Source organism: Falco punctatus (assembly GCF_963210335.1).
Source record: "Falco punctatus genome assembly, chromosome: 6".
Taxonomy (NCBI): Eukaryota; Metazoa; Chordata; class Aves; order Falconiformes; family Falconidae; genus Falco; species Falco punctatus.
In genome coordinates, this window is record NC_137585.1 from 59,403,089 (window position 1) to 59,532,319 (window position 129,231).

The window sequence follows — 129,231 nt, forward strand, 5'->3', positions numbered from 1 at the left end:
CAGTTTTGTTGATACTGCTTCATAATGACGTGACTGGGGAGCAGCACCATGTATGGCTCATTTGGGCTCTTTGTTCTGTCCTGCCAAGTGCCACGCTCTCCTGTCAACCCTCCTGCCACTATACGGTGGGCAAACACCATGTGCTTTCATAGTACTCACTGAACTGCTTTCATCAGCAAAGTTCAGTTCCTTAGATTGAAAGTGTGCTCCTAATCCTACACGGCAAGAAGAAATGCCTTCCCTAAAAAAAGGATGGGCTATGATGTGAATAGAACATAGGAGACATTTGGTATTCGTGTCAATTAGAAGTGTTTGAACAGTGTTTATACCAGTTAGGGCTGTTTGAATATTTTAATGGCTACTGGGGCGGAGGGGGTTTTCAAAAATATTTGTGCATGCCACACATTTGCAGCAGAAGAGCTCACCTTTGCAGCAGTCATTGCCTGCTCGGTTTCAGCCCGTGCAGAGCTGGCGTGACAAGCAGGAGCATGTAACCTCTGCATGGTTACAGCAGGACCGATGCATGGGGGGCTGTGCTGTTCCTCTTCAGAACACAGGTACACATGTTCCAACTGATGAGTCAAGGCTACCATGTTGGAAACAGCTTATCCAGAAGCTAAAACAGATTTAGCAAATGTTTAGTGATTAATGTCAGCTGAATGCAGTCTCAATGGAAAGGGTTAATACATATGGCATCTGAAAATGACTTTGTTGAAATGGAAGTTTGATGAAGATCTTTTATGCAATGTACTGCTTTCAGTTTGCCATCATTATTTGTTAAAAACAGTTCATGTTAATATCACCTTATAATGGCTTTCACTAAGTGTTTGATACACGAGGGAGGAAACCAAAAAGGTTAAGAACCCTTAACTCCGAACGCCACCCACACAACACGGTTGCTACCATAGCCTCTTTCATTATTGCCCAGTAATACACCATGTTCTCGTTTCCTTACATACTAGCAGTTAAACAGCCGTGTTGGGAAAATCTGTATCTCTCCAGCATACAGCAGTCTCTGTACTCCACAAAAGACAGACATATATTTTGACAGTGTCAAATATTAAAAGAGAGTAAAACATAATTCTTTTTCCAGTGTTTATTTAGACAGGGAAAATATTAACTCTGTGTGATCAAGATGACAAAAATACAGTGTCAGGCATTTGGGATGGTTACTGAAATGGCTTAGTTTTGTTATTATTGTGGTTTGATTCTTTATAAACATTAGATAGTAATCTATACCTATAGGAATCTATAAATAGGAAAGACTCAGGAGGCAAAAACCAAGGAAGTGCACTAATGGACATCCATTAGATCACATGACATTTGCTTCCTTAAAATATTTTTTCTGAGATTTCCTTGTCAACATAATTTTTGGACATTCACTGTATTAAACAGTGTTCCAAAACTATACAGTACTGCTTTGCAAGTATAGCTTTTCATCACCCTTGCTCCTTTTTCTCCAGAAAAAAATAAAGTGATGGTAAATTCATTTGTAATCCAGGTTCACAGAGGAGGTCTTCCAAAGGCAGAAGAATAAATTTGTCCAAATTAAAGCTGGTGGCAGGTTGTGAAGTGCCCATATGCCAAGGGAATGGAGTCTGTGTGGACCTGCCCAAGGGCCAACACATTGAGAGAGCATGTCCTGAACTGCAAACACCTTTCCCCAGGGAGGGAGGATGTCTCCTCCCATGGCTTCTCTGGCCTAGGGCACCAAGCAGTCTAATCCAGTGGTGCCAGCTGCCAGGCAGAGTTGTGGCTTCCCTGTACTTGCCAGGCAGCTGTGTATGACGCAATGGAAAACTGGCACAACAAGCTAGCCAAGACAGCTCTAAAAATCTAGTGCTAAGCTCTGAAATGCACAGTCCATTGGCATACGTATTGCTCACTGCATTCACAGTCACAAGCACTACTTGCTGCATTGTCTGGTGAGAAGGATAAAATTCCCTTTTTGCAGGGGAGAGTTCTGTTTTATTGCATGCTAGCGCAGCATGACGGAGGAATTCGAGATCTCTGGAGCTCCCAAGCCCTGACAGTGCCTCAATGCTCATGGTCCCTCTGCAGCCTTCTCATCTGCAGCTTGGAGTGTGGCAACATTGGCGAGGTTATCAGCCACCCTCCCAAGTGACTGTGACCAAAGAGACCAACAGCTTCCCACACCAGTCGTGTTTGTCGTACATACATATGAGGGTGGGCTTCTCAAACTACATCTTTCCCTCTTTTACCCCCAGTGTCAGTGCCAGGCAGAGTACCATTTACCTGAGTCCCAGCTTCCCCCTGCAGAGTACTTTATACACAAAGCACCTTCCAGAAGTGGATAAGTAGTATTTTCCCCATTTGTTTTGTTTTGGGTTTTTTGGGTTTTTTTGTTTTGTTTTGTTTTGGTTTTTTTAAGAAGAAAACAGAAGCCCAGTCACCCAGCATTTAAGCTAAGACAATGCAATAATTTAATGATCAAGGTTGGACTAAGAGAGCTCATTCCCATGTCTGGAGCAGATACATTCAGTCTTTCAGATCCAGAAGCATTTAGAGGCCTATAGCCCATTGAAGTCAGTGAACCCCGGGGTCCTAAATACTAGCCTCTTGGTTTTTACCCATTGGTCCCTGCTGTTTCTTTTTCCCTGGCTAAAGAACAGAATAGCCTGATATTTTTACCCAAGTGAGCTTGTGTGGCCCAGCAATGGGGCAGAAGCTTGTAGGACCAGAGCACCCATGCTCAAGACCACATTATAGCCAGGAACCACCTTTCTCTGGGGAGCCAGGACTTCTGAGGCAGAGGAAACATGAAGTCAAACACTGGCAGGAGGGAGAGCTCCTGGGATCCTTTCTTGCACGTTTGACAATAACTCTATTGTCCATAAATCCCATTACTGGAGATCCACAGTGCCAATGAAAGGACAGAATTTCTCCCTTATTTATTTTTTGTTTGAATCCTTTAAGGGGGTAGGTGGACACTTTTATTATTTTAGTATTGTAACCCATTTGAAGTTATGCAACATTAATTCAGAAACACTGGTGGCCTTGTAATCCTGATGAGGTTAAAGACCACATGCAGCTGTGAAACTGTGAGCCAGCATTTGCATTTCAACGTCGGCTGCTATGCTTTTGATGTCTCCTTGAAAATGCCTCAAGTTGGTCTTGAAAGAGAAAATAGTGTTGCAAAATAAGGGAAAAAAGGAATTGCCTATGTAAAAGCTAAATTAAATATTTAAGCCTGAGTAATTTGAGGCAAAAACATCTAAGCAAACAAACAAGCCCTGTTATCACCTTAAACACAACCAAAAGCAGGTTGTGGGAGAATATTTAAAAGTGGAAAAACTCATGGTTTGAGATAACAACAGTTTAATAAGTAAAATAAAAATTAACAAAGTAGCAAAACAAACTCCCAAAAACAAAGTGGTGAAAAAAAAATCACCAAAATTTCTCACTACCAGCTGACCGATGCCTAGCCAGTCCCCAAGCAAGAGCAGCCCTGGCAAATTCTGCCCGCCCCCTGCAAACTTTTGCTGCTTAGTATGATGTCATATGGCAGTCTGGGACATCCCTTTGGTCAGCTGGGGTCAGCTGTCCCAGCTGTGTGCCCTCACAACTTCTTGTGTACCCCCAGCCTGCTCGCTGCTGGGGCAGCCTGAGGAAGCAGAAAAGGCACTGACCCTCCATAAGCATCATTCAGCAATAGCTAAAACACGGGGGTCTTAATCACAGGGTTGGAAGGGACCTCTGGAGATCATCTAGTCTGACCCCCTGCTACAGCAGGGTCATCTACATCAGGCTGCACAATCGTGTCCAGGCAGGGTTTGAATGTCTCCAGAGAAAGAGAGATCAACACTGTTTTTTTCACAGATGCAAAAAATAACCCATATGAGCTGCTGTGAAGAAAATTAACTCTATCCCAGTCAAAAGCAGTACAATCCCCTGTGCAAAATGCATAACTGCATTGTAAGGGGTCTAGAGTCCACACCTAGGCTATTTAACAAACCTTGCCTTATGTTTGACCACATTATTTTGAGCTGCTTGTGGTGACAAATGTACTGGGTGACACCTTCATGGTAACACTGCGCTACATGCAGAAGCAGGGAAGGAAGAAAGAACCTCATTAGAGCCAGAAGTGCACTGTGGTTTCTCATTTTCCAGCTGTTGGGGACAGACAGGGGGCAAGATGAGACAGGAAGGAGAGAAGCTGGTGGCTGCAGTGATGCCTGGGAGAGGAGGGTCTCCCCATAACCAGGGCAGCCAAGGAGCAAATGTTGCTCTGTGTCCCCATCCTGGGGCATGCACTGTGCTTTCCCTTGGTCTGTAGAAGCCAAATCAAACCCTAAAAGAGAAAACAAGGGTACTGGGGAGGAGGGAGGTACAGCTTTGTGGCAAAGGGCCCAATGCCTCTGGCTGTGAGCAGGAGGGGACATGCAGTGGGCAATGATGCTACACCCTCCTGGGCCACCCCATACCTGTGCCCAGGTCCTGGCAGCAGCTCTCCACCCGACCTAGCTCCTTGTGCAGCACAGCTTGCTCACCTCCTGCCCACACCCAGAGTGCCGGTGGATGGGGACCACCAGGATTTGGTCACTGAGACTGATTTGGGATGTACTGTCTCTAGCCCTCACAGCCTAGTCCACATCCAACAGATTGCTTGGATCTTGATGCAGGCAGGCCAGCTTGTAGACACAGGGACCATTCATTGCATATCTGTTCCCCTCTCAGGCCCACCTACCCAATGGGAAAGAACACAAACTTCTTCTCCATCTCTGGAAAAAAAACCTTACAGCTGAATTCCCGAAGGTGTACTCCTGGCAGAGAGATTTGGAGAAGATCCCCTGCCTCCTACTGCCTTGTGCCATGTGGTACAGTTTACAGTTTATACCAAGCACATGATATTGTAAAACACCAAGATGTGGCATTATTCAAACATTTTTGTGATGATGTGACTAGTCTGTGAAACCGTGGAGGCAAAGGGGAAGTGGAAGAGGGCTGCAACGTGTTCCGCGCTCGCCACACAGCTCTGCTGCGCTGCCAGCAGCTCCGCAAATGAAGACCACTGCACAGGGGAAAACACCCTTGTTAAATCCTCAGGACAAGAGGACACAGACACATGCTGCAGCAGCATTGTTGCTGTCACAAAACACTGCTTCTTGGGCAGACAGCACGTTTCAGCTGACTGGCCAAAACTTCTGCCAGGAGCTGCAGTTTAGTGTTACGATTTGAATGCCATTACACCTACCCCACGCACCAATGCGATGGGTCCCAAACAAAGCAGACGGCTGCAGGGGTGCAATCAGATCCAGGACTCGAAGGGCTGTTGGCAATGCGGGTAACACCAGAGCTCTGCCCTGCAGAGGATGTCCATGCTGCCCAGTGGTTGGGACAGGCTTTTTAGGACAACAGGGAATTAAATCCCACTGCCAGTCATAGTCAGACCCTGGCACCGCTCAGCTCTGCACGCGAAACCTTTATGGGGAGTCAGACAGCTGCAGTCCCAGCCCCTTCCCTTAGCCTACACATGGTACCAAGAGCCCCGCTGAGGCAAAGCCAGCCCCAAAAATCACGCCGAGGACCTCCTGTGAACTACAGACTATTAATCTGGAGCATCTCTGTTGCTAATCTTATGTCTGCCTGCCCTGCCAGTTGTTACAAAACATCTCACCTGAAAATTTGTGGAAGCACATGACACAGTCTGTCTAGTATTTTTAAATAGACGCAGGCAATGCAGGAATGACTGAATCAAAAACTTACCAGCTACTGCCTACAGATTCACAGAGAAGTGAAACAGGCTTCCCAGTAATAAGGACAGTAGAAATCTAGAAATGATGCCCTACTTGAAGGGTACTGAGGACTATGAATAAAACTTAATGAACAGCTTTCGTCTAGGACTATAATATAAAAACAATTCTTAAAGTAAAGTCTTAAAGTTACCTTTGAGGGATGTTTATTCCCTGACATTAATTTAGCTAATGCACTTATTTTCATTGTATTTATCTTTGGGTCTGAAAGAAATTCAGTATTACAGTAAGCCTTAAAAAAGGACAGAAAGAACCATGTCAGTATTTGTCATTACTTTTGATAAATTATGATATATTCAGCACTCCAATCATTCTGCTCAGTACTATTACATTGATTGGTAAATCAATAGTTCAGTGAATATGTGGTTGGAAAATCTAATTTCTGAATTTGGTTTCTAAGCAATCGTCTCTATGTTTTTTGGCATGTCCTTCTGCAATGTCCCTGGCACTGGCCATATTCTAGTTGCAAACTTCTCTTCACTGACAGCTGTGGTTCCAAAATTTAATGTTCCCAACCGTGGTGGCCATACAAAAGGATCTGCAGAGAATTGCAAATCCATTCCAAGGTGGGCTGGACCAAACTGCATAAGGCGACATCTCCAACAAGTTTTAGTCATCTTCACAAGGAGACTCAGTCCTGTACTCCTCTACCCTTGTGATTAAGGTCCAAATTCACTTACCTTTTTCCTTTCCAGGAGCTCTCATTCAGGCTACAGCTGCGCTGTAATAAGCAGACAGGCAAAAGAGGCACGTGGTTAAGTCCTGAATACAGGATGAGCAAAGTTAAAGCTAGGAAAGCTGCAGGAGGCAGAAAGCAGTGAAGGCATGTGCAAAGAAAACAAGGGAATAATCTACATAGTGGGTTCAGGAGACTGCAGAAGGGAAAAAACGCAAACAAGTACCATGGACTCTGCTTAAAGCTGCTCAAATAGCCAGATGCTCTTCTAAGAAGTGTTTTGAAGTACACCTGGAGCTCACGTGATAGGATGGTTTCAGCCAGAGACGTATTTCTTGCAACAGAAGAAAAGAGAAGAAAGCTTGGGAGTCGGCATGGGGACATGTCAGTCCCATGCACGCCTGAGCATAAGCCACCTCCTGGACAGGCTCTGGTTGCACACTCCCTTCCTCTTCTGAGAAGAATGCAAGTGCTGAAGAAGAAACTATTTCTGCAGCAGTGGAAGGGAAATGTTCATGAAGTGGCCTTGGCACCACACGTCTGCAAGAGTGGGCAAAGCACTGGAAGGAGCAGGCACTGGACGGAGCAGGAGCACATTGCCTCTGCACTGAGCCTCTGCACAGATCCCTGTGCACTCGCAGAGATCAATTTGACACATACTGAAAGAGGTACCTGAGATATGCATAAAATCACTTTCTGGACATGCTTGGTCCATCTTCTTTAGCTCTGGAGAAGCCAGGCAGCTTGTCTGGAGTAGGCACCAGGCATGCACAGGACAGAGGTATTGCCACACACCCTGTGGGTGAGTTAGGTGCAGAGGTGACAATTGCCCTCTCCTCCTCACCCCTGCCCCAGCGGTGCGGAGACTGGACCTTCCAGCTGGAGTGTGAAGCCCTGGGCACTCGCACAGGGTGTTCCGCTGCTGCAGCTGCAGCTGGTGGAGGATGGAGAAAAGGGGAATGGGGCACAAATAAAAGCTGCAGCTGCATATCCTTGTGGCTGCTTGTACTCAAACCAGAATCGGTGACCACATTAAATCACACCATGATAAATAACATTTTGATTTATTATTATTGTTTATTATTATTGTTGTTGTTGTTATCATCACTATTATCATTTCAGCTGAAATATGCTTGAATACTAGGATGCTAGTGATAAATGTCTTGGAAATGTCCATGACATAAACCTGTTGCTTCCCAAGACTTTGTCTGGCTTAAGTAAACCAACAGCTTTGCCATTCATTTCAGTGAGGCCATTTCACACTCAGGACTTGTTCAGATAACGCCCTGAACTGAGGAAACTCTTCAATAACTACAGATGGACCTATTAAGTTTGTGCATAAGTTCTTCTCTGAGCTCAGTTCTAGTACCATGAATCATTAAGTACTATAATTGCTCCATTATTCACAGATTCAAAGCAAACTTGCCAAGGGTTAAGTAGAGGTTATAAACAGTATATATAGTAAATAAATAAATTTTGTTGTTGGGATTTCCAACCAAAACTAAGAGAAGGAGTTTCAGAACTGGAAAAGTTACAGTCAATGTCAAGACACTGACATAGGGAAAGCTGCATATTTTGACTTCTGTGTGGTCGCAGCTACATACAGCAGGTTCCCTGATATTTCAAGAAAACCATGTCCTGCAGCACTCCCTCTACCCCCCTTTCCAGTGTTCCAGTTGAGAAGAAACCTGATTTTTCATGCTGGTAAAATGCAAAAAGTACTACTAAACAATGGCATCATTTTAAGACTTTCAGAGTGACAAACACTGCACTGTACCAAAAATATTTTTAGGCATAAAGATAATAAGATTTTCATAAAACCTTGGTGCTGCATTTAGTCACAAAGCAAGGAAATCCCTGTACAAAACTGAAAATCCATTCTATATTTAGCATCAGCCTAATAGGATAACGTGGCTACGGTTTACTATTCTTCAGATTGATGGAGTTTTGCATTGTTTCACTGCAAAGGCCAAGCTTCTTAAATAAGTGTGATCTTGCTGCTTCTGCAAATAAGCTGTCTTAAGGTCAAGGGAAACAACTTCCACTTTATTCTTTCGGTAGTTCATTATCTTATACAGGTCTAATGCTGCTCTCAGGACACTGACACAAAATCATCTGCTTTCTGTGTTTTAAAGAAAGGGTGCCTGTACTATTCTGCAAGACAAAGATGGATTACAGCCATCTATTGCAGCCTCAGTATTTCCCAAGCAGTATCTTTTTCTTTGTATTACAGTTCATGTTGGCAGTCCTACAGGAGTCACAACCATTCTTTAGAGAAAACATTTTACTTAAAATAGTACTAGCATCTTATCTCCAAATCCCATTTGGGGAGAAAACTGGGAGCTCCATATAACAGTAAAATGCAGCAATGCTCTAACCTGCAGCATATAAAATGAACACATTCTGAAAGTTTCAGTATGGCCTAACTGGCCCTGGTTTTAAACTGATCTCCAATCTTCCACCTGCAAATAATACAGGAGATGTTAAATAAAATGCATAACATTTTGGTGCCAAATTTTCAAAAAGTGTCCACCTCCAATGTCTTTTTTTTTAAATATGCTAGAATATCACCATCTGTGAATATGAAGCTGTGAAAGTATGAATCTGAAATCTGTCAGCTGTGCATCAACATGCTTATGAGAAAAAAAAATGCAAGCAACAGAAGGCTGAGTTTTGGGGAGGAGGTTGCAGAGGGTGGGGGAAGCACGCATATTTTGCCAAAAGGGAATGCGAAGTTGCACGTGGACCATGGCTTGGGGTGCTCCCACAGGCTGTGCTACAGAGCAGGGAGCTCTGTGCTGCTCACACCTGGCTGGAGCGCGCCCCGGCGCTCCCACAGAGCCGGCGTGTAACTGGTCCCATCTCTGGGGACAGGAATCAAGACACCTCTGCAATTTCAACATGTCCCAGGGTTATTCAGTAAAGTAGGAAGAAAATGCTGGTAATGGCACGCTGGCTAGGTACCCAAGACCCAACACTAACATCTCAGGATTTGCTCATGCGCCAACTCTCAACTTCAAAACCCACCATTTATTAAATAACTTGTCTCTTTAGAAATTAAATAAAGAACAAGTATTTCCAAGGGGAAAATAATGTATTATAAAAATATTAATATTTCTGATAACTTTAGCCTTACAGAAACCTTTGCTTTTTTTGTAATTTCTTCTCACTTAGTATTCAAAGGTTCTATTATGGAATCGTTCAAACCACTGCTTGTAATACAGCATAATAATATATTAATTTTCTCTTTCTAGTAGGAGTTTTCCATTCCAATTTCCTTTATCTGACTTCTGCATGATTTATTCTGATGATAAAATGCCCTCCTCTTTCATATAGTTAATTCATTCATGATTTTTAAAATTCATATCTTCACATTAAATATGCTTGCAAGTTTGTTCATGTCAGATTAGTCCCTTCCCCCTCTAGTTTTCAGTAACCCATCTGAACAGAGGCTTCTTTAAATTTTTTTCTCTTTTAACAGTTTTAATTTAATCTAGACCTTTTTGTATGAGAACTTTTAGGAACAGTAATTGGTTCACAGATTAAAAAGGCCCCTGACACAGAGCATTATATTAATTATCATTAGCTGCATACATCTTAGCAATTCTGGCACCAGTTTACAGCACACACCTACAACATTTGTAATAGTGTCTCAAAATCTGCTGGAACAGCAACATTTTTTCAGTGCTGAATGGGGCCCCATAAAGAAAATAACTGCGTTCTAAGTCTGAAGGTCTTATAATCTGCTCATCTCCACAGTACATCACAGCTTTTGATCTCTGCACCAACCTTGCTGTTGCACTAGTTTACCTTTCAGAAAGATGGTCATTTTTGAAATTTTGACTTTACAGCTTTGAAAGGCAAAGAAGGAACAGCGTTTGGTAAATTGTCTTAATGGATGCATTCTAAATTCATTGCTTGTTTATCTAGTTTTGAATTCTAACCCTCAAGTCTTATTTATACAAGGATTAAATAGGGTTTTTTTACTTTTAAAGCAGGCCCAGAAATGCCCACAACTGCCCCTTGGTGAGTAATTGATCCCCAGGATACCCACACTCACACAGCATCTTCCTGCTTCATCCAAACCTCCTTCCTCCAGGTGCAGTTTTCTTCTGCAGGGCTGAAGGCTTCTGGGGGAGGTCAGAGAGATCTGTTTGGCGTAAGCACATCACACTGTGAGAACCCCCTTTACAAAAGATCACTGTACCCACTCATTTTTAAGGGATGGCCAAAAGAGGAAGTGAATGTACATGTGCTGCCCATCCTTTACACAGTATCTGAGACACAACAACTGCATTACCCTGAAGAGTGAAATCTAGGTTCGAAGGCTTCCTCAGTCTAGGAAAGTTAAACCTTGGTGGCCTGCCTCCCATGAAAATGCACTTGCAGCCCTTCTTGGGCCAGAAGCAGAGGAAGAACAGGAGGGAGCTAGTCTTTGAGGCTGGTGGTTAAGCCAACTCTTCCTCTTAGAACAGTCAGATTTGGGTTGTAGTCTCAAGACACTTGAATAGTTAATGGGCTCACCTAGAGCTTATGCTCCAGGTGTGTTTTAAAAGACAGCATTTCAACACAGGTTTGGTTCTCTACGGGAAAAATAAGTAGCTGCAATCAGGATATTCTGGACTTAAGGTCCTGTGTCGGTGGAGGTCCATCCAGGTTTACACTCCTTACCATCCAAAGACAGTAGGTGTCAGACATCATCTGTCCATCAGTGGTTTCTACAGTCTTGCCCAAAATGACACACCACCTTTTCTGCATCACATCTGGGGCTCTTCATTGTCCCCATGCAGCACTGAGGAAAGCCAGATACCTCTCTCTGGGTGCTTAGGGGCAGACATCAGACCTGTGTGACTGGAGCCGGCTGTAAGCCTTGTCCTGGCTAACCACTACCCCTCTTCTTCATGTGGGTACTCCTCACAGGTCACAGTAAAAGCAACTTTTAACCTTTGGGCAAACTGAACACATCGAGCTTTTGTGGTATATCACTATAACACATATTCCAAAACTTGAACGCTTCTTGATCATGTTTGCTGGAATCTTTCCTACACTCCAGTACCTTTTCCAAAATACTGTGGTAACAGTCTCTCAGATCAGGTGTACAGCTGTACTAGCTCCCTCACCCCTCTAAGACACTCTGCTCATGTATACAGGGATTTCACTGGTTGCCCCAAATACAGTACTGGACTAGGAGTTTTAGGCAACCATTTGCCACCTCTTTTTAGGTTGCCTTCACACCAGGATACAATAAACCTGCCTTGAGTCTGACAGTATCTAGCCCAGCTACAACTTCCACAGGAGGCATGGGGTCATTAACAAGCAGAAAGATTTTAAATTGTTTTAGAAGCCAGGTCATGCTAGCTTTTGAATAAGCTCCTTATGTACCCCAGGAAACTGGTTTGAGAATTGGCATGGCCAGTGGCAGGCAGGGGACTGATACAGCTAAAGAAAGCGCATGAGCCACTTCAGAAGATATGTTCCAAGTTTCTCCCCAGGTCTTTTGCCTTTTATTCTCCAATTCAGGTTATTACATTTCCACTGGTTTCCACCAGGGTTGTGCATGCACCTTGACATGTTCACAGAAGTTCCACAATACAGAGTTTCACAACTGGGACAGGTCCCTACAATCGGGACACCAGGGTGACAAAACAGATTCTGGAGAATTTCCCACTGAATAGGATGGAGAGAACATAATTACCACATCGTAGCACTACAATGCCTCATAAACATAGAATAGACTAGATCCATTTACCACAAAAATCACAGAAAGTAACTCATCAAAGAATATATCTTTTATGTAAAATATACATTTGTAGGATATAATTTTAATACATCTTTTATACTTACTGATATTGGGTTTGCAACACTTTGAGTTACAAAAAACAAACTAACAAACAAACCCAAAATAATCTTGCTGCCAGAATTTTTTTTCCCATAATACTTATAGTTTGAGGTAACAATGAAAGAAGACTGTGTGCTGTGAACAAAGTCAGTGATGTTTGCCTGCAGTCACATTTCTGTTATCAAAGTGAAAAGTAAACTTAAGACTTGGCATGTACACTAGAATTCATACAAATATAGGTCATGGCAAACTGAGAAAGCAAGGACTTATGCAAACCTACTCTGTTCATATTTATGTTTGCAAAATATACCATTATTATGACAGAAGTCAAGACAGATGTAGTTTACACCACTATCATTATTAAGTGTGTGTCTGTTTATGATCCACAGCACAGCTTACTGCAGGAACCAGGAATACACACAGGGGTGAGGGTCTTTGCATGGAGCCTTAGCAGTGATGACTTGAATTCAGCTTTCCTTGCTATAGATAAAAACTGATATTCCATGCACACGTTTTATTTACAGCTGACTCATCAACAATGACTAGTCACCCCTTCCTCTGGCAGCAGTGATCATAAGCATTCTTTAATCTTCTTTAGCAAGCTCTACTTCGCATGTAAAGTCTCAGTGACCTCCTCAAGGCGTGAGTTGTTTATCAGGGCCCATTCAGCAGCAGCAGTCTTTTTCCAGTACAGTCCTTGGTATGGCTAAATTCCATTGTCCCTTTTTCAGCAGTCAAAAATCCATGATAAATTCTGTACAACACTGTAGTTAATATAACAGCAGCACCAGATATTATATTAATTCTTTTGCTAAAAGCTGTTTGCAATTATCTCTCTATTGACAACGTTTTACCAAAACTAAATTAATGTACATCTCTAAATATCAGAAATGTATACTTTGATAAATACATTATTGTACAAGAATTCTGACATGCAGATCATGCTGTTGGGCTAGGCTATATACAGAAGAACATGTTACATGGTCAACAGTAAGTTGCATTTCTTTTCCTAACAAAAAATAAAACATGACAATTGGGTATTATTCAACAATCTCAAGGATCTCTTAAGATTTCAGTTGTTATGTTCTTCCCCATGTAGTTCTAAAACTCTATGGTTTAGGGAAATTTTTCCTCACCAGCCCAGAACATCAAATCTGCCATTGCATTTGTCCTGTCACATAAACAGAGGTTAATATTGAATGAAAAAGCCACTAGAGGAAATACAGTTTCCGAACTGTAATGAATGTTGGTTGCTAAGAAGATTGATGCAATAGGCAACAGGTCAGGACTGTAAAGCCACTACGAAAACCCACTTGAAAAATCTTCAGAGTGCTCACATGAGTTAGTCTAGATGATACTAACTTGCACTTGAAAAATATATGTACTTGTATCTATACACATAAGTATAGTCCATATGAAAAAAAAGAGAAAAGGAGAAAAATATCCTTAGTTAAGCTTAAAAGAGGGGGCATTTTAACAGTATCTCTGTGCTTTATGGAGACAGATGGAGAATACAGTAGACAGGTTGCAAAACAGACAGACAAACAACATATAGGACAAAGCACCTCAAAAAACATTGACTGAAGAAATTTTTGAAGCTCATGAGCCAGAGGTATAAGGCTGGTCAAAAACCCGACTTGAGAACTACTACCCTCTTACAGTGGTAAAAAAAGCCCCCAATAATCTTCTCAATTTTACTTGGTACTCAGCCTTTGAAAATGTGGAAGAACCCTGGAGTAGAGAAATTACTACAGTACCAAGCAGCACTTGCTAGCTTAAAATTGCAAGTCTGGATGGCGTTTACCTTTCTTGCATGTTTTGTGCCTTCCCCAAGCCATTAAGAAAGAGATCTGGCTTCTGCTTGCGTGTAACCAGTAATGACAACCTCTTTGCAGTTATCTGTGTGCAAACAACCGGAGACATTCAGAACTCTGATACAGCAATCCAGTACCAAAGTAAGTTAATCACAAAATAAAACCATTTATAAACAAGTAGATCATTAAAAATAAAGGAAAAGGTTAAACAAAGGAAAACAATCCCACATGCAGACCAGTTTATCAGTGCTTTCATTTCAGCAGGATGGTACAATGTGAAAACACACATCCAGAGCCCTCTGTGGTCTCCGTGATCAGCAACACTGCTTGTCAGGTGATGGAGACAGGATGGTCCATGCAAATGAGCAGACCCTTCAGAGCAGACATCTTCAGAATGGATTAGAGTCACAAGAAATGGAGGTTCAATGGAGTGACTGACAATTAGTTGGAAGCACGTTATTTTAAGTAAATCTCCCTGAAAATATGCTTATTTATTGAATATACTGGCCAACGGCATCCACTGTCCTTTTATTGCCACAGGAAAGTAGGACAATATAGTAGATAAAAGGAGAAGCACTACCTTAGGTAATCTTTGAAAGCTACCCAAGTGGCATTTCTTACTACTGACAGTTATATCATGCAAGAGTTATACCATATTTGTGGAGCCTATGGTTAATGCTACATTTATTTCCAGTATGTGGTAAACAATATTTGAATTAATACTATGTAGCCGATTGATGCCATCTGGTTTACAAGATGGAAGGGATGGGAGACCGAGAGCGCCTTAGAGGACAAGGTGAGCTGTAGGGTGATGTTACTGGAGACAGTCGCAGAGCATTGCCTGTCAAGCCAGCTATGTTGTTTAAGCTTCGAGATTTTTCATAGCCTTGTATGAGAAAATGCACAGACATCAGTTGAATTCAGCCAAAAAATAGACAAAGACAAACAGTACAATGTAATGTAATCCAGGGAGCTATCTGGGACTCAGAGGGAAACTGCCTGCAAAAGAACTCAATGCTGAGACATATTACTACCAAAAGATACTAATAAATAAAATTATTTAGAAATTAATGCAGCTATTCTTTCCCAGAAAATTAAATAGACCATCACAGAAGAGGTCTGACCTGCTCTTCCAGATCCCATCTTGTAGCCCATGCTGCTCTGCTGGCTTCAGCAGAGTTGCACAGATTGCAAGATAAAGGATCCCAACAAGGTTACTGGGTGAGCTACCTGGTTAAGCATAATCAAAATCTCATTAAGACAGACTATAAATACTTTTAGAATTATATAATCTCTGCTAAACCCAATTCCTAATAAAGGATGCTTTTTCTTTAAAAATAAATGAAGCCAAACCCAGATACATTGCATACAAAATATGTGCAAATCATTTCTGCAGAGGACTGAATGACAATATGGGAAAGAAGCTCCATCATCAGAAATATTAACCCTAAGACTTTGTGTCTAATATTAAAGTATAATAAGATAGCAGAGTCTGACATATTTTCAAATGTCTACTGATTGGCAAATTTAAAACACCGTATTTGTGCTCTTTCTCCAGCTGACTCAAATGAAATAAATGGTACTAATCCACATAAGCAAGCAGCAAATAATCAATCATTAAACAAGGCAATCACATTATGCTTTACAATTTGGAGAGAACATTGCACTTGCAGACATTTCTGTTCACACACACTGTAGGGTCTAGCTACCTACCTTTTGCTACATATAGGTTGTTCTCACCTTGTAGGGGCTATGGTGTAAAGCAACGGAAAAGCACTGCTATTCATTATACCACTATCTTCATACTCAAGTATTTTCAATAGCACCTGAATAAGACCACTTATGAGGAAAAGGATCAGCCCATCAGTCTAGAGGGAGATATCAGCAAGGAAATACAACAGAGATGAAGCCAGACAGGACCTCACTCCTCAAGTGCATGGATACACGCTTCACTGCAAGCATAAGAAGTCCCATTGACTTCACTGGCACTATCTATTTCCTTGAAGACAAGCATGCATGTAAGCATTTGTCAGGTTAAGACATTCAGGTACAAATCGCTTACAGTGAAATACTGAGTCTTTTCCCACAGAAACCGTAAAACGTCAGTGACAATACACCTAAACATTACATGGGATGTCAGCAGACTTTTTTTTTTTTTCTTATTGAAATAGTTACTGGCTCAAATTCCAGATCTCCAGATAACAATCATTTGTTAGCATCTTCAGGAAAAATCGTATCTTAGGTTATCTCCTAATGACAACTAACATACTTCTTACTTACTGAGAACTGCATACAGTAAAACTATACTTAAAGCAAATGTATAACCACGTCTGCTAAAACATTGTGCAATGTTCTCTCCAGATTGCAAGGGCAGGCTAGACTGTGATGCTTCACAGACTTCTGATACATTTCATAAACAGCCTCCAGTTTCTGAGTTTTTATCGATATTTACACAGATTAGAAAGAATCATGTTTGAAAGAAGAATTGAGGGGAAGCACAATGCTAGTGTCTATACTTCACCTCCCCTATAAACATAAAGCTTAGCCCAAAACACCCCCCCACCCCCTACAAAGCAGGTAGCTTTTTTACACAGAAACTAGGAAAGTATTTTTAAAAAATATGTTTCCTGCTACTTTTCTAATGATAAAAGCAAAGAACTGTTAGAGGAAGATGATAAAGATGCTAAAGAAAACAGGAACTCCTAAAAAATGAAAACCAGATACACAAGATGAATAGATATAGAAGCACGATCCAAAATTGGTACCTTCCAGCTATTTTAGTGGGGTTTGGATCAGCGCTGAATCAATAACATCTTAGAGATGGAGATAAGGTGTTAATGCAAAAAAGCTCAGAATAAATGATCATTGAACACAACCAAAATAACCAGTCCAGGAACCAACCAAACAAGAAGGATGTACCAAAAGAAAGGAAAAAAATAAAATGAAAGAGCAGTAGACTTGATGTGTGAATTAAGTTCAAGTATTCAAAACCATTTGGATGCTACTTGAAGATGTTTTCTGCTTATGAGCTAAATTCCCCACACTGTATAAAAAAAATTTGAAATCCAGTGGCTAAAACATTTTAGCCTAGACTAAGGTTATCACCACAGCCAGTCAAAGAGCACATTCCTCACTGAGAAACAGTCAATTCTGAACTCTGAAGCCCCATTTCCCTAGTAAAAACTATGAAACAATTTTCTTTTGAATCTAGATTTTGAAATCAAAATGTTCACATGGTTCCAGTATAAAATGTGGGTTTTATTAACTAAATATATGTGATCTGCTCTAATTATGGTCATGGCCAAGCAAACAGCACTGAAATATTTATACTAACATTCCTAAAAGAAGTCAAGAAGCTTATCTTACAAGATGCCACGGCAATCTGCCTTATTCAGGTGTTACTGACCTCCTCAAAAAGGAGGACTCTTACCATTAAAGATATTTTAAATGATCCTAGTTGTGGAGAAGGGAGCGTGAGATATATGCTCAGTGGAAAGTGTCATAAATCTGTGCAAAAACATGTTTGCAGTGAAGTCCCATTTAATCTAAATTTTATATATGGGAATACAGGAGCATAGAGACAATAATATTTTTTACAAATACTATATACATTGAACTCTGGTTGTGTATTTGCATTCACAGGTTTTACCTACCGAGCTCATGCTCCTGAAATGTGGAAAAAAAAAAAAAAAGAAAAAGGAGGGGGGGGCGGGCAGGGGGCACAGAAAAATCTCAGCCAAAATTGTTCAGTTCTACATGGGTACTGCACATAAACTCCGAGATGAATGACTGCACATCAGCACTCAGGAACGTGAAACCTGTTGGAATGACACAATTTGCCAAGAAACCAAAGCAATTCTTATCTGAGGAAATCGCAAGACTACCACTGGCACTGCTATTTTGGGGCTATGCCTTGAGGTTAGTTTTGCAGCCACAGCCAGCTGTAGCCTGATGTGGTAGCCGCACTATCCGTCACTTTGGTGATACGTATAGCGACAGAAGGTTTTGCAGACTTCGCCTGGGGAACCCAATCCTACTGAACAGTGAGTGAGTAATCAGATTTGAAGAGGCTGAATAACTAGAAAGGCATTTTTAGCGCCTCGCAAACATTGTTTACTGTGGCTGAATTCTGGTTGGGGTAGACAGGCACCTTTTAGCAGCAGTGGTGTATATCAATGAGGAAACATTTTGTGGCACTATAAACTCAAACTTTTCTTTGAATGAAATTAAATAGCTCCTCATATGATATGCTTTGTTGCGTTCAGAACAAAAACGTTGCTTACTTCTGACATTTCAACCTTTTCAGTGTAATTTATTCAGCTGTAATTTTTACTGTTAAGTGCAGACCAAAGTTATTAAATTATTTTGGTTTTATTTGTCTTTTAGACAAATTTGTCTTTTAGAATGACAAGTGGTATTGACTGATGAGTGGTTGAATGAGCAAGGTCTGAATTGCAGACTTTTCTGTTAAAGGCAACAGACAAATGAAGACACAAGTGAAATGAGGGTCCAACATCAAGCACATTTTGTGAAGACTAAAGGAGGTAGGTGTTTCTAAAAGGAAAGCAGGAAAAGAATGACTACGCATAAAGAAAAAAGATACATTGTGAGTACAGTCTTTCTCCTAAGAGCATTGTGCACATCATCTTGCTTTAAGATTGCTTTTCACAAGCACATTGCTGAGTAACCTTTTATGATCTAATGAAAGAAGTCCATACCTTTCCTGATCCCTCCATCAGTAGCACACGTGTAATCACCTGTTGTCAGTAGGAAACATGTTCCCCCTCTTCTGTTTTTGTCTCTTGTACTAGAGCGTCTGATGGGAGGGAGCCTTTCACCAGGTGAGAGTGGCTGCTCACTTCCTGCACTGTCTTCACCTGATAACACTGGTTAAAGCACCATGCCCATTTACAGACAATAATGAATGAGGAAATGAGACATCACAAAGAGCTTATGCTGAATGCCGGATATTCCCATCACTCAAAAAATAGTTATAAGGTAAATCATTAGAAGAAAACAAGATTGCAATGCACCATTAATCAGTACAAAATAGCAAAGAGTATATCTTTTATTCAAGAACAAATGATCTTTTGACTTTCCTCTTCTCCTTTTAAATCTCATATAAAGTTATACTAAACTAACACAAAATCAGAAATAATCAAATCAAGGCTCAGTTAGTAGCCTATTATGGACTGTAATTTTTCAGAGCACAGTCAGCCTTGGATATTTCAAACAAGTATTTACTTTTTTCACTACCCTTTTTGCTAAACAAGAGGTCATGTTAGTAATTTTTACTTAGAATATGTTTTTTAGCATATTTTAAAGACAACCCCTCCCCCATGAGGGTTAAACTTTCAACATTTGGCACTAAAACCTGTTTAATAACACACTTAGCGTTCATTTCTATACTTAACACACACTGCTTGTCATCATAAGTATCCAACGTTAAATGCTGTCTTTGGTCTCTGTAGCTCATTTTGTCAAACAGCAAAACTCTTACCTCTCCTGATTTGGCACTCCTAAAGGACTCTTTTAAAATTATGTACTATTTCAGATTCAGGCCACACTTCAAGAAAAAAATCTCTGCTCGGTACAGCACATAACAGGTAATGGCATATTATTGACTACAGCTTTACCTTTGCATTTAAACCCGAGCATGTGTTTTTCTGAACTGGTAATGCAAGGAGCTATATTCAGCCTTGAAGTTTTGCACAGAATTCCTAGTGGCTCTAAGAACATTCTCTACCAGAAATAAAGCTACAGTGCACGATATGAATGCAGTGGCACTACTGAAGAGAAAGTTAACACTTTAAAATGGCTCCTTTTTGCATATCTGCTTTCTCCCTAACTTCAAGGATTATAACACCTTGTAAGTAAAGCTGCGGACACAGAAAAGTGTCTCTTTGGTCTGATCACACTGAGTCTCCACGATTCTGGAATACCTTTAGTAGAACCTGATGGCATGAAAAAGCTGTTATCATTAACACTTTAAAGATGTCTGAAAGTGTGTATCAGCCAAAGCACTATAAAACTAACTGTATTCCACCCTCAATGTGAGTCCTTTCAAGGGTTTCCATCCTCTTAAATATATTTAGGATGTTCAAAAAGCTGTGTCAACTTTGTCTGTGAACACTCACCCAGAGACTGAACCCGAGCTGCTTTGAACATAAATGCTATTCAGTAACAGAGCAACAGACCAAGATGGATAGTGTTCAGAGACTGATTTTCCAGAGTCTTCTTTTTACAAAAACAGATTTCAATTACTGAATGACACCAGTCATGGGTGGTTTTGCTCTTATTATTCTTTAGCAGCTTTCCAACAGGAGTCTAATGACTAGTATGGGCACTTTGTAATCAGATTGTGCTTGGCCTAAGAATAAATACATTCAAGGAACAAACAAAAAAAAATCCTTTCTGCTAAAAAATTTGTTTTAACTATACTAAGATAAAATTTACTCTTTAATGTGAAGATATATGGAATATGGGGCAGTGGCTTGGAGGGGCAGAGGCTGCTATTTGATATGCATTTTCACAGCGATTAGCACAAAATATTCCTTATCCATCATTTGGAACTCTAACAAATAAGTTAATATAAATCACAAAACCCAACACTAATAACGATGATATTGCTAGGGGCTGTCATTTTCATTTTTTGTGAGATATTTTACATCAGCTATGCTATTATCATTCAATTAATAGTAAATATCATGCAATGTCTCATCTAGCACAGATGAAGGAGGTTCTTCTAGCCAGGGAAGCAGAATGCCAAATGGAAAGAAAGCTAGAAAGATAATTTCTTATTTCCTTTGAGTGCTGGGCTTTTGATGTAAAGCACCTGCTCCTTTTAAATGACTGCTTCTTTGGAGGATCTTGCTTAACAGGCCACGATGTGGCACAGGCAAAGCTGACACCAGAGACAGACACTGAGGCAAAACACCATGGAGTCCAACAGGGTGGGACACGGTGGCTACTCAAATAGTCACAGTCATGCAGAAAAACAAGAAACATCCATACAACGCAACAAACAACAGGCAAAAGAAAAGGTTGATATCATCAGCAGGAAAGCATTCTCAACGGAGCAAGCAAAACTGTATAGACCAGCTACATAGAGGTTTGGGAACATTGCTATACCTATTTTGTCCTCTATGAGACTGACACACGCAAACACTGGAGGGGAGAAGGGTGGGAGCTACGTCTCCTCCTGGCAGAAAGACTGACTGCTTTCTGACCCCTACCAAACATACTGGTCTATAAAGTGTTTTCAGAGGACATGCATTTCCAGTGGGGTCTTACCTGATGATCTGTTGTGCTCCATCAGCTGGTTGTCCTTGCCCAAGCAGATGTCACCCTGTGTGCTATTGCAGGCCATGTTCAAGTCTGTCTTGCAGAAGGTGGGCGAGCTGGCTTGAGGAGCAGGAGGGATGTGCTTCTTCCGCTTCCTCGGGAGCTTCTGCTTTGCCATGGCCAGGGAGTAGTACATCCCAAAATTGTTAACTATCACAGGCACGGGCATGGCTATGGTGAGCACCCCCGCCAGCGCGCACAGGGCTCCCACCAGCATGCCCGACCAAGTCCGTGGATACATATCCCCGTATCCCAGGGTGGTCATGGTGACCACAGCCCACCAGAAGCCGATAGGGATATTTTTGAACTGTGTGTGCTCACTCGCTGATGGGTCGTTAGGCTGGGCTCCCACCCGCTCTGCGTAGTAAATCATGGTGGCAAATATCAAAACACCGAGTGCCAGGAATATTATCAGCAGCAAAAACTCATTGGTGCTGGCTCGCAGAGTGTGGCCCAGCACCCTGAGGCCCACAAAATGCCGGGTGAGCTTGAAGATTCGTAGGATCCTCACGAACCTTACCACCCTGAGGAAACCAAGCACGTCCTTAGCAGCTTTAGAGGAGAGCCCGCTCAGGCCCACTTCTAGGTAAAAGGGCAGGATGGCCACAAAGTCAATGATATTCAAGAGGTTTTTGATAAATTCAAGTTTGTTGGGGGAAAAAACAACACGTACTAAAAATTCAAATGTAAACCATACCACACAGACTCCTTCCACATACGTCAGGGCAGGATCTGTCTCAATTTCATACTGTGGCCCAGTTTCTGTCCCGTTGACAACCTGCTCGGTTTTGTTTATAATAGTATTGAAAGCCTCATGTGTTTCCAGGCAAAAGGTCGTGATTGAAACTAGGATGAAGAATAAAGAGGCAAAGGCGATGAACTGAAACAAGAAGAGGGAAAAGAGACATCAGAACTGCACAGCTCTTCACATTAATACTAATAATGTCAGTGATCTTTACAAATCTTTTACTGATTCATCCCCAAATGATTCACAAATTTGTATGCATAAAACTTTGCATCTAGGCCAGAGGAGAGCAGCAGACAGCTCTGGCACGTGGGCCGGGAGTCCAGGAGCAGGGAAAGTCTTGGTGATGGACACCAGGACAGGCTACAACTTGTTAAGAAAGTGTCAACAAATTCTTTAATCTGTGCTGAATCATCTGAATTCCATTCAGCTGTCAAGATACCTTACACACAGCCGCCATCCACACCCACTACAGCAAGATTTAAGGCTGCCTGCTTCTCACATAGTGGTAAAGAGGGTTGACCCCAATGGTCTTGAGATTACAGATCAGGAATGCACACCTGGCCTGAAGGGCACCTCAGAGGGTCCTAGGAACAGATCCAAACACTGGGTTTCCTTTGGATGTTCAATGACTCACAATTACAGGATATTTACTGATAGAACATGCCTTCTGTGTTACAGGTAGACTTGGTTGCACAGCCTGTTATCTTCAGAGTCATCCATCACTCACACTCTCGGGCAGGACTAAGAGTAAACCTGGCAGAACCTCTCTCACTGTGGTGGCAGAGCTTTGCCAGTGTGTTGGAATCCACAATCCTGCTATGAAATTACAAATCCAGGACAATCTGAACAAATAGGGAAATACAAATTTAGTTCTAGTGAAGGCACATGAATAGATAAAATACAGTTAAATAACCTGGAGGCAGCCCTCACAGAGGATTGTTAAGGACTTAAAACACATTTACAGCCTGATCTTCAACTCAGTCACCACAGTCAAGCACTGAAGAAAAGAGAATGTCCAGGACAGGGTCTCAAAAACACTAACACTAAGCCAAACAGCTGGAGTGGGAGATAAATTTTCTTCCACCTAGTAAAACACACCAAATGTAAAGGTGTTTTGAGGGCAGTTGTTCCTTTGGTGCAAAGGTTAACTTCTTTTAAGGGACAATACATTACCACCATATTGGCACTCCAGCAGCAATAGTGTGGTACATGAATACATGATGTGTTTAAATTGCTCCCTGAGCCAGGATTTATAACATGTTATCAATGTGTTTGTTATTCTGGATTTTCAGCTTAATAGACATTTTATAGCCAGTATTATCCTGAAAAAAAACTCTCTAAAGACTTGAAGATTTTCAAAGGTGTTAGGGGCCCAAAGAGACAAAAAGATACCTAAACAAGTTTTTGAAAATACCTAGTGCTTATGTGCTTCCTCACATATCTAGCAGCTTGAAAGTTGATCATTGTGTAGTATCAAGAAAGAAATACCTTTCTTTCAAAATGGCAGCAAATGACTAACCCTTTTGGCTTTGGATTTTTATAATTTTAAACTGTTACTTGCTAGTAAAACAAAAATATATGATAGGGATCCCAGAACTTCAGGCAGGCTCTTCATCCTTTTTAGTATTATTTATTTTAGTAAATAAATTATGTATTTTATGTTTCCCTTAATACTACTTACAGACCACACAGGGTATCACTCTTTCAATCCATTAATTCCCAGCCTGAAATTGAGCATCTTAAAGAAGCCCAGCAAGTAGAAACAAATATCATATCCGCTGCTACCACCCCACTGGAAAAGGCAGCTCACAGTCTGGGTTTGAGTGGTACAGGCAAGAGAAAATACGGCAGCAGGATGCTGCTATGTTACCACACCAAAATCTTGAATCTCATTGAAAAAATCTGGTTGCAGGGAAGACAGAACAGCACTCATACGCAAGAATGCCTCTGTTATGTCACTTTAATCCAGGCTGCAACATTGCAGCAAAAGTGATTTTGTGTACTTCGGGTATCTTGGTACTAAATCACCAAATTCAGTATTAGCACTCAGATTTAGTATTATGTGGAGTTCATTTGGGCTGGTACAATACTGAATGGTTGTGTTTTTCTAACAGACCATTTGTGAGACAACAAAATGTTTTCTCCGCAACAGTTAGACAGAATTGCTTTTATTCTGAGAAATAAGTTTAAATTTGCAATGCAGGTCTGGCAAATTTATTATATTCAGAGTCACAGGATATATCTATCTATCAATCAAAAACCCCCATATGTCTACCTATATCAGAGATTTGCAGCTTGTTTATGGCTTTCTTTCCTCCATGAAACAAAGTTATTACCCCAAGCCCCTCAATTACAAACACCCTAAATCTGCTATCTTTCAGAAAAGACTGACTCAGGGACCAAGCTGAACACTCATCATCCAGTGTGAACTTCTAGTCACAAGTTAAGCAAACAATCCTACGCTGCCTGGCTTATTTTTACCAAAAAGGCTTTTCTGCCTTTGCCTTAACAACAAAACTGCACGTTCATAGCTCATTGAGTCCAAACAACAGACACCAACATATATAAAAAACCCACAATCTTGTGTGAGACAACTAGAGTCAGCAAATACAACCAGATTTATATAACCTAAGTGATTTAATCTCAGCAGATCTTTGCAAAACCTCTCCATAAAACGGATATTTATCACACTAAGCCACTGGTGGGCTAAGAATGACCCTTGGGAGGCTCCTAGAGCATCCTCCAGCATCCTTCTACACAGTGAAGGAGGGAAAAAGCAAACAAATCTCTGAAGACTGAGGATCACTGAAGCAAAGTCAGCACTGTAGTTTGCAATGTGGGTGGGAACTTGTAATAGATAAAATATTGGGCAACCTCTTCAACAGCAACACTTTGGGGATTTCAGACAACTGTGAACATTTTTTTGTCTGAAAAGAACAGGAAATTACATTCAACCTGGCCAAACTAAAATTTACCAACAATTCTGCTATAATAAGGACTGAGCGTGTATTCAATAATGCCCTTAATCTAACAGTAGGTAAATAATTAGCACCTGTTTCTGGGCTGTGTTTCAGAAAGAGAGTCCATTCTGTTCAGATCCTTTCTGAAAAAATGCCAAATACCAAGGGATTAACTACAGGTAGAACTGTCTGACAAGCTATTTATTACTATTTTGCTCAACACTGACATTGTGAAAGGCCACACTGCACTTGGCATGCAGCAGCTGGCAAAGATGAAAGTTTTTAACTGTGCTCCTACATTCAACGGTGCTTTGTTATCCCCTAAAGGAGAAAGCCATTCAATCATTTCCAAAAGCCGCTGAGTATCCTACTCTGTTATCCTAAAGGCAATCATTTCTCAAAGGTTAAAGCAAAGGCAAGAAAAAACTATTAATCTGGTGACAGATTTCTTGATAATCCTGTAATTTCCTTTCAGAGCAATGTAAAACAATGAAATGTATATCTTGCCATGCACGTGAGAGCATATACATCACTGATTTTGAGCAAAGACTCTCATTCCTTTATGTCTTGTTGCATTTTTAAACTGTAAATTCCTTGGATCAGGACATTCTGGACAGAGCTTACACAGCACCTAGGCATGATGAAACCTCATACACAAGAAGACCTACGAAGTTACTGCAACAGTCAGAGGGTTCAGAGAACATGCAAGAAGAAAATGAATGGCCAATGCAAGAAGGAACATTTTATCAGTCAAAGAAAAACGCTTAGGAATTTACATTAACACAGATACTTCTTTAGTATTACACTACATAATACTAGGCAATGAGTTGAAAAGAGAGCAGTTGTAATGATAAAAATGAAATTAAGTCATGTGCTATCGTCACTCAGTGCTTTCTTTCTGCTTCATCCTAATTCCGTCTCTCTCAATTTGAAGGTAATGAGCCTCTGAAAACACATCCATTTCTGTTCATGTGGGCAAGCACTACATTTCAGACAGTCGGTACAGATCCAAACTCCCACATTCTCTGGTGGATGGCACCAACCAAGTTCTATTCCTCAGTCCTGCTAATGTCGACAATAACTGGGGTACCACACGCAACTTTATGGTTTTAGTTTCTTTTTTCTTTTTCTGAAGCACACAAATATAAAAGGAGTTAGCTTGATCAGCATTTCAGAAAGGTCACAGCAAGGGACAATTTTTCATTTGAATCATTAGCAATCTTTCTTTCACTGTGAAGTTCTGCAAACTCAGGGTTTGATTAGTTACAAGACAAATTCAGCCTTGGTATACAGCGAAACAGCTTAATTGAATCCCTTTTTTCACACAAAGATTGTGGCCCAAGCACACGGCTTCAAACTCTTTGGAAAAAAAGTTGAAGAAAAATTTTCAAGTAAGATACAAATAATCACAATCCCTTTCTCATTTCTTAAAATTCTTCAAAACTAGTTGTTTCTTGTTTGCTTCAATGGAAGAGATACAATTATCTTTCTTCATTTAGGTTTTCTTTTTTCCCCTCAGGGACAACAATTTTGTAAGTGTGAGAATGGTTGTTCAGACACTCCAGGGCCACCAGGCCAGCCTTTTTCAAAATGGGAATTAATACAAATTGAATTAAAATGTTCTGACCATTTTTGCCAGAACAGAGCAGTTAAAAGTTACAAAAAGTTCAGTATGCAATAGGCAGCATGCAGAATGTTCCTCATTAAGTAGTTAAAGCTCTCACTAGGCTGCTGATTCCCTCTGCTCACATTTTGAAGACAGTGTGCACCCCATTTTGTTCATGTGTGTCAGCATCACATTTCAGTCAATTTCGGTACAGATTCTAGCTCCCTAGTTGATGGGATCACCAGCCAAGCTCTGTTGCTGAGTCCTGCTAATGTTCACGGTAAGTGGATTAATCATCTACAACCTCAGTTTTAATGAAGCACATAAATCTAAAGCAAGTGTCAGATGCCTGCATATAACTCACTGGAAGTAGGAAACATTATGGTTCCTATTTTGAATTCAGTGTCCCATGGGGAACTGAGTTGCTCAGAGTTTAAAGCAATTTCAAAAATTACAACCAATTCTAGGACTGTAAATCGAACAGTCTGTGGATGATCAGAACTTCTGTGTGTCCAATGTTATGTTTTAACTTGCACATAGCTCCTATAGTGCCTTGAAGAAATTGTCCCTTTAAAAATTGTGGCTGTAAATGACCTGACAACAGTCTTGTAGGCCATGTCTGGATTTCACGGTACGAAAAGGCACCTGGTCAGAAGATGCTGTGGCTCACCTCTAACCAACCTGCCCAAATTTCCTTTCCAACACAGACCAAGACATGGGACTGATTGCATGACTTGCTGTCCTGTGATGGAGTCAATTCTAAGGTTTATCAGTTTAGACACAGCCCAAATAAAAGAGCATCAGAGCTAGAAATCAATCCTCAGGCTCAGGTGTATTACTCATATTCACAAAATCAGACTCACACTACTCTGCATTCAAGATATGCTTTATCTGTTGATCCCGCACCCTTAAAACAGGCTATTTCTACACATTATTTAGTATTCCAAGATGGATGAGTCATAGTGAGGAAGTTAATACACAGTTAACTGTTGGTAGTCACAGTCACCCTTACTTCTTGTTTCATAGTTAAGTTTTGAATAAAATCTCTCGCAATATTTCAGTATTTTCCCAGAAAGAATCTGTATCCCGTCTGGATACAACTTGTTCTGGGGCTGGATCTCAACACCTCCTCCTTCAACTCCCCTCACTGTGCAATGCATATTTTTTAACATGAGTATTCAATAGCAGCTTTTAAGGTTCAGTTAGTTCATTTGACTCTCGTTCCAGTACTTAGAAGGTTTGCCCTTGACACACTTGACTACAGAAAAAGAAAACTACTGAATATTTAATAAGCCCTTGGAAATACAACATTTAATATTCTTTAAAGCAGGTACAGAATCGCCTTTAAAGAAAAAAAGATTACAATGTTACTTTAAATAAATATCTTCACAGGCACATTACGAGACTTGATACATGCATGTGGCTGGAATTTAAAACAATTTAAAACACCCAATAATCTTCCCCACCACACTTTGTAGACTAAAAATACAACTATAGGGAGATGGTCACAGAAAAGAGATTGTGTTTTATTTCTTAAACAAATCAGCTTTGGAAGCTTGCTCAGTATTGAAACCAAAATACTTCTTTCATTACGAAAGATGAGGTTACTGAATGACTTAACTCTTCCTGACCAAAACAGCAGTAGGGGAGTTTCCACAGTCATCAGCTCTTTGCTTGCCCAACAGATCATTCATGCTGAACACAACCCTCAAAACAGAGCAACTTTTCTGTTGGATAACAACATACTTAAAAGGAAAGATGTATTTTTTTTTAATACTATACTTATTTTGAAAAATCAAAAATAAATTTCCATATTTTCAAGATTTAAAAATTATTTCCAGTGATGTCGGTCCACATCTGTTAGCTTAAGCCTCATCTTTTCATAGTTCAGAATATGGTACAAATTATTTGAAAAAATTATTGATTCAGTTTCTTCCTCTTACTAGCCCTCTCACCACTAGAGGCAAGCTGATCTATGCATTAAACACATCTAATCTCACTGACTACAAATATTTAGTCAGATATATTCATTAAAAGACTCTATTTTACACTTTTTCTTCATATGTACTCTAAAGACTCAGTGATCAATGCTGGTTTTTAGAATAAGACAGTTATAAGGGGTTATACCAAATTAAATATTCCCACCATAAACCTTATACTCTGACTTTTTTTTTCTCTCAAGGTTCAGCAAAGAAAAGTCTTTGTTCCTGTAAATCTTCCATATATTTGTTCCATAATACTCTCCACAAGCCTTTTTTATTCTTCCAGAAAGTCAAACCCCCGTTACTTTGTGGAAACCCCTAGTCTTCTCGGAGTGAGATGCAGCCAAACAGGGAACAAAGCCAATGTCACGTCCTGTTTCCAGTCATAACTAACTTGCGATGCTGATCTTTAAATCTAGTTTTATAGTTGCTTAGTCATATAAAACAAAAAAAACCTAAAAATTCAATGTAAAAGATTTGGGTGTTCAATGGAAATATGATTCAACTATGGATGTTACTTAAGCAGAAAAAGAAACTGCATTTGTAAACTACACGGCATACTTCACTCTAATGAGCGTCAACTAACACTGGAATGAAATCACAGATTTGGGCATCACTTCCAGCTTTAAGGAGAGTTGTGTCTGGGTTTAGATTTGACAATTGTCCTCTTTTCTGATTTTAACACAATAGATTTTTTTCCCTCTGCTTAATTTCATCTAGCTATCAGAAGATTACCAACATTATAATGTGATTTCAGAATGAGCTCTTGTGATGACCCTAACTCTCTATATGGTTTAACGTTCTGTGCGGTGAAATTTAAATTATCTCACCAAACAGATCATCTGTTTCTTCACGACTCAAAGTTGCTATTCTTCCTTAGCTATAAGCTCCCCTTGGAACATTTCATTTCATGAAGAAAAAAAACCCCAAAAAACGTCACATGTGTTTTTTTGGTGTGAAGCATTTTCAGTGCATTGCATCTGGGTATACTGAGTAAGGAAACCAAATACTGCCAGTAGCTACTAACCAAACTACCGGCATTTAAAATGTAAACTCAAGGCAAATATGCTATCAGTTTGCTTCATCACTCATAAATCATAATCTCTCACATTATCACTCTCCAAAGATTAAGGGATGGATACAGACACAGCGTTTTACATAAATCTTCAAAGGAAAAACAAAAACATGATACATGAGGTATCAGGCACTGAGACCAATTTAATGACTCTCAAAATCTGTCACTCATTCTCTTTCGGGGGGATAAGGCGGAATGTCAGCATTAAGCTGTTTTTTAAATGTCTACATAAAGATTTAACAGCCCAGCCTTAGCATCCTAATTGGGAAGCTCTGGACATTATAATTTCTCAACCAACATCAAGCCACAGTTGGTAGAATGTGTTTTTGTTTTCATCCTGTGAAAGTTGTCTACTCTTTTCAAAACCCCAGTACAGTTCTTCCTCATTTGTACTCTCTCCTGCTAACATTACTTGGCATTCAATTTAACAGTTAACATTCTGCTGCTACAGTTCTACACATAATCATAGTTGAATGAAAAAAATCTATATATCAATACAATTTTATTGATATATTGTTTAAGAACAGCCTATAAGTAATATACTATGCATAGATTTATAGTGGGAAAGTATTTACAGCTCAGACTGGCTACCATCTGTACGTAGTAGTGGGAACACAAATGTTCTCTTGCTTGCTCATTCTTTTCCCATTTGTTACAGTTTTACAAAGCAGTTGTCTTTCATTACCAGCTGGAGCACAAATAAAAAGGTTATGAATGCTTCTTTTCATATTCAGAAATCCAGGTCTACAATTAAGTCACTCTAATTCAGCTGTCAGGTAAATCAGCAGCCTGACACCAGCCTGACCCAGATACATACTCAACCCAACAAATCTTAGGCATGTCTACATTTAAAGCAGATCATAAAAAAAAAAAAAAAGTTAAAAATTATGCTGCATTTTAATTGCATTTAAGTGACATATATCTTCTCAAAGGACTCAAAACTGATTTACAAACCTACCCTGATATAGACACATGTCCTGCTGTTTAGCAGGGAAAACTTTTTCACTGCTGAGGAACTGGAAAGAAGATGTGACAATGTGTTCCAGCGGCAGGGCCACACTTCATGCACTGGGAGTCCCCAGGACAGGACTGACCTGCTGCCCAGGACATTCCCTGATACTCTATCCCTGGTTGCCTCACATCCAAGGAAACTACTAATTTCCTAAATGACCAGTGCCATTTCCCACTAGACAAATCATAATCATCTGACTTTGTTGTCCCATTGAGCTGCTAAGTCAAACCATCATACCGACACACAATATATATCCCACTGTCTGGTTTTTTTCCTCCTGAAGACTCAGCAGAACTGCTTGAAAAGCAATTATGCTGCCTCCAGAAGCTTCCTTTTCCCATCCCCTTGAATTTATCAAGCTTGTTTCACTTGTGATCTTTCTGAGCAGTGACTATCGCAGCAATATTTTAGGTTTTACAGCCAGTTGTGCTGATTTTTTTTAACTATACTTGGCATCTATATTCTAGCAATCATTTTTTTAAAAAGGCATCAGCAAGGCTTGCTTTGACCTTGCCTTATTGAAAAGGTCTGCATGGTTACACGGCCTGATAAGCAAACCGCTGACACTCATTCATTAAACACTGCTATAAATCAAACAGGCAAAATATTTCCAGCGGCTGAAAAAAATGCAATGAATGTTCTTCTTGGCATCAAGGCAAAGGGGAGAAAAAGAATTCCCAGTCCATATTCTGGGTCTGCTATCAGACATTCAGAGGCTTCTTGTAACTAAAAGAGCATCTTCCAAAAAGAAGCCTCTGAAAGGCTGAAGAAAAGCATATTCTGAATGACCTATTTAAGCCAATCCCAAATTTACATGCTGTGCCAAATTAGCGCCTCTGTGTGCTTTGTTTTCTTTCCCTAGACTACCCACTGTTCACACCATTACAGCAGAGATTAAGCTCTGGGACCTGGCAACTTGAAATACTACACAGGCAGCAACCGTCTTTCTGCACTTCATTTATCATGAGAAGGTTTCATTTGGCTCAACGGGTCAAAACCGGTAAAAAAAAACCCTTCAGTATAATACTATTTACTATTAATAGACTTTCACACCCATGCAGACAAATGGAGAAAAGAGAGGAATTCTTAAGACAAATTCATGAAAATTCTATTATAATGTAGTTTGCCTAGTACATAAATCTCATGTCCATTAAAATTACAGAAACATTTTCAGCCCTATCATCTCTGTCTCACTTAAGCACTCAGGCTCATTTATGTCTACTTTTTCTCTCACTCAAAACAAGTCTGATGGCCTAATTTAAAATTACACTTGGGTGATTTAGAAAACTAAGATTTTGAGGCTTGATAACCATTAAGATTTGTAAAAGAGCCCATCTCAGCTTTCATCAGAGAAGCCTTATAACCAAACCATGTAAATTTTTTTGGGCCATTCCAAACCTAATCAAAACATGCTGGAATTATTTATGAGTTTTCCAGACCTGTGACTTCCCACTACTTCTCAAAAATGGAAGGGACAGAGCCATTTCCAGGATACTCCAAAAACATGTGTATGCAGAGCCTTCAAATAGCTGACTACCAGGTCTCTTTTGACTGGAAGCTCTTTCTTCCTTACACTAATAAAGCAGCATTGGTTTAATTTTTCATACCTACACCACAGTAACACAATACAGTTGATATTAACTGGTAACCTTGTTTCATGATTGCAAATCAGTTGGGGGAAAGCAAAAACATAATGAATAGGCTACCTAGACTATGGCATTACCTAAATCATAGTTGCTTGGTATGGTAGTCTTGATGACGAGCTTCCACAGCAGCAGGTTTTGTGGAGTAATCTAAATTCAATAAAAGCAAATGATGAACACAGAAACTTCAGCCTATGGATTCTTACAGGAACTGTCACAGTTACAATCCAGTAGATGAAACTCCTCTGCCATTTGCACTAGCAGGGTTGCCAGCAACAAGGAGAAGTTTAACTGACACATGGTAGAGCACACAGTGCTGAGATTCAGCAGTCTCAAGCTCTTTGGTTCTGACAGGAACATCCTCTAGGGAGTACAGATTTTATTCCCCATGTGTCCATAGCTTGCTCCTTACTGCATTTCAGACTCCAGTGTGCTCCTGCCCTGGTACTGTCTCTTCCCTGTCCTTCACTCCCTTTCTCAGCTCCAGCTCTATTCCTCAGGTTTACAACTGGATCCCAAACTTTCCTCTTCTCCTGAGCAACTTGTTCTTATCTTTTTTTGTAATCCAGGTCCTATACCTCCAGTCATTCCTTATTTTCATACACAGCTCTCTCTCCTGAGCTGATGCACTTCCCCTCTTTCAGAGGTCCTCCTCCTGCCTCAGCCTTCACTTCACATGCTACCCTGGCTCTTTGTCCAGGCTGTTTGCTCAGACAACCCTGTTTTCTTCCTAGTCTCAATCTGTATCTTTCTACCTCTCTCCACATTTGTGGAGGATCTTCAAGCCCTTCTTCTCTGACATACATCACAACCACCTTCCTGATTCCCATCTCCAAAAGCAACTTCATTTTCCTTCTGCTCCAGCACTGATACCACCCCATGGTCTCCTGGTCCAGCCACTCTCAGGTATCTTTTCTGCTTCCGCTGACAACCTCATCAGGATTTTTATGCCAGTATACTCTCCCTGTGTGGTTTCTGTGACTTCTTAATATATAAATCTGAAGGACACATGTGCCTGCAAATTCATCTGCTTTTTCCAACCAAATTACTGGTTTAATGAAAGGTATTACTTCTTCCTCCAAACCTGGCCTCACTTTGAGGCTGAAGGCTTCCTCCCCCACATCAGCTACATGCCAGGAAAGCAGAAGGGAGCATAGGATAAATGCTGACCTTAAACAGATCTACTATCTGACAAAATTAAAATAGTTCCTCTTCAGAGGAAGATTTATGCTTTTCTAGTTAAATCACTGGACGGTCTATAAAATAAAACAGTATCTCAGCTTTAACCTTTTCCTAGGCCAGACAAGACAGTGTCCTTGGAACCCCTCCATGATCTCAGAGGAGCCTCTGAAAAGATTTTTTTAAAAATCTTTGAGATAACTAACTGAATTGATGAACTGTGCACCCTAACATTCTGGTACAGCTGAGAGAGTGATGGACTTTGAGAAGAGTTTGAGGTCAGAAGGGCATTTTTATGAGAGGGGGAAGGTTAAAGCTCCTATGCATGGTGTATATGAATATGTTTCAAGCTCACAACACAATCACATAGATCAAAGCTAAATTTAGAGACAGTGAATTATTCATTGCAACAGTAGTCAGCTAGGCTTATCCAGACCCTCAGGAACTGAGCACATCACTCCAGACAACACTAGTTCATATATACACATTGTTTTTTCAGATCTATCTTTTAGCTCCATGGTGCTAAAAAATGCATTGGTCAACCAGTTGTCCAGAATCTTGTTGGTTTTCATAAAAATAATTAAAAACATATGCAGCTTACTTGCGGTTTTAAACACATTGCAATTCTATTTACCCTTGTCTCCAGGAATGCAGAAGTGACAGTTCAATTGGATTGAGAAAGGAAAGAAAGAGAAAAGCCACTAGTAAAACAGTTATTAGGCTACTCAGACAGCTGTGACGTTCAGGTTTCATTCCTGCCTTATTCAAAGCAGACACTTGAACTGAGATGAAAGATAGTTCAAGTCCCTCCTCTAGATCCTGGGAGAAGCACGTTTAAGCATATGAAAATATTACACAAGTTTATGAGAGGGATTATATGACACTGGGCCTGATAGCAGAGACTTGGACTTAGACCCAAGAGGCTCCTCCAACCCTCTGTCCCCATGAATATTTCCAAATCCAATTTACACATTTATTTAATACATAGATTATGTTCTGAGCTATTGCCATTGCAAGCATTAGCATTGAAGCCACGTACCGCACCATTTCAAATGTATTCTTATTATTTGATAGCATCCGCATTGCCAACGTTATTTAGCTTAAACATTCTCTTAGAGCTTTATCACCAGTTTGCCCTGGGGACTGACACTAATCCGTATACTCGGAGCTGGACTAATTAGCACAATGACAAATACCAGTGATGTTGCACACAGACTATCATCCTGCTGAAGACTTCTTTATCCAAGACCTTGTTATTGATGAGTGGGAGCTTGCTAGTGCCAGAGAGGAGAACCATATGGGACTTACCTTGGGACCTCAGGAAAACTGAGGAAGGAATTCCTGTGTCAAACCTGCCAATCCACATAGTATATATTTCCTCAGAGCCAGGTGCTGAGATGGACAAGAGCATTCATCCTAATCCAGCAGCTTCAGAAGCAGCCTTCCCAACTTGCCAGGGAAAGCTACTGTCTGCTGCACTGTTCTTTTTATGACCACTCATCTCTTTCAGAGGTATAACAGTTATTCAGAAAATAAACATCTTTATCTTTTTTCTTGTGATTCTAAGCCCCATTTATTTAACTTACTTTAATAGCTTACTTATGAAAAATCAATAGTAGAATATACACAATGGACTCATTCCAGGATCTTTTTTATTACATTCTCCAAACAAAGTGATGTGGGAAGAAATATAAACTTAGTATAAACATTTGGATGTCCTGGATGGCTAAACTTCATCTGCAGTAAAGCAGGCAGCACTATCAATATTTATGCACTGGAGTCAACATGCCATTCAGTTGGCTGGGGCAGTTCTTTCTCCATTCAACCAGGATTTCAGGCTATCTGAAGGAAAATAACTCTTCACTGCTTGCACTTTGGGCTGGTATCTTTACACAGCAATGAAAGGCAATGTTTGCAGCATGCAGTGGAAACTTTGCATTAAGGGAACACAATTCTCTAGAGAGAGTTTCTGTGGTGAAGACCAGAGTCAGAAAATCATGCAGTAAAAGGGGTCCTTGACAAGAGTTGAGATCTTGCTGCTGATTACGCAGTGTGGGATCACTGGGAAAATGAATTGCCACCGCTGCCACTACCAGGCAGACTATGCTCCCTAGAGACAGTGAATGTAATCTGCAAAAGGAGTAGTACACAATGCTGCACGGAGGCGCAATTCGCAGTTTCCATTTCCAGTTTAAGGTCCACATGTATATTAACTGCTGGCACATTCAAGACTGGTATGTCTGTCTGCATACTTCTCTTCAATAAGGAGCAGGTTACTTGTACATGGGATTACATGTATTGTCACTGCTGAAATATGCATGTGACATAGCAGCAGAGGTCGGTCACTGGTGGTGCTTATGAAGTAGCAAACTGGGCTTTGGGGAACTCTGTGGTTTTTATTTAGGGTTTTCCAGTCCTGATTTGAAGGCTAATAAATTCCCTTTGTTTACATATCACTGACAGTCATACAACAACTTGACAAAATGATGCATGCCAAGAAAAACAATTTTATTTAACAGCATACAAGCAGAGGAGTCTAGTGGCAGGCTCAGCCTTCATTTTCACTTTGTTTCTTCAGTTCCTTCCCATCAGTTCACCTACACACTCTTCTCTTACCATTCTGCAGTTCAAGATGTAGAATATGAAGATAAGCCATTTCATAACGAATTTTCCAGATGGTTTGCCTCTTCACGATTTGAATTAAAGCCCATTTCCCTGGTGTCTGATGAAATTTGCCCTGGTAACTCTTGGGGAAACTGAAAACAAAACCAAAAAATTAGCAGGATGCTAGTGGCAACTGTGTTCTTTACAGCCTACTAATTCCTAACAAAAACAGTTACTCACAAGTGATTCTTAACCGTTAAGACTCTCTGTACCTTAGGATGTCAAGAATTATGACGACTGCATTAAAATATCAAAGTTTATTCAAACAGGGGTTGGTGGGGTGTTGTTTCGGTGTTGGGGATATTTTTTTTTTGAGGGGTTGGGTTTTGGACTGAAGCTACTAGGAGACATTATGCTTACTAAAACAGTCTAATATAAAGTTATCACTTGCAGTGTGCAGGACTACTTTGCCAAGCAAGAGCAGAGACACATTAAGAGACTGTATGTGACAAACCTGGAAGACTGGGGAAACAGAAGCAGATTTAAATGTACCAGAGGGTTCCTTATGATTTGCAGCACACAGCAGAGAAAGAACATCTTTCTGCTCTATTTTAGGAATAAAAGGCTGCTTCTTCCTTTAGTAAAGGATATGGTGTAATGTAAATGTTATCCCAGCCAGTCAAGTATTTCCCCTGCCCTCAACACATGAACAGCTAAAAAAAAAATAAATCATTCCTTTACCACGTATGTTTATAAATATGTTTAAATTGTATGCTGTTTCCAGTTCAAATACAGGCTGCTTAAACATCATAATGTTTGACCTGCAGTTTTAGAACAGTCACTTTTTGGTGCATGTCTCTCAGTGTAATTGTGAGTTTGGCCCCTGGGGAGAGACAAAGAGTGAGCGCTGTCAGGTGAGTGTGATTTAGGACTCGCACAAGGTACCAAGGTTGAGAGCAGCGTGTCCATTCAACAAATGGAATATTGTTGCTACATTGCAAAAAGCTACAGTCATCTCACAACAGCGGTAGTGACTACTGTCTGCAAATCCAGTCCCCCTCTTCTCTAGAGGAAAACAATGAAAACAGATGTTACTTGCTAAATTAAAATTAATAATAAAGGTAAACTCACCTGTACAGAATATTTTTCTTCCACCCAGCTCAAGCACTCCAGAATGATCCGTGATACCATCTGTACTGTGTGGGCTGGGATTTTGGATCCCAGGTGCCTCTAGTGCTTCCTGATCCTGAGCTCAGTTCCATCTCACCATGGGAAGGGCAGGCAGCTCCCAGGCCACAACACTGCTCCAGATGTCCCAGTGCCAAAAAAGGACTGGCTTCCTTGTACACAACAGAGATGAAAATCGTTGACGTTCAGATAGAAGTAACATGTCTCCCACGAGTCACAGGGAGTCTGGTTGCTTCCCACACCTTCTGACCTCTCATTTCTCTGTCACTGCTAGATGAAATGAAAAATTCCTATTCAGTGAATGACATCCAATTATCGGTTAGGGTGTTTGGGTAAGTCTGTTGTGCTTTGGTTTATTTTTTTCTCTTGGTCCAAATATGCCCACTTGCACCTGCTCCACTCATGCGAAGCTGAACCCTCGATGCCAGGGCACGCTTTCTGCACTGGTACCACACACAGCAGTACACAAAAGCAACGCCCGATAACAGCCATTAGCAACTCCAGCACATTTGCACATTACTGAGAGCATTTGGAAGGATGGCACAGTGCATGGCATGCAGGGTCTTCCCCTGACAAATTCTTGCGTGGAGACAAAGCTCCTGTCTCAGGCCACATGACAGATGCCCTCCAAACCTACACACTTGTATATGTATAACACATTTCTAATAATATCTTCCTTTATGCTGAACGTGGACATTGATATGTTGCCCTGCTTATCCAAGATAGTCTTAATACCGGAATAAGGCACTTAGGTCTTTTAAAACTTTCTGTAGTGGTGGATCTTCCAAGAACACTGAAAATTGTCAAACTTCTTCCTCCCATAAGTCTCAATATATTTTTGGGTGGGAGGACATAACGAGGTGTTATACAACCCCTGGAAATGTTCCAGTTTAAAAAATCACAATGTCTGGTCAACTCTTTTAGTTCTAGCACATCATTTACATGCTGCTACTTTAATTTCTAAAATAATGCAATCCAAAAGGTGAAAAGCTGCAGTTACTCACAGAAAAACTGTTTCTGGATTTTCCATTGGGAATTCCAGTCTCTCCACCAGAGAATTTAATTTCTGCTCTCCCCTTGTCCCTCCCACAAAAAAGGATTCCCATCAAAACAGCCTTGGGGTTAGGATGCTCACAGGGGAGGTGAAAGACCATGTTAAAGTCTAAGGAGTAAATCCATGCCCCAAACTACAGGCTTGGACTGATGGGGAGTCCACCCTTCCTTGCCTTCCAAAGGGCTACACAACAGACTTCAAACCTACAAAATTTATTAAACAAAATTTTTGTTTTCCAGTCAGCCATAACCAGGATTTTATCCCAGTTCCTAGTGGGTAAAGAGTTTCTAACTGTAACATCCCAACATGCTCACTCTCTCTCTCTCCTTTCCTCTCCATCTCTTCTCTTTGCATCAAGCACCATCTGAACTGACAGACAGGCAGACAATGCACCAGCCTTTTCAAATCCTACTGTGAAACGCACTGGAAAGAAAAGTATCAAAACCATCCAAAACCACACACAAAATATAAAGGCATGCAATTAATTAACCTGTCAAGAGAGAAGCAGACATTGTTCTGATGAGCTTTTTAGATTGTGGGTTGCTTCCTCTTGCCAGGTGCAGCTGCAGTGATAGCAGGGGGGAAGCTCACAGAAATACCATACTGCCAACCCAGAACAAAAACTGGCCTTCAAACAAATGGCCTGGCCACACACTTACTGAATACAACAGCTTCTCTCCAGAAGAAATCAGACATAGATTGAGACAAAGCAACGGCGGGGTGTCCATTTTGTACAGCTGGCACCAATACTACTTCTATTATTAAAAAAAAAAAAAAAAAAAAAAAAAAAAGAGTGGCTGGAGCTCAACCAAAGCCAAATATATGAAGCTTTTCAGGCTCAGTCCTGTGAAATACTGAGCACCTCCTGCGGTGGGAGCTGAGGATACTTGATAGAGGGAACGGTAAGTAGAACATAGGACTGGTCCAGTGAGGGCTGTTTGCCCAGGCTCCCTGTAGGAAACATGTGAATGTGGGAATCTGACAAAGCTCTTCAGCTTCACGGAAAATAAAATCAGTAGAAATCTCAGTTTGTACACACAGTTTCATCCAACACTCCTGGGCTTTTATCTCCATTTCTGTACGGGATTTATAGCAAACTATGTTAGTTCTTCCAGAGCTCACACCTCGCTGTCACAGCTTTCTGGATTTTTTTTTCACTTGATTAACATTTCTTCATCTACTGTTTCTTGATATATATTATGTCCTAGTGTGGCCCTTACAGTTACCCACACTGTCAGTTACAGCTTTCTGGTTTGGCCCAATCTTTAAAAATTTTCTGGGATTCAGAAAATTCTCTATGTTACATAGGGTTAAATTACTACCAAGATTAAGAAGGCTTGTTGAACAGTTGCATTACACAAGTCTCCTTATTCTGGGGCCTTTCTTGTTTGTAAGCTCATTGTAGTTTATTCATAAGGTAAAAGAGTAGGAAACAGATAATTAATCCTTCACATACAGATAACTGCAGTGTCATGATGGGAGGTTCTCTGAAATAAAAAATAGTTATTTATGTATTATTCACCTTTTTTTTTCAGATTTCAGCCATGAAATCTCAGCTGAATCTCAACAGGCATCCTGGGGAACAGATAAACATTATAGCCTGGGAACATGTTTTAATAGCTAGGTTCACAAATTATGGATAGAAAGAAGTTGGGAAGCAAGAAGTATTGTTTCTCTTAGAAGACTACCTCTATGGAACAGGTTTTGAGAGTACTTTTGTAAAAAACAGGGTTATGGCCACTTATGTCCCCACCTGAAGTATGCACCAGGCCTACTGAGATGAATTTTGCTCACTAACTGTAGGTCTATGTTTAAAAGATAAAGGAAGTTTTATTCCCCATGTCACTTGCATAGATTTAATTAAACATTTCAACTACTAGCACACTATCAAGTGATACAATGCTTCATCTATGAAGTGATGAGCAACAGTGTGAAAATCTAAGTTTCACAGCTTCATATTCATTAACAGTTTATTTCAAATGTATGAAAAATTGCGCTCTATATGACCAGGAAAAGTACTAAAAAGTCTGTTAATAAAATCCTTTTTTATCTACCACTGGCTAACGATCCAAATGCTTAGATGTTAAAAACTGAGGATGAAGAAAGGTTGGAAGGGTTTTGTGGATTTTTAGATAGACCTGTGCCCACCCTAGAAGGACTGCCTGCTGATATATTACATTACGCATCACCACAAATCCATGACAGCATTGGATAACCACAACAGGAAAACAGAAAGTCACTACCTGTACTTGTTGAGTTGAAGTATATTTATTTTTTTATTTAACTTATCTGATAATAGTGCTATGTGAAAACATCACTATATTTGTTTTCTGCAGTTCTGTGTCATTGAAATATGCACACTGCAAGAGGCTACAGAGGCTAAAAAGGCCACAATGTGATATTGCCATAATTGGTTTGACATGACGTTCTTATACCTTCAAAGGAAACAACATAGAGTAGGTGAAAAACTTCCCTTATGAAAGCAAAGTGAGCCAAAATTCTGTGGAAATAGAGCCAGATATTAAGACATTTTGGGTTTGGTTTTTTTGCTGTAGAAATGAAAATGTATAAAATTGGCTCACACAAGATATGGCCATTTAAGATTTACATATTTCAATGGATGCACATGGAGACCAGAAGCAGCCCATTTGAAAATTTAGGTCCATGAAAGATAATAGAAGGAAATAAGGCAAATCACATGCAAGAGCAAAAGAAGAACATTTATCAGTTGAATGTGCATTTACAAGGTGCATTAGGGAGGCAGCAGACCATTAGATAAGACTTAGTGTGGTACACATGCATCCATCTACGTGACAGAGCAGCAACAGCCTGCACAGATCCCTCATTTCGTTCAGATCCAGGCTGCCTGCAATGCTAGCTAGTATCAATGACACTCTTCAAAACCATAAGCTGATTCAGGCTTGTTTCCTCCAGTGGCTCATCATCACCATACAAGACCTGATTATGAATGCAGCTGCACTGGTATAGTAACAGAATAACTTAGCACAATGCAATAGTTTATGCCATTAGAATTGAGACCAGAAACACTCAGTGTCATAGAACTGGGGAAAGGAGAGAGCAAGCCAAAAAGAGTAACCTAGCCTGGCAATGACAGACCATCTAAGATGGTGATTGTGCAATACTTTTGCAGTCAATGCGACAACACAGAGGTTTCAATGGGGCACATGCTTAAGAATCTTGCTGACCCAGGAATAAACACATCGATTTTGGTAATGTGATGCTGACTCTGTGTCCCCTGCATGTGTGTAAGCTCATTCAATGGGCACAGACTGCTGCTGTATTGTTCTGCAGCTACTAGGTGTAGTAATTTATAAAGTAATAAAACAAACTCTGAAATCCACTGTTACACAGTCCAAGATTCAGCTCTTAACAGGGACCTTAAGATCCTTCTTTTATTCAAAGTAAATCTGGCAAGGTTGACATAATTTAAAAGTGCCCAAAAAATATATTCAGTGCAGGCTTGCAAGACACGCAGACATGCAGCAAGATGCTGGTCTATGACTCGTTAATTAATATTCTCTCACATGCTTACTTCAGAAGTATGCTTCAAATGAAGCTCAAAATGGTGACAATGTATGAAAGTTCCATTTCTCCCAGGTCCCTGATAAATTTCTCCACAAAGTTATTTGCATGACAAAAGTGTTTATTAAACTAAATCTGGAAGACATATATGCATCGAGTCACTGGAAACTCTTCATATACCAAACCAGACAAACTGAAAGTACTCAGTTGTCACTGTAAGCCAGACATGTGTGGACAGGCTGGAGTAACAGAGAAGGCTAGTAACATAAAATTTACCCAGCTCTTCCCAAGTCACTTTTAGGACTATGACAATGCCAATTTTAAGATTACCAGCTGGAATGAGTTATTGTTTGTTGCTATTTCCAAACTTAAGTTGTTGCTATTTCCAAACTTAAGTTTCATAAAGAGACTCCTAATTTCTAAGAATAGTACTAATAATTACACCAAATAATGTGGCTGAGTACAAAAGAAGAAGTAAACATGGCCTTATTCAACCTCTGGTAATAGTCTTATCTTAGATGCAGCCCAAGTCAATGGCATTTGCCAGCAGAAATGGTTTAAATTTGTGGCATTCATCTGATTAGAAGCTTCATTTTGATCTTCACCATGAAATTACTCTAAACCTCAGGCTAGATTTGAGAGCTGCTTATCATATGTGTGCTAACTAGCTGACGGAGGACACAGGAGGAATTCCCAAGTTAAGAAGGAAAGGGAGGCTTACATACTTGATAAGGAAAAAATTTTTTTTTTCAGTTCAGTGTTGTATTAATTTATTTTTTAAAGTTACCTGCAAATAGGGCAGTTTGATTTAGTTCAGAGGCTTGCTGCCACCATGCAGTATTGAAGGAGCACTTCTTCAGAATTTCCTGTTTCTCTGACACATGTAATTGGGACAGTTGGTCTAAGGCATCAATAAAAACATTGTGAGGCAGAGGTTTAACTTTTCTGAAGTACTTCCTGTCCTGGGTGTGTAAGTGTTCTTGTTTGTGTTTGTACCTTCTGTGCAGTTTTTGCATTTTCAGCCCACATTGTTAACAAGGAGAAAACTCAAGAGAAAGTACAATAACCCATTCCATGTTTCGACTACCGTAACAGACATTTCTCTGCAGTCATTGATAGAGGAAATAAATTCCAGGCTTCAAAAGTTTACTTATTTTCTCAACTTGGTAGACTGAGAAAGAACTAAAGAAGAACAACCCATCAAGGCCTTCAAAAGCAACACTAGATACTGAAATGAAACAGAAGAAAAGGATTCAGTCTACCTGAGGGAACGTGTCTACAAGTGGGAGTCACTTTAAATGAGCTGTTCTTAGCCCAGCAGTGTAGAAACACACCACAAATAACTGTAATTCATTTTCTTAGAGCTGACCTTCAGTCAGATGGTTATTTCTGGTGTTTGCTGGGAAGAGCATCCTGATTCCTCAAGCAGACAGCCTAGCTGGGGAAAAATGGGGCATGGGCAGAATTTTTACTCTGATCATCAGTACCTATTTAACATAATAGCCATTCACACATGCTTTGACAGCCACTTGTGCCACAGTCAAAAGTAAGTTTTCCATAAACATCCACCACTTCCCACAGAAAGACCAGGATGGAACACATAGTTTAGATTCAGACCACCAACCATATATACATCAGATTAGAGGCTTGTACCACTGCACAGGCATGTCCACAGGTGGTGAGCTAATACTGAAAATTTATGAGGAAGACGCTTATCACTATTACTATAGCTGGAAAACAAGAAATGAAACACGTGCCTCCTTCTGTTAGCACAACAGCTTTGGGAATTTCTCTTGTACACTCAGCAACAAAGGACAGAGAGAAAGAGCTGCTGTTTAGAAGACTGGATCCCTCCCTGCCAAATATATATAGCTGAAAATATGCCACTGCTGCTGGCTACCCTGCAGCTTCCACAGCATGCTAGTTCCTCTTTTTAGGATGTCTTCAGTGTACATCTAGAGAGGACCATATTTTCAGTAGGAACAATAAAAACATACATCATCTTATCTTTAACCTGACCATGCCATAGGCAATTAATTTGTTTGCTTTCCTAATGAAAAGGTAAATAAACACACCATAAATATTTAATCTGTAATGTTTCCCTCTTGCCAATATGTGGCTGGTTTCTCATAGCAACAACAGCCGTGTTATTGTCAACAACAGGCCACTTGAGTTACTGCAAGCCTGGACTAATTCCACTGAATGTAGCAGTCCTACATCTGTCCTTCATCATAGCTGTTCCCCTGCTGCCAGCTGGAAAGGCTTGCTCATGGTGGTTCTGCAAGCCAAGGGTCAGCAAACAGTCCTAGTCACAATCCCTCCCACCTCCCCCGGCTCATCTCCCTTGGATGCTTCTCCTACAGGGATGCAGGGACAAGTGGCAATAAACACGGATAGCTATGTGCCTTCCAGAAACCGCTGAGCAGAAATAGCTCCGCGACAGTGAAAAAAAGGGGGAACAAAACCACAAGCTGGTTCAGCAATTTCAGAGTTAGTCCAGATTCCAAGTGGCGTGTCAGAAGCAGCATCTGACCCATAATCATCTCACTGTGATGACATTAAAACTGTTTGCTTCTAGCCCCTACTGCATTCTCCCTTTTGGCAATCAGTCATGCAAAGTCCCCGATTTCATTCTGCAGACGATCATGCCATTTATCAGTGAACCAATTTTCCGCACGTGACCTTCTCCTTAATATCTAGTTAGCCTTGGTCAAACTCCCAATTAAAGACTCTTCCTTCATTAGTACACTGTTTATATACCACTTTTTTAGTATAATAGCACATCAGTCAAGACACCAGCAGTCACTAAAAGCAGGTTTCACGCTCCATGCTAGGTAGCTGCTTGTCTCTCAAGCTGAGTTTCATAGCTCAACTAATAATGCATGAAAGCAGCTAAATGTGAGGAAAATTATAACAAGCTGAACTATAATAGCTTTTTATTGCAGTTTATGTTGCCGGTGTCTGGAATCCTGGAAAGATTACTGATCAAATCACTATTATTCCAAATAATTGCACATAACACAGTGAATTACTCCCTCTTAATATTTGACTGCAAAAGAAATGATCTTGATAAATTATCTGGAGCATTCCAGAAGACAGGGATTTAATCAGATATCAATCAGCATATATGCACTTTGAATTTAGTAATAAGGAACTGTCAATGCAGGTAGAAAATCTCTCAAGTTAGATTTCACCATAGTTACTAGACTGTTAGAAGAATATGAAATATGATCTTAAATATTCCTGTAACCTATTGACTACATGTGTCAACTTGCCTTGAAAGATTAACTTAATTATGTAGAAAGGGGAAAACAGAGCTAGTAGGATTGGCAGGATTTAAAACTCTTTGATGTATGTTTCCTAAGTGCTGAGATAAGGCAGTTGAAACCACATATAATACTATGGAAATGTGCTTTGAAAATATACAGTGCTACATAGCTCCTATTACAATTGCTGTATCTAAAATGTGCATGCACACATCATCTTTGAATGGGAAGTGTTATGAAATCCTTGACCAGGCTGAAAGTTATCTCAAAGAGGTCTTATTAAAGGATGTTTTCTTACATCTTGTAAGTTCCTGTTATTGTAGGTCTAATAAATCTCATCAAAGTTAGTGTGAAATAAGCTTGTGTTGAAAATCTAGCCCTTGCTTATTTTCCTGAATTGGCATCTCTGTGTTTTCTATTTCTTATCAGCTAATAAACACCACTTTTCTTGGGTTCCTAGGTTCACAAGGCCAAATTAAGAGGTCTAAGACACCACATGTGACTTACAGTCCCAAAATGCACCAAAACTGTGATCTGAAAGAGCCTCCTCATCTGTCACCAGAGCTTGGATATGCCCAAAATTACCAGCTGTCTTCTCACTGTGTCTTTTGTAGTTTCCTGGGCATCAGGAGATGTGCATAACCTCCTTACCAAGGAGCTCCAGAAAATATTCTCTCACACTATAGCATATCCTTACAGAATTCCTACCTTCTAGCCTCCTTTCATACTCCACAGAGAGAGTCAGGCAATTTTAAGCTACCACTCATCTGAGCCATAAAGATGTTTGCTTTAAAACTGAACCACAGGACATGAAAGTGGGCATTTGCCTCTGCTGATTGTAAAAGAAGACCAGCATGACTCAATGATCTGTGTGGACAGCAACATTCAAGCAGATGCCTCCCATCTTCGTACCTAATGCACTCAGAATACTAATACCATTGAAACAACTTGTAGATACTTCATACACAGAGAGTAGACTTCTTAACACAGTATATTTGACAGTGACAGAAATTCTGGTTAAATCTGTTCAGCTTCAGTTAACCTAATTTTGAGGAGAGGGAGAAAGGAAGTACAGATGTAAAATTCACATAATGTGAGGAAAGTCTGAAATGCTGAATATGAGATTTTACATTTGAGAGAAAATGCAAAAATTTTGATTGTTTATGGCATTCTACAATTTCACTCAAAAAAAAAAAAAAAAGAAAGAAAATTGAAGTGAAAAGATTATTTTCCCCCTCCCCCTCTGAAATATTTCATTATGGCTAGACTGCACCACATTCTTCAGGTGTCCTTCAATGTCCATTATTTTTTTTTACTTTCAAATCAAAATGTTTGTCTCAGACCCTGACACACAACAGAACAGTTTCTGCTTGTTGCATCTCAGTCCTTGTGTAGCTGTAAAACCAAAAATTCAAAAAAGGGAATTCTTCTAAGTCAGGCATTAAAGGGAATTGTAATATAAGGGCAGGTTTTAAAATATTTTTTCCAATTTATGGTTAAAGCCAGAAGAAATTTTTATCAAAAGAATACCACTGCAATTTTATCAGGTCATGAAACAAATGTTCCATCGTAATTTGACCTTGAGATACACTCTATCTGGTTGAATGAGTGGCTGCTTACTTCTTTCTATTTAAAACGCAGATATACAACCTGGGATAGAAGAGCAACCAGCTGACAGAATGCCTACAAATGTATTTCTATACTGGAGTGACGAAGCACTGTAATGAACAAAACCTCTTATTTTAAATACAAATTCAGAAATATTTTGCTCTAGAGAAACAGTAGAAAGAAAAGTTTAAGACAAAAACATCTTTGACATAGCATGATTTAGAGAGTGCCTATAACCCCAAGGGCCAGAGGTACTTCCCTGTTACACTACTACAATTGTATTTAATGGAGGCAAACCTGGATTTGCTTGCTACTGTTTAAGCTATACGTCATGATTCAGAGAACATGAGTTTTGAAGGTCTCCCCAGAGACTTACCGAGACCGGCTTTTCAGGGAACGATCACTTCATTGGAAACACAGAAGGTGTCTTAATGCGCCCACTCACATGAGAAGCCTTTCAGAAGACCTTGGGGCTGCCTGGGATCCTTCAGAGGTACAACGCGCTGCCAAGAGCGAGTGACTGCAACATAACAAAGTTTCTTCTCGGGCCACACTATGTTTTTTACATTACAACAGCAAATCATCACAGCACACCTCTCCATCTTTGCACGTTTTAAAAATTAAGAAAATTACATGTAATGCCATCAAATGAGTTTACTTAGAGGAGGTCAGAGTAATAGTTTCCCTCCATACCCAAGCCTGTGGCTCCACAGCTAAGTGCAGTATCCTCACTAGTCATTTATGTTACTTTTCAGCAGAACACCTCTAACTTACTAATACTGCCATCACATTTTCGGGTTTACCCAAATACAGTTTAATCTGGTTACTTCCCACTTGGACTACTGGACTACTAACAAAGCCTAATCCTCCCCTGTTTTCCCCAGATAAAATGCTACTGAATTCAAAGATAAGAAAAGGAGCTACAGATCATGCAATTACTCTTGGGGACGGGGAGCTAAAACCACTCTCTTTTTCAAAAAGCTTCTTTATGTTTTCTCCATCATACCAATGCTTTGAAAATATACAGTGCTACACAGCTGCTATTACCATCACAGTATCTAAAAACAAGCTATTCACATTATCATAGAAAAATTCATCCAGAAAAGACATAAATCACAATACTCTAGTCCTACAAAAAACACATTCTTGAATGTTTTTATGAACTGGTTTCACAAAATAAATACACATAACTGTGATGTACAGAGGCCAACTATGGCAGCACATTAATATTCCCCTTCATAATATTTGATGTGTCAATAATAATATTGACAAACCTCTTATTTCCTAGATGTGCTACCATCGCTATATTTTTCTAAGCTAGATGTATTTTGCTGTGATATATTTTGCATCTTTTGTTTCAGTTAAGTAGGACTCTATATGGATCTAACAATGGCAAAAAAAACCCAGATCAGTGGAAAAGCATCACCTCTTTAATACATCCACAGCAATTAGATGATTATTTTGTTGCTTGGTGAACTCTTCCTATGTAAGAAATAGCAGACCAGTATAACTTAACATGAGCAGATTTATAACCACTGGATATAGGCATTAGGTGAAATATCACCCCTATGGAGTGAAAAATTAATTTTTCAAACTGCTGACCTTCATAATTGCTGATACTAACATCTATTTATACCTCTAGGTTTACAGCACATGAAAGAGAACTTTGACTTGTTGCCTGACACATGCAACTTTAGACTATATTCTCATTTTCATCCTGGAACAAATGAAAGAAAATTTTAATAATGAAAGTTCAAAAAAAGCAAATATTGCATTGAGATAGGTCTTTAAGTCTTCAAAGCCAAAATATTATTAGGCATTAGAAGCATTTAAATAATGAAGTTCAAGTTCAAATCATGTATTTTTGCCAGCCTTTAAAGGCATTAGTTAACTTAATTCTCTAATATTTAAATATGTTTTTCATATAATTATAAAGGATCTGTGATACTTTCCATTTTATTTTTACATACTCAGTCTACACATACATAGACTGCATTTCCCTGTGGAGTTACCAATGAAAGACAAAGCAAAGCAAAGAAAAACAAAAATACAATAAATACTGCCTGCCTTGAAAGAGGAAAACCAAAGCAAAATTCAGTACCTGATTAACTCCCTTCTCTATTCCTCTAAAAGTAAGAGCACACTGTGGAAGACAGCAGTCTCTTTTCTCATTTAATTCAGTCGGTAAGCCTCCCAAGGGGAAAGGAGGTCTGACTTACGAACTAGCGCCTTGGGAGTTCTCAGAATTCTTAACGTATTTAGTTGCTTTATTCTGCTTGTCCTTCAGCCCTGAACGTCACGTAATAAGGTTAAAAAACAGCCCGAGTCTTGACAGGTAGGTTTATCTGCATGTTAAACTGCTTTGGCTTTCATTTTTTGCTTTTCACATGGCAAAAGGGGATTAATTATCTATATCTTTAATGGTGCTAAAATGTGCTTAGAAAAAATATCTTAAAAAGTCAGGCAGAAGATAACAGCAAGAATGCTTCTGTTCAGTGTTTTCCTTTTGCAGTGTAAGAATGTTTGCTGTAGAGACCTAGAAGCGACTTCATTTGCGGGGGGGGATATTTTTATAGTGCAGTAGTGCGACATTGGTTTGACTTTAAAATTTCCTTTCAGATACTGAAAAGCTCTCAAGTTCAGTGGCATTACTTTTCATTTTAACTCTAAAGTAAAATTCCCATATGTTTATCATAATGCCATGAAATTTCTTTCTCTTTCTAGGGAGGCATTTCTTTACCTCCCTTGTATAGATCGTCTACACCTGCCTCCAAATATTTAACAGCAATCAATAGACATTAGAAGGCCAGGTGCCTTCCTTTCTGCTGAACAGAAAATATGCAAAACATGTTCTTGCCCTTTGAGACACTATACACCAAAAAAGGCTTTTTGAGCATGCTAAATGAAGTAAGAAGACCAGAAACGTTCAGCTCATATTTCCCATGAAGAACTACTACATTTGCAACAACCTTTATTATCCCAGTCTCATCTTTTTCAGGGTTTGTGGGGTTGAAGGTGGCATTCCTGACTGACCGCAGAAACCAGGAGGGAGCCAATGGAAAGGAATCCATCAAGCCACTTATATACATCATACAATGCTAAACCAGCATTCCTTCCTTTGTTTCATCTGCCACCACTCAATAAGAGGGCTGAGAAGTCTCTGTACTTCATTGTTCAAAGTTATGATGATGAAAGCCCTCCCTGAACCTTCTCAGTCCTTTTCACCTCTGCAAGTCAAAAAGGAAAATTTATTTGTTGTCAGACAGGCTATTTCTCCTCACCTTCAGGTGCCATCTCCTTAAAATAAGGGGGTGGGGGGTGGGGGGGTGGGGAGCGGTGCGGGGAGGTCACTGTTTTCCTGAAATTCAGAAAATCCCTGTTTTTTACATGGTCCTCTCCAGAACCGTGTTCTCCTTGCAGGTCTTCTCAATGAAACAGAGATGGCTGGTAGGTTGGGGAGCTGCAAAGAGTGAAAGAAGGTCACTGAAACCAGAAACAAGGAAAACCTTCTTGGTCACAGAGCAGGAGGCTCTAACTAACAGTACAAGCTGTCCATGAGTGACTGTCGTTTAGAAAGTTCATGCAATGAGCACTCTGCAGGCATGGGGAGTGAAAAGCACATCCCATGAAATAAGTACACCAGATACGGGGCACACTTCAGCCTGTATAACATCTACACGAATGCCCATGACGTGTTAGCAACTGGCCCTCAGAGTACATTAATACAGTTGAATCAGATAATTCAGTATTAAGGTTTATACTCCACAGTGGGTACTTCACAGCATAGACATGACATGAGCATGACACCGTGTCACCAACCGGAATCCCTTACACAGGAGAACACAGAGGCAAGGAGATTGCCATTCTGGGAGCGTACACTTCAGTAAGGGGCTGAAACTGAAGATGTTAGATGGACAACATAAATACAAGAAAAATGTAAAAGGAGGCTGGGAAACATTTCTGCCATTGGCTATGAAGGTTACATACAAGATACCATTTAAGGAGAGCTTAAAATGACAACAGATGGTGTTTACACAATTTCAATTCAACTTGACTCTTTTATGGATGTTTCACTTATCTATTGCTCCATTTGCTATGTAAACAAAGAATAAAGGAAAAAGTTTAAATACGTGCTTTGATTGTGCATTTTCTTTTTGGCATTGAAATGGTTGCTTTTCATAATTTCATACTTCAGTTGACTCACTATGATACTCATTATGAAACAACAGAACTATGAAATAATGAGTTATACAAAACATACATTTTTGCAATGGTCCATTAAGACACATGCTTGGGACTTGACATAAAATAAAACCACCTTTCTGTTTAGAAGATTTTGGCAGAATTACATTTAAAGTTGAATTACTTCTTCTAAATTATTAATGCCTTGTTACACACAAAACCACAAGGGTTAAAAGGGTCTATCTCTATTCTTTTCCCATACTCTCTCTGCAGAAAATTCTGTAACATGTATATGAAGTGACAGTATGTATACCGTCATATACTAAACAATTCCAAATTACCACGTACACATGTATATTTCACACTTCCAAGAAAACTGTTATATATGTTCTGGTATAATAATATTTGTAATCCTAAAATAGTTTCCTTTTCTAAATGAAACAATTTTCTCTTTGTCTCTACTCTATTAGGACAGATCCCATGGTTAAAAGAAGAGAAAGAAAAGACAGAAGAAATGCTGCTGGCTGATTTGAAGTTACTGAAGAACATTGACTAGGATAGACCTACACTTTCACCTACTAGGGAGTTCCTATGTACCTGCTACAATGCATACAGACAAAAGCAGTCTTTCTTCCTAGCAACTGCTATCATAACATGTCAAAAAGTCTGATAATTGATTATGAGGAAGAAAAGGGACAGGAAACTGCACAGCTTTCTTCACCTGCTTCTGACAATGTGGGAAGAGCTGAATCCGTTGGCTCTCCAGCGGGGAAGGACATATTCGTCATCCCCTCACCTTGGACAGTGTCTCAAAGCCACAGTTTATTTTTAAACACCTTAAAAATAGAAGTCTGAAATAACCTTCTGAGGTCTGAATGGGTCAGATCCAGCGTACACATGTGACAGCATGATAACTAACAGTCCCTGTGCAGCTAGTAATATCAGAGATACTTTGAAGTAAACTTGATTGAAGTACACCAAGCCAAGGGCTAGGTGCATTTTGAAGGTAACCCCTCATGCTGTGGGTTCTCACTCCTCTTCTGCCCAAAGCACCAGCTCAGTGAGCAGCCTCTGGAGCAGCTGCAGCAGAAGCATGATGACTATTAATTGTGGATAGAATAAGCCATTACAAGTGCCAGGGGAAGAGAAAAATCTCTGAAGACTAAGGCATGGGCAGCTGCTAAAGGAGAAACACAAATTAGCTGTAAGTCAAATTATTTCCTCTTGTAAAGCACAAAGAGAGCAGGCACTGCTGAATGTAAAATGAGTAACTGCAAGGAGAAAAAAAATCCAGTCTGTGCTCATGCCATTGATAACAACTTGGTTTGCCCAAAGTACATGACCCTACATATTCTGTAAGCATAGGAAGGCTTGCTAAAACAAAATCCATATTTAAATCTACAAAGAAGGGCAATTCAGACTTAGGGCTCCTCTGAAAATGTCATTTTCAAACCAGCCTGCTTCCAGCCAGTTCCCTTTGTAGTGAAAGGAGCACTATCAAGGCATCCCTCTTTCTCTCCAGTTACTACATAAAGTTCCTCAGAAGACTACCCTCCAAATGTGGCTGTGCTTTCATGAGAAGCACTGTCGTTATGACTTAAAAATTTCCCAGCTCATATGCTTTTTAATTCATCCACTTCCAAATCCAATTCACAACACAGCTGCACAAAGCTTTGTGGCAAAACTGCAAAGACAGCAATGCAGGAGGGAAAATAATGAGTTGGTGACAAAGCAGGACTACCAGAGGCCAGTATCACTCATATAGCTGTCGGATAAAATCTTGGCTGTGGCTGGCTAATGCCTGAATTTGGGTGATGAAATGTCTTTTCTCCCTCCACCCCACACCTTAGCGGTTAGGGGTGGCAAATAACACAGCAGCCTCAGGAGCTGCTGCATTAGGAACCAGTCCCTCTCTCACTTCAGCCAACCTATACAATCGCTATGGCTTTCCACAGCAACACACATCCCGAAATACCCAGTGAAAAAAAAACCAACACAAAAAAACAACGAAACACCCCAGTCATATTTCTGCAATCTTTACTAGAATGATCGATCCACCACAGAACGGTTAGTACTCCTTGTGCAAAACATTGAGCAAGTTATGTTCCCTATTCTGACAGGGATGCTAAACACTGTGTTTGCCCCTACAACAAGCACCTACGGCCAGTGAGAAATAATAATTGTCAAATGGAATATGATAGAAGAGGTTTCATGAAAAAACAAATGTAACAAGACTCTTCTTCCCTCCAGGACAAACCAGATATGATTGTGATTAGGAGTCACAGAGGTCTCAGTCCTGATTTAACACAGTGAAAGCACCGTCATATTGCCAGCCTCTAAGCAGAAGAGATAGAAGGACATAAAGGCACAAAGAAAAAAAAAATTTCTCTGAAAACCATAGAGGAAGTCACACCATTATTTACAAAAGACAATTATCTTTCCCACTGTTTCATCCAAGGTATCTTTCCTCTAGGTCTAGATGTGGCAAGATAATGAACACTCACACAGCTCCTTCGGGTTTCATTGCTAGCTGCCAACACTCAACACATTCAAATTGGAGGCCTTCAAATCAGAAATGGACAGATAAAGCTGCACCTTTTTCATTTTACATCACATCACTTCCAGCATCTAAGGTATCACCTTAGAGGTTCTTGGGTACCCTTAGCTGTACAACCGGAGATGGGACAGAGGAAAGAAAGATTATATTTTTTCCTTGATAATTAAATTTATTAAGGCCTTATTTTGCATCAAAACAACTTTTCATTGATGAATAAAAAGGGACTATTTAAACACAGAAACAATCCAGCTCAAACTGCTTATTCCAGCAATGGAAGTGACAGCATATGCACACATATTATCACGTGGGAAATAATATTAGTATGTCCCAGTGCACTGCGTAGCATAAGAAAGCCAACTGCCCAAGGGATATGTCAAGAATGATTTATTTGTGTACAGGGTTTTCTTTTCATGTGTCACCGCCCGATTTCTATAATGGAATCTCCAAAACCTCAGTTGAAAAATAGCTATAGATTTTTTCCCTCACCTTACCTTTTGTCATTTGAAAATAACTTAAATAGTCCTTTAAAAGAAATATAGGATCTTTCTCAGTAGTTGAAAAATTGGAAGAAGCTGTTAAAAATACTTTGCTTCTAACTTACACTCACACACACATAAGCAGATAAAATATTTAGATTCTACTGCAAATATCAGTATTTTGAATTGAAAAACACATTGCTAATTCACAAACCGATTGATGGCTTTTCTTGTCACTTCCTATGTTATCTCATATAACCTTCTGTCTCAGTATTGTCAAATGTTTGCAGTGTGATTGTTTTGTTTCTGTATATTCACTGTATTATTTCAAACTAGCCAGATGTACAGGCAATAGCCATAGATAGTAGCTACAAAGCTATTGTCTACTTCTCACAAAGCTACTCTCTTCTATCTTCTTTTACTTGTTTCCCACATCCTCCACTGCAACGTCCCTGGAAAGTTTACAGGAATCAGTATCTACTGGATAAAGAACAGAAAAACAGACAATATAAATGACCAGTGGTATCATCTGGCTTTCCCTGTAAAAATTGCTTCTGGAAAAGGGTGGTTAGTCTGAACTTTGCCAAATATTTAGCAACACTATCTGCAGTATGAGCTTTATCCAATGCACAGGAGCAAGCTGAGTATGAAACAACGCTGCCTCATCCAGTAGTCTGCAGACGAGTGGACACCATGTTTTCAAATCTCCAGCAGCATAAACAGTTCAGAAATCAGAATTCCTTTAAAGGCAAAGGCAGTGCTTCTGAAAAGGTCCCTAACCATTCCCATTACTGCTGGACTTTAACAGTTAGACCATCCTCCCCTTTATCTTCCTGTGTTCTACCTGCTACCAAAGTCCTTAATGACACAATCATTTTTCTTATGCTATTCCTAGAATTACTGAAATTTTGAAAAAATGTAAGTTCTTACAAGATTTCCAGGTGACTTTTGAAGATTGGTGAGCTTTAACTTTGGTCGAGCAAGGTTTTGGAAAAATTAACAAAAAAATTATGAAGCATGACCACCTATTATATAAGGGTTATGAGATGGTACACTATTATGGTGAAACAGAACAGTTCATAAGAAGATGAAGTCAATCTTAATACACTCAATTAAAGTGGGTCTGTATGAAACGCATCTATCAGTAGCATTGAATAGCACAGATGACATACATTAAACAGCTTTGTTTTCACAGATTTTTCTTGTTACTGGCAAGGGAAATGAGGACAGAAATTATACACAGACTCACAGAATGACATAACATTGACCACATTTTGACCTAGTCAAATAATCTAGATGAATAGAAATGTTCAATACTTGATACAACACAGCATTTTTAAACATTTGTATTCCTGTTGATGATCTGCTTAGATTGTGTCAGAGATAAAAGCGAACTATTGCTATTGTTTCCTTGACAGCATCAAAATTGTGCCATCAAAGGAGTCCTTAGTCAACAGGCAACAACGAATCTGGTGAGAGAAGCTGCACGTTAAGCATGTGTACAAGCCAAAGGGAAGGAGCAATAGTGATCCTCTACGAAGTGAGACAGGTAGACACACGAGAAGCTACAGTCCAAGTGTGACATGGTGAGTGCACAAGGTACATGCCACAGCACATGGCATAGCTTCGCCACGTGGGAGCTGGAGAGGTTTCTGATTCCCACCACAGAATTCAAAAACTTGTTGATCAAGGGAGGAGGTAGAATGTACCCAGAAATCTAAAGGCAGAAGAAACACAGCAGAGGGAGACGCTGTCATGGCATTATTCAGAGAGGCAGTGCAGAGACAGTTCCTTGGATGCAAAACATACTGAAAGGTTGAGGTAGGAATTTCCTACATAAGCACCCACAGCCAAAGTACCTCCAACATTACTTTAACAGCATATTTGACACAGTATGATTAAGTAGTAACAGATTTATTTCAGCAGTAACAATTACTGCCATTTGCCATGCTAAACCACCAAAAAGAAACCAAAGATATAAACACTCAGTCAGGTTTACTGATGAGCTAGAGTTCTGCGGGGTACAGGAATTCATGTCTTACATGTTTTCCGTTTGCCTACACAAAAAATACTGCATTCATTTATCATTAGCCAATTTGCATAAAGGAGAACAGAAGCATAAACAATCATCAAGCATTTTTATTTTCAAAATGTTGCGGCCACAAGCCTCTCTTGCAAATTTCATAACCTGAGTTATTTTCCACCCATACTAGATAAGCGAGACAGGGATGATTATGCATTACACAAACTGCATTAGGCAAACCCCTAAAACAAACTATATGTTCTGAGCTAATGCCTTTTAATCACAGGCCTGCATCAGCAACTAGGAAAAGTCACCCAGCTGGAGAGAATTACAGGGGTATGTGTCAGGAAACTCAGTCCCCAGAAGTCATCTTGCTTCCTGGACCACAGGGGCTGACCTGAAGAGGGTAGGAAAACCTTTACTGAGCCCCTTAAAAATGTGTAAGCCACTGAGGCAGGCAGCAATTCATTTTTGCAAGGTGCTCTGCAACCCCACAACAATCAGCCTGGAGTCAGTTTTGCTTCCTCTCTTAATATCCCCACGTCACTTGAAAAGGTTACCTAGAAACCTGAAAATAAGAGATGCATGCAGCTCTCCAAAACATGTATACACCACAGTGATTATGCCAAAGGTTAGCACTGTAAATGTGCCACCATCACAATGACCAGGCACAGGTTTGCTTTATTCCTAACAAGAACCATATCACCTCACCGTGCAAATGTTAATCTATGCTGAAGAGAGATAGTTTGTGTAGCATTAGTTATGCTTAATAAGTCATTTCCCCCTTTTTTTGAGCTCTTTTTCAGAAGCCTGGCAGAGACTTCTGTTAATTTTGTTATTTGACTGCTGCTAAGCAAACAACAAGGACTTATAGTTAATATAGTTATGAATTGCCACCTATCTAAATGTCGAGTTCCTCCTCTCTGTAACTACAAGGACTCATTCAAATACAAAGACATGTAAACCTAGATCATTACCTAAATGATTTCGAGGCTTTAATTCACTTTGCTTGGTTGTTTTTTTTTAATATAGACTGTACTTGCATTTAAAAAGGCTTTTTATTTCCCTGATATTTCACATGAGAAAAATAAGACTGTATAAAGGTGACATTTCTTCAGAAACAAGCAAATGTATGAAAATCTTAGTTTTACATTTCTATCTATTACAAATTCTTCTATTACACAGGAAAATGCAAATTAACGTGTCATGCTAGTGAAGTACATATGGAAGCAAAAAGAGGAAATGGCCAATTTTTAAGAAAGCACGGATAGCATTTGTAATAGTCAGAAGAAACGAAGTAAAACCCTTCATAAATTACATAACACACATCCTAAATATATGAAATTAAAAGATTCCTATCTTCTGCTATTAACTCAATTGTTATAGTACCAAAACCTTCAATTGCAATGAAAGCAAAATTCTGCAAACGCTGAAGTGACAAATCTGTGCCCCAAAGAGTTTTTAACATAATTTGAATCCATGAAATCAGTAATATCTTAATTCCTTCAAAATTTTAGATGAAAAATATACTACCTACTTGATGAGTGCATGGAAGAAATTTCTGAATATGCTTTGTGAAAATGCTATTTAATGAATTCATTATAAGAATATAGCTTTGTGTATAGTTATTTCTACTTCCTTCAACTTGGATAGCCAACAAGCCTTAATTAGTTACAGTTTTGACAGAGCATGATCTTCAGGGACAGTGAAGTCATTGTACATTACAGCAATTAATCTGTTAAACCCTGTAGCTGTATACTTAAAAGGTATGTAATATTTATTACTCATGCAGAATGGAAGTAGATTGCATGGATTATGTGAAAATAAAAGTTACACTGTAGTTGATTCTTTCTCTCTAAAACTGATGCATACATTAAAATCACATATGTAAGTATATATACATTTTAATTTATGTGTTCTAAATATAAATATATGCATTATATATAATTTTTATATACACACACACACAACCATTCACTCATTGATAAAGACAACGTTCCTTGCAGTTTCCATCAGCTAACACACACAAAAATGAGAATTTGAGATCTCTGTGCTAATTCTGAAAACAGATTCCTAGAACTTGTTTCCATGAATTCTGGCACTATGGACACTCACATTCCTCCCAGCTACAGAGAAGTCAGCTTTCTCTGCAGTCAGGTAAAGCAAGACTGCATAGTGCTCTCACACAAGGTTTAACCAACAGGTCCTGCCAATCAATTGCTTCCTTTTCATCCTTAGACCTCACAAATTAAATAATACTAGAATAGTGAATCTGGAAAAATTACGCTCTCCTTTATTCTTATGGCTGATTCCCAATTTCTCTGGATCACAGGGCTATTTTATATGGAATGCAAAAAGATGACAACTAGCATGCGCAGCATTAGGCAAGCACTAACGATAAAATGTAGATGCCCATATCATAGACATCTAAATCTAGGTTCCCTTTACAGACAGTGGAGAGAAATAATTTCTTAAGAGCCACAGCATCTCAGTGCAAAGTAAAGGTTTTCTTTTGCGATTGCAGCCCTAATGGGCATGAGATAATGGTTCTGGAACACGTAAACTGCTTGACGTACTCAATTCTATAGAGAAAAGCTGGGAGATGTGGGAAGTTTTGCTGGGGATGTCCTCTTCTGTGCATGAAAGGTATGTAAAAACAAGTGCAAAAAAAGAGCAGACATGAAGGAACAAACTGAAGCGGCTCCAGGGGAAAAATCTCACAGATAAACTCACACCCACAGAAATACAGGAAAGGACAGCTTCTCCGTCTCCTCAAAGGAAAACCCAATACAAAAACCAGCAACCACCAAGCAACGTACCCACTAGAAGGAACTGATTATATGGATGATAAAGAAACCTCATGCATTAACATTTCCTTTCATTTTCTAGTAGATAGACCTTCTGGGGCTTGCTGTGTTCCAGACAGGACCAGACAAATGCTACAAGGAGGGTAATTCCACAACTCTCCTGCCACCAAGTAAGAAAGACAGGAACTATTTTGCCTTTTAATTTACTCCAGGGACTACTCATGACATCTGAGTGATAGGCAGATTGGCTGTGGATATTAACATTATCTTCCTTACTTTTACAGGCTGTGTTGCTAAGAGATGCTCATGTGCAAGTTTTACTCTCTAAGGTTAAACCTTTTTTTCTTTCACTTTTTTTGTGAATTTTCTGTGAGTTCCCACTTGCCATTGGACCCATGCTACAAACTTCAGTGCTGATCTTGATCTTCTCCAAAGCCTATGAAGTAACCAGTTTTTGGAAGTTTCTCCGCTTCATGTGACTTTAAAGAAAAAAAATCAATAGACATTTTAATAAAGCACCGGTTTTAAGAATTAATTTACCGAAACTTTGAACTTTATTCATTTAGTGTGACCAATGCAGACAGGAACACATGCAGACAATGTGCATTACAATTCTGGGTGAAATGCCCAAAATCAATAGGTAAGTATGGAATGGTTTCCACATTCATTTATTAGTCTGCAGGTAAATGACAGAAGGTCAATTATTGTTTTCTTATGCCATACTGAAGAGGGGAAGTACACATGGGAGCTCAGAGACCCGATGTAGTTTCTTGTTGGATACACTGCATGGCTGTTTCAGAAAGAAACACAATTCTTGGGTTTAACGCATGGAAATGCTCATGGTCCCATCTTTTTCCACCGTGCATGTTTTAGACCAGGGCAAGAGGAGGAAATTATTTGCTAATTCCTGTGGGATTCTGCCTAGGGAATAGAAAAAATGTCACTAAACTCAGCTCAGATTACTTGGACCATCTGTATTTTCTTAGTGATTTTTCTCCCTGGCCAATGAATAGTTGGACCCATGGAAACCTAGACATTGCTAATGTCTCCTACCAGGAACATCAACAAAGCTAAAGCAGACATTTTCATGGGCTCTGAGTAAAACTATCATTGAACTATTTTCCCAAATTGATTGTATATACTTCTGCTGCATCAATTCCTACATCTTTTCAGGCTGTCCGATTGGCACTTGGTTTTGCACCAGCAGCCCACTCTGAAATGCCAATCGTTTTACAAAAGGCCTGATACGGGATGAGCCTGCAGAGGGAAGGCCATAAATGCTAATAAATACTTAATGAAATAATTCCTAGAAATTTGTCTTTAAAGTGTTTTCTCAGGAACAAATGTAGCTGAAATGGAAATTATAATGCCTGCATTCATACATTTTAAACAGGCCTTCTCAATTCAGTATCAATGTTTAGAAATTAGATGTGATAAATCTGTGTTGTGGAATTTACACAGTCTATAGGCTTATCTGAGGGCAAACTAAATATCTGGCATGGCAGACAGCCTTAGAAACATGACAATGTTTATTCAAACATAAAATTTACAGCTCAATAAAAAAAAATCTACAGATGAGACTGAAAGTCACAGCTTCCATGTAGAGCCCAAGCCCGAGCCTTGGAGCAGAATCCCTGCTAAAAGTAGCATCCTGCCAGCCCTTGTTTTCTTATGAGAAAGATTTTCTAGCTAACAGAAAACCCCAACCATTGTGTGGTTTTGCTTTATGCTCAGACTTTCACAGGCAACATCTCACTTTGAGTCTAACTTTAGCCGAGGGTTACCTTCCTTGTGTTCTAGTTAATCATACGCTTGTAACCACAAGGGTTGCAGGCAGCATCTCCCCTGCAGCACTTACTGTCCTTATCAAGTGTAGACAATTAACATTTGCTTCAGGGACTTCAAGAGAGCAGTCAGTTGTCCCCTTTCTTAGCAGACTGTGGTTCAGCTAAGTATCAGCCCTCAGAAAAGTTTCATAAAAGTAAATCCTAATTAAAACTTTTTTCAGAAGAAAAAATAATCATTTGGTTTATAGGTTCGAATGATTTATTAAAGAAGAATTCTTCTCCATCTGATTAAAAGGCTCCTGCACATTAAAGCTATGGCTGAACTTGGAGCTGGGAGTTTTCCTGAGTGCACAAGTCCAGGAATTTGTTTTGACTTGTCCTGAAACTCTGCTGTGGTCAAGACCCAAATACATGACAGTTCCTTCTCTTCCCTCCTCCAGAAGAGGCATTCCCCAGTTCTTGGGCATGTAAAGGTAGGAGTCCTGGGATGATCTAGAAGATCCAGGATCTCTTCAGACAAAAATTGTTCAGCCTAAACATAGCCTGGGGCACCCACACAGCTTGCCAGGAAGAATTATTTAAATCTTGCCCACAGCTGTAATTGCCATACTCCCAGCATTTTCCTCTGCAGCAGTAATTCCAGTTACTCCAGAATCCTCGTGTTCATACATTTTAAAAGCGGGGGTGGGGGGTGGGGGGTGGGGGGTGTTTGGTTTTTTTTGTTGTTGTTGATGAAAACAAGAAAGTAAACCTGCTGAAAGACTCTTGCTACAGGAAAAGGCACTAAAAACAAATTAAAAGAAAATCAAGGGGTTTGGTAGGTTTTTTGCACAAAAAAAGCAGTAGCCCTACAATTACTTTAGGAGCACCCCTGATCTGTAAAATGTTTGTAATGTTGTATGTTACATGAACAATGCAGTTACAAGATGAGAAGAGACAGCAAAAAAATAGTGTTACAGAAAGATGAAGGGAAGTTCCTGAAGAGAGGTTTAGCAGAAGCTGGAATGACTAGCAGACAACTAAGGATCTACCAGATAACTAGCGTGAAGAGCAGGGAGCTGAGGAGCAACTAGAAAAAGCTTACTGCTGTAGATAGGCTTCATTTTGGAAGAACAGGGTCTATACCTCAGATGGAAAACATGTTGAGTTCTCCCGGGTGAGGAGTCATGCACACACCAGAGTGACTGACCTTCCATCAGGTTTGCAGGTAGGGGTATGCTGGGGGACAGGATGGATATGGATCAAAGAGCCTGAAGCACCGCGACAACCACGCTCAAAACAGAACAAAAGTAGGAAAGCAGATCACAAGGTTTGTATTTTTCCACAGTATAAATCCAGGTAGTGCTAATATATCCCCTTGGATGCTTGAATATAGATCTGGTTATAGATCTGGTTGTGCATAATGCAGAAAAAAATCCGAGAATTTGAGACAAACACAAATACTTTTGCCAAACATCATTCTTAACCAGGGATGCCTTCAGGAAAGCAATAAACTGGATGAGGAACCGTAAGTAGAATTACCCTTCTATAGTCTATGGGGAGAGATTAGTATCTCAGAAGAGTGATCCATTTTCTCCTATGGCAACGCCTTCCACTGATTACAGTGAGAGTGCAAACACTAGCTAAATGCAAACAATTAATTTTAGATGAATTAGGTTAGGCATAAAGAATAGTATACTCATTGACCACTTCCACCACCAGTTATTCTAAATCTGTACTACCCTGTCTGTCACTTACATATTGCTGGCTGGGAACTGCATTTCAACAGGCTAAGGACAAAGAGTAACACGTATCAGCATGCTAATATGATACCAATTATACAATTTATACCATTCTAGGAAGTAATTTTGCATGGTCCCCAACCACAAGTCACGTAAAATGAGAAATTAGGAATTAAAAATCTACAAAAGAAATTTCAGCTTTTCTTAACTAAGTTTCTAACCTGTGTGTATGTGCATCACCATCATTAGAACATACTAGCACTAACATGAAGGGATTTACAAGAAGTTCATGCACGTGATATTCTAACGAACATAACTGCCTCTGCCAAATAAACAAGTGTAGAGCTTCACGGGTAGCTCCTGGAAGTTGCAATAAGGGTAGAACATGAACTACCAAAAGTTCTTAAGGACAAGCATCAGCTTATTTTGTTTTCTGGGAAGCATGATTAAAATCAGTCAGGTTCTTCAGACTTTCATCCACCCGATTAAACATCTTCCACTCAAGTACAGACTCTAATATTAAGCCTGTTCATGCTTGCCCTGCTGGTTAAGCACAATTAAACCAGGTCCTGTACGAGACTCCACTAGGACCCTACTCAATGTGAGCAGCAGACTTTCTCAGGGAGTACTTTCTGAAAGGTTTTATGGGTTTCAGAGCTACCATAAACAATTCAGCATGTATTTCAGTTTAGTTCCTAAAATATTCACCCTGGTGAATTCAGGAGACCTGGTAACTCCTGCTAGAAGCCAGGTTCCTGGAACTTTAAAAAGCCAGACAAATCCTGTTTCCCCATGAAGTTAATAGAAACATGGTGAAATCACCGGTTCTCCAGCACAGGCAATCACCCTGTTTATTGAGCTAGGAACACGGTGTGGTTCAATCCATTAGGAACAAAAAGGCAGAAAGATAATTGAAAGTCCAGTTGTCTTTCACCCTCAGTGTGAATCTGTTGTTATAGTTCTGGATGAGTAGGCAAAAGATGTTTTACAAGCCTGACAAATTGCTAACAATCCCACTCCCATTCATAAAAAAATCTTGCATTCTATCTCCAACAGCTGTCACCCAGATATTTGCTTCTCAATTTTTCTTTTTAAACAGTGGGGAAAAAAGCAAAAAAAAAAAACCTTTATGAGAAGGTTGGAAATCTTCCCCTGATGGATTTCTTCTGAATTTCTCTAGAGACACAGAAAAAAATTTGGCTATAGGCAACTGCCTAGGAGTTTAGATCCTCATTCAGCTAACTTTCTGTACATATTCATACTAGATGGTGCATGTGGTGTTTCAAATCTTTCTGCTTGGATAGTCCTCTACAGTTTTACGCAGCACGCTGTAAAATCAGTGTGGTTTCACCTACACTTCAGAACTACCATTTTTAAGTACAGGGTCCCTACAAAGCATTTTACCTTGAACAATCTTCCCCTTAAGTCATTGTTCTCAAAAGAAATTTCAAAAGAAAGTAAGAAAACATATATTACTAGCTAATAGAAACTGTTCTACTTCTACTGTCAGACAAAGACCTTTATGTGCAAATAATCCTTGCTTTTCTTTCAGGAACTACAGTGTTTCAAATTCCCATTTTGAAAAGCCAACTTTAAGTTCACTTGTTTTGATTATGCTCCAAATTAAATATTAATGATTTTCAAGTCACTACTAAACAGGACAGAAATAAACTTTTTTTAAAGCTAGGGTTTAGGTAATTAAAATTCTTCTAGTATGAATTTTTAAAAATGTCCTTGTTTTGCAGTTAAAGCTGTAAGAAGAAAGTAAAACATTTAGTCCAACTAATAGTTGGACTATATGTCCACATTTCTAAGAGCTGAAGGAACAGAAACAATGAGATATTGCACGTTTATTAAACCAGAGAGCTAGACAAGCCATCTTTAGGCTATTACTCACACTGTGAATCTTTATTTGATTCTGCCTGAGTTGCAGTGAGCAAGTTTGCTCTGGTAAGACAGCTTTTTGCGTCTATTAAGCAATTTCTTTATCTGGTCAGTACACTAAAATAGCTTTTGAAGTTGCAATGCAAAAACTGCAATAACCAATAAGCAAAGCATGTAAGACATTAATAAAACAAATGGCTAGGGAAAAGCCTCAGATGCACTTGATCATTTTTTCCTTTAAGAGTTGACAATGTTGAGACGTAGTAAACTACAGATGTTTAGGAATGCCTTATGAAGGACTGAGATTACCAGCTCAAAACCCTAGATCTGACATTCAAAATCACATCGTCTTTTCTCATATAAAACTAAAAAGATTAGCACAATTCACCTTTCTTATCAATCATGAGGCTGGGCCAGTTCACTGTACTAATTCATTCCTATTCTATACATTGTAAGGGATGTGGATCACGTAACCAAAAACTCACTGAAAGTTACTGCCAGGGATGAGGGAAGCTTCCTTTTTCATATAAAGTCAGGTTATCAAAAGGTGGAACCAATTTGGTTACTACCTCTTCTTGAAATCTACACAGGGATTTTGTATTCAGGAGGCCTGCACTTTGAAAGGTTGCTCATTCCTCTGTCTTATATATTACCTTGCAACCAAGTGTCTCGGGTTCTTGCAGGCTTGAAAAGAAATGTTAAAAGAGTTTCCTTCTGTATTTCAAATAACTTCCCCCTTTCTTACGTATCTGTATTACTTAGCATAGCAAAATTAGTAATGATAATAAACCATGTGTTAGGAATAAATTTTCAAATGCACAGTATTTGCCTAACTCAACAAAAGCTTATCATTTAATTAGAAGGTTAATCCTCGTACTTTCAGTATTTTTTTCTAGATGAAGAACCAATTGGCTTTGAATTTTTCGCCTTTGTATTTGTTCCCTTGAAGGTTACTCATGGCAAAGACAGTAATCTTCCTACTGGCCGATTTTCCACCAGGAAAATAAAAACATCCTTTCATTTTCTTTTCACTAAGGCAATAAACCCTTAAAGACACTTTAATAAGTAACATGCATCTCATTAAGTCATTATTCACTTATTTTTAGCTGGTTTTTTAATTTGCAGACTGGCTCTTAAATATTTCACCATGGAACAATAAATGTTCTAATCCAGAGTAAATAAAAAAATAGTTTGTTCAATCTTAATGGATTGATATTTTAAAATATAAAGTTATTTTTCAATAGAAAAATTAAGACAGTTCTATTGAAGAATATTTATTTTCCACTTCACACACTAATGTGAAATTAAACCAGATTCAAAATGCAAAGCCAAATACTTTATTTCGACCATCCCAACCAAAGTACCTCCAAAGAACTTCAACTCTCCACTCCCCTAAATAACAGGACCTCTGGAGAACTCTAAAAGCATTTCCAAAATCAAATAGGCAGGACAGCCAGGAAGGGACAGACTATCCATCGAAAACCTGTGCAAGCTAGTTGAAGTCAGGGGTGTCCCAATAAGCTTTTTGAGGTCAAGTAACCAAGACTTCCAGATTTTGCTTTATTTGAAAATCTATGATCATTTCTTTTCTTTGGATAATGGCTGAGAATTATTGTTGTTGGATATTCCTGGTAGAAATTACAAATTATTTCAGAGTTAGAATAAACTAAACACAGACTCTCAAAGTGGTCTCTCTTGTATGACATGAAACTGAGAATAATTTCTAGCTCTTTCACCATTTTTTCAGTTATTACTCTGATAAACATAAGCTACTCAGTAGTATTTTATACTCTAGATAACAAATTAATTAGCATGATAATCAAGTTAATTTAAATAAGGCAAATTCTCATATTGAAATAAGTTGCAGCTTTTTCCATCTGACACTTCCACAGCTCTCTAAACACTTTGCAGCCTTGAATTAGCTTAGCTTTCCTGTATACCATTATCATGCCATTTTTCAGACATGGAAACAAAGACATGCAAAAAGATTAAATGATTTCCTAAAGCTTCTACCAGAGCTGGAAATAAAGACAATGCCTGACTCATTTCTTTGCTTTATTTAAGACCCATTTCCTTTTTCCTCTAAATTAATTTTTTAAAAATATAAATTCCAGCATTTTCAAAATGTTCTGCCTTATCACTCATTCACTGTTAACATCCCAGTTCACTACTAGCTTTAGCATTTTTCTGTCTTGGGAAAACAGGAAAAAAACAACACTACTATTCAACGAAAAAAGATGAGCCTGAAAGTGGTCTCATCAAAACCTGAAAATCCAGTGACAAAGGCATTGGAAATAAATTGGCTTAGTGTGCAGGGGAAAAGAATAGTTCATGAATGTAAATGCAAGTATTTTAATATAACTTGTATTCACAGATTTGACATCACTGTGGCTTTACTAACTGGTTAGTCAGCAATAGCTAGTGCTGGAGGCAATTAGTACATGTCAGATCTATCAAATTTCACCTGCCACTTATGCCTAAAACCTATTCAGTCACTATAAATGTATTTAGACTACTTCACTTTATCATAAAAATTCTTTACAGTATTATTTTTTAACCAGTTTATTGCTTCTCACTTTACATAAAGTACTCTGCAAGTAACATAAAGGTTCAAAACCACCTGTTTGAAGCCATTATATTGAAACTAGCTGACCTTTTTTCATATGGGGAAAAACAAAACAGTGCAGTACATTCCCTCTTTTTGAGATCACATTTAATAATGGATTAATTTCATTTTGTTAGAGAAAAGAGCCCTCATTCTTCAAATCCAGAACACTTCCATATGTGGATTGACACCACTGAAACCAAAGGCAAAGACTGGTCTGTGTATTAAATAAGACTGGGTGTTTTCACTGAAAACACAGAAACCAGATGATTATTATTTAATAATAAAAACAATGATGACAATAATAATTCAAACAAAAATGAAAAAAAAATAATTGCAGCCTTGCTAGAGCCTTAGACAAGACAAAGGGCATAGTGCATAAGTCACTGCAGGGCATAGGTGCTCTAACTGCTGTGTGTACCCCAGCCTCCATAACATGCACAAAAAAAGCTGATACTCATGAACTTGGAATAGTCCCGATTAGTATATTTTCACCTTGCATAATATGCTCCGGAGAGGGCTTAAACTACGCTGGTTTTAAACCTGTATGTGACTGCATTGTGCCAGTCCTTTTGTTGAATGGGAGGACCATGCCACATGGAGTTAAGACCCTATCCCTACAGCTTAGACCTATGTTTTTAAAGAAAAACGTTTCTTTCCTGTATAGAAACAAATTAGTTTTAATAGGTTATATTTAAATATTAGTAGACAGGGTACTGTCCACATGTGATTTTTCTTCCAGCTGCAGCAGTATGTAAAAATGCTATCCACAGACCAAAACACCAGTAAATTATATACCACATAGGCATTTGAGAACAGAGGTTTGCTTTGACAGACAAGCGAGATCTGTAATAGACAAGATGGTCAAAGAGACAGGTGACAAAGGCAAAACAGCAGCAATAAAACAGAAAGCTTGCCTTTCTATTTGGCTAAAAAAGCTCGATACCAATAAACATTATTTAAGAACTTCATTCATACTTACATCCATCAAATCTCTTAACTGACAAAGGAAACACCTTAAAGAAATGAAACTGATTGAGCAGTTATCTGCACTGTAATGAACAAGCAGAAGGGGGGAGGTGAATTTGTGTGGGCTGCTTGGAACTTTTGCATGCCCTGACTTTTGAAGTGTGCAAGCCTCATGATTTTCTCCTGCAATCACACACAGCAGGAAGTCTAAGCATCACCCTAGGCTTTGTGCATCCCTTTGAAGCATTACAGACCTTCTTTGTGCATGGTACTATTAACAGTTATCTCTGAACAATCTTAGAAATCTCAGTGTATCTCCAACACTGAAAATTTAAAAGAAGTTATCTGCTGCTATGCATAGGCTTTTTTAGAATAACCTGTTGAACTGCAAAAAATTTTGTCTTACAGATCACGATGATGACAAGAGCTCACCCTTTTCCTAATGTAAGCTTATTAAAGTTGCCAGTCAGGTATGTGGTCAGCTTTCCTCTTCAGCTCAGCACCCGTACTGGGGAAGCTTGCCTTGAAAAGCATCTGTGAAAATACTCTTGCAAGGGGAAGTGTTAGGACAGTGTTCCTCACAGTTGATACCTTTAGCTGTATAGCATCTTGTTGGTAGTTGCCATGATTTCCTGCTGCTAACAGAAATACATTTTTAAAAAAATAAAAGTTTGCCACAGGGGAAAAAAAGGCTGTTTCCCTATTTTACCTATACTACTTGACAATATACCACAAATCTTTATAGTCAGAAGCTCACAGTTAAACTCTCTGTATGGATTCAGGAGACAGGGCATAAAGTCACCCCTCTCCTTACCTGAAAGGATTTTAGTTCAGCCTACATGGCTTGTATCAAAGGTTTTCAAAAGAGGTATCACTTACTTGCTTAGGCACCTTTTACAAGCCACTTTGAAGAGGGTTTCATACCACTAGTTAAATGCCTTCGATGGCTCAGAACCCTGACCCTACATCAACAAATAGCATTTTGTCCAATAAAGACACCAAAAATAGCATTCATTACTTTTCCTGTCTAAAAAAACCCAACCTCTTACTTACCATCACAGAAGTCACACTTCTTAAACTAAAGCTAGATTCTTCAAAGATTTATATTTGCATCTTCACAAATATTGTTTATTTTTTGTGTGTATACATGAAATTACTCATGTTTCATTCATGTAACATGCTTCTCATTTAAGCATAAACCTTTTAAAATACAGTTTCCCTTTGCTAGGGAAAGGTATGTGCTTGGTGAACTTCCCTTTCTGTGCACTGTATATTAGTTTAGTACATACCGGTATGGAGTGATTTTAACAAAAATATAAGCTTTATATAAGAAAAGACTAAAAAAATACGTATAGAAGGAAAATATAAAAAAATACAACTGAAAAAAAGGGATTTGTAATGAAAAATAACGGGCAAGATAACTGCAGGTTACAGCTACGGGTTTCTTTGATTCTCACTGTGTTCAGAGAACTGAACTGATTCTCCTGTTAGAAAAACTATCACCTTTGCTGGTAAATGAAAAAGAAGGCATTAAAAAAGCCTGCATTAAGAAAAGACTGAAAAAAAGCTGAGGCACTGTTGACCAGAACAAGAGGAAGAACTAGTTATGGAACATGTCTGGGTCAATCTTCGAATCATCTATTCTATATTTTGTCTGTCTATTCTATTTTTTTTTAATTGCAAACCACATTTTGCTGTTTTATAAGAGAGGGATGGAGGTGCTGTGAGAATGAGAACTGACATGTAATTGGCAAATTGCAAAGGAAAGAAAGACAACAGCAACTCTTCTCTCCAAGTATTTCCATGCTGGCAAACTAAACAAGAATGCCTTTTGACTTTTCCAGCTCAATAGTACATGTAATGGCTGAGATAGGAGGAAATAGGAACAAGTATTGTCATATTTACTCATATTCTTCTTCCTTCTTTTCTTTCCCCCCCCTTCAAATTCCCAGACCTGGAAGGTCTGCAGACAGTAGTCACAGATGCAGTGCAAGAACTTGAAACCTAGTCAATTGTATCCTTTTTTTTTTTCTTCCTGTTTGTTACCTTTCCACTTCTACTCTTGCAAAAATAAATCATTAATCATTACATAACATCAAAACTATTAATGTCAAAATCTAAACTTCAATTTTCTGCCTCTTGAGAGGAAAAGACAGAATAACACCTTGTAGGAACATTCATGGAAATAGTATACATGGAGTTTGACACAGAACAGAAGTTTAAAGCCAGTTTCCAAGTTACTTTTTGAAAAAGTTCACAGAAATTTGAATATATGAAGCAGAAATTTTATTTTCTCTCTCAGAATTAAGTACAAACTCTCTCCACAAACTGTCCATTAAAGAGTTTAAATATGATAAATTATCGCAACATTATTTTCAATATGCTATGCACAGCTGAAGAGAAGGGATTTAAATAAAATGTCTGTCTCAGCTTTAATTACACTGTCATTTCCTCAAAGCTGTAATAAGGTTCATTTCCGCAAAGCAGCCTTCCATTTTTCCACTTGCTTATTTTATCTCAGCAGCAAATGCATGATTAAAAATTTCTTAGAATCAGACCAAATGTGCCATGTTACAGAAGGGTTAACAAATCCTATGAATCAGTTCACAGGTGAAAATTAAGAGGGAAAAGAGTAAGAAGAAAACAAACTCAACACAGAAGAAGAAGCTGGTCCACTGTCAGTGCTGAAACACAATAAACGCTATTAGTTAATTTTAAATACTGGAAAAGTACTAGAAATACAATTTATTCCTAACTGTAAATGTGACAAAAATCACTTGGAATGAAGGTGTTTGCGTATTTGGCACACGATAATCACATTAGCAGATCACAAATGGCTCACATGTCTATTTCAGCTGTTTCTTCCACTTTTTTATCCTAAACCCCTTGTGAACAGCAAGTGAAAAGAGCTTTGAACAGACTAGAAATACTCTGGACACTCTACAAAGATCTTACAAAGACTGAATCACCGTGCTTATGCTTTGGTTGAAGGTTCTCCATCAAGCAGACAAACAGTGCCAACCAGGGAAAACCACTATGAGTTTGGGTCTTCTATAATGTCAAGGTAAGAGGACTACATCCCTTGAAACAAACCCAATGAGCAAAGAAAATACAGAATTTGAGGCTGAGCATGAACTTAAGCCCCCAGCTAGCATGACTAAAGAGAGACTGCAAAACATAGGCACTACAGTATAGGCATGATAGCCACAGACTACTTAAAAATGCATCACACACAATTTGATGGTGTAGATCAGTTAGTGTCAGAGTCAAGCCACCAACAGCAAAAAATACAGGTCGCCTTTATGCCTGAAGCTGATTTCTTGAGTTCGGAAAGGAGCAAAAGAGGTTTGCATAAAGTACTGAGAAAGAAAACATAGCTAGCTAACCTCTAGCCTTCTGCCTCCCAGCAAAGGCAAAAGATGGGAAAAGTAGATTTTCTAGGTGCATTAAGAAGAACCAGAAGAAAGACTTGTCAGCAAAACATAAAGAATGCAGGAGTGAACAGGGGAGAATTCGTGTCACTGTTAAAAACAGAAAGAAGGTTAAGGAGGAGTCCAGGCTTGGGGAAAAATCTGTAGCAGTTTCCTGGTGTATGGTACAGAACTGGCTATGGTGCACAGACTGTGTGCTGGTACTGGGAACTACCAGACTGTAGACACCGTAACGAAAAATTCAGTTCTGCTCCAGAGAGCCAACTCCACAGACCCCGCACTGCTGTCCCTGTGCCTCCAAACCCCTTCATGCAAAATCCGCGGTCTCAGGTAACTGAGACCAAGCCTACACTGCAATGAAAAACATTTTTCATTCTGATCTGTTGAGTATTTGATGAAGTAAGTCTAAAAACACATTAAAAATTAAAATTACTGTTTCCTGTACCTGTCATCTGGGATGTCTGGCCAGAAACTGTTCAAATAAAGGTTCTTCTACTGCTTCATAAAATTGAAGAGAGTTAATTATTTTCCGAAATATAGTGTGGCACAGTAGCTAATAAATATCAAAACTGCATGAAACCTCTTACTGGCTAATTTATTACTCCATGGGAAAAAAATCACACACAACAAATTTTTATATGGATGGTTATTCTCTATTTATATTTAAATTTAGAATAAATGCACTAATCACATTTTAAATGCCCTGTGATCAAGAGCAGGATGTATCCTATTGCGTCACTGTCAACACGGAGAGGTAAACCTCCAGAGTACGCAGAATTTAGCCCTTCTTTGTCTCCTGCCCTGTTCACACACTGTGCATCAGCACCACTGAGGCATCATCATCATCCTGCAATGACTCTCTAATTTAGAGAACATGAGGAATTTTATTTTTTTTTTTAATTGAAGTTTTAAGATATCTTTTTAAATCAAGACCCACAGTCTCCCAACAATTCTGACTGAAAATTTTGAACATTATAGTGACATAAAGCCTGTGAACAAAACAAATTCTTTTGCTGTAGGAGAGCTATCCCAGCTGGTGATTGCTACAGTATTAGTATATACCGGCCAATGCAGAGTATTACCCTGCTGGGTTTAGACTAGTGCTAACCTAGCTGTAACATAAACATAAGCAGATAAACTTGCAAAAAGCACCTGAACTGCAGAGAGGTTAGACTTATAGAAACATTGAATCGTTTAAGTTCAAAAAGACCTTCAAAATCATCAAGTCCAACCATTAACCTTGAAGTGCCAAGTCCACCACTAAACCATGTCCCCAAGTGCCACAACTACATGCCTTATAAATATCTTCAGGGATGGGGACTCAATCACTTGCCTGGGCAGCCTGTTCCAGTGCTTGACCACCCTTTCAGGGAAGAAATTTTTCCTGACATCCAATCTAAACCTCCCTTGGCCTAACTTGAGGCCATTTTCTTTTATTCTACCACTTGTTACTTGGGAGAAGAGACCGACCCCCACCTGCCTACAGCCTCCTGTCAGGCAGCTGTAGAGAGCGATAAGGTCTCCCCTGAGCCGCCTTTTCTCCGGGCTAAACCACCCCAGTTCCCTCAGCTGCTCCTCATCAGACTTGTGCTCCGGACCCCTCACCGGCCTCGTTGCCCGTCTCTGGACACGCTCCAGCATCTCAACATCTGTCTTGTGGTGAAGGGCCCAAAACTGAACCCAGTATTCCAGGTGCAGCCTCACCATTTCCAAGTACAGGGGGACAAAGACTTTCCTTGTCCTGCTGGCCACACTGTTTCTGACACAAATCAGGATGGTGTTGTCCTTGGCCACCTGGGCACACTGCTGGCTCACATTCACCTACTGTCAACCAACCCCCAGGTCCGTTCCCGCCAGGCAGCTTTCCAGCTGCTCTTCCCCAAGCCTGTAGGGTTGTGTGGGGTTGTTGTGACCCACGTGCAGGACCCGGCACTGCTCCTTGTTGGACCTCATACAATTGGCCTCAGCCCATCGGTCCAGCCTGTTCAGACCCGTCTGCAGAGCCTTCCTGCCCTCTGGCAGATCAATACTGCCACCCAGCTTGGTGTCGTCTGTAAACTTACTGAGGGTGCACTGGATGCCCTTGTCCAGGTTGTTGATAAAGTTATTAAACAGAGCTGGCCCCAGTCCTGAGCCCTGGGGAACACCACTTGTGACTGGCCACCAGCTGGTTGTGACTACATTCACCACCACTCTTCGGGTTCGACTGCCCGGACAGATTTTCACCCAGTAAAGGATATACCCATCCAAGCCACAAGCAGCCAGTTTCTCCAGGAGAATGCTGTGGGAAAAGGTGTCAAAAGCTTTACTAAAGTCTAGGTAGACACATCCACAGCTTTTCCCCCATCCACTAGGTGGGTCACCTTGTCATAGAAGACCAGGTTTGTCAATCAGGGCTGCCTTTCATAAACCCACACTGGCTGGGCCTGATCCCCCAGTTGTCCTGCACATGCTGCATGATGGCGCTCAGGACGATCAGCTCCATGACCTTCCCTGGCACAGGCCGACAGGCCTGTAGCTCCCTCGACCCTCCTTCTTGCTCTTTTTGTAGAAGGGCGTCACATTTACCAACTTTTACTGGTTGTACAACAATTTGTAACTATCATTAGGTTTTTAAAATATATTTAACTGTAATTTTCTCTAACATAATCACTTACTAACTGGAGAAAACTACTGTATCTTCAAAGAAATGTTTCCAGGCCATGCTATATTGCCAGAAGAAAACAGTTCTGTCATCCTGTTTCAGATCAGTTATTTCTCTTTTCCCTCCATTCTGGCCACAATGGTCTTTCTTTTCTTATTTCCAAGCCTGTCAGTTGCAGAATTTGAGAGCTATATTGTTGGAAAAGCAATAACCAGGCAGTCCAAGTTTTCTCCCAAATATAGCACTGCCGTTCACAGTGAATAGGAAATAAAAGCCACCACGGCTAGTGGCAATGTTTGAAACCATTTACATCATTAGCTTAGTTCTTCACTGCTGAATGTTGATTTGGGAGCACAGTACCAGAAGCAAAGCATGCATGTCACCCAGCCAAGGCACAATGATTTCATCTGAAAGCCAATCACTGCAACAGCGGCATAAGGAAGAAACCGAGTCTATGACCAGACAACCATTCCAGCCCTGCCCTAGCTCAGCCCAGCCTAGTGGTTGCTGTACAGCAGAGCTCTTCTGCTTTTTATTCGGACGGTGCCCATTTCTGACAGACGGCAGTTTATATAATGATGACAAATGTGAGTGAGCAGCTGTCATCAGTGCTCATCATTTATGCATCGTGCAGTATAGGCAGTCAAACGCTCCTCTTTGGAAGGCGGGGGTGGGGGGATATTTTTTCAAACCACCAAAATCAACACCTAAAATCACTCTCCCTGGCATAAAAATAGCAAGAGGAAACAGTAATCACCACCAAGTAGTGACTGAAGAGTTAGGGAAGAGACTATTGACTATTTTGGAAGCTACCAGAGTGTTTCAGTGTTACCACTCTGCCCCAAGCTGCTTGCTACTTGGCCTCTTCTACAGATTCCCAGTCCCATAGGAAAAAAAAAAAAATAATGCACAAGTGTCCTCACTTCATTTCAGAGCAAAGCTATTCACCTTAGATCTGAACACCTCCCTAAAGCATTCTGGAAGACCTGAATGACAGAGGGATAAATAATTCTTCCTTGCAGCTAGTATCCTCTGGTCTTAATAACCTCCACCCTGGTGACAACACACAGGTAGCTGTAAAACCAGCTTTATGTCTGGAGGAAAGGGGATCTGCTTTTGCCCTTAGCAGACGAGGAAACTGTCATTCAGGCTCCCTCTTAACAGCCACATTCCAGCATTTGTTACAGCTCTGCAATCACGCGGAGGTCAATGCACTGGCAGCAGTGTGTATGAAGGCATACTTTGGCCCATCTTTTTCGTTTGTGACTCTCCCAAACCAAGAAGAGGAGCTAAAAAATTAATTAACCACTAAACATTAATTTGCTAATACATACTATTCCTAGTTCTCTTTACATAATTATTCTTTTTAGTTAGCCACCTACATGGCCACAAACTCTTCGTGCTTATAAAGTAATTTAAAAAATTAATCCTCCCACCTTAACTATCGCCCTTTGCTACACTACCAGATATTCTATTGTAGAATATAGTTTTGTGTGCTTTTGGGCTAGATTATGAAACAGGGTTGTTGCAGTGTCTTGCAAAACCAAAATGAAAGTTGACTTTTTAAAGAATATTCCATCAAATTCTGTCCAGCTATAAAAAAAATTAAGATGAGAAGTCCATCTCCTGTCTGTGAATACTATAAATTAAGTTAGGGAATGGCCAAATAACACACCTGTCATCTGCTGCTCCCTATCTTTTCCAGTTCATTCCCTTTAAATCAAAAAGAGTCACTGGAGCTTTATAGTCTGTCTCACAGAACATAAAAAATGGAATTTCAACAAACAGTCATTTCAAGCCAAATTAGGTTCTGACTAAATGCAATCTGCAAAATTTAAAGTGGTGCCAATACACTTGTATTTCCCTCCTTTTCAGCTTTCATCATCCATTAGCATGCAAGAGGAAACTTTCTACTTTCTAATTATCCTTATATTTCTCCATAAATAGTAGTTTCTGTTATCAAGTTCCATGAAAAAGTGCATTCTTTTAGCCGAGAAAAAAGTGTCTTGACCTAAATTTATAGCCATTCATCTTTTTTTGGTTCAAAACCTGATCTGATTCCAGATGGCAGATTTTCCAAGTGAAAACCACAATGGAGAACAGGTGTACTTGAAAGCATAGTTAGCGAATTGAAGCAATTGCAGTCCATCTACAAAGCTACACACTGTGTAGTACCCAGCCCACCCACATAGCCATTAGCTCATCTGCCCATTAAAATGCAGGAACTTAATAAACTATAATTTTGCATAATTCATAAGCAAACAAATGCCATCTGTTTTACCTTTCGAGTCAGTGTTGATTAGGGGACATGAATGTAATGAAGTAATACTCGGCGGTACTCTACTAGTATAAACATATGCTGAGAGAAAAGCCTAAAGGCTTCCAAGATTTGTAATAGTTTCAGTGTACATGCAAAAAGAAAAGCGATCAAGACTTGAAAAACTGAAGGAGGACTCAAAGAGCACCAGCACATCATACAATGTTATGCCACAGCATTTAATCCTTGCAACCACCCTTGTGAGAAAGATACACATACAAAAAAGCAAGAGTGCAAATGGGAGTATGTAGTAACTTTACATCTTCCTAAGCGCAATGCTCATCTTTACTGCTAGATCTATGAAGCAAAAGTGCCCTCAAGGGAGGAAAGCCCAGACCCACTTGTACAGTCTTCTTTTTAGACCATGTGAATTGGAAGAAAGGCAGCAAAGTCAATGTGTTTCCTGCTCCCAATACAGTTCACCAATATATTAACTCTTCAACAGGCTGGAAAAAAACCTTTCTTCTCTCCTTCAACTGCTGCATGTGTAAACATACGCGTTTTATTACACACAAGTCAAACTATCCTGCACTTTCCTTAAGCATACAGTAAATAGTGATTTGAATCCTCAGTTTCGAATGAGGAGCTATGGCTATTGCATGTTTTGGCTTAGCCCTTCTTACAGAGATAACAGAATACTATTGTATATTTTAGGATTTACAGCAATAAAACACAGATTTACGACAAATCTTCAGCTGGTGTAAATGGTCTCTTTTCCACTGCTTTCTGTCCCCTTCTGCCAGCCATGAGAATTGCTCAGGTGCTGTTGGCTGTCCTACTGCATCTGTGTTCTGCTCCAAGGAACCATTCTGGAATTTGCTTACCAGTTACTAGAATTTCCATTTTTTAAAAAAGACAGTTATTCAGTTGCTTGCCCTTTACAGAAAATCTCCTGGTCACCTCAGAACTACAGCTGCAGAATTCCTGCCTTGTTTCAGCATCTGTACTAAATAAATGTTGGCAGCTGCTGAAGGCTTTCCTTTACGCTGCCTCCAACTACAGTGCACACAGATAATTTCTTTACTTCTGTTCTAGAGATCATGCATGTTATATGACATCTGGGGAACTTGTACTGGCATGTTCAGTTAACTTTCCCGACGTCTTGCCACAGAAAAGAGAACTCTGATTAGCACACAAAAATGAGAGTGAGATGTAAACTAACCACATTTATAATAGGAAGGAAGGAAGGAAGGAAAAAAAAAATTAGGGCAGAGGGCAACATAAGTTCAAGAGTTCTTGGGGGAAAAAAAGCCATAAAACAGTGTTTAAAAACTGCATTATAATAAACTGAACAAGATGCCTGTCGACAAGCAGTAAAAAAATTTCAGCATGGTGACAAAATAATTGTCCAGACAAAAACGATCATACATTCCCCCTAACATACCTGTAGACTTGAAGGAAAATCTGTACGTCAGCAATTTTTACCAGCCTAAGGATTGCCTACTCCAGATCAAACAATGTGATGCTTCACAACAGCATGCGCTGCACCACAGGTAGAAAGAATCCTTTCTGAGTTGCCTAGATGATCTACATAATTAAATTCACAGCAACTGTCTTCAACCTGCACTGTTTTTTCCGTTTTTCATCTGAACAAGGGCTTACCCAGCCAAAGCCTTGCCTGTTTCTTCCATCTAAGCCATCTGATCTAAGAAGAGGTATTATTCCTACCTGTAAATCATACTTCTCTTCGATCCTTATTTAGCAGAACTACAACAGTCTGACCACCAGAACTAGGACAAACTTCTCATACAGGATGGCCAGTTTCTCTTCGGCTAGTCACTCTGTCAAAAAGCCCATTTGCCAACATTCCAGGTTTCTGCTTCTGTCCTTAGTTCGGGTTACAGAACATTACAGTTAGCAGCAGCAGAAACGGTTCAAACTATATTTTAATGTTGACATTCAGCATTATTGCTTCAGAATACCCTTTTTTTCTTCTTCTCTCCTTTTTTATTTTTTTTCCCTCCCCTTTCCATAACTGCCACAAGACTAAAGAATCAAGTCACGATCTGCTGCTTTAACTCAGTTCTTCAGTAAAGGAACCTCCAGCTGATGAGGTCTGCCATCATCAGTGAGTACTACCAAGCTGATGGGAATAATTTTAGAAGGTTTGTGGGAGATGAAAGGCTGATTCACCCATATGAAAACAAAAACCAAAAGAGGAATAAACAAAATAAAAAATGTAGGTCTTGTATGTTTGCTACATGGTTACTTTCATCTCACAGAATAAAATATTCATGAACTTTCCAACACTAGCTGCCTACTGCTCAGGAAAAACTGTTAAATATGTAGTAGAATGATATGCTTTGTGAGCTTTATACATTTAGACGTTCAATTTTTTATATGATGCTTTTAGGATTTTCATGTATTTCACAGTTTTCTGCACCTCAGCTCCTTGCCAATGCCTCTCACAAAAGGCATTACATCACATGGAAAACAGACAAAGAGTGTTGGAGAATTTTCTCTTTTTTTCCCTATACAGGCAGAAATACTGCTAAAAAAGGCAGAATTCCTGTTAGACAGCAGAGCAAAATGCAACTAAAGAAAGCATGTCTTTAAAAGATAATATTGTACAGTAAAAAATAAAAACCATGGGTGAAATTTAAGCTGAGAAGAAAAGTTTAGCAACCCTTTAGCTTGCAAAACTTACAGAATTAAATATCCTCATCTTACTTCTGATGAGAATTTCAACTGTAGAAGGAATACAGGAGAAACTGTACTTTACCATCTATATTTATCCATACCTAAAAGCCCATTAAGTAGAAGTACTTAAGTACGTACCCAGCAAGTACTTTCAATAAACTGGTCATCTTATCAAGGTCCAGACTGACCTATGTCCCAAGGGAGGCACAGCTTCGAGACCTTTCCCAAGAAATTTGCATGTACGACCCATGCAAATTCAGGTCAGATGACAGCACACTTATTTTTCAGCCCAAGAGCTACTGTGATGCTGCCTCCTATACCTCTGACAGTGTAAAAGATGTTGGCTTCCAGAGTTTTATAGTTGGAAGTTAGGCAATATAGTAGATAATTAGATGATATTCCAAACTTTCTGAAGGCAGCAGCAGCAGCTTTATTTCCAAACACAGCCTGGACCAGTGCTCCATCCAGATTTTCAAGCCGTTTTTCATGTCTTTTGAAGAGAGAAACTGTGTTTATATGATAAACACCCCCATAGTTCACAGACAATTGATAAATACAATGTGGGTAAACGATTCCTTCACTGATGTACATGAAAAAGCAATTAGTCTGCTCTTCATAACAGCTGCAGCCTATGTAGTGGCAACAGAAACACAGAAACATTAAACACAGAAATCTGTTAACGTGTGAATAAAAGACCTATTGAGTGAGAAGGTGCAACATTTGTGAACTAACTTGGCACAAAATAAATCTGCAGATGTTTAAAAAGGATTGAATATTAAATCAATTTAATTTATAGAGCTTTACGTTTTCTGAGAGAGATCCACCTCAGGTCTAAAAACATTTTTTGAGGGAAAAATTTCTCAGACTGGAATGTAATTAAGGGACCAACTGTCAAAGCAGATGCCTGTTGCTTTTATACTTTGTTTTCTTTAAGTGTAAGACCTAGGGTTAATGCTTCATCTTTCAAAGTTATTACTGTCTGATAAATACATTGATATAAAAAGGTAAAATCCAAAAGGAAAAATACAGTTATTCCACACTGATGGAAAAAATACCATTTATACCATCTTTGTAGATATTTCCTACAGATGAAAATAGCTTTTTCTATAACTGAAAAGAATGAGATATTTTTCTATTCAGTATTTTTCAAACACCTATTTCCATAAACTGACATTCTGTATTACATACTCCACTGATAAGGAGGTACATTAAAGATGTTAATTAGGTCATAAAAATCAAACACTCAGAAGCTGGAAATGCCAGGCTCACTTGCTCAGCCTCCATTCACAGGAACACAGGAACAGAATATGTTAATAGCATCATCAAGCCTAATCCCTCACAGGCCAAGTAGGCATGTACTACTATTGCGGGCAAGTAGAAAATAAGTATTTTTTTTAATTATTTTTTAGAAGTGACACCATGTTGCTGCTAACAAGCACTTTACAACACTATTTAAAACAAAAATAAAACCCTTCCCAAACAAAAAATCTTTACATCTCTGTCACAGAAGAGACCTAAAGCTCCAAGGAAGTGGCCCAGACCCTATTCTGCAATGGAATTAAAACCATAACAAACCAATGAACTAACCCCATCCTGATTTCCAAACCTGGGTGAAAATCCTCCCCTAGCTGTAAAAGTGGTGACAGATCTGAGCACGTGAACATGACAAACCCTCCAGGGATCGATGACACACTGGTACTTCTCATAGCATCAGCAGATCCCACCAGTTTCTCCTATCTACCTACTTGCAGCCACTCCTGTATGCTTCAAAAAGGAAAAGGAAAAAAATAAAAGAAAAGCCAAACCAACAAACAAACAGAAACCTCAAAACAAAACAAAAAAAAAAAAAAAAAAAAAAAACCAAACAAAAAGCCCCCAAAACAACAACAACAAAACCAAAACAAAACACAAAAAAAAACCACAAAGCAAAACAAAACAAACAAAAAAACCCAAACAACTGAGAAGACAGGATATACAATGGAAGGTCGGGGACAATCCCAGGAACTGTGGGCTGTGGTTCTTGCAGTGAACTCTGTCAACACCAATCATACCGCTCTTGGGGATATCACCAAGCTGGACACCCACAGACTCATACCATTTGGTTCAATTTCCAGCAACTTTATCATCCAATTCCATCCATAAATTTACCAAGCTCTACCTTAAACAAGTTTTTTATCTTTGTTGTTGGATTGTATGAGTTCTAGTTCCAGCAAAGCCTAAGCTAGCCTACACCAACATCGATTTTATGCTTGGAGTCCATGAAAAAACTGAAATGCATAAAACAGCTGTCAAACAAAGGAAGACATGGATACACAGTTCCTCCTTGCACCCACCCTTCCTGAGCATTACTCCCTGTAGCACTCCTACCCAAGGCTGTCCTCATCATGAAAGATCCCCAACTACTCCTGGATGAGCAGATATTCAAGGAATGCCTGGTTTTACTTGCATTTCTCTGTAAACACAAAATGTTCATTCTCCATCAGCACATACACACGTGCATATACAGTCCTAGCCAGCCACAAGGGAGTATATCTTGAAGCATAAAAGCAGCTTTCAATCTGCTTCTGATACCTCTGCCCTTAGGAGCCATTTGCAGTAATCCCAAATCCTGACAGAGAGGCATAATCAAACAGCACGTAGTTTACAGAACCAGATTTTCAGGCTCAGCAATCAGACCAGTTATAATCCAAGGCAATGCTCCATGATACCTAATCATATATTCTGCAGCTGCTGAAGAGAGGGGATTTTTACTTCCCCAAAGAACTGTAATTATCCTCCAGAGGCAAAGTCTGCAGACTTCTTGCAGGACAACTGCAGAAGCTAAGGTCCTGTTGCCTCTACTCTTGGACAGTCTGAGTGTACATGCTTTTCTCAAGGAGTATGTCCTCAAGGCATGCATGTCCCATTAAGGCAGCAACAAAATTATTTATAGAAAGGCTCATGCACCTACACAAATCTGCAGGCTTAAAATGAGTAGACCATGATCTGCTACCTAATTCTCCCTTTTCCTCTTTAAGTAATAATTAAGCCATGACCTCTAATTATATGAAAAATAAGTGCATTAATTTTATTCATAATGCTGTTGGAGCTATAGAAGAGCCATTCCATGAAGAAGTATTTGTCTTTTAGCAGAAAACTTGAACTGGCCAAATCAGCAAACCTGTGCTTAAATGTCTTAATAACAGAACTGTTTATTTTCCACAAAACTGGATTCAAATTTGACATTTAGTATGGAAGAAACTCTGGCTGTTGCTGTCAACCTAAGCACTCAGAGGAAAGCTCTCACAGCTGCCTTTTATCCTTTCACCGTAACGCAAAGCCTTCCAGAGGAGACGATGCTGGGAAGGCTGGGGCTGCTGGCTGGGATGGGATGAAGCAACACAACAACCTGTGGGAAGCAGTGGGCTTTGAACCCAAGCCACAGCCAATCTCTCTCACTCTCAAGAGTGTTTTGTCAAAACAAATTAATTACAATCAAATCTTGTTGCTAACATATCTTGTCGTGATATTTCAGAGCAGAAAGAATGTATTTAGCATAGTTACATCCTGAAAACCGTGACCTGACAAAGGAAGCGCTGACACACCCGGAATTGTTTGAGGCCACAAGCAGCACCGCGACAGCTAAATGAGCTTTCAAGCGCTGTTGTAGCAGTTGAGGAACAACAGTGGAGAGTTAGCGGTAGACTTAATGCCACACAAAAAAGGCTTTCCAGACAATATGATTTTCTGAAGGTCACTGAGGACACCAAATACAAGCTTTCAAGAGACATGAGCTTTGGTAACAGCCACTTGCAGTCTCTGAGTCCAGTCTGTTTCAAACTGTTAAAATTTTCTACATAATGGGGAAATAGCTCTGAAGAAAACACAAACACTTCTTATTAATCCAAGCTGGGTTTCTGCCACTAGTGTGCTGTGTTCATCGTTCACAGAGATTTATTGAAACGTTTGCCGCTGCAAAACAGGAGATTTCACATGCACCGCTCAGAGAGCAGGCAATTATGAACCCATGAAGGCGACCCAAGTTTTAGCAGAGAAAATGGTCTCACCCTTCGGCACGGCAGGTGAGGTTAAGAAGATTCTTCCTCATGCTGTCAAGTAAATACCTGGACTTTTTCTTTTCTGTGCTGTATTCTTCCTTGCTGAAACTAAAATACCCCACTCTCCCACTGGCTGAAAACTAAAGCCAGCTGCTTGGGTTGTACATTTTTAACAGTAAATTCACCTGTAAATTACAACGCAATCATTTAGAGCCTCAATAATGAGGGCCCATTCTGTGCTATCAATTTTTTTTGCCAACAAAATTAACACTGTGAAGCACATTGGTTTATAAATACATTTTAATTTACTGAGCTAAAGACTACTTCCAACAGACAGTAGAAAAGAATATGTGCAATAAGAAGGTGCCGTTTCCTCTGAAACAGAAATTTACCTTTCTTCCAGTACGTGTTTCTTTTTTTTAATCTAATGAGCCATAATTTATTTTAAATACTGAAAACTCATCAAAATGCAACACTAATAATCCACACCAAATGGAATATTAAGAATACTGTTTTCCCATATGGTTTTAGAAAAATCTGGAAGATCTGTATCTTAATGTTTTAAGCCGCTCAAACAATTCAATGCAGGTACCTCATGGTGATACAAGCCAAGTTGAGGGCTGACCCAGCTCAGCCATGCACTAGTGAAAAGCCAAGACAGAAGCCAGACTCTTCTCAGATGTGCCCAGGGACACGAGGAAGTGGCACAAATCAGACTACAGAAAACGACATTTAAAGCAAGAAAAACACTTTTTACTGCAGGGATGGTCAAGCACTGGCACAGGTTGCCCAGCCAGATTGTGGAGTCTCCACCCTTGGAGATACTCAAAACCCAACCGGACACAGTGCTGAGCAACCAGCTCTAAGTCTTCATACCCCAACCATTCTGTGATTCTACCAGTAATTCTTGGGATCACTGATGACTTAATATTTATTATCTTTCATACGTGTGTCATTACCTCATTTCTTCTAGCCTAAATAACGAGCCAATAAACAAGCCTTTTGGCTTGACTCTAACTTAAATACACCTTCTTGCTCTTGACTGGGCCAGAACTGTCAGTACGGCTGTTAAGTGAGGAGATGAAATGTGGCTTAGACGTCTAACTATAAGCTAGGCAAAAAAAAAAAAAAAAAAAAAGTCTGGAAAAAGACTAAAAGGACTTACTGTATCATCAAATTATACAAAGAACTATTAAGATAAGAAAGCATGAAATCAAAATCTTAATCAGGTCTAGGAAATACTTCCATCAGTTATGAAAATGACATTTAATATAACAGGAAGTTAATACTAAACTGAAAATTGTTGTCTATGTCACTGTCCCATAAACAGGACTAAAGTTTGGCTTCCATCCCAAATTAAATTAATGTCTAAAGCTTTCCAGATATGCCCAGCAGAATATCATGCCAAACTCAAGCAACTATCTCTCATGTACTTTATTTTGGTGTAAGATAAAACAATAATTTCCTTTTCCCTCACAAAATTAAAATATCCTCCCAAACCAATTTTCTACCGAACAGTCAAAAGAAGCAAATCCTTTTCAATGTCTGATCTGCAAGCAGAAAACTACGGATGTGAATATTTATTAAAAGTAAAGCCATGGGATTCTTGCATACAAAACTAAGGCTTTTTTCCCTACTTAACAAAGGATAGTGATATTGAGGGAAAAAACCCCTGAAATAAATTGAAGAAATAGTAGTAAAGGCTTTCTGATGCAGCCAGTAAAGAAAAAAGTGACCTTCTGTTGTTGTATAAATGAAAGTTGCTCCACTGAACTACCCCAGTATTCATTAAACCCTGTTTACAGCAATTTACAGGATGGGTGATATATTTGACTATTGACATCTGTCAACCAGGAATCACAAAGCCGCTTAATGAATTGAAACATTACTGGCATGCAATACCGTTTGGCACATAGTTTTCCTCCTTTGAAAACTGCCCCTCTGAGCCATGGAGAACTTCAGCAACAAGCCAAAGTATCATTTAATTCTGTGTTTGGAATAAGGGAAGTCTTACATGATAGCAGTTTTATTTACTGCATGTAGGATAAAGCAAATCAGTCAATACTTCTCTTAACTCCAGAACTGTGGAAGCAGCTAGATCCAGAATTTCACTCATCAAATGTTTCCTTCTCAAACATTTCAGTGTTGAAAAAAGCAAAATATATACACCTGATCCAGAGCTAAAAAATACAACTACCACAAATCAGAAAGTCATGCTTGCATTCAGAACACAAGCAACATGTGAATCATAATGTGACCCTTCCTGCAATTTCACTGGGGGAGATATTCTTTTGACACATTTTACAGGCCTAAAACTAATTTTAAAACGAGTATCAGGAAGACAGATCATTCAGCTCTGCATCAACAGGAGGCGCATTTAGTACTCCTGTGTTGGGACCTAATCACATTACTTGCCTGCTCATGGAAATTTAACATGCTCTGGGCTTGAAGACACTCCACATTTAACGTTTCCACAAGGAAAAAAGGCTCTGTGTGATTGATAAAATGTTATCATGTCACATCAACTTGCGTTTCTACCTCTTTCTGTTCCAGTGGAACCTCATCTGCTATTTAAAAAAAAAAAAATCATAATTTGGAAAACCCCAAATGCCTGATCTGTTATGGTGGAAGTTTAATTAGACCTAAAACTAATTTGAAAGTGTCAGCAATATCTTTTCTGTAGAGCATTTAGGTGTACTCCATTTAATAATAACATGACATGAAGTAAGTAATGGAATTATTACCATAGGAATGAAAAAGTGTTTAAAAGAAAGACTATTATTCATACTGAACACCACATGTTTAAGTAACTGGCATTGCATTAATAATTATAGTAGTTATCACTCTCCATTGAGGAGAAAATATATTCAGATTACTAGCTCTATTATAGCAAAAAGAAAGAGAAGACAGTTTTAACAAATGTTATTGCCAAGTTGAGGTAGTCATTTGCCAAATTCTATTCCCATTATTAGTAGCCTATTTGTTTTGAAGTCACTGAAAATCTGGGTATGAAAACTGTTATTCATACAAACATTTTATTGATAGAAAGCCAAACAGGTCTAAACACAGAGTAAATTTAAAAAAAAATGGATTTTTGCATTTCTTTTTTCTTCACCTTTTTCTATCAGTGCCAAATATAATAGATGTTAAGAAAAATTTAAAGCTTATTCTAGTTTCCATTGTTTTATGCCAAGTTTCTGTGTAGGAGAGATGGACTTCAAAAAATGCTTTTTCAAGTTCTGTTTTCTATTAGAAATAGTCAGATAAGCTAGAAGCACCTTTACCTTGGCAGACTTCTTCAAATAACCATTTCCCATGATAGCCCATCTTGGTTCCTCTGGGATTGGAAGATGTCTCTAGTGCTTCTCCCACTCGTCCATTAGACTGCTTGGTATTCTTTAAATGGTTGTAATGCCAGTAGGTCACAATCAAAAGAACGGCCCCCTTGGATACATGCTGAAATTACATATAGAGCAAAACACCACCTCTACTACAAAAGGGGGGGGGGGGGGGGGGGGGAAGGTCTAAGAGCTGTTGGTTGCACCCATATTCACTGATGCACAATCAGACTCTTCCAAAAAGAGCTAGATAATCATCACACTGGAAATGCTATGAAGTAGGTTGAGTCTATCACTCCTAACAAACCTGTCTGGAACTGCTTGTTATTCCTGGGACGGACAGAGAGCAGAGGTGGCCTGTTTTACCCTTTCAACCACACATACACATTTTATAACTACTCTTCATGCCTCTCTCCTCACCACAGGTACTATAGCCCTTCCTCCACTGAAGAACTAAGTCTCCTTAACATAGAACACAACCACGAGGGAGGAACTAAGTCTCCTTAACATAGAACACAACCACGAGGTTCATTTTGCCCTAAAAAGCCCCTCATGACACGTATCCTGGAGAGTCAGTTCAAAAGGTCCTTGTGTGGGTCATTCCTCACCTCCCTCACTATTGTACATTCAAATGGATTCAGTGTCCAGATTTACCTGGCCAATTATTAACTTCTAAGGAAGAAGAATCGGTGAAGAAAAGAGGACTTAACGATCACGTTTCAAAGCCCCAAGGCAGAAGACGACAAGCTGAACGAACACACTGAAGCCAAGGTGCCCATTTCTGCATAGCTGCCCAAATAATCCCAGCACTGCTCAAACTCTGGGCTGATTTGAGAAATCAGTGTATCTGGTGACACAGTTACTAGGGCGGATTTGGTATTTTCAGGGGTTCATCCATCATGTCCTCCCCCTGCTTTTTTGACCGAATTATTTGCTGCTTTAATCATTCAAAGAACTTTTAAACCTGAAATACTCAATAGAAATGCTTTCATTATTTTAGCATTTCTTTCTCCCTTTGGCAGCATTGCTCTGTAAGGAAATGTTCTATGACATTGTGCATGCCAGAGAAACACACTGCTGCATCCCTCAGATTAAAATCTTCCAGCAGCATCAGGAACTTAGCACTCCTGGTAAAACATCTGCTGGAGACAGTTAACCTTGACAGTCCTGTGAGCAAAAATATTAATAACAAAACCAGCCTACGCTGTGGGCATATGTATCTGCCGATGTTCCTGTACAAAAAGGCCTTCACCTCACGCTCTGTCCATCTTCATTACCATGTCAAACAGATCGCTGAACTGAGTTAACTCATTTATCAGCTCATACTACAGTGACTGGGAAACAGCAGTGACCATGGTGCACATAAGGACTGCAAAAACATTGCTGGTAATACTAGAACAAAATTTTAATATCATTAAGGAATTTTTTTGGCAGCTATTCCTTCACCCAACACAATCTTTGTGCCATAATTATGCAAAAAGGCTCCTTGCACATCTGCACGGAGCATGCACAGCAGCAGTACACTCTTCTTGTATAAGGCTGCCAGCACGTTGTACACATTTTTTTTCTCCTCAAAAACTTATTTTCCTGCAACTCTTGCAAAGTACAGTTCTGGTCTAAATTTCTGACTATATAATAGTTTCATATAGTTCTTCTGAAACTTTTTGATCTTGGTGAGCAATTGCCACTTAATTGAAATAGCATTTCTCCTGCTTTGAGTTTTCAAAGTGAAACAGTCATTTAAACCGTGCAAATGGTATTGGGACTGATTAGCTTCATCCATGGAGCCAAGTCAAAACTGAGCACTGTGCAAAAGATTTCATATTACACGCAGAGGGCACACAGGACATAGTTTCCAGTTCTCTCACGTATGGGAAAGTCCTCTCGATACCCACATAGGTCTACAACGTTCTCTACATGAGGAGAAGGACTCATACAGGTTTGCAAGTTGACATCACACCAGCTAGGTGAGACTCAGGAGCAGATTCTCACACTGCTGACACTGGGTAACTTTGCCCCTGCAGGATGGCTGACATTCACAGGGCCAGGGGCAAAGTGTATGCACTCATACAACAGCTCAGCAACACCTGGACAACAATATTTACACGTACATCTTACTCGCAGTGTAAAGAAGGTGCATCATGGCACAAATTACAGTGTATTTTGAGCAGAAATTTTGAATAGGCATTCCAAATATCAGAGCAAAAGCAACTAATTTCCCTTGCAGATATACCTTTTAAAGCATTTTTTGGTTTTTTTCCAGTGGTGCATCTAAGGATGATACTTCTTTCTTCCTTTAAAAGTGCTTCCCTTGCCTGCATGCAGTCATACAGCATTAATCCAGAACAGCTGTGGGTACAGAGGAGTTACTCTTGTGATTTCTTATGTTGAATATTATTGCTCCTCCACATGCTTTTTTGTTTCAATAACATCTAAAAGTAATCTAAATAGATAATATTTATTTATACCTTCTCTACAAAGAAATTCTGTTCCCTTTCTGCTGGTAATTGGGCCATTTCTGTTACAATTCACTTATTAATTCAGCAGAACAAAGCTCACCTTAGTAAGTTATGCACATTAATAACAGCCTATTACCCATGTCGCCTTCTTATGAATCAATTAAGCCTAATGTCCAAACTTTAAAATGAGCAGAAGAGACATATTTCTCTATAATGAACTCTGTTTAAAAGCCAACAAATGTTTATAAAGACTCACTACCTCTATCTATACAGGCTTTTAACAGAAGATATTCATGTTTGTGTAAGAAATCTCATCTACTACATCTTCCTAGAATTCGCCTCTGCTTGAGCCTGAGATTTAATGAGCTCATGAAGACCACCAAGCATACCAGGTTTTGGCTTCCTTTTTTAACTCCTTGCACATCTCTTACTTCTGCTGAAAAGCTGAGCCATGACTTCCAATTTTCCTTTCACAGACTTCAATGTTGAACCAGGGACAGTCACTTGACGGATGAAAAGAATGGACTTCCCAGTTTGAGGAACACACTGAAATACTAAATGTTAATATAGATCGGTTCATAATGGACATTTTTCTGTTTTTTTCAGGGGAGTTTTAGGGGGTTCTTTTTGGTCAACAGAAATATTTATATGTATCTTTTAAAATTATTTTTAATATATATTTTATCCTTTTTTTTATTTTAAATTAGATTTCTACTGAAAATGACATTTTTGAATTAACAGCTGCTAAGTTCAGCACCTTAAAGATGTTGCCCCTTCCCATTATTTCTCCATCCCCCTATCGAAATTATCCAACAACAACAACAATTATGAATAGTTTCTATCTCCTTTAAGTTGCAGTTTGGACAAATTTATTAGTGGCCATGTAAGAAATACTGCCCAGCATTTCAGCTGCTTTTCATATATTTGAATGGACTTCCATGTTTGAAACACACTCACTGCAGGAGAATATTACAGCCCTGACTCAGAAAAGCATGTAAGCACATTAAACAGGCACTTATCTGCAGAAGCACAAACATGAAAAGGCACAACATCAGAAGGCATGACAAATTCAAAAGGAGGAACAGTTAAATGAATATAAAATATATGGAAGATAAAATCTGGTTGAGTTCAAGGCTTTGGAGGGCATTGCAGAATTCTTTTAGAATTATTTTCAAGCTCTTCAAAACCTATTTTCAGATCTTATTTCAGGTAAAAAACTTGCTACCATTTCCCATGAGGAAAAGATAGGTCTCTCAATAAAGATGAAGTATTTTTGGCACAAGCACATACTATAAATGTTTCTATTTTCCCTGTGCTTATTTAGATACCTCACTGTATTATTTATAAACGAGTATGTATTTTGCATGAAGTATAGATACAGAGGTACAAAGGGCTGGCATCTTTTTTTACGTAGAAGAGGCTTGTAAATCTCGATTTGTGTGACAGAAATCATAAATGATTACTCTGGATTTGTCGTGGCCAAAACAGCAGGATCTGGCACCTCCTTAACCACCTTTCAGAGTCTACTTGTAAAAAAACCAAAACACTAAAGCTTGCTACACGACTAGAAACTGTGGAGCAGAAATTCATGATTGCAGAGGCTGTAGAACAAAACTGCTCCAACTTCCCAGCCAGCTCTTCTTGGACTACTGATCTCTATCATCATTATTGTTACACAGTGATATAAATACGAACACAAAATAGCTTCAGTCTACATTGCCTGACTTCACAATTCTCTTAGCTCCCAACACTCCTGCCACAGGGAACTACTTTTGTCACTTAGTGCTCTTAGCAGCTACACACAATGACAACACAGAGTAAGAATGCCTGCAAAAAAAAATTAATCACAACACAAAACCTTGACCTATACTCTTGAGACCACTCTCTTGTTCTACAAGTATATGTTCACCATCCACTGGCACATACACATTTCCAAAACTTCTGTGACTAGAAATATATACTCTCTTAAATATTAACAATTTTTACCACTTCTAAAAAGTCTTACAAAGTAGTACTGCAATTAAGAACATAACATAAAACAAGCATGGATGGGAATAAAGCATGGATGACTTCATCCAAGACAATTGCTTGCTAATCTATAACTCTCCAGCTACAGAAGTGCAATCTGAACTTCAAATCCTGAAGACTTTGCAACACCATAGAATTTGGAAAGATGCAAGGAGACAGGAGTCTTGATGTTTCACGCTTATAGCTTCAGCTCAGTCTCATCAAAATCTGTTCTGGCCAAACTAAAGCACTGAACTGAACTAAATCTATACTAAAACTTTCCACCTCCAATTCAATCCTATTGCGTTTGGGTGTCTTTGGACACTGGAAAATCCTACTCTTTTCTTTGTAGCAGCCTATTTGAAGTCCTCATGTCTTTCTACATTATCCTGTTCCCCAACACAACCAACCTTAGGTCCTTTATTCTTTCCCATAGACCATAATTTCTAAATTTCTGACTACTTTGGTGATCTGCACTGTCTCCGCTACTTCGTATCCTTCTCTTTGTTCCACAATAAAACCAAACTCACACTTAACAAGAAGTGAGGTTATGAGGAAAAAGCTACACCAGCATACCTAGAAGACTTGATCACAGTAAGTCATTACCTTCTTCCTTGGTTTTCCATCCTTCTCCAAACACGTTGCTATCAGTCAGTTCAGAGCAGTTTAGGGACACGAGAACTTAGACCAGGACATCCAATGAAAAGATAATACTCCACAGGAATTCATGCAGCAAATGGAAGGTGCGATGACCCTGGTCCATCCATTCATGCGGACACCCCAGGAAGAAAAGCAGCATCACCTATTCCTGCTCCTAGATGACAGCCATTAACTCACTCTGAGGCGGGACTTTGCTGCTGGCCCCTCCAGAGAGCCTCTCAGAAGGGGTGCACCAGGAGGAGGAGGGCAGAAGTGCACTCATAAAGCTCAAGGGGCAGAGGTTCTGGTAAGCACAGGAGGGAAGAATACTGCAGTGTTTAGGGCGCAGGCTAATATGAATAGGTATTTTTTTTTATTTTCCATTTTTTTCTGTTTGCATCAGGTATTGCTGAAAGGGAGTAATTTGAAATATTATACAGCTGTTCAACTGCAGTTGAATATACAGCTTTTGTGCCTAAGAGTAAGAATGTTTTACAGAAAAATTCCAACCTTACAAACCACAACACGAAAGCTATATACACCGTTTGTCCTCCTAATGTTAGAATTTCACAGTTCTAATTGCTGAAAACACTACCTTTTATGATACGTCCATCTGAATATTTACTTTTAGTCTTAGTCCTTAAGCTATGATCTTTTCAAGTTAATGGACTTCACATTTTCCTTACAAAATTACTGATTATCAATAATCAGAAAAATACAGTGTTTTTAAAATTTGTTCATTGGTTAAAAGGTTAATGATGTTGGCACTCATATGCACAGAACCTGGCTTCGGCATCCACTGAGGTAAATGAGAAAGTTCATGCCTCTTCACATTATTGTTTGCTTTATCTGGCTCCAGACTAACCAAACCATTGCTTTGGATCCAGAATCAAACATAAGCTCCACAACAGCCAAACCCTGGAAGTTTGCATGTCCTCAGAGGTCAAAATCATGAATATTAATTTCTCTGCTATACTGATTAGAAAATTTGAAAATGTAATAAATCCTACTACATTTGGAACAAATTTAACTAAAGAAATCCAGCAGTAAGAGGTAACGCACCACATTAAGCATCACCAGCCAGTAAAGAAGCAAAATGTCTGGTTCTCAAAAATCTTCTACTTTGCTGGGAAGTGTAATACAAGTATGAAACAAAGTATGTTGAAGTGATACTGAGCAGCCGCTCTCACTGCATGACCACGTTCCAGTCCCACCGGCAAGATCTGTAGCTTTGAAATTTAAAGCAAGGTTTTTTTTTCATATTTATGACATTTCCAATGACATTTAGTCAAACAATAAGTCTCTTTCTAGTGCACTACAAGACAGTTTCCTCTGAAATGAGTGAAGCCATTCACCACAGTTGAGCAAATGGGAGTTGGCTTCCAGGTTTTGGAAAAACAAAATAGCAATGGGCAGCTGTCCTGCAGAAGCAGTTTTCCCGTACTGCTTTGTTTATTCTGGCAGTATTGGGAGGGCAGTTCTTAGCCTTTGACATAAAGTCTGTATTTGTTCTCCAGCCTTCTTGCCACTGCTGAACACTACTACATCGCAGTACACTGTCCATTCAGACCAGTGGATACATTAGTCATCCTGAACAGTCAGCTTGGATGGACACAAATCACAGCAATGCCCACATCAGTGTTGAGAAGGTATTTTAAGCACGCAATGAGGAAGCCAAGGTGGTCTTTACAGCATCACCATGGCATCCTCCATTTAATCTCTGAATCCATTTCTTTCAAACACAGCCTATAAGAATAACATCCTCCTCAGTGACTTTCAAAGTTACATGAATATTTTCACTTTCCACAGACGTAGACCAAAGAAAAAGAAATCTTCTTTAACACAAAAGAAAACACAGTGGTCCCAAATGAAAGCAATTCACAGTGCACAGTGGGATCCTTGCTTTTGATTACACCAGATTGCCTGATCTATAGATTCTGAATTCACTACAAGGTTTTCAAGGAAATATAAGGACATGACAAACTAATAGCTACCTACCAGCACATCTATACCATGCAATGGAGTTTGGTGAACAAATTATGGAGGCAGCAACAGCCTTCATTGACTAGGCAAACGCTATCACCCAGGACTATGATCCTGCACCTCAAATATAAACATAAGGATGATGTTACTGCTAAATGCTGAATTTTAGTATTCCCTAATTCAGGGGGCTAATCGTACAGTTTTAGTAGATGCCTTTTGCTGTAATTTCTGCATTTAAAGGCTATATATCATGTATGAAAGTATTTCCCATAGAAGAAAGCATGGGTCTATTATCTACAATGACAAAAAGATCTTGCGAAGGTTTGGGGTTTCAGTTCCCCAGGCAGACAGTGACTGATTGAATTATGTAAAGGCTGCAACTGCATAACCTCCTACCCCACCCAACACAGAGGGCTGCATTCGTTTCCTCAAAATGCACAGGGGCGTATAGCAGCAGAAGGGAGATGTTTAATGAAGAAGAGGACTACAGTTTCTTCTCCTATCAAAAATTAAACCAGCAAAACTAGAATTCACAGTTACTGAATTTGTCCAGCTTTGTAAAGTAAAAAGAAACTAACCAGAGCTATGGTGATGCTTCATAGGCACATCTAATGCTTCCCACTTGAACATCATCACTTCAGCACCGCTGAGCAGGCGTGGTGCCTACTGCAGCCTGGGCTGAGGTTCCAGCTGAGCCCCTGCTTCACTTTCCCTTTGAACAGAGACTATTTACATACCTTTTAAAATGAAAACGTGCTGGGCTCCATTTTTGATTGTGATTGCCTTCTATTGTTTCATGTAGAAAAACAGCTTTTAAGGTTGCTGACGCTCTGGTGTGTCTCTTATTCTATCATCAAAAAAGGCCTGGAAGACAAAAACAAGGCTGCATCTGCATGGACCTCCACAGGTTCATCCTGGCAGCTGTCCATGCCAGGTCCTTCAGTCCTGCTCTCACTGCCTCACACGGCACAGGACAAACAGACCTCACCCTCTGATCTTTCTGCATGCCACCCACCGCAAAAACATAAGCCCGCTATTTACTACAAGAATTTCTCAGCTGATTCTGAACACATCCCAGCCTCACATCAATCCTCCCGTGCGGTGCAGCCATCCCAGCCTCTGTTCCCCAGCCTGGGAGAGCAGAAGCTGGGGTGTGCTTGGGGGAATAGAAATCACTAATGTTGAAGTAAAAGATGTAAAGGTCTGCCTCAACAGGCTTCATATAGCCACAGCATGTCCCAAAGAGCATGCAATAGCTCTGTTGTGTGTTTGAGGGGCATGGCAACCAAGGAAGGAATTTGCACAAATGTAAAGAATGAAAAAATCACTTGGTGGTGGTTAGATGATTTTATAAATTGCAATATGGTATGCTGGCAGCTGTCACAGTTCTTCTCCATTAACGTTAATAAGACATGCCAGAACGGAATTAGGATGATTTTACCGACTCCTTAAAAAAAAACCACAAAAAAACCCACACATTCAAGCTCTCTAAAACTATGCTTGACTTTGATGAGGTCACACACTTGACAGTAACAACCAGTGAAGCCCCTAACTGACAGTAGGGTTCCTGCTGTGCAACCCAAAACATGCACAAGTCAAATAGGTGTGTACAGACAGAAACAACAGTCTGCTTACATGGTATTCACAGCTGAAGGAGACCAAGACAGGCAGTAGGAGTAGAAAAGTACTAAACACAAGCAGTCAGTGGCTCAGAAGCAGGTATCCAAGGAACTGAGTCTCGGTTCAATCTGATCTCACTCAAATACTTCAGCTTCAAGAAAAGCCTTGCATACTGAAAGCAAGCGTACTTCAGACATACCAAGCACTCAGGAGCAAGACCGATAGCCCTAGGCATACAACAGTGGTTTCCCATAATAGCTCATTGCAGTCTGAACACCTTAATACCACAAGTGGCCTATGCAGAAATCACACAGAAATTGCACCAATTTAGCTAAACTGGTTTGCAAATTGACTTATTTACATCACAGCTAGCCTCTGGTGCATTCTGTTAAGTGTAGGAAAATTGGTTTGGAAGACAAACTAAGCTAAATGAGTACTGGGCATTCTTAATCTGATTGAATCATGGTCACAGAAGCTTGCTACACTGATTTAGGTAAATCAGCTTTAGCAAACAATTTAGTTAAAATCAGTGCCAATTCTGTATTTAGGCCACAAATATGATTCACTATTCTTTCACTTTTCACATTACTTATTTCTCAGTAGTAAAGCTTATGTGAAAACAAATGTATCACAATGAAGTAGAGAGCACAAATGCGTATTTCAGTCGCATATATAGCCGAATCATATTTGAAACACGCAAAAGGGGATTTACTCTGTCCAAATGTATGCATCTCAGCTAGCTGTTAATCATCCAAGCCTGCATCTCTAACTGTTAAGAGGACAGGGAACCTAGAATCCTAATTTTAGGTGCTCTGCATTGCACCTACTGGCTGCCTAGCTGAAAAATTACGTACCACAACATCTGAGAACTTTTCAAGCAGAAACTGAGTAGAGGATTCTGTATATATATACACAGGGATATAATGTATCTGTAGATAGGATAAAAAAGTAGAGGCAGTTCTCCCTGAAGTTTTATGTTTTTAAGTCTAACCGTGTTCAAAAAGAAATTAATATTGTTAATTATATTTAAAAGTGCTGAGCTGTGAAGTCTAGAGAGATTATTTTTTTTTGTTGTTCTACATTACCCACTAAAAGGGGGGGAAAAAAGGGCATGGATTCTGCCCACGTATTCTGTGTTGCAGGATCAGATATCCAAGCTCATGAGATGTACCACTAGCTCTACAGATGTAAAGACCCATACTTATGGAATGGAACCTTGCCAATGAATCTTTCTACAGAAGAGCAATGGGTTACTTAAATTTAGAAAACCCTCAAGTGATAACAAAAACTAAACAGGAAAAACACGAACAAGAAAAACAAGTGAATTAGAAAAATTGGAAATACCCAAAAGAAAATCAGTTTGTTCCAAAAATTAACAAATTTATTAAATAAGGATGATTATGATTCATATACTTGATTAAAAAAAGTTAAGAAAAATTTAAATTCAGTGCTGAACTAGAAGTGTCTTTGTGCATATCTAGGCAGAGTTTTCTTTTCTACACAATTATCAATAAAGCATTTCAAAGTGAACCTTTGATGAAAGGTGTCATAAAATCATTCACACATACCAATTTTCATATGTTTGGTTATTCCATTTCTTCCTGTTTGTTCCAAATTAATTCCAATTTTCATAAAGTGGCCTGATTATGAACACAGACAAAGCAGTTTATCAAGACTGCCTGACACTTTAATTTCCATCGTTTATAATTCAGGAAAGGGGGTACCACAAATCAAGCTTCATTTTCAGTTTTTACTGTCTTCCTCTCACTTTCTGAGTCTTCATCTTAATAGAATGGATATATAGTAAGTCTTCTAAACCCAGTAGTACAAACGTATCGTAGAGGTCAAGCAACATAGCAGTTTATGTTATTTCAAGCCACTTATTCTTCTGCTCGTTTTTATGTCTCATTCTTCATACCAAACTAACAATAGCTAATATCATTAACAGTGCTATCTTTAAAGACAGAAAACTGATGTCAGTCAACAATAAGAAAGTATCCTAGTAAGGCTTTGAGGAACCTCATATATCAGCTGATTCTTCTACTTTTTAAAACAAAGGGAGCATTTTGAAGTTATTGAAAGGTAAGTAAACTAGGTGAGCTCTAGTCCCTTGGGGGCTAGTCTTCTGCGGAAGTTCCATTTATGTGGTATCAGCTAACAGCGGGTTTTATTTTTTGGGGAAGAACCACAAAACATAGTGTCAAGAGTGGCTAATGTCTTGTTCTGCAGAGGAAATGTAAAGATAAAGTGACAGGTTGGAACTTTTAAAAGACAATGTCAATTTTTTTCTACATGTCCTGGTGCAGAGATTCCCCCTCTTTTAATAAGGGAAAATATGAATGAATTAGAAACTTTATAAACCTGTTTCCTAAGCCCGTATTCCTCCTTTGGCCTTATGTTATGCTTTTCTTTGGTCAAAGGTAATGTCAAGAAGAAAATGTTCAACACCCCTGCACCCTCTTTTTTTTTTTAATTATTTTCTCAGTAGAATGAAAAGAACTAAATTTTCTCTCAGCTGTTGTCTGGAATACAGGAATGTGATGGTCTTTAGAGTCCCAGGCTCAGACTAATACAAATTCCTGGGTTTTAGTATCGTAAAAGCTATCTGAAGCTTTGTAGTAGAGGTCTTTTTTATAGATATTTTATTTTTGTAGTAAATTTACATTATGGCAATAAAAAAGTTTTTGAGATATGTAGTCTTTATGATTTATAATATATTTAAGAGGTGGTTTGCTTCATCATTCTTAACCAATTCTGATACCGGTTAAAGTCATGCTTGTAAATAATCTAGAACAGAAATCCTTTGCTTGGCTGTGGGAGTCTTACATTATTTTCAAGAGGAATTTTACAGTGAACTGCTTCTGCTACGGTTTAATACCATAAAAAAGTGGAATCATTGTCCTTAGTACCAGTGTTCTTCCAACAACAGCCCTAAAAAATGTTTTGAGATAGAGAAAAAAACAAAACAAAAAACACCAACACCAAAAAAACCTTAACACTACTTAGTGGTTTTCCTGAATTTCAAGTATTAAACATTTAACTTATTAGCCTTTTCTCTTTAATATGACCTATTTTTCACTTTCCTATGAACTGAAAATAAAAGTGTTCAGTTTTCTTGAAAATCACCATACTATAACATTCATAATATTGGTACATACGGGTACATACTTAACTCTGTGTGGTTTATCTAACACAGCCACACCTTAATGCCATAAATGTTCCATATTTCCAGGCATCTAACTTCAAAATCTCCTATCTAAAATGCTACAAATAATGCAGAACAAGCACCACGTTTGATAGAGAGGTTACACACAAGCACAGTGTCAAGACTTTTGAGTCAAGAGCTACTGACTCCAGAAAAATAAGAAGTGAATGTATATATAGGATCATATTTTGAAGCTTAGAAAGGTACTCTGAATTTTTGCTATTCAGATACAGCTTCAGAGATTCACGGTGAACTGAAACTTTTCATATATTGCTTTTCAGAACTAAAGGACCAAGTGTATAATTAAGCCTAAGAGGACTGTGTAGCTCAGTACAGATGGGCATTGAGGCTTCTCCTGATCCTTCTCCTTTCCCTTACTCCCACCAATACTTTTTTCTAATCATCTGAAGAATTCCCAAGGACTGCGATAAATGCAAATATTTCACCCTGCAAAACTGTTAATATGTATTTTGGTTTCCCTAGGCAGCAGAATAAGACAAATCCAGAAGCAACTATAACCAACACAACCTGTATTTCAGGCAAATACCAGTCCCTAATTTCCTGTGCCTTACTTACTTTGTGGTCTTCGAACAAAAAACCCTTCCCAACAGGCCTTTTCTTTTCTCTCCCCTGGCCTTCCTTTTTATTTAACTTGCCATTTCAAATGTACCATTATTGGTCAGTGTCTCTTGATTAGGTTTCTCCTTTAAAATCCTCTCTCCTCAAGATCTTAATGTATTTTTTTTTTGATTGGTTTCCTATTTATAGGAGTATTCAAATCCTCTAGCACACCTAGCTTATCAATTCCACAATGCTCAGTTTGCCCCGGATTCCCTGCATATTCCAGGAAATCCTTTGCTGATTCAGAGATTGCCAGACTAATGCAGAAAGCACAGTGTCCTTTTAAACACAAACACCCTTGATCCAGAACTGTACTATGAACTCAAATTTTCATAAAAAGTAAGGTATTTAGCTTGGTAAGTCTCAAAAATATTTTAAGATATTAGGGTTTTCACTCTAATAAATATCACATCAGTGAAAAGAGGACCTTCTTAACATCTAGTGCCAAATGCAGTTTTAAAAGCACTGCAGCTCATTATCATGGCTACCAGCTTGCAGCTTTTTCACAGCCAAACTACTCTCCCATGCCAACAATTCTGAACTATCACTAGGAATACATGGAACTATTTTTTCACGTTAAACTCCTGTAATAGAAGGTTTGTTTTTTAAAGTTACATGGTGAATGTGAAACAAGATCTGTCCTACACTCCTGGTTCAGAACTGGCTTTGCCAAATTCAGAACCATGCACATCAGCGTGGTGCATGTGCAGAAGAGAAAGGATATGCGGCAGACTTATAAAGCTATAATTCCATAAATCTTCTCTTGCTAAATACTTTACAGTTGGTTTATTGCTTGGGAGCGTGCATTCAATTCTAAATAAAGTCTTGTATATTGTTTCAAGATCAGACATTACTCTGTTTAAGGAATCAGGCTGAAATCCAGCCCTGCCTTATGCAACTATTAACAACTCACTAGAGAAGAATTTTTCAAACCTCAAAAGCCTCAGAAGAAATCCCAAAACCACAGCCTTCTCCTGTCAAGACTATAGGCAATTATTTTTTAAGGCAGAAAAATAAACTGAGCTCCCTTTTATCCTGCATCTTGTTCCAAAGCAATTAACTGAATGGAGAAATCACTTGCGGGTCCATGATCACAGTAGACTTTAACACTTGTCAACTGCCGCCTTTTGGAATTAATCAGCCAGTATCAGCACATCCACAAATCTTGGCCAGATACAGCTAGATGGTTTTTTTCCAGAAACACAGCAGTTAAACTATTAATGAATTTCCTGTAATAATTCAGTATAGCTTCCCTGATATGTAAAAGTCATGTAATGCTAAACTAGGAAGGGGTGTTTGTGAGGAAAGAGGATAAAACTGAACTAACATCACTGGTGCCCCCAGGGATCTGTAAAGGCAGATCCTCAACACACTTCAATGATTTTGATGGCAATGCTGTTGCTCTCCACGGCTTCCGCCTTACAGAACAGTTCAGGCTTCTGATCAAGTTAGCAAAATGTTTCGCTTTTTTTCACAATAAACTGTTAAACAACATCTTACTCCAAATGCATTCACCTATATAGGAAGAAGTCACTCGCGCATATTGGGAGAACTCACAGCTAGAGTTCTCGTACATGAGCAGCAGAGACAGAGATGGGTGTTACTTCAGAATTAAGGACTGGGTATTACCTATTCCTTTGGAAAAATCTCTTACCAAAATTTACAGTAACTCCATTACAACACTGCCATGTGCTTAGCCAATATGATGGACTATATAGCTGAACGCAACTAATTAACATATTAAAAAGCAGAAGATATTAGTAACTAGCTTTCACTGAACAACGCAAATGCTCCTGAAACACAAAATTAAGTGCTACCGTAAGTATTGCTCACACTGGGCATTCCTTTGGGATCTTGCCCTTTTTTAATTTTTCTTAAAAGTCTAAGAAAATGTATCCCTTAGAAGTACAGCCTGCACGCTCAACCACTGCCCCCGTATCTGGCGGCTAAGGCTCACCATCAATCCACACTTCAAAAGCAGCTACAGCACACAACCAAGAATCAACATGAGATCACTGAAAATATTTAACAATCTTTCTAATATACTGCAGATCGAATCAGTAGCAGAGCCAACCGTAAAGATTGACCAATATTTCTCATTTTAAGAGACTCTACTCTGTTGTGCCAGAATTTCACTACGCGGGCCAAATACCAAATGTCTTTGCAAACATTCAGCATTCTGTGAGAACAATGGCAAATTATGTTGTTTTCAAGTGTATTGAATTCCGGAAACCTTTTGTTTCAGAAATGCTAACATTAAGTTTTGGAGGAAAACCTTTGACAAACTGTATCTGTGCCAGGCCTCACCTTAATTCGATCTCCTGTTCAGTCCTACAAAGCAATATTCACTAATGTGAGTTTAAAGTCTTCTGCCACGGAGACCCTGCCTCAGTCAGTTCACAAAATGGACAACATTTTCTTACTGAAGTCAAAGTTCTCTCTTTTCCATATCGTTCAGGTGTGGGATGTATGCCGCCTTCTCTGAGTAACTCTTCCAACTCTGCTATGCAAACAAAATTATCAATATATTATGAGAATTTCCTCCCATACCCATTACTGCATATATCCAAATGACTACACAGCCCCAGTTTACTCCCACCATATATCCACTGGGGGGAAAATAAAAGGCGGCGGGGAAGAAAGGACCATGAGATGATTATGTATGCTTAAATCTTTGGGCACAGAAACCAGCAAACAATCCCCAACCTCCATTAAAAAGTACCTAAGCTTTCCTTTGCACTGTATTTGACAGTTACCAACTAAAATACAATTCCCCCTTATTTTTATTGCATTATTTGAACACTGCATAGGTTTTTAAAGTTACTTTTTTATTTTCTAAGGTAAGAAAACATTTGTACCATCCCAGTTTGCAGATAAGGTGATCCACACAAGACATTACAGCCCAGCAAGGATATAAACCTGGCCTCCAGAACTCCCTGCCAGAACTTTAGTCACTAAGCCCTCTTCACTCTTCATGCCCCACCTAGCCTGACCAAATGAGTTCATCATAACACAACCCCTACACCATTCACAGCTTTCGCCATACTATGACTTTTTGCATCTTCTGCTTAAATGTTGCTTTTGTGGGTTTGTGTTTCTCTTTATTAAGAACTCCTCGCAAGCAGAGATGTATGAACTTGACTTGAACTGATCCTCTCTTCCTTCTAAAAAAAAGTAAGTAGATTAAAAAATACAGATAAATTAATAATAAAACAGGTTGCAATACTTCAAAGATGAAAAATCATTGTGTTATCAACATTTCAACCTGTTGAAAATGATGGCCAAATCTGATTGTGTTTAATGTACCCCCTTACCTCTGCTGAAGAAGGGAAAGCTGCATCCCTGGGAGATATGATTTTCTTAAAATGCTTTATAAAATAACATAAAGAATGTATAGGTTTTACAACAAAAATCAGTAGGGTTCTAGCACAGTTCTAGATAATTTGCCAGAAGAACTTGACCTTTTTATAGGTTTTCTTTAGCCATTCTGTGTAACTCTATAAAAGCAATACAATTATATAATTACTTATATTAAAAACTATAAAAATATAAACGCAATACAATTACTTGTAGTAGGATGTCTGAAATAAAGACATAGAAAGACTAGTCTCATTTACATTTTATAGGTGCTTTCCATAAAATGGACACCATAAAAATATGGGTTTGCTTTGGAATAATTAAGTATTTTTTTAAATGAGGTAACGCATGTCATAATGCAGTAGGGACTACACAAAACACTAAAACATTTTATACCTTGAGTCAATATTCATTGCACAAAAGGCAGAGCTCTCAAGTGTGGGGGGATTTCCCCACATCAGTCAAACCTCCTCCCAGTCACAAGAGTCCTTCAGCCTCTGCTTCCTCTTTAACCTGTTCCTGAGCTCACGTAACTTCAGCAGTTCTGCTTCCTGATGTAACAAGTGTAAACCTAAGTGCTTTCTTGAGAAAAGCTGTCCTAAGTTGTCAGGACCTCCAAGTGAAAAGCAACTTCAGCTTGTTTTGTTTCAGGGTTTTTTTGTTGTTGTCTTAAAAAAACAAACAAACCAACACACCAACTCTAACAACCAAGACTTACTGATCCCTCACCTAAGAACTCTGAACCAACTGGCCATTTATAACTATATATAGAGTTACACCAACGGATGCATATTTTGAAAACAATTAAATCTGTACAGGACTATGAAAAGAAAGGGCCTATATAAACAGAGATCAAAACCTTCAGTGAGAAAAAGCTGTAAAGTGAGTTCAGAATCTTCTGACAGCAACAAATCTGCACTCAAAGGAGACTTTATAATATGCCATGTGCAGGAAGCCCCGAGAGCCACCCATAAGATATACGTTCACAGAAAGCAAGATTTCTTTAGTTACATCACTGCTTCAGGTTTTCCCCATTATTAAGTGAGAGAAAAATGTATAAAGAAATGGAACACTACTATCATCAAATATGATTAACAAAATACTGTGAGCCAATATATTAGTATATACGTATATCCAGTAAGATAGATCTGTCATATCCTAATAAAGCAAGATATTCAGACAGTCCACAAAGCTCTACTTGAGCTTCTAGCTGGCAGCTGAATTAAACAAGTAAAAGCAAGAACACTGAATTAAGTTATGAGATTTGGGATGCAGCCTTCTTCATTAAAATCTTCAAGGACAAATGGGGGGGGGGGGGGGGGGGAAGAAAAAAAATTATCTTCTTGACCATCAGAATTAGAGGTTAGGAACAATAATATAGGCATTTGTTTAGAAATGTATGTATGTGTGTGTGTCTGTGCATACACACACACAAATATGTGCATCCATTTTTGGATAAAAACACCACCTGAAGTTTGAAAGTACTAGGACCAGAACTGTTCTCCCTTGTCTCAGACTCACATTTCACCCCTGTTTCTGCAGTGCACACAGTTGTCACACTGTACATGTCTGAACAGTAGAACTGCAATGAAAAACAGGTCATGGATTTTCCTTTGGCCTCCACCATTGCCATTTTCCCACCCAGAGACAAGGCTTGCCTTTCTGGAGCCAACATTTTTTCTTACAGTATGGTTAGGAAACTGTAACAATTACCTTGTTATTTTTAAATTGCATTTCCAGCAAACAAACAAAATAAGATTTGCAAAATTTGTTCATTAGAATTACTAATACACACCTCCTGATCTATACTTTCCAGGACTACACAAACAGTAGCAGCACAAGACAGGAGTTTAATAAATTTCCTCATGCTATTTTAGAAAGTCAACTATTAATATTTGACAAAAAGCAGGCATTATTTCAGAGAGGATTGCCTTCATCTCACGAATCTGTCAGGATTTTAGTGCAAGGTAGGCTGCCCAAACAAAACACAAACCCAACGTGAACTACATCTGCACTTCTCTAGAGACTAATGGGTACATTTCTGCTACCAAATACTGAATTTAAATATCTCTAAGTTGTTGAGAATACATAATAATTCACATTTTGCTGAGTCTTCATTTCACTAAGCGATGCATGCCATCACACTTTCAAAGAAAAGCTGCTAACCTGGCTACTAAAGATAGTATTAATAGTAGAGAGGTACCTATAGCTATCGTACTTCAAACCATAGCAGAATGGTTAGTTTTACTACCAAGGCATTGATTCACAAGTATTAGAATAGCCAGTCACTGGCCCAGTGACAGTGCAAGAAACTGAATATGACATGGTAGGGCTGAAGAGTAAGTAAACAGGTAACCAAGAATCAGCTCTGAGAGCCTCCAGAGATAGTTTTGGGAGACACTTGCTGCTGTCACAGCTCCTGGATTGAGGTGAAGACCAGCTGCAAGACTGCACCTACCTACAGTAGCTGCTTCCAAAATGTGATAAACTTAATCATTAGGGAAGTAATTTTGAAAAGATCAAAGCTCCCTTCTCCTTTTAAGATTAAGGAAGCAGCAATTGCAAGAAATACGAGTAGATAAACCTGCAGTTTAAAGAAAACCCAAGATCTTCCATCCTTAAAGTGATGAATGTCGCTAAAAAAAACCCCACACATGAAACATAAAATGCCTTTTCAAGTTTTAAGGTTTGGCTGGCTATATTGTGATATACCAAAATAATGAAAATGCATTCTTTGCTGCAGTCCATTGTGGCTCATTTTTCACCAAGATGCAATTTTCCCTTTTACCAAGTCTTTCCTCCTTTTTATTTCCCCCAGTTCATTTGTTCTACTATTGAGGCACCAACTTTAAACATGCAATGACTAACCAAGGAGACCCTGTAGCTGCAATGCATCAAACCAATTCTGTTGAGCATTCACGGGTCACTGCAACATCAGCTTCACATGCCTGTTTTGGAGACAACAAACGTGACCATTTCTTTCTCCAAGCTGCACAGGTACATCACCTAGGCAAGCAGCAAAATAACTCCAGCCTGCTGTCAAAAGTCTCAGTCCTCAAATTTAAAACGATACTCAAATAGCCTCAAATATAGCCAGTAATAAAATTTACTGGCCAAATGCTGAAGATTTACTGGCCTAAGGTGTACAAATCAATTTTTTTAACATAAAGTATTACCAGATAATGAACGGCTAGTGAGTTACACAGCAGAGCTGATGTTCCAATACCTGTGCCAAAATCCTAGCCTATTTGATTTCTATCCCAAAAAAATGCTGTTCTCATTTATTATATACACTTTATTTTTGAAATCATGAAAATATGAATCAATAATTATAAGTAAAGGACTTGATTTTCCATTGTAAGGGAAAAAAGGTTGGAAGACTAGAATGTATTTATTTAGAATGGAATAGAGTAGACTATTTCAGTTGGAAGGGACCGACAACAATCATTTAGTCCAACTGCCTGACCAGTTCAGGGCTGACCAACAGTTAAAGCACATTTTTAAGGACACTGCTCAAATGCCTCCTAAACGCTGACAGGCCTGGGGCATTGACCACCTCTGCAGGAAGCCTGTTCCAGTTTTCACCACCCTTTCTGTAAAGGAATGCTTCCTAACATCCAGTCTAAACCTCCCCAGGCCGCAGCTTTGAGCCATGCCCGCACGTCCTGTCGCCGAGTTCCAGCAAGAAGACGTCAGCACCTCCCTCTCCACTTCCCCTCCTCAGGAAGCTGTAGAGCCAAAACCTGGTTCCCGCTGAGTTTTTAATAATCTGTTTAAATAAATCCCCAGGCTAATGCAAGAATATTCAAGATGAAATTCAGATGTACTTGCACATCAATTACATCCTAAAATTCAAATAGAAAACTGAAGGTAGCTATCAGACCTAGAATTTAAAGTGCAGGAAAACTCCGTTCCCAAATGTGAACAGAAACCAGGAAGACAAATAAGGTTCTTCTCCAAAGCATATCTGAATTAAATTTAGACTACTTCAAAGTTCCTGTCAGAAAAAAAACTGTGTAACACTTTGAATGATATAAAAAAATAGTCTTAACTTTTTCAGCTCCTCACAATCATTATCCTGTGAAAATAAAGACACTCCTGAAATCAGTTATTAAAAATAATTGCCATTCATATGGCTAAAGGATTATTAAGTGACAATGAAGATGATGAAACAGACAAATCACTTGAGAAGTCCAGAGGATTTTTTAATACCTATGTAAAAATAAGGACTAATGAGGACATCTCCTTTGGTATTGTTTAAGAACTAAAGTTTATACCCACACATTTGTATACTTTAAAAACTTCCTTTACATTTTCCTGTAATCATTTTTACCATGACTTTAAAAAAAATATTTAAAAATTCTGTTATTTCACTGGCTTTATACAAAATACTAATTACTGCGTACTTGATTACCCTCAATCTTATAGTAGACAGGATATAAAAGCCCAATACATTTTGTGAACGTTTATGAGCTGAGAAATTAAGTAGGCCAACACACATATAATTAGAAGACATCATTCTTCCCTCTATTTAAGAGCACCCGCCAGCAGGATGCCATCGGGATGGTTAAGCGCTCTCACCCAGTGCTGCAGCAGACACCAATGCAGTCCCCTTACAAAATCACCAGGAACTCGGATTGTGCTCCTCGTTATTGCAACAACGTGTACGCAGCATTTCACAGCACTGTTCTGCAGCCCCCCTCTTCACTCTCTGAACTTAATCTTCTCCAATGCAGTTCAGTAAAAAAGAATTTTCTCAGCCATTAATTGAGTTTCAACATTTGATTTCTGTTGCTGTAAAATCCCACGTCCTATCAGACAACTAGTATCGGAGCAGCCTTGTGCTTTTACCAAAGCAAGCATTTTAGTGTAGTGGAAGTCACTCCTAAAGAATATTTCTCTTAGGATAAGGATGAAACATTTAGAAAGATTACTGCTATACAGCAAGTACTTTACAAATTACGAAAACCAAACCCACAAACTCCGAGGGATACATCTCCTTTTTCAAAGACTAGGTACAGGAAAAATAAATAAACAGAAATTATTTTGTATGCTATACACTCATGAAAATGTAAACACTTAAACTAGACTTATTACAGAAATAAGACTAGATGATACTGTGTGGTAGATTTAACGCATATTAATGAACTTTACCACATTATTCAGCACTGGGGTAAGAGGCTGTTCTCTGTTCACAGAAGTTTGCAGGGGTATGTCAGAGACCTGATACCTAAGGTTCACCTTCTCACATTAAGAAATTACAAAAGGCTGTCTGTAATAAGAAAGGACTGAATTATTACACAACCATAATAATAAACCTACTGGTAAAAAGACCAAAACCACAGCAATATCTTAGAATTTTCGACTTAAAGGCAAGGGGGTAAAAAACAACACGTGGTTATAATACATCATTGGATAATTTGGTTTTTAAGCTTCAAGCCACCACTTCAGTCAAAAATTCTGTAAAGCACATCACAAATCACAAGAAATTGTATTTCATGTGATTAGATGGCATCCTATTTTTAACACTACTGATTAACAGATGGAAGTGGAGTCTTTCCTTCAAAAGTGCTTTAGTCATCATAAAGTACCAACCAAGATGTTGATTAAACACATTTAGAACCACACAAAAAAAGAAGTGTGATTTCATGTTTGTTCTCTACAGCTATTTCTACAGTGCTCTCTAACAAAATTACCATTTAGTTACATCAACACACATGTGTACGTCAGGATAGAGAAGAAAACGTACTAGGTCATTCCTACAGCCAGATTCCCTTTTATCATATTTGATAAATACTGCCAATGTCCATACACGCTTCCACAATTGTACTTTGTGTTCACCACTTTAAATTATTTCCGATGTGTGAAATACCCTCATGTTTCAGCCCTTGCACCAGGAGAAAGGCTCTTTGGAAATAACAGGACACTTAAGAGTGGATGTAGCTTCCCTATTTGCTTTCCACATAAAATTCTTGAACGGCCTTGCCTAACATTGCTTTTAAAATATTTTTTTATTCCTATTCAATTACTAATTTCTACCGGAAAGGGTGTGTGCTTGTGAAAAAATGAGTGTGTATAAAGGAATTGTATCACTGTAAGAAATGTACTAAGCAGAATGATAACTGATACATTGCTATTCCAAATATTACCGTATCTGTATTTTATTTGCCTCACTACTTTACTCACAGTTAAAAACACAAAGAAACAAACAAGAAACTGCAGAAATCCCCACAAGTTTCTACACTGAATCAATAAGTTTATGTAAATCACGTTGCCAGAAGCGAGGTCTAAGGAAGTGTTTAGTAAAGAGAATTAAAAGGGAACATGCTATCCCCATCAGGTGCTAAATATAGAGAGCATAAACCCTTTCATTCCAGTTGGGGCAGAAAGAAATCATGTTTCCCCATGATGAGCCAAGAGTCTGAAGTGCAGGATGAGCAGCTGTCGTCTCTGGAGATATGTACAACGCTGAAACAGCACTTGATAATGAGAAGAACTTGTTTCTTCCATCTTAAAACTACTGGACAGCACTTTGTAAGAGATTATTAAAATATTAAAAATTTATATAGGGATGCCTTTCCTCTTCTCTGATCCTTCTACCCCAATTGCAAGGTAACTTCATAGGAAGAGAACTGTCACTTTCTGCCCATGATCACTGAAGGAGAAAAGGACAAGCAAGTTTTACACAAACTTCCCTTAAAATATCTTTGAATTCCTACAGTGAAGAAAACTAATCAAGGATTTGGGAGATTTGGGACTAGTCTGAGCTCTGAACTTATCTGATTGTAACTCAACACAAATTCATCAAAACAAGCAAAAATGCTAACCATTTCAAAACTTATTGCCTGATACATTTACCTTGGACTAAGTACCAGACACTTTAAGAATACAGGGGCTTCAAAGATACCAGTTTTATTACCTCATTTTTTTTCATATCCTGACTGCATCACGTAACAATGGCATGTTAACATGATACCTCATCTGACAGTAGCGTGGAAACCTACACAATATCTACCAGAAGTTGTGAGCTATTCCTCCCACCACCATCTTCATCAGTTTGAAGATAAGATCTCATCCCCAAAGTAAACCACTTAAGAATTTTGCCGCTGTAAACAAACGTGACAGACAGCACAATGCGTATCAACTACATACGGGAAGGGAACGTGGTCTGCCAACTTTCTCAGCCAAAAATACTTCTCACAACGTTATTATTTGGCTTGTGTATGTTAAGCCTATTTCCATTTCCAGTTACACCAAAGCAAATGCAGCCTAAGTCCATTAACTGAATTATTTCAGAGTCGGTGGTGGATGAATCTGGCTGTGTATGCACGTGCACATACGTAACAGCATCTATTTCTGAAACGACAGGACAGATCATCTCTGTGGCATTTATGTCAGAACAGTGACAAAATGCTTTTCCCAGATGAGTAAGTGACAGTGAGAAGGCTGTTTTCAATGGGAAGAGGAAGCCAAGAGCTGGCTTGTTTCCATGGAAACACTAGCAGCATCAGGCAGAACAGCTGTAGAGGAAAAGGCAGAAGTTCGGAAGGCAGAAATCTTGCTGATTTTACCTCACCGATGTGTCAGTACCATCAGATACCATCTACATTTAAGGTAGATCAAGCTAGTTTATGTTGAATACGTCATGCATTAAGCCACAATTTCCAGTTAAGACTTCTAAAAGCTGAGCATGCCAGAAGCAAATTAACAAAAATTACTTACAATGTGATTCAGTCATCCCATGTATACACAGACCTACAGAACATATGAGTATCTGCAATAGTGATGCATTATAATTTTGGTCATTAGAAACAAATCTCACTGTTTCTTTAAAAATGACAGCTCCTATAGGCTAAACGCTTCAAGCAGAATGACTGGTTTTCACTGATTTAATCTAACAGGCTCTTTTCCCACTTAAAAATAAATTCAGTGCTTTGATTACCAACATGGCAAAAGGAATACTCTCTGCAGTTTCTTTAACAGCCTTTACTGTTTTCTTTGTATCATTTTAAGATAGATGTCTGCATAACTAAAATTTTATTAAATGGTAACATCTCAAATATACTTGCTTTCTTTGTTGAATAAAAGACAGAAAATATTTCCACTTATAAATTAAAGGGAGTTTCTATTTGTTAAGAAAGGAAACAAACTTTGCTATTCACTAGTAATCTACAAACATACATTCTGAGATTAACCTATCTTCACCACTCCATTCACAGTATCTCAGGCTACTCCAGCAGCACTGCTTCCACCAAAAATAAAAACTGTCTTGCATCACAAACGCCTAAAGCCCTAAAAATATAACCCCCTGCAGTCATTCCCCACAGTACATGACAGGTATCTAGGTACCTGGAGAGAACGTAAGCAAGCCACCAAATAAAGACTTAAATTAAGAATGCTCTCTAGTATGATAACTGCAGCTTTAGCCTTTCAAAGGGATCTACAAAAATTTTCTCACTCTCCCATCTCACTCATTTCACCTGATTCTTCCTATAACCAACCCCACCAAATGTTCAAGGCTGGTGTCAATGTTACGAGACACTGAAAGGAGTCTCTTGACAACGTAACTTCATGTAAAGCAGTAGATAAGAACTTCATGTTTCCATCCAAAAATTACTGCTCAAGTCCAGTTCCTCATCTCATGATGAAGCACCCCAAGATCAGTGTTTTTAAGAACTCCTGCAAGGTGTAAGTATCTTGATGCCTAAGCTGCAAGGCTTTTGTAGTTTTATTTGCATTTCAGTGAATACTTAGAGCAAAGTTTACAAATACTCGCTCATTTGTTTTTGTCCTGCCCTTGCCAACCAAGTAATTACGATCTTTCCTACAGATAAAGACCATACAGCAAATGGGTTGTGTAACTTGCCTTCAGCTGCTGAAAAAAGCAGGGTGTTGCAGGGAGCGCAGGCTTGGATGCCTGGGCCACACTGACTCCCGCACTGCTGAGCTACCAAACTTCCCAGGCACTGTCCCCTGACCCATGAACAGATTTACAGTCTTCTCAGAAAGTGGAAGATACATAGCTGTGAACTTTGTGAGCCCCAGGGCCATTTCTGAGCTCCTCCACCAAGTACGTGAGTAATTCATAATCCTTAGGGGGGGGGGGGGGGGAGGAGGAAATCAATGACAAATAGTATTTACTCCTTTAAACAGCATCACATTTCAACTACAATTCAAAAGTAAAAAGCCTTAAAAGCCGAATTAATTTGAAATATGATATCTGAGACTAGCGCTGGCTGACACTCTAGGTCCTGCTGGGCATCTGCAGACACTCTTTTAAAAAATTCAGTGCTTAATTACATCTCTTGTACTATCTTACAAACTATTGGGATGTATTTCTGCACTTTACTGAAGTGTAATGAGTTTTTTGCACTTATAAGCCATCAAAGGATACCAAAATCATTTACAGGTATTAACCAGCAAAACTCACAATATACATGTTTGATTCAGATAATAATCAGTGTCTGTTTCAGAGATGCTTAAACCAACACACAGAAAAATCTAGTTGCCCAGCGCTTCCCCTCTGACAGTATCTTATGCCAGTAGCTTTCCACACTGACATGATAGCATTCTGTCAAATACCAGTTCGTGAATGATTGCTCTATTAAGCCTGGAGTGAAAGCAGTAGCGCTGTACTCTTTTAATTTCTTCTCACAGCCTATGAAATCCAAAATGATAAAATGAAAGCAGAAATAATATTCAGACGGAACTCCTGAACTTGGTAAACAAAGAAAAGTGTTGCAGGTTTCAAAGCAATTGTAGGTACACAGATTACATTTTGCATTTACAAAACCCATCATGTTTGGTAGATGTTGCTATCCAAACATCAAACTACATACACTAGAAGTTCAAAATTTTTTTAGAATCTCAAATAAAGTAAACCTTCTTGCCAACAAACTAGTCCCACTATTTATGTAACATCACTGGATGGTCTTTCTAGAATAATCTTGTGTGTGCACTATCCCCCAATAGGTTACCATGGCAACTTATATTTGAATTTCTATAAATTTCTATTTTTAGAGATCACAGTTTAGGATAAAGCAAATCACAAATATTAAGTACCATTTCATTAATAGAAAATAACCCATTTTTATCATCATCATACTTCCCAGAAAAAGACACTGCTAAAGTTAAATCAGGCAGTAATGCTAAAAAAATAATTATCACAGATATTAAGAAAGTTTACCACTGAGCAGCCTCACCATAACTAAGTGCTGCATGAGTCAGTAGCTAACACTATGAGGCAAAGATTGATGTTCACAGTTTTGTCTTGATTTCAGTAAGGCCAGGATTTCACTCAAACGTTTTTAGTTAGTCATCATTTCAGCTGACACAAAACAAAAGTGTATTTGCCAGAATACTCAGAAAATAATGTCTTTGTTTCAAGTGTGGGAAAATGTTGAATTGACAGTAATGTCTCAGTTCCAAGCTAAGATTACTACCATCACCTTAAATTACTGTGTTCAAGAGCACTTACTAAGTGCATCCTAGTCCTCAAATACAAATTTACTTTAATGCTTTAAAACTTGCCCGCAGTTATCAAAGTTGTCTCCCTACCTGAAAGATCAAGCACAGAGTACCAGCCTTGAAGAAAATGAAAACACTGATTTAGACACTGCTGTTACAACTCGGATGCTGCCTGGGGTTGAAATCAGAATGTAATGCTTAAAAACAGTTTTTAAGTTAGAAAAAGATACGTATCTTACCTTCTAAGAAATCACTACGGCCATGTCACAATTTTCTGTTATAGCATGAATTACAACATTCATTTTGCAAACTTAAAATATCTTTACCCAAACCACTGACAGTTTGGGACGGTCTAGTACAGATGGAAAATTTGGAAAGCAAGTGCTCACAGACTGTCTCAAGGGGTGGACCGAAGAGGACTGAAAACCCTAATGACAGTTTCAGCTCCAGGGCGCAATTGCGATCAGCACACCTACTTTCCTTTTTCTCGTGGTATCTTCTATTTAACATTTCCTCTGCACTCCTCGGTTCTCCAGCAAAGTTGAGTGGAAAGGTCCCCTACCATGAAAGCTGCAGATTTGACGCCATCAGTGACCTTCCACAAAAGAAGCAAGCGAAAGACAACCTGCGGGGCAATCACCATGCACGCTACTGTTTTGTGAGGTAACCAAGGGCTAAATTTTCTTTATGATCCAGACAGCTAAGATGCGAGCAATGCGAGTATGTCATTGATGAGCGAAGAGAGACACTTCTGGCACTTTTTCTTCAGAACCGATCCTTTATTAAAACCGTATTTCAAGTATCAGCTGGAACCAGCTGTCAAGGGAAAATGTATTTGGTGGGCAACCCTCTAAAACATAAACAACGCCGGCACTCAGCCAGTGACAGTAATAACTAAGAGGACTTTTACTTTCTGTTTAACTTACCTCACTAAGCTCACAGGAGTTGTTAACTTTCATAGAAACGGCATCAGGCCATGGGGTACAATTCAAGAAGTCATTTAACCACAGGCTTATGGTCGCATCCATGAGACTGCCAGTGAAATCAATGGAACCGATCAGGAGATGACACCCACCATAACTGCACTTTCTGCAGGATAAGGCTTAGCTCTGAATACTTCAGGGGAATCCTAGTAAATATGCTGCAAAACATTTACTGCCATTTTACAATCAAATGTTTCCTTTCCAAGAACTTTCCAAATTCTTTTCCTTCTATTGTGGGGAGAATACGCTGGTGGTTTCTTTTCTTGTCATTAAATTTGAGGCACTGCTGTATATTTCCCTCAAAGGAATTACAACCATTTGTTTGTTCCAAAGCCCTGGGATAGAAAGCAAACCCCGCTCACCACTGACAACAGCAACTAAAAGATGGAACTAACATCCAAAACGAAGTAGAAAGCAGTCAGCATCAAAATCTAAAACCTCTATCTAAAGAACAGAAATTTAGTACGATCGTTTACTGCCTTGCACGTGTACCCTCAGTTACAGAGCCAGCAAGGGTCACCCTGAGAAATCAATGGAGGAAGAGCCAGGGTGACCCCCTGTCACACTTGCTTTGTTGAACTCAGATCACCTCCCAGCGCCGGCCGAGCACAGCTGGGAAAGGGCTGAGGTCACTCTCCCACATCGCCATCACCAAACTCACCCCAAACCCGAGTACTCTGACAGCTGGGGAGGGATGATGGCCTCCTGGCAGGGCCAGCTGCCCTGGCCCCACACACACCTCCACGCGGGTGCCCAGGAAGGACAAAGGCACCTTGGGGCTGTTCCTGTCCACCCACACACACACGCATAAACGGGTCCCCCAGGGAACGCACCTCCACCTGCCACCCCGGCCGGATCTGTGTGTGTGCGCGAGTGTGTGTGGGAGTGTGGCTCCCTCACAGGTTCCTCAGGGCACAGCTCCCACCTCACCCCACGTACACTCCCATGGGGGGGGATGCCAGGGCAGCAGGATCCCCTCACTGCCTGACATTGCCTGAAGATGCAGAGGGGACAAGCGCCACCGCCCCACGGGGGCCGGCATCACCCCCACGCAGCAGCCCACTGAAGCATCGCCTCTGTCTGCCCACCCCAAGCGGGGCGAGCTTCCCCTTGATGCCCCACACGCCTGCCTCCCACGCAGGGGACCATGGCGCAGGGGACCGTGGCAGCCCCTCAGCCTCCTTGGGCGGCAGCGCCGTCCGGCGGCGCTTACCCTGGCAGCCCGCGAGGAGTAGGGGTCCTCGAAGAGCGCCCAGACGCGGGGCTGCAGCCGCCGCCAGCGCCCGCCCTTGCCCTCGGCGGCCGCCCCCACGTCCTCGATGCCCAGCCTTTTGGCGGCCAGGTCGTCGTCGTCGCCGTCGGGGGGCGGCTCGCCCGTCAGCAGGTCGGGTGCCTCGAAGATGTCGAGGGCCTCCTCGGCGTCGCGGTGCTGGCGGTAGGTCATCCAGCAGCAGGGCTCCACGTCGGTCTCGTCGATGCCCCAGAAGGCCAGCTCCTCCTCGAAGAGCGGCCCGCAGACGTCGGCGGGGCAGTGCAGCTTGCCGGTGCGGTAGTAGTTGAGCACATAGGCGAAGACCCCCGGGTGCCGGTCGAAGAAGAACTCGCTGGCGCCGCCGCTGCCCCGGGGGCTGCAGCCGCTGCCGGGCTCCGGGCAGCCGCCCGCCGGCGGCGGCGGGTTGGGGGGCGGCGGCGGCGGCTCCTCGCCGCCCGGGGACTCGCTCTGGGACTCGCAGGCGAGCAGGGCCAGGCGGGTCCCCGGCAGGGTCTTCAGGGTGCTGCGGTAGGTCTCGTGCCGCGTGCCCCCCACGTTGAGGATCACCCTCTCGTTGTCCTCGAGCTTCCCCATCGCTCCGGGTCGGACATGACTGGGGCGGGCGCGGGAGGCGGCAGCGGGGACGGCGGGGGGGCAGCCGGTGGCGGGCAGGTCCGCGGGGGGCGAGCTTCTCCCTTAAACGCGAACAGAAGAAATCGAGGAGAAGCCCCCCGGGCACCGCCGGGCGGGAGGGGGGCTCCGCTGCCCGCCGTGACACAACCCGCCCCGCTCCGCGATCTCCCGCCGCCCCGCGCCGCCGGCAGCGCCCACCGCCGGCCCGCTCCCCCCGCGGGGGCTCTGCCGCCCGCCCCGCGCAGGGCTCCGGGCTCTCCCCCCGCTCGCCCTGAAAGCACCGGCTCCCGGAACGGCACCGCCGCCCCTCCTGCGTACGGATCCGCCACCGCCCCCACCCCCTGCTCCCTCGCGGGGCTGCGTGAACCGAGCTGATGAAATAGAAAGTGTGCGGTTAATTATTTAGCGGGCATCTCTCTTTTATTACCCTAACAGCTTAACGAGGAGGAGGAAGGGGGAAGAAAAAAAGAGGGGGATTAGAGATTTGCCTCCTTCCGCCCGCCCCCCCCCCCCCCATTTTGGGAGGGAGGGCTTGCCGTTGGGGAAGAAATACCAAGCCCCCGTCAGCTCGGCAGCACGCACACCCTCGGCAAAGCTGCAGCGCGGCTCGCTACTTTCCCAGACAAACGGTGCAGGCGAGCGCGCATCTCGGGGAAGCGCCGGCGGCACCAGCGCCGCGCTGCCGCGGGTTCTCCGCGCCCCCTCCCGCCACCCCCCCGCCGCCAGCCCTCCCCCCGCCGCCCCCTCCCCGCCGCTACCTTCGCCAGGGGAGAGAACGCGGCTCCTGTGCTCAGGCGGGCTCCGGCGGCGCGCGGCGGCGGACGCCCATCCCCAGCCGCTCTCCGTGCCTCCCCGCCCGGCGAGAACTACTTGTTGGTGGGTTTCCGATTCGGGGATGTTTGGTTTTTTCCGCCCTCAGGTAGCTGTTTTGCCTCCCTGCACGCTCAACTCCGAAAGGCGCAAAAGCGGCTCCCGCCGCCCGCTCGGAGACCCCGCTCCCATCGTTTCACGGGGGAGACGCAGCCCTTCCCCGGCGGGACTGCGAGCCGGCACCGCGGGCGGCAGGCGGAGCCATGGGCGGCGGGTCGGGGCACCCCGGGGACGGGACTGCCGCGCTCCCAGCGCCTCTCCGGGAAAGCGGACCCGCGGGTGGACACGCACCTCATTTGGGGCTGAGGCTCCTCCCCGGGGCGGGGGTAGAGGAGACGGCCCCCGCGCCCCTTCCAGCCCCCCACTCGCAGCCCTCTGGGGCGGAGGGAGGCGACGGCGAAAACAAATGTCACATCCCTCCGGAACAAGGCGGCGCCGCCTCCTCCCCGCTGCGCGCAGCTTTGGTTCACTTCGGGGGACCACGCGGGCAGGGAGCGGGGCTGGGGACAGGCGTGTGCCGGAGGAACGCAGGGATGGCAGCGCCCCGCTACAGGTGACGGCGGAGGGGAGCTGCCCAGCCCCGGGAGCGGGTCCGGCCCCCGGCTGGTCGGTGCCTGCAGCGCCCGCCCCGCTCGGCCTGCGGGGCGGGGGGCGGCCGGGGAGCCCCCGGGGCCAGCTCCAGCCCGAGGAGCCCCGGCCTCGGGGAGGGAGGGCTCAAGAGGAGGACATCCAACCCTTGTATCAGCTGGAAAAAAACAGATACGGGGGGGGGGGGGGGTGTGTACACTTCGCGCTCGGTATGCTTCATACGGCGGAGGCTGGGGCAGCGGGGGAGGGATGGAAGTTGGGAGGTCCCCAGCGATCGATGAGGGAGCCCAGTGCCTGTGCCAAGGTCTTTGCCCCCAAGCCAGCTCTTTTCGACAGACTGCTGTACTGATGCCTGGTTTCAGCTGGGTTGGTCAAAGAGAAAGAAGCTTCCAGCCCCAGAGAGGAGATAGACGAGGGAGAGGTGATCCCTCTTGCCACTTCCTCAAAAGAAACATCTTCCTCCACACCGAGGGTATTCCCTGGCAGGAAGCAGGGTAATGAGTGGAATAATGGGTATCTGAAATGTCTACCTTTTGCGTCAGAGCCTTCGGCTGGGCACTTGCTGGTGCTGGGAGGGCAAAGCTCAGCTGGAAGCGATGCTCGGAGGATGCTGTGCATAGACCAGACTGCTTTAACCCAGATCTGTCTATATGTGGCATCCATAATGTGAATCGACTCCCCAAGCAGCAGCAACTTTAAGAAACAGGTTTCAAAAGCTTTCTCCAGATGTACATTCTAAGTTCCTTAAAAAAAAAAAAAAAAAAAAAGTCAAAATATATCCTGCCAAACCAGATATAATCAGTTAGTGAAAACTCCTGGGAGCCAAAATTAATATTTAATTACATAGCTGTAAATCCAGTGGAAAGGACAAACCCATCCTAAACCAAAGCAACGCTGCTCATGCCATACTCGCTGGTCTTTGCGGAGGGGCTTTTTCTGAAAAGGGGACATAGAGAAAGAGGGAGTGAGACAATGAATATTCATTGTCTTCTTTCTGACCTACGAGAGGTTTCTGGAGAAATGCAATGTATTAGAGCTCTGCAGCATTCATCCATTATGGAAAACCATGGGGTGGCAGTAGCTGCCAAAACACTAGACAAACTGTATCATCACAGAATACCAGAACTTCTCTCTGAACTGTCACTGTCTGCTCAAGTCCCGCCATCTGTGCTCAAGTTGCAAGGCAAGCACTCCTCTCCACACAAAAAACCACCCCAGACCACCACGAACAAAAAACCCAAACCAGAACAACAAAACCCATCACGAAAGCCCCCAAACCTTCCCTCCCCCCAAAAACCACCCCAAACCACAGCCCACCCAAATATCCAAGAAACCTAAGACTAACAAGAATAGCATCTCAACAAAAACTTTCGTTACACTCTGTAATGCCAATGCCATGAAAAAGGCATGTATTATGAGCAGTTAGTTTATGGTTCAGACTTCTTAAGCACACAGGTTTTTGTTGCATGGGGAAGAATAAGCCACAGAAATAATTTTTCCAATTGATAAGAAAAGGAATGGTCTATTCCAGAATATAATAGTCCTTCAGTCACATCAAAACGTCCACATTCTACAGCATATCCATTACTATATAATAATGCTATTAATTTACCTGTGTGTCACGCTTCATTGTATTTTCAGCATGTGGCAGACTCCTCAATAGAGGATGAAATTATATTAGACATTGACTTTCCAGAGCCAACATTTTCTCGAATGACAATATTTTATTGCAGTTGCCTACATAACATAGATGAATTAATTTTGCCACACAAGAGACTGACTTGAATTTTTGCACGAGACATATATGAGAAATGCACCTCCTGAGTGAGTCTTACCATGAAATATATCTGCAAAATGAAAAAAAAAAAAAAAAAAAAAAAAAACAAACCAAAAACTATTTACACATACTTTTAAAAACATATTAATGTAGAAGTTAAGTGGAAATATTTCTATAGCTCAGGATTTAGAACTTTCTTTGAAAAAGTGTGTGATGCCAAGCAATACACAACAAATTTCCCCTGCTGGATAGGTATTAGGAAAGGAAAGGTCCTATGTTGTTTTAACCAACAAAGCAATAAAATTAGATGCTAAGACCGCTATCAGAAACCCAAGCCAAATGAGCAGTTCACTTACTAGCAGCAATCGTTCGTCCTGCAAGCTTCAGTACTGCAATGCAAAGTCATTGGGTTACCAGCTGTCTGTCAAGAAAAGAATAAACAGAAAAAAGGACTCATGGATAAGAAAAACAAATATGAGGACAAATGCAGTGTATCCCAGTTACAGTCATGCTCTGAATCACCTTATGGAGGATCTCTGTCCCTGTTGTCTAGGGGCGTCCCTGGGAAGGTTAACCTGCCCAGCTACCATCTGTCTTCCTGAGGAGGATGTGAGAAGCAGAAGCCACCGAGTTTTTCTAGTGCAGCTCACCATTTCATATTTTTCACATGATGTTGTAATTGAGAAACAAGAAAAAAAGTTAATCAATTTTATAATGGAAAATTTTAATTGAAGACAGCGCATCACAGCCAAAATATCAATTTATACCAGTTTAGTCAGTGACTAAGTAAATGAACTAATTATTTTAAATATCCACCGTCAGTAACATTTTATTAAGCTTCTACTTGTTTCTTTCACGTATTTTCTGTTCTTTTTTACTATTTATAATCATCTCTACTATTTACAATTACATACACTAATTCATTACAGATCTTGCAGAACATGACAGCCACATTATACTGAAGTACACTGATGGTAAGTCAGAACCCTACTCTGAAATTGCAAAAAAAAAAAGAATTAATAGATTAAGTAAATGTCTGTGAAATACAACTCTAAGGAGCCATGGTGTAGTTAAATTGCATGGGGCTGGAAACAAAGACAGCAGAAAGTTGTCATTATTTTTAAATTCCAAAACACGATTGCACTTTTAGATAACGCAGTTGAATTATAAGCTTGGTTTGATCAATAACAGAAGCGGTGAAAAAAGGTCTTACTGTAGGAGAATAGAAATAAAACTAAGACTGGACAAAGCAGATGGACAAAATGTGAACGCTGTCATGAAATCAGTCTCCTGTTAGTCCCACAGTAGCAGGCAGGAGTCCCCTCAGCGAGGCACTGCATACACACAGGTATGCTTCATCTGCCTTCCCCCACCCCAGATCTTCAATTCTTTGTGAAATTCTGGGGAATGTCGTTCTCTCATCAAAAAAATGAAAAATTAAAAAGTTTCCTTGTATGTTATATTTATCAAGGAAAATAAAACTAGAGAACCCAAGACTGGGCTCTCCTGAGAAGGCACATGACACACAGTAGGAAAAAACAGGTGAGCACTAATTGCATTGCTTAATTACTAATCCACAGCACAACCAATGCTACATGGTTAAGTCATTGCCTTCCCTGGCAGTGAGGAGGGGATGGTAAAGCGTAAAATTTTATGTACATGAAAATAGGCTTCAGGTTTCTCTTTTCAAAAGAAAAGGGTGTTGGGAAGGGCAGTATGAAGCAGCATCGCTGTAGAACTGGGACTGGCCCATTTCACCTTGTGAAATTTCACTCCAGCTGCAGCCCTGTGTCACACACAGCTCCTGTCTCAGCTCCGAGCTGAACAGTTGCACTTTCCCTTGGAAATCCTCGTGCCTCCCTCTGCTGTAAATTAAGACCCTGCCTGAAGCACACCAACCTGTATGTTCTCATCGTCTTCTCAGTTTTCCAGTCCTCCCACAGGTGCTCAAAAGATTTCAGAGTACATCCCTCTTCACAAGCTTCTTCAAGCTTCACAAGCCACTTCAGAAGGTAAGCGGCCGAAGTCTCCCTCGAAGTCTCAGTGACTGGGGCAGGCAGATTTTAAATCAGATGTCTTCGCCATGCAGGAAGCAAAGAGATTTCTTTGTAGCATCTGCAGTCTCATATAGCAGACCCAATCTCACTGTATGCAAGCTTGATTAATTTTGACTGCCTCCATTCAGCTGCAGTCAAGTTTTTCTCTCCTAATTTTTTTTCATGCTACTTTGCAGACAAGATTGCCCAAATCTGGACGGAGCTGTCTACTGCCATGGAAACAGAACAGTATTCTCAGGAGATAAACACTGCATCTCCTCTGCTTCTGCTTCAGTCCTGCTTGCAAAAGTTAGAGGTGCTGACATGGATTTCTGCTATAACCTGTAAACTGGACCATTACCCTTTGTGATGGGGGAGAGACAGATGGGAAATATCAGATCCATCGTGGGTAGCTTCGTCAGCACATCCTCCACAGAGACAAGGTGCCGGTGAGCCTCAAAGAGCCATGCAAGGTCATGCCGAGGTACAGAAGTCTTGGCAGAGGCAGCCTCACTCAGTTAGTAGCCCAGCATAAGGAAAACAGTATCAGGTTGTTAAACTCCGGGTTGCCTTCTCCAGTCTCTGCATGTCTTTGAACAAGTCAGCTTATATACTTAAGTGCAGTGTAAAACCGCATGGGTCACATTGGCTGTTAAACTTGGTTGTCAAAAAATGTGCCATGTCCACACTGATCTTGTAAACATTTCTGCAACATTTCATAACGCTTGAGATCTTTTCCCTATTTGTTTTGAATGGCAGTGTTTTAGTTGTTCTACACCTTATAGGAAAAAGGAAAAAAAAAGGGGGGGGGGGGGGCAGCGGAAAAAGGCTAGTTTGGAGCAACAGGAAAGGTGTGGGCTCAGAGGCTGCTGTTGCTGCAGGTGACACCACCTGGGCTGGGGAACACAGGTACAGCACAGCCAACTGTACAACACCAGCCCCTGGCCACGTACCTGTCCTGTGCTCATGGGGTGTAAATGGAGCTGTGGAGGGATGTGTCTGGGCTGGAGGAAGCGGGGCTGTTGGGGCATCAGCAGTCTTGTCTAAGGCCTTGGGTACCTCTTGCAGTAGGAACCCAGAACAGAGACAGTTGTTTAGGTCCTGGACTTCTCTGGTCTGGCAAACCACAGAAACTACAGCAGGGATTGATCTGTAACATCTGTGTCCCATAGGAAGGGTGGATACCCTCCTAACTTCTGCTAGCTAGTTATGGTAATTTCCCTAAGCTTTTACATACTCAAAATGAGAAAGACACGTGCCTTTAAAGGTCTGGAACACCCTGTTTTTTTCTGCAGAATAAGCAGACAGCCTGAAGACTGTAACAGCACAACAGAGGTGCCTAAAACCTCTGCCTCCAGGTAAACAGCATGTTCCTGCCAGTGACCAACAGAGACCTTGCCACAGCCACCCATGGCCCTGTTTTTTTGACATCGGGTTGCTGTAACACCTTCTTCATCCCCCAGCTTGAAAGCTGAAGTGACCTGAGAGTTTCACACCCCTCTTCAGAAGGTATTTTCAAGATCAGAGCGCACGTGCCGCGGCATGGCTACAAGCCCGCTGCGAGGCTCTCGTGGGAATTCAGGCTCTGGGTTTTGTAACCCCCACCCTTCTGCTTAGCTTGCGGCTTGGCAGGTAGCAGGACTGGCAGAGAGACAGAAGTCAATCTGCCATTGCCGTAGTGAGGAACGTCATTTAAGTCTGCAAGACAGCTACTGGCAAGGCATGCACGAGGTCCCTTACTGCCACTTTGTTCCACTCAGGTTCTCATTTGCTTTTTCTCAAGATGGAGGATCACAACGACAAAATCTTTCCGATTGTATTTTTTAGTAAATGTTGACTGTCAAAATGGAAGAAGCATTCCCATATAATGTAATAATTATTTTTTATAAAACTGTATGCAGCCAAGAAGTATCACATGGGAGATTCAAAGGACCTCTCTAAAAAAAGAATGGATTCTATAGATCTTCTCTTTAGGAGCTGCCTAGACAAAGAAAATCCTCATATTTTAGACCCCTACCCTGCTAGAGCTCTACCTTAGTGTTCCTGCTAACCTATGCAGAGATGAGGATTTGCCGTGACTTTTCAATAATATTTTCATTCTACAAACCATTATCATCGGTATTTGTTAGGGTAGTGGCAGCCTGAAATGTTTGTGGTTACATCAAGTGTTAGTTGCTTGTATCATTAACATAATATTCCCTGCCTCCCATCCTCATCCTCTCTCTCTCATACCTTTTCCAGATCAGATTTTACATTTTCTGAGGAGGGATTATATCCCAGTGTAATAGTTTGCATAGTGCCCGGCTCACCCCAAGACTCAGTTTTTAGATGCTTCCAAGCTAGAAAGCACATTAATGAAGCAGTAACTGACATATGTCCCAACTCAAAAAGTTTCAGCATTAAAAGGAAAGGCACAGTGGAAGACAAAATGCAAAAAGAAATGCTCTGAGAGCAGAGCTGCCATCCTAAGTGTACCTTTAAGCTTCTCCCACTACTGTGACCAAAAGACTGGTACTCCTCCAGAAAAGGAAGCTGTAGTTGCAAATCTAGCAGTATCTTGATGTGAATATTACAGTAACCTGGGGGGGGGGGGGGGGGAGGGGGGAAGACTGCTACTTACCAGGTTCATTTACATTTTTAATAACTCTTTGGCTTAATCTTTTTAGTCTTATTAATTTTGAAAATTGCTTAGGAGGTTCCATGTGTAAGCTCCTATCCTATAGCCACTTGGCCCTTCCTTAGGCAAAACACATTCAGGAATACAGATGGACCAAAAGGCCCACGGTCAGTCATCTCTCCTAAAGAAAGAACATCACTGTGTCTTGTTTTGGCAACAGGACGTTCAGCTTCACAGCACAGAATTGACATAGAGCACTTCCAGTAGCACAGATACGCCACCAGCCTCCACGTATTTTATACATCACTAAACGGACATCTGCCATGCCAATTTTTGTTTGATGCTTCTGAACATTTTCTATCAGCATAGGTATTTGGAACTGGCAATTAAAACAGTCTAAACTGAGCATTGCTATGTTGTCATCATTCCGAGGGTTTTTTTTTTAAGTGCCAGAACCATCTTTCTCCACCTTCAGACTACTCATATGAGTTACAAATGCAGTACCTACATTAACTGCTGCCATCAAATACTCTCTACAGCCCAAGAGCACAAGTCAATCTAACAAGTTATCAAAAAGACTGTCTTTGAAGTAAAAGTGCAAAGGAACAGTTTGAAGTCCATGGTTAATTGGAACTAATACAGCCACTGTTTTTACTGCTCTTTTCATTTTAGTGAGAGAAAAATGCAACTGAGCCAAGAAGAATACTAACAAGTTAGTAATCTTGACGTAATCGTGACTAAAGCAACCTTCTGGTCTGCTCCTTCAGGGTGAAAGGCAGTTCATAATTTTATGTATTATTCATGGTAGTTAATTCATTGGGGAGGAGGGGGAAGGCACTGCAGAAACTAATACAGTAGTAAGTTAACAAGGGGGCTGAAGAAAGAGTGCTGTCACCAGGTGAGACTTTTCATTATGTTTACTGAACAAAGCCTTTCAGTTCACCAGATTAGACACAGCCTAATTTAAGTAAAAGAAGGAAAAACAGAGCAGCAGGAAATAGTAGAAGTCCTACATCTTGAACACGGTTGAAAAGAAGCAAGGTTTGGCTTGGGAATTACAGTAAAGTAACTGTAGACTGAAGGTGATCTATCTGCACTGCTATGCATCAGGCAGTAGCAGGGATTAGTATGCATATCAAAATCTAATAAAGATATGTTTCAATTGTGACAAAAGATTTTCCATATGGCATCAAAAATAAGCAATGCTAAAACTTATTCTAATAAATTCCTGCAAAGATTATTATATTTATTAATTGCATAAGAGACCACTTACATACAGTGTGGAAAGAGCTGCTGTTAAACACCTTACATTTTGTTTCAGCTTTCTCGTACCCTCACCCCTGCTTTAAAAAAAAAAAAAAAAATTGTTGTTTGGGTCTTCTTTATTTTCCATTGTATGATTTCATGTTGATGCTGTGGATTTCACTAACATATATCCTACAAAGCAAAACTAGGAAGGAAAAATAATGCTCCTAGTCTCAGGTAAAACTGACGACAGCATGTTAGCCATATGAAAAGAAGCATAAGCACAAAGCTCCTATGCGACTGAGACACCCAGGGCCAGGTTTTCCAGCAGGAACATTTCCTTATATCTTACAGCATGGCAGAAATTCATTGTTTCTTAAGTGAAATGATGCAGTTCTTGAGAACAAAATTTGTGGGTTAAAACTTAACGCAACCTTAGCAATACTTCATAACATGAGGTTGTTGCCGAGAGAGAAACACTTTCACGAGTAAAATCTGTAAGACAAGTGCCTCACTGGCAAGACCTTAACAAAACAGTGTGTCTAGTGTGGGGCATTGCATTCAACACAAGAAAGGCACTGACCAGCACTTAAGGGAGAATAAGAATTGACTAAACAGGTCCAGTTAATGTAATTTTCCTAAACAGTCATATTTAGCAGACTTCAGATCAAAGGGGATGTAGTAGTAGTTTTCAAAGCTGCTGCATAAGGAAAGGATGAGATAGCAGAAACAGCAATCAGCTTAAACTGTAGCAAGAAAGATTCAGGTTAATCAGCAGGGAACTTGTAACATGAAGTGCAGTGAAGTAATAGAACAGATTACCTGATAATACAGTGGAGTCTCCGTCACAGACGAGAAGGTGGCACGCATGCTGTTTTTTCCAGGTAATGTGGGGTAATGGAGTAGGCAGCCCTGTGAAATCTCTCCCAGATTGATTTCTGACTTTATGGGAAGGAAGAGTATTTACACTGACCTATACTACTGGGTAGGCTTATCTTCACAGATGGCATTCCAGAAGGAAGAGTCAAAAGATATGAATGGACAAAAAATATTAACAAGCAATGATGTCATCACAGCTACTCTTTACTTTTTTCTGCCGTGTCTCCTATCCTCTCCCTCAGGGATGTCGTATTTTGATTTATTTCAGAAAAGTGTTTAGCACTGTGGCTGTTGCTGAAGAAGCTTATTTTCAAGAAGGATGCTCCCAAAATAAGAGAGTTTGGAGGCATATCAAGATAAAATTGAAGAGAACTTAGAAATCACAGTCTGAAAGGAGGAGTAAGGTTTCAGAAAAGAAACACAAGGAGTATGGAAAGTTAATTATCTGGCACTGACAACTGATCCCTTCTCACTGTCTTGGTTTTAATAAATAAATAAACAAATTAACTAACTTTTCTGAGTGCTTAGTTCCCTGTGGTTACTTGGATCTATGCAACAATAATATCTAGAAGAGGTATTTTCAAAAGCATATTAAAACCATAAAAAGCAGAATATTATAACCTGGTTTAAACTGTGTGACTATATTGGGCCCTTCCACAATGCTGGTTTTAAAGGAAAAAAAAAAAGTGAAATTGTAGCATTGGTTTGACCTCTGATGCTGTTCCCTTTGGTCACGGAATATGGAGAAAGAAAAATTCAAGAATGTCTAGTGGATGAAAACAACTGCAGTAGTCACAACTGAAACCCGCGTTTAATCACTAGCATCTGCAAGGCAAATACTACTGTCAAAAGAAATTACTTCAGGGGAATAGTTTTACCAGTGAGAGTGCAGGATTTAATTCATGCCAACACAAATCATAGGATCACAGAATTAGTCATAGGAGTTAAGTGTTCACTTACTTGACAGAGAAAAGGGAATATCGCTTTAAGATGCATCCAGAAAACTGCTATTGGTCATCTTTGCTCCTAAAACAGGGAGGTGAAATGACAGCAAAAGGTCAGGAGACACAAGCTAAAAAATATACAAGCCAGAAAAAGGCCCTAAAGTATTATACATCTCCCATGAGAACACAGCCTAAAAAAAAAAATAAATAAATAAATAAAATCAAACCATAAAGAAATGGCTATTGCTTTTCTTATTTTGAGGCTGCTTCTCTGGAGATACTAGACACACAAAATTCCACCGATAGCAACAAACAAGTTTCCATGCACAAATCCAATTAATTCCATCCGAACCGTAGCACATGAGTGAGGAAGAAAAAAAGCCAGAAAACAGGTACCCAGATACCATAAATTCCAGATACGCACAAGAGATGCTATAATAAACACTAAGAAACCCATGATAAACACATATTTTTCTTTTTTTCTGAAAGGTACTTTATCATCCCTAAGCTTTTAGTTCCCCACAATCAAGAAGCTGTGCAATGAAAGTAGAGAAGCCATAAAACAAAATATTTCATAGGGTGATCACAAAGGTACCATCTTACTGCATTTCCTTCTTAAGCACCTTCCAGCTCAGTTAATATTTTGAAGTGTGTTCTGTGGAAAAAATAGCCTAAATAGATCTGGAAGGAAATACTACTTGCCTCTTTCATCACTGGAGATGTCTCATGATTACAAGAGTCCTTCTGACTCAACTTCTCAAAGACAAGATGGTTAACAACATGAAAAGCAGCTACAGAATTAGTCTTTAAATTGCTGAGTATGGAGGAAGGATAAATTAGAGTAACATCTAGGAAAAAAAGCATGTGATTTTGTACCTTCCCTTTTTTCTGCCACAGAAACTTACCTGCTTTGTTTTTCTATAGACTTAACAGACTAACACATAAGAAATCAGCTCTAGGCTTTCTCTTTTACTATCTAGAGATAGCATGCTCAAAGAAAAAGGAAAAAAAACCAAACACAAAACCAAACCAAAGCCAAAACCAAAACCCAACCAACAAACCAAATAACCAAACCTCAAAACCACTGCAACACCAAAATATCCCAAACAACTGCCCCAAACCCCCAAACTAAACAGCCCCTCCACATACACAGTGGTAACTAGATGTTTAACCTTTTTAACCTTACTGTTTTTCTGGCTCTGAAGACCCACAAAACCTGATCAGCTGGCAGCGATTCTTATGGCAGAGAAATGAGTTTGTTGGTGTGAATCAGTAAGAATACCTCCTCTCGGCAACAAACCTATCCCAAGTGAGGATGCCATATTTCCATTAGCTGACGAAGTGAAACTACTGAAGGTTTGCACAAGTGTCTGAGTTTTGCTTTTTAAAAACGCTCTTAAACATTGCCAGTGCATATCCAATTGATGAAGTGGTCATAGACCTTGAGAATGAGGAGTTACAGCACTTCATTAATTTCCACTTGTCTTCTGGGAGTGTGCACATCTAGTAGGACAAAATATGTTCGCAGCATAATGCACTTCTGATATTCTCAGTTATGGCAGATTGCTAAGACTTTTTAGCAGAAGTGTAAATCAGAACAGCATGAAGACAACTCCTTCCACTAAGCAGTGTCAGGAAAGAAGCCAGCCAGATTCTCTGAGAACGCCACTTCTAAGAATACATCCTAATTCAGAAAACATGGTCAATTCTGAGAAAGGTAGCAAAGGCAGAAAAAGTTTGAAACACATTTAAAGGCAGTAAACACCAGTGGACACCTCCAAAAAATGTTAAAGCTACAAAGCATCGATCAAAGAAAAGGACTGAGGTTCATTACCTGTTTACAAGTAAGAGCAAATCAGAATGCAATTAATCTTGCACGGGGACCACTGTTAATTAAGTCAGACGCCACAGACCCCGATTTGAATACATTTTCTGTGTTTTTCTATTAAGCAAGCATGGTGGGCCAGCCTTGGGTAGAAGTTGGTTTGAATCCTTTGTCACCGTCTTAAGCTTAGCTAATGAAAAACAGTAGGTAGGTGGAAAACTACTTTTGTGAACGCCATTAAAAATTCACCACAGACATCATACCTGAAGTTTTGAGGCAACCACTGATGCATAACTGACCTTGTATTTATAGAAATTATATACCAAGCAGGTTTTACATAATTACCAGAGTACCTACTTGTATTTTCAGGCAATTTCTGACCTGTAGAATCTATCTTCAATTACTTAGATTAGATTAAGGATCTGTCTTCAAATGCATGACTACCAAAGCTATGAAATTAATGTTCTTATAACAGCACCTCATTGTAGTGATAAGGAAAAAGTAAAGAACTCTTAATTTGCAGCAGATGTGACCTATACAGCCTCTGCTAATAAACAGGCCTACTAAGGATAAATCCACTTGTCAACAATTTTTCCATTTCATAGGATAGTGTGGAATAACCTGCTTAAAAGCATCACCAAAAAATTAAGCATTGTAAAAAGAAATATGTCAATAACTCATTTCACAATCACTTTCCCATTTATTAAATTGAGCTACAATTTTATACATTAGTACAACTCTCCCAAGTGAACAAGCCTGAACAGAGCAAGTGATTCTTTGAAAAAGTAATAAAAATGCCACTTAGTATTTTTCAGCTATTTGAACAGACACATTAACAAGCAGATCCCTGTAAAACCAGCTGAAATTGCCCTTTCAGAATCAGCAATTCCA

General features: G+C 40.0%; 1 protein-coding gene across 10 annotated transcripts; it reads right to left on the reverse strand.

Annotated features, from left to right (window-relative positions):
* Positions 1–12,224: 12,224 nt before the first annotated feature.
* KCNC2 (potassium voltage-gated channel subfamily C member 2) lies at positions 12,225–117,112 on the reverse strand. 10 transcript variants are annotated; one of them, XM_080392505.1, is made up of 6 exons: positions 116,318–117,112; positions 114,888–115,621; positions 21,397–22,327; positions 18,822–18,989; positions 14,094–14,188; positions 12,225–13,043 (listed from the first exon to the last, which is right to left on the reverse strand). In XM_080392505.1, exons 2-5 carry the CDS (start codon positions 115,518–115,520, stop codon positions 14,127–14,129), a joined length of 1,794 nt encoding a protein of 597 aa, XP_080248631.1. In that variant the 5' UTR covers positions 115,521–115,621; positions 116,318–117,112; the 3' UTR covers positions 12,225–13,043; positions 14,094–14,126. The 10 variants fall into 10 exon arrangements, with proteins under 10 accessions (XP_080248631.1, XP_080248630.1, XP_080248627.1 ...); XM_080392504.1 differs by having other exon boundaries at positions 12,225–13,053; XM_080392501.1 differs by adding an exon at positions 20,939–21,070 and having other exon boundaries at positions 12,225–14,989.
* Between the last annotated feature and the right edge of the window lie 12,119 nt (positions 117,113–129,231).

Bases quoted from the DNA above. Each gene is read 5' to 3' on its own strand.
- KCNC2 (XM_080392501.1), bottom strand. From the start codon at position 115,520: ATGGGGAAGCTCGAGGACAACGAGAGGGTGATCCTCAACGTGGGGGGC. The intron at 18,990-20,938 runs GTGCTTTACATC...TGCTTTAACCAG, and splicing joins CAGTCATTTAAAAGGAGCAG to TGTTATCAGGTGAAGACAGT. The intron at 14,990-18,821 runs GTATGGACTTCT...TTCTCATACAAG, and splicing joins TGATGGAGGGATCAGGAAAG to GCTATGAAAAATCTCGAAGC.